This window comes from Oncorhynchus kisutch, linkage group LG21, assembly GCF_002021735.2.
Source record: "Oncorhynchus kisutch isolate 150728-3 linkage group LG21, Okis_V2, whole genome shotgun sequence".
In the NCBI taxonomy this organism is placed as follows: domain Eukaryota; kingdom Metazoa; phylum Chordata; class Actinopteri; order Salmoniformes; family Salmonidae; genus Oncorhynchus; species Oncorhynchus kisutch.
In genome coordinates, this window is record NC_034194.2 from 9,538,105 (window position 1) to 9,673,807 (window position 135,703).

General features: G+C 43.0%; 2 protein-coding genes across 2 annotated transcripts in view; both read left to right on the forward strand.

Annotated features, from left to right (window-relative positions):
- The first annotated feature begins 5,641 nt into the window (after positions 1 to 5,641).
- LOC109866685 (potassium channel subfamily K member 3-like) lies at positions 5,642 to 65,810 on the forward strand. Its single transcript, XM_020455471.2, has 2 exons — positions 5,642 to 6,091; positions 62,285 to 65,810. The coding sequence occupies exons 1-2, from the start codon at positions 5,809 to 5,811 to the stop codon at positions 63,220 to 63,222; spliced, it is 1,221 nt and encodes a 406-aa protein (XP_020311060.1). The 5' UTR covers positions 5,642 to 5,808; the 3' UTR covers positions 63,223 to 65,810.
- Positions 65,811 to 128,832: 63,022 nt separating this feature from the next.
- Positions 128,833 to 135,703, forward strand: part of LOC109866531 (solute carrier family 35 member F6) — a 14,903-nt gene continuing 8,032 nt past the window's right edge. The window contains exons 1-3 of the mRNA XM_020455244.2: positions 128,833 to 129,074; positions 134,633 to 134,705; positions 134,875 to 135,046. Of these exons, the coding sequence (XP_020310833.1) occupies positions 128,998 to 129,074; positions 134,633 to 134,705; positions 134,875 to 135,046 (322 nt within the window). The 5' untranslated portion in view covers positions 128,833 to 128,997. The remainder of the gene's footprint in view (positions 129,075 to 134,632; positions 134,706 to 134,874; positions 135,047 to 135,703) is intronic.

The following is a 135,703-nucleotide window of genomic DNA, read 5'->3' on the forward strand; positions in this document are numbered from 1 at the left end:
GCTCGGGTGAAATCCCCAAAGATGGCAAGGGACCTTGTCAGGCCCGAGTCCTTGCACAGCAGCAAGGAAGTGTCGTCGGCGTACTGCGTCATCTTAACACGCAGCCCACCACTTCCAGGGATCAACAAGCCTTCCACCCCTGTGTCTGCCCTAATGGCAGCCCCCAGAGGCTCCATGTACAGAACGAAGAGGAGAGCCGAGAGTGGGCACCCCTGCCTGACCCCAGACGAGAGGTCAAAAACGTCACCCAAGTGACTATTTACACTAACTCGGCACCCCGCTCCGACATATAATGTACGAATCCATCCTATGAACTTCTCCCCAAATCCTAATCGACCTAACACTCTGAATAAAAAGGATCTATTCATGCGATCAAAGGCTTTCGCCTGATCTAGCGCTGCTACCATTAAAGGCAGTCCTCTATCTTCAACCCAAGCGATGGAGTCCCTGATTAACTGTAGGTTCCATCTAATAGAGCGGCCCTCTACCCCGCACGTCTGATCCTCATGAACGACGTAGGGAAGGGCTGTGCGCAACCGGTCTGCTAAAACCTTTGCAAGTAGCTTGTAATCTACGCACAGCATGGTCAATGGCCGCCAGTTGCCAAGGTCTGTTACTTCCCCCTTCTTATATAAAAGTGACAGCACACCAACAGCCATTGATCCCCCCGGGACCCCCGTCTCAAGGATGGCCTTCAAGACTTCGAGGACCACTGGTCCAAGTATACCCCAAAACTTGAGATAAAACTCAGCCGGCAGCCCATCCAGCCCAGGCACCTTCCCTTTTCCCATCCTCCTAAGAGCGCTCTCAACCTCTTCTAGTGAAATCTGGGCCTCCATCACTTCTCTAATGTCCTCCGGCAACCGCCTGGACAAGTGTTCTAAAAACACATTTCCCTGCTCTACATCTATTTCCCTTTCCTTAAATAAACCTTGGAAATGATCAGTTGTCACCCTGACCATATCCTCTGGTTCTCTAACTATACTACCATTTTCTTCCCTAATGCCATGCATTACCTTCCTACTCTGTCTGGCCCTAACCGACTTAAAGAACATAGCGGAACAAGTCTCATTGTGTTCTAGAAAGCCACTATGCGCACGCTCCAGGAAAGCTCGAGCCTTCCGCTCCTGCAACTCCCTGAGCTGCGCCTTTAGGGTAGCGGATCTCTCCCAGTCAAACGACCCGCCGAGGTTGCCTGCCTCATACTCGAGTTCAATTAACCTTTGGATACGATCCACCTCCCTCCTCTCCTCCCTTTTTTTCCTCTTGCAATACCCTATTATAAAAGCCCTAATCCTCACCTTAACTAATTCCCACCACTCTAACACCCCCTCGCACATGGACCGGAGGCCTTCAAGCCTCCAAAAGAAATCATAAAACCTGTCAACAAAAGCCTGCTCCTCCAGCACATCCCGATCTAACTTCCAGTACCCCCTACCAAAGAGGCAGACTGGAGACCCCACCTGCAGGAGCACCCCGTCGTGATCCGAAAAGAAAACAGGCAACAGCCGCCCAGACAACTTACCCAAAGACCTGGGTACAAAAATATAGTCGAGCCTCCGCTCAACCCCCCTGGAGTTGCGCCATGTAGGACCGGCCATTTTCGGAGTAGTGTGCAGACCACCATCAACCAGACCATGGCAAGCCATTAGCCTGGTAATGGCGCCTGCACTGCTATCCCCCCCTATTCCTAAATCTGTATTAAAATCCCCCCCTATCACTAATTTCCTATTTGTGACACACAGGGGCGTCAGACAGTCCACCATCTCCCTCCTGTCTGCCACCACCTGTGGCCCATACACCACCACTAATCTAAATTTACAATCCCTTATCGTGACATCCACCCCTATAACCCTCCCCTGCATTACCACAAAAGAATCCTCCACTTTTACCTCCCTGTGCCCACACAAAATCCCTACCCCCGATGAGTGCACCCCCCCAATACCCCAAACCGACTCCCCCTTGTCCCACTCCCTCTTAAACCTACTAACATCCCCTCCATCCCTCAGGTGAACCTCCTGTAAAAAACAAAAATCAAACCCCACACCCTCCAAATAACTAAAAACCGCCCTCCTCTTAACAAAATCCCTTAAACCCCTTACATTTAAAGTAACAAAAGTAAAATTAGACCCCATGAAAGAATCAAATAAAAACATGTAATACACTCAAATTCTAAACCCAGACAGAAAAAAACAAAAACAGGAGACTCACCCGATGCTCCCCTGCTCCATATCTACCGGTGAAAACACCATCCGTACTCCCGACATCCCCCCCACTTCCTCCATCTCACCAACCCAGGATGCAGGAATAGTGTTTGGCTCCGGGGTGCCCTGCACCCTGGGTCTACCCCCACAATCCTCCCCCTCCCCAGTGCTGCAGCTGGATTGGAAAAAAATCGGGGAGGCTGAGTCCCCAAACAAAAAACTCCCCACCTCCTCCTGTACCCAGTCCTGAGTCTTGTTAGGTGTGTCCCCACCCAACAGAAGTTGAGGGCCTGGGGAAACCAGCAGCAACCCAGAGGTTTCTCCCACCCCCATCACTCTCTTGGCCATCCCCTCCCTCTCACTGTCGGCCAATCGCACCCTCCTCTTCATTCTCTTCTTTGGTGATGGCGGTAGTGGAGAGATACCACCCTCCCCCCCCACCAGCTCCTCCACCATACCCCTCATCTCTTCCACCAGGGCACTTTCCCCCCAGTCCACTTGCTCTTCCACCGTCTCCTTCTCCAACACTCCTCCCTCGCTTTCTTCTCTCTCATGCTCCTCCACTCGGTTGCCTTCTTCCGCCGCTTTTCCTGGTTCTCCTACTCCCGTGCCTTCCGTTTCCTTCTCTCTTCCATCCGCCGCTTCTTGCTCCTCCTCCTTCCTTGCGGCCTTCCCCTCTGGACCTGTACTCTGGTCATGAGGCTTGCTTCCTTCCCCCCCTCTTCTTCCCCCATCCCCCGCTCCTGCTCCCCCCCCAGCCGCAGACGCATATGACCTCTGACGAGCCGGGCACCCCCGCCACAGGTGTGCTGACGAGCCACACCCGTGGCACGCCTTAGGCTTGTCACAATCCTTCGCCTCGTGTTCCTCAGATCCACAAAATCTGCATTTTCTTGTGCTGCACGAGGCGAATATGTGGCCGTAGGCCATACAGCGCCTGCAAAATGGGGGCTGACGTGTATAAAACAACGTCCCCCTGTCAGCCCCTAGGGAGAACATAGCAGGAGGATGGAGGTAGCCACCATGTCCCTTTGGGTCCTCTCTGAGGAGGGCCTGGAAGCCTCTCCTCCCATTCCAAAACCCAAGGGAGTCTTTGAGGTGCCTTGCTGAGGAGACGTTATCCATGTATCTCCCCAGAAAGGCCCTCACCTCTTCATCCTTAACGTATGGGTTGTAAATGTTGACAGTTACAACCCTAAAGTTATTCTTCGCCAGGCTTGTTATTTCATAGTGGCTCATCGGCCTCTCGCCTCCCACTGCTCTTGCCCTTCTCAGGATATCATCGTGTTTCTCCTCTGTATATAGTGCCACGTCGTATGCTCCCTCCAACGAGTTGCCTTGGAAACAAAACACGTCCTTCACCGTCAGCTTTAGAATCCCCATCAATATTATCCTTCCAAAAGTTTCCCGTCCTAAAGGCTCTAACTCCTTTTCCTTCCAAGCAAACCGAATCGTGTTGGCCAGCCCAATCCCAGGGACCGACCGTGTTGATGTATTTAGCACCATCTCCGCAAGGAGAATGGCACTCGTTCTCTTCTCTTCCAAAACAATGAAAAAAGAAAATCCAAAGTGACTGAGCCTATCTGGTGACAACTAACACAGAGACAGGAACAATCACCCACGAAACACTCAAAGAATATGGCTGCCTAAATATGGTTCCCAATCAGAGACAACGATAATCACCTGTCTCTGATTGAGAACTGCCTCAGGCAACCATAGACTTTTCTAGACAACCCTACTAAGCCACAATCCCAATACCTACTAAAACCCCAATACAAAAACACACCACAAAATAAACCCATGTCACACCCTGGCCTGGCCAAATAAATAAAGAAAACACAAAATACTAAGACCAGGGCGTGACATGAACACGTACAACGCTGCACCTTGGTCCTTACCTTATTCATACGATGACCGTTACAAGAAAGGTTTTTGTTTCTGGCCATTTTGAGCCTGTAATCCAATCCATAAATGCTGATGCTCCAGATACTCAACTATTCTAAAGAAGGCCAGTTTTATTATTTCTTTAATCAGCACAACAGATTTCAGCTGTGCTAACATAATTTCAAAAGGGTTTCCTAATGATCAATTAGCTTTCTAAAATAATAAACTTGGATTAGCTAACAAAACGTGCCATTGGATGACAGGAGTGATATTCCATTAAAAGTCAGCCATTTCCAGCTACAATTGTCATTTACAACATTAACAATGTCTACACTGTATTTCTGATCAATTTGATGTTATTTTATTGGACAGAAAATGTGCTTTTCTTTCAAAAACAAGGACATTTCTACGTGACCCCAAACGTTTGAACGGTAGTGTATATGTATTTATATGTATGTATGTATTTCTATGTGTATGTATATGTGTGTATGTGTATGTATATATTAGCAAAATAATATATGGGGGATTGGAAGTGATGCAGACAATTGATTGAAGCAATTGATTGAAGCTACAATCTATCTGCAATATTAAAGCTGATCTACCCCCTAAAAAAATATATAGAAAAATAAATATATAGATTTTATATTTCGTTGCATTGTCAACCAAACACAATTAATACATATTTTTGTAATTACAGTAACTAGCCTAAAGTTAAGGTTCTTACAAACGAATGTAACCGTTGTTGTTCAACACATCCATGGACACATTTTGAGGTTAGCCTACTGTAACTGTAAGTGTCTTCTTATGTAATCATGTTCAAGATAGCATGCAAAGGTCACAGGTCTGTGGCAATCTTCACAATTGCTGTTAAAAACTGTGCAGAATTTTTAGCAGCATTGATCACTTGCACAATGTACTTTTAATGTAATCTCAACTGCAATCCGGGTTATTTGGTTGTGCTATTATAGATGAACCACAGTGATATACAAAATATCTGACATTGTATTTTAATTTGAACTTTGTTGTGCTTTTAAATTGTTGAAATTGCAGTGATAACACATTTTGTGTTGTGTTGTTAAATGGTTGAAACCATAGTGATAACACATTGGGAATTCATCACACTTCTGGATGTTTTCTTTAGTGGGTTAATAAAGGTTGACATGTAATTGTTTTACCTTTATTTAATAACTAGGCAAGTCAGTTAAGAACAACATCTTATTTTTAATGACGCCTACGAACTGCCTTGTTCAGGGGCAGATCGACAGATCTTTTCCTTGTCAGCTCTTCCAACCTTTCGGCTCATTAATCAACGTCTCAACCAAATATCACCTTTCCGTGTTGAAATAAAGTTGTGGTGGGCAATGGGATGTTTTTTCCTTTAATGCAATGTCAAAAAACAGCACAATTTTTTCAAATGGTGATATAACCAAAAACTTGCCGTCTACAGTTGCCTACCTCCCGCTCTCTGCAGACAAACGCACAGACCCTGAGCACGCACACGCAGAAGGCACGCAGTGTGAGGGGGGTTCGCAATAGGAGTGGGTGGTGCTGAAACGAACAGCTCCGCGAGTAAATGGGCGCATCGGCAAATAAGGTAATCAGAGAGCTTTCATAGCGCCACTGTCCCTGTCTATAGAGACAGCCTAGCCATGAACCAGCCGAGCTCCCCATCCTCAAGATCCGCGTTCAAACTTCTGGAGCCCGTCTACTCACCCTGACCATGAAGAGACAAAACGTGAGGACCCTGTCGCTCATCATTTGCACGTTCACCTACCTGTTAGTCGGTGCGGCTGTCTTCGATGCCTTGGAATCTAAGAAGGAGAAAACCCAGAAAAAGAAAGTGTACGACCGAAAACAAGAGCTTATGAACACCTACAATCTCTCTCAATTCAACTTCGATGAGCTGGAGAGGGTGGTGTTGCAGCTGAAGCCTCACAAAGCCGGGGTACAGTGGAAATTCGCTGGATCTTTTTACTTTGCAATCACGGTGATCACGACCATAGGTAAGATTTGTTATACCAGTGACGTTTTGCATTTGAACGTGTTGCATTAATCAAAGTAAACACCAAAATAGCCTAGATAATGCGTAGGCAATGTGCCATGGCCTTGCATGTTCGAGAAGGGATTTATTCAATCTAGCCTTTATGACCTTGCTGAAGATTACATTTAGTCCATCACGTTTCATGCTTTTTTTATTTGACAAACAATCCCATTTGGTTCAGTCTATTGGGTTATTATTATTATTAGTATAGGCTTTACTAAAGCAAACAGACACATTTAAAATTAGTTTGCAGAATATTTCTAAATAGTTGCATTGGTATGGAACAGGGCTGGCCATAGTCTTTTGTGGACCCTAAGCAAAGAAAATTCCCGGTGGGCAAAACATTTTAGTGGCCCTCTTCTTTTGCAGCAGATAATTTTTTTGTTTTTTTGTTTTAGACTTAATTTCCTGCAATTCTACACATTTTGCCATGGGGTGTAGAGAAAATGTTGCAGTTTTAAAGCAAGTTTGTTACAATTTTACAGAATTAACAGTGAGGTGAAGTGAAGATTTAGCAATTTTTTAACTAATTTCATGCAATTGTACTCATTATGCAATTCTCCACATTATGCCATAGGGTGGAGAAACATTTTTTGCAGTTTTCAAACTAATTTCCTGCAGTTCTACACATTTTTCCATGACTTATGCAATACTAATATGATATCTGAGTTAGTGTGACTAACAAAATCAATGTGAGGCCCCTGGAGGTCAGGGCACTTTGGCATGTTCACTTTGGCATGTGTGTTTTTTGTTGGGGGCACTCTAGCAGCCACGGGGCCCCAAGTGATCGCTTATGCCTAGGGCCGGCCCTGCTATGAGAGTTTGCAGTAGGTTTTGAAATGATTAAGATCAACTTTTATCTGTTTTATAGTGAGATACCATTGCAAATATGGTGTTTAATCTTGTTAGGACCCTGCTTCTTTTTTGACTGGACTTCTGGTATGGAATATGTCTTACAAAGCAATCCATCACAACCGTAGAATAAATATTATATTTAACAGGTTGCAATCATAATCTTTGCAAGAGGCGTTGAAATAATGGGTATTCAGAAGTATCAGGTGCAAATGTTGAGCCTAACCAAAGCGTGGTCTTTAAAAGTCTCACCAGATAATATTGCGAATATGTTAAAAATTCATCTCAACATAATATTTAGGTTTGAAAGTTGTTTCTACTGCCAAAAGAGAAATGTAGCCTACATGATGGAAGAAGTACACTCCTAAATCCCTTAACCACATTTCCCACTATCACCTTTTATATTAAGTAACTACAATGCACCTTCCTCCATACCATCACCCTCATCCCCAGCCTCATCTCTGGTCCCCACCTCTGGCTCGGCTCTGTATTGGGTGACTTGGGGCAGTTGTGCCTGGTGACCCAAGGTGGTGATAACCCTATCACATGTAGAGGACTAATTGCATGCGAACCCGATCCAAGAAGCTGAAACCGCATGCTGTAATTGTGAGCCCACTGGCTGTCAGTGACACAGTGTTTGGCTTTTCAATTCACCATTAACTATTGATGGCAACACCAGAGTTTGCACTGTTCAACTGGCCTCTCATCCACACACATACTCTTACAGTATATTGTATACTCTACACACACGATACTGTAGAAACGCAATTACACCAAGTTACACCATAACCCCATGATAGTGCATAACAGTGAAGTCACATCTCTGGCAGACACACAGCTACATCTCTTGAGAAACATACTGCATAACCCGAAAACACTGACCATTTCTCAAAACGAGACTGAGTCAAGACCGAGATCAGTAAAATGTGAGTTCAATTCAAGACCATGATTGTAATTTTGTCAAATCAAATAGTATTTGTCACATGCGCTAAATACAACAGGTCTACTATACCTTTCAATGAAATGCTTACTTTACAAGCCCTTAACCAACAATGCTTTAAGAAGTTTAAGTAAAAAATAGAAAATAAAAGTAACAAATAATAAAACAGCAGCAGTAAAATAACAATAGCGAGGCTATATACAGGAGGGACCTGTACAGAGTCAATGTGTGGGTGCACCCGTTAGTCGAGGTAATATGTACATGTATGTAGAGTTACAGTGACTATGCATAGATAATAAATAGAGAGTAGCAGAAGTGTAAAAGAGGGGTCTGGGTAGCCCTTTTGATTAGCTGTTCAGGAGTCTTATGGCTTGGGAGTAGAAGCTGTTAAGAAGCCTTTTGGACCCAGACTTGGCTCTCCGGTACTGCTTGCCATGCGGCAGCAGAGAGAACAGTCTATGACTAGGGTGTCTGGAGTCTTTGACAATTTTTAGGGCCTAGTATAGAGGTTCTGGATGGCAGGAAGCTTGGCCTCAGTGATGTACTGGGCCGTACACACTACCCTCTGTAGTGCCTTGCGGTCAGAGGCCAAGCAGTTGCCATACCAGGCAGTGATGCAACCGGTCAGAATGCTCTTGATGGTGCAAATGTAGAACTTTTTGAGGATCTGAGGACCCATGCCAAATCTTTTCAGTTTCCTGAGGGGGAATTGTTGTGCCCTCTTCACGACCGTCTTGGTGTTTTTGGACCATGATAGTTTGTTGGTGATGTGGACACCGTGCCTGGCCTTGCAGTCATGTGTGAACAGAGAGTACATGAGGGGACTGAGCACACACCCCCGAGGAGCCCCCGTGTTGAGGATCTGCGTGTCAGATGTGTTGTTGCCTACCCTTACCAACTGGGGTCGGCCCGGCAGGAAGTCCTGGATCCAGTTGCAGAGGGAGGTCTTCAGTCCCAGGGTCCTTAGCTTAGTGATGAGCTTTGAGGGCAGTATGGTGTTGAATGCTGAGCTGTAGTCAATGAATAGCATTCTCACATACACTACCGGTCGAAAGTTATAGAACACCTACTCATTCAGGGGTTTTTCTTTATTTTTGCCAAGAGTGTGCAAAGCTGTCATCAAGGAAAAGGGTGGCTATTTGAAGAATCTCAAATCTCAAATATATTTAGATGTGTTTCACATTTTTTTGGTTACTATATGATTCCAAATGTTTTATTTAATAGTTATGTCCTCACTATTATTCTACAATCTAGAAAATAGTACAAATAAAGAAAAAAAACCTTGAATGAGTAGGTGTTTGTCACGGCAGATTTCCTCCTCTTCCTCTGAAGAGGTGAAACAAGGATCGGAACAATACGCAGCGTGGTAGGTGTCCATGGTTTTTAATAAGAATAACTAAACACGAACACAGATACAAAATAATAAAGTAATGGCAACGAAACAGTCCCGTGTGGCACAAACACTGACACAGGAAACAATCACCCACAAAATACCCAAAGAATATGGCTGCCTAAATATGGTTCCCAATCAGAGACAACGATAGACAGCTGCCTCTAATTGAGAACCAATCTAGGCAACCATAGACATACAATTTACCTAGACAGGACACAGCCCCATAAACATACAAACCCCTCTAGACATGACAAAACACATAAATCCCCTAGACACGACAAAACACAAATCCCACATGTCACACCCTGACCTAACCAAAATAATAAAGAAAACAAAGATAACTAAGCCCAGGGCGTGACAGTGTTCTCAAACTTGACAGGTAGTGTAGGTGTTCCTTTTGTCCAGGTGGGAAAAGGCAGTGTTGAGTGCAATAGAGATTGCATCATCTGTGGATTTTTTGGGGCGGTAAGCAAATTGGAGAGGATCTAGGGTTTCTGAGATAATGGTGTTGAAATCACCAACATAATAAGAGTTCAAAATGTCCAGTATTTCTGTGTTCATATTTCAGAAAATATGGATTCTTTGGACATTCAAAATAGTGAAAAAATGCATGCCGAGGGAAAAGAGCCACTCTACCAATGATTACTTACCCAAACACAGTGGGGAACAATGTGCTCCTTCTGTCAACGGGTGTATAGAGGCGAAGTCAGGTGCAGGAGAGTAGAGTGATGAAAACAGGCACACTTTTATTTTAGTTCCAAAAACGAGAGCACTACATTAATCAAATGCGCTCAAAACACGGAACATACAAAAATAAAGTGCGTAATTAAACACCACAATAACATGAAACGATTACACACAAAACATAACAGGGAGTTAAATACAAGTAGATTGATTGGGTAAATGAATGGACACAAGACAAGACAAATGGATATATGGAAAATGGAGCGGCGATGGCTAGAAAGCTGGTGATGTTGATCGCCGAACGCTGCCAGAACAAGGAGAGGAGCCGACTTCAGCGGAAGTTGGGACAGTACCCCCCCTTTGACGCGTGGCTCCAGCGGTGCGCCAACACCGGCCTCGAGGATGACACGGAGGATGAGGCGCAGGGCGATCCGGCCGGCAACTGTGAAACTCCCACAGCAGTTCAGGATCCAAAACATCTGCAACCGGAACCCAGCACCTCTCCTCCGGCCTGTACCCCTCACACTCCATCAGGTACTGAAGGTTCCACACCCGATGCCTCAAATCCAGGATGGAATGAACGATGTACGCCGGGGCCCCCTCGAAGTCCAAAGGTGGTGGAGGGACCTCCCGCACCTCAGATTTCTGGAGCGGACCAGCCACCACCGACATGAGGAGAGACACATGGAACGAGGGGTTAATACGATAATCAGAGGGAAGCTGTAATCTGTAACATACCCAGCCTCGGACGTGACCACCTGCACTATGAATGACAAAGAGTGATCCGGATGGGCCAGCACTGGAGCCGAAGTAAACAGAACTCTTAGCTGCCCAAAAACCCTGTCCATCTCAGCCGACCACTGCAACCTTTTTATTTTACATTTATTTAACTAGGCAAGTCAGTTAAGAACAAATTCTTATTTTCAATGACGGCCTAGGAACAGTGGGTTAACTGCCTGTTCAGGGGCAGAACGACAGATTTGTACCTTGTCAGCTCGGGGATATGAACTTGCAACCTTTCGGTTACTAGTCCAACGCTCTAACCACTAGGCTACCCTGGACCCCCCTTCAGCAGTGAGGTAATGGGCACAGCAACCTGGCCAAAACCCTGGATAAATCTCTGGTAGTAATTGGGAGTAGGCCAATTACGCACGGCTGCAATGCGGTCACTCTCCATCTCCACCCCCGATGTGGAAATACGATACCCTAGGAATGAGAAGGCCTGCTGAAAGAACAGGCATTTCTCAGCCTTGACGTACAGGTCATGCTCCAACAGTTGTCCAAGTACCTTGCGCACCAAGGACACATGCTCGGCGCATGTAGCGTGCTCGGCGTGTGTAAATCAGAATGTCATCGATATACACCACTACACTCTGCCCGTGCAGGTCCCTGAAAATCTTGTCTACAAAGGATTGGAAAACTGATGGAACATTCATCAACCCGTACGGCATGACGAGGTACTCATACTGGCCTGTGGTGGTACTGAACGCTGTCTTCCACTCGTCTCCCTCCCGGTTACGCATCAGGTTATACACACTCCTGAGATCCAGTTTCGTGAAGAAGCGAGCCCCATGCATTGACTCAATCGCCGTGGCGATGAGAGGTAGCGGGTAACTGTACCTCATCATGATTTGATTGAGACCTCTATAGTCAATGCACGGGTGCAGACCTCCATTTTTCTTCTTCACAAAAAATTAACTCGAGGAGACGGGTAAAGTGGAGGACCAAATGTACCCCTGACGCAGGGATTCCGAGACATATGTATCCATAGCCACCGTCTCTGCTTGCGACAGGGGATCCAATGTCTCCTGGGAAGCGTAGCGTCTGCCAGGAGATTTATCGCACAATCCCCCCGTCGATGAGGTGGTAATTGAGTCGCCTTCTTTTTTACAAAAGGCGAGATCCAAATCGGCATATTCTGGGGGGATGTGCACGGTGGAGACCTGGTCTGGACTTTTCACCGTGGTAGCACCATCCAGAGAAATAAAAGGATCTCTAAGGTCAGAGCGAGACACTGTCGATGTAGTCCTCAACCAGCAACTTTGTTTTGTTGACATTGAGGGAGAGGTTATTTTTCTATTACCACTCCCCCAGGGGTCTCACCTCCTCCCTGTAGGCTGTCTCGTCATGGTTGGTCATCAGGTCTACCACTGTTGTGTTGTCAGCCAACTTGATGATTGAGATGGAGACGTTCATGGCCATACAGTCATTGGTGAACAGGGAGGGGGCTGAGCATGCGCTCTGTGGGGTTGAGGATCAGTGTGGCGGAGGTGTTGTTACCTACCTTCAACAATTGGTGAAATAAAAAAATAATACAAAAATCAATCTATACAAAATACCCTTAAATGACAAAGCAAAAACTGTTTTAAAATAAAAAGTGAAATATCACATTTACATAAGTATTCTGACACTTTACTCACTACTTTGTTGCGAAGCACATTTGGCAGAGGGGAGCGTCGCTGTACAGCCATGTTCAGGTCTCTCCAGAGATATTCGATTGGATTCAAATCTGGGCTCTGACTGGGCCACTCAAGGACATTCAGAGACTTGTCCCGAAGCCACTCCTGCATTGTCTTGGCTGTGTGCTTAGGGTTGTTGTCCTGTTGGAAGGTGAACCTTCACACCAGTCTGAGGTCCTGAGCACTCTGGAGCAGGTTTTCATCAAGAAGCTCTCTGTACTTTGCGCTGTTCATTTTCCCCTCGATCCTGACTAGTCTTTCAGCCCCTGCCGCTGAGAAAATCCCCTCACCATGATGCAGCCACCACCATGCTTCACCGTAGGGATGGTACCAGGTTTCCTCCTGACATGATGCTTTGCATTCAGGCCAAAGAGTTCAATCTTGGTTTCATCAGACCAGAGAATCTTGTTTCTCCTTTAGGTGCCTTTTGGAAACTCTGGCTGTCATGTGCCTTTTACTTTGGAGTGGCTTTTGTCTGGACACTCTACCATAAAGGCCTGATTGATGGAGTGCTGCAGAGATGGAAGGTTCTCCCATCTCCACAGAGGAACTGGAGCTCTTTCAGAGTGACCATCGGGTTCTTGGTCACATCGCTGACCAAAGAATCTGAAGTCAAATTGGTAAAACCATGAGATCTTGTTGGCCCACTTATGTTTGGGCATTCAAAGTAGCCCTATCAAAGAACTGTTAATGAGTAATCATTTTTATTTATTTCACCTTTATTTAACCAGGTAGGCTAGTTGAGAACAAGTTCTCATTTACAACTGCGACCTGGCCATAAAGCACAGCAGTTCGACACATACAACAACACAGTTACACATGGAATAAATAAACATACAGTCAATAATACAGTAGAAAAAGTCTATATACAGTGTGTGCAAATGAAGTAAGATAAGGGAGGTAAGGCAATAAATAGGCCATGGTTGGGAAATAATGACAATATACCAATTAAACACCGGAGTGATTAATGTGCAGAAGATGAATGTGCAAGTAGATATACTGGGGTGCAAAGTAGCAAGATAAATAAATAAATACGGTAAGGGGAGGAGGTAGTTGGATGGGCTATTTACAGATGGGCTATGTGCAGGTGCAGTGATCTGTGAGCTGCTCTGACAGCTGGTGCTTAATGCTAGTGAGGGAGATATGAGTCTCCAGCTTCAGTGATTTTTGCAGTTCGTTCCAGTCATTGGCAGCAGAGAACTGGAAGGAAAGGCGACCAAATTAGGAATTGGCTTTGTTGGTGACCAGTGAGATATACCTGCTGGAGCGCGTGCTACGGGTGGGTGCTGCTATGGTGACCAGTGAGCTGAGATAATGCAGGCTTTACCTAGCAAAGACATGTTGATGACCTGGAGCCAGTGGGTTTGGCGACGAGTATGAAGCGAGGGCCAGCCAACGAGAGCGTACAGGTCACAGTGATGGGTAGTACATGGGGCTTTGGTGACAAAAAGGATGGCACTGTGATAGACTGCATCCAATTTGTTGAGTAGAGTGTTGGAGGCTATTTTGTAAATTACATCGCTGAAGTCGAGGATCGGTAGGAGGAGGGTCAGTTTTATGAGGGTATGTTTTGCAGCATGAGTGAAGGATGCTTTGTTGCGAAATAGGGAAGCCAATTCTAGATTTCATTTTGGATTGGAGATGCTTAATGTGAGTCTGGAAGGAGAATTTATCATATCAATGGATGTAATCAGTTCATGAACGGCTGCAGCAACTGTCTGACAAACGCTGCATAACAAATGAGGCCTAAGTAGATAAAAGAACAATTAAGTCATTTGAACGACATAGGGAAAAGACTAAGTCGTTCAAACAAGACACTAAATCGTTCAAATGAGATTCTAAGTCGTTGGAACAAGATACTAAGTCATTTGGATGAGAATTCCAAGAGTCAACTTTTATCATTTTCTTTGCCCTGGGCTTTTGGGTTTCCGTACTAACCGTAACCTTAGCAAGCATTTGCTTATCAACAGATTTTTTGACTGACAGCTGTTCTGAACTTGAGCACCTCGCGCAACAAGCAGTTGCCCCTATCCCTCTTGCTAATTAGGTAACTTTAGCACATTTTTTGTTGTCTGATTGAGGGAAACACCGTTATTAAGAGGACTATGTATTTTGAAAGATGAGACGTTGAGGAGAACACCCAGGAGTCCAAATGTGCACTTCACATTTCCACTCATGTCATATACAGTGTCAACATTTATGATCACTATGTTTGATGTAAAGTTACCATGTGTTATTCTGAATAGAATGATCCCCGGTTTGTCTATTGTGAAGAAAATGTGCAGTAGAAACACGCACCTGAATGCACTCATGTCACCTTTCCATGCGCACCAAAATAATGATCTGTTTCCCTGAATTGCATTGTGAAAGCCTAACACTGTAATACCATATTTATTTATTATACTTAGCTAATCATGTTGGCAATAGTCAAGCGGTCAAATGATGCCTATCTGACCCTGATTGCGATTTATAATGGACCATTTTTGGGGGATTGTGTAAACAACAGTAATTGTGTTATGTTGGGGATGCAGGGTTGTGTTCCAAACAAAACAACAATAAGTGTCATTGCTAGGAGAGCTCATAAAAGCACCTTATAGTTGAAGACTCTTCTTTGAGTCATAAAAGTGCATTGAAATTACTTAGGAACTGTGCCCACGTTTGAGAGGTGTGTGGCCACTTGGAGGACCCATTAGTTATTTTACTCAAACCCCTGTAATTATTTTGTTTTATGTTGCACTTACCCCAGATTTTCTATAAATATTTGAATCATGTTGCTGAAATGTATCCAGACTATTAGGTGAACTGTTGTGTCCTGACCTTTGGTCTAATAATTTCCCAATAATTCCCAAACTGTTTCCTTTCAATTGCTAATACGGTTATGCACATGCTTTTCATATTTCTTTTGTAAGAAACATTTCAATTGAGCCATACCCATACATGCCAATTCCCATGAGTATAAAGGGTTAAAGGCATAATTTAGCAAAATTACATATTTAGATTTTTGTTTCCTTTCCTTGAAAGCAGTCATGGGCACGACATTTAAAACATTGCTCAAAGGACAATAGCTCAGATTTTTTGGCCTGAAAATGCTAATAGTAGTGGCGTGTTTAGCAAAACAACGTGTGGATTGCAGTCACTCCTTGTCCATAGACTGCTTTCAAGGTAAAGAAAGAAATACCGAAATATGTAATTTTGCAAAACTATCTATCTATCCCTTTAAAATATTAATATTCAAACCTTCTTTGAACTATTCAATTTGGATGCCATCACCTCACCCCCATTAGCAGTACCCTCCTCTTTCACTCTGAATCAAAACAATACCTCCAAAAGATGACAAGGCACTTATCCTAATTTCAGAAAATAAAATGATAGCCATGAGTACTTGCGGAGGCATGATGAGTGAGCGTCATATTAGCAGTGGTATTATTAAGAGAGAATAGTGGCCTCCTAGTCCCTGCTTCCTCAAGCCCTTACATAAAGGAAACATAAAAACATAGATTCAAAGTGACAAGGAGAACTGGAGCCCTGAGTGTCAGTGGCACTATAGAACAACCAGTCAGAGCCAGGCAGTAGCCACTCCTACTACTGTACCAGCAACAAGCCGGGTATAGCCCTGGCATGGCAGATTAAAGGAAATTAATCCTTGTCAATTTGACATCGGATTTGTCAAAATATTTAATGGATTTTCAGGATTTTCGTCAGGAAAGCAGAGAGAGAAAATAATGAAACGATGCAGAGTATTTTTGGCTGCGAAAGCTCGTTCTGTGTGGTGCTGTGAAACTGAGGATATTGGAGATGTGGCTGTGCTCCTGACATGTTTTTCTGTTGTGTTCTTATGTTCTGTTGTTTTAATGGAAAATGACTGATGGTTAACCTTGCTAAACAAAACATTATTGTGTTCATTCATAGGAAGATAAGCTAGCGGGATCTGGTCAGCTTTAAACTATACAAAATAGGATCCAAATCCCTCTATGAGACATTCACAAATTCAGGTTCAATCCAAGGGATAAGTAAATACAATGCACCACCTGCAGCGTCCGGCAAATCAACTTAATATTGTCGTTTTCGACCCCACCAGTTCAGTCCACCAGTTTCCATGTGATGGAAACCAAGTTCCTAAACCAAGTTCCTACTAATAACCTATTTATTTATGGTTGCGTAACTTCGTTGTTGTGTAGTGCAAACTATTTTGTTTTTGCTGGTGTAAAGATCACGGGTCTCTCTCAACTCGGCACTTCATTACTTGAAGTTAACCATAGTAACCCTATCTCTGGCTGACCTGAGTTCCTTCTTCATCCGCGGAGTGTCTCGTCGAAGCTGCTCCTTTTTGCTCTTCGCCTGGCTGTCAGTGGCAGCTCAACAATTCCCAACCCGTTCTCTCAATCGACCTCAACACCCAATCTACTCACAATGGAAAATACTCACATTCAGACTCATACATACACGCTGTCCCTCGCTGCCCCTTAATAGTTTTGGAAGGCTATTAAGTCTATGTCTAGTAAACAGTAATGTTAATGAATTACAGTTATGTGTTTTGAAGGACTCTGTTGCTGTATATGACAAAACTGTAATGCTGAATTGTTTCAATGAGCACTTTGTATCATCTGGTAGGCTGTTTGATTCAGTGTCCTCTGTCTCTGTACAACCCTGTGTGGATGAACCAGTGAGAGCTGGTCAAACTTTTAGCTTTTTGCCATTCTCAGTGCAGGTGGTACATAAAGCCCTGAAATCCTTAGATCAGAGAAAGCCTGCAGGTCCTGATCTTTTGGATCCCTGCTTTTTAAATTTGGCAGCTGATTTCATAGCTGAACCACTTACATATCTGTTCAATCTAACCCTGGAATGTAATGAAATTCAGAAAATCTGGAAATCAGCATTTATCCTACCACTTTCAAAAGGGGGAGATTCAACTCCTTTAAATAATTATAGGCTAATCTCAAAGCTGTCACCACTGGTGAAAATACTTGAAACCCTTGTGAGTGAACAGCTAAAAGAGTTTTTATTTACCTAATCTATTTGATCAATGTTCCAATCGGGCTTCAGGAAGAAGCATAGCACAATTACAGCAGCCATGAAGGTTTTAAATGATATCACTGATGCCCTTGACAAAAAACAGCACTGTGTCTCACTTTTTATTGATCTCTCTAAGGCTTTTGATACAGTTGATCATGCTATACTAAGGCAGAGATTGTCGAGTGTAGGTCTTTCAGAGCATGCAGTTGCATGGTTTGCTAACTATCTGTCTGATAGAACTCAGTGCACTCAATTTGATGGGCTTATGTCTGTTAAATTGTCTGTCTTTAATGGTGTGCCCCAAGGCTCTGTACTTGGTCCTCTCTTATTCACTATTTATATAAATGATTTAGACAAAAATGTCCAAAATGCACAACTTAATTTTTATGCTGATGATACTGTTATTTACTGTCTCTTACAAAAGTGGAGAACTTGCAAACTGCTTTTTCTACTGTTTAACATACCTTGTGTCAATTGAAGCTTATCCTCAATACTGACAAAACTAAAATAATGGTGTTTTCTAAAGCAAGAAATAGACCTCTGAACCTTTCACCTATTACTACCTGTCAGGGCAAGGAGATTGAGGTTGTAACCTCATATAAATATCTTGGAATTTTAATTGATGACGGCCTCTCTTTTAAATTGCATATTCAACAACTTACAAAAAAATTGAAGCTGAAATTGGGATTTTATTTTAGGAATAAGGTTTTTCTTTTGAAGCCAGAAGGAGAATAGTATCAGCTACATGTATGCCTTTACTAGATTATGGGGATGTTTTATATATGAACGCTTCCTCTCAGTGTTTGAGATCAATTGACACCCTTTACCATGGCACTATGAGATTTATTGTAAACTGCAAAACCCTTACGCACCACTGCACTTTGTATACCGGGGTTGGCTGGCCTTCTCTTGTCACTCGTAGGCTCAGGCACAGGTGCAAAGTCATTTTGGGTTTACTACCTTTTTATTTGGGCATTTTTATTGTTCAGAAATGTAGTGGGTACACTCTTCGTTCGCTGGACTGCTAACTGTTCCAAATGTCCGAACTGAATTTGGTAAAAGGGCTTTTATGTACTCTGCCCCATCGTCTAGGAACGCCTTACAAAATACTTTTAAACTGGAAGAACTTGTCCCGATTAGTATTTTTAAATCACTGATGAATGATCTTGAGACTGATTCCCTGACCTGTCAATGTTTTTAATTAGCTGTTTTTGATTTTGTTATACTCTTGTGAATGATATGGCTTTTACTGGATTACTTGTGTGTCTGTAATTTTTGTAATGACTTGGTGCTGCCTATCTTGGCCAGGAAAATAGATTTTAAATCTCAATGAGCCCTTCCTGTTTAAATAAAGGTAAAAAAAAAATGTGGCGTTTTCTGAATGAAACAACGGACATAATCTCATGTACCCAGAATATTTACACACACACACACACACACACACACACACACACACACACACACACACACACACACACACACACACACACACACACACACACACACACACAAACATACGTTCCTCTCAGTGACTCATGGACAGGTATAGCAATATGATTTATGTGCTAATCCTTTGAGTGGAAATTTGTGATTAAGAGAGCGCCATCGCAGAAAAAAGATACGTCTAGAAAACACAGGCCACAGAAACTCAGTAAAGTACACAACGCGTTGAATTGCTTTCTGGCAACGAGTAAAGCTTGTTGTCCAAAAATATGCTTAACATTTGATTGATTTTATGGAAGAAGTTTTTTAGATACTTTACAATTGTTTTTCGCAGGTAATGTTCTCTATAAACTTTCCTTCATGGAACATAACTACACTCTACCTTGATGTACAGAGCATTTAAAATGTTATTACTCTATCATTGCCAACAAAGGGTAAAAACAAAGTATTGAGATAAACTTTTGTTATTGACCAAATACTTATTTTCCACCATAATTTGCAAATAAATTCATTAAAAATCCTACAATGTGATTTTCTGGATTTTTTTCTGATTTTGTCTGTCGTAGTTGAAGTGTACCTATGATGAAAATTACAGGCCTCTCTCATCTTTTTAAGTGGGAGAACATGCACAATTGGTGGCTGACTAAATACTTTTATAGAGTCAAAGTGGAGGAGCAATTCAGTGGGTCGGACACAAGGCGTATGTGGCAGGGGCTCCTAACGCCCCTGCACTATGGTATCATTACAAAAGCTCATGACCCTGGGTCTGGGTCTGAACTCCTCCTTATGCAACTGAGTCCTGGACTCCCTGACGGGACGCCCCCAGGTGGAAAAGGTTGGCAACATTACCTCCTCGATACTGATCCTCAACACGGAGGCCCCACAAGGGTACATCCTCAGGCCCCTCCTGTATATAAATCAGGAGGGTGTCACACCCTGGTCTTAGTATTTTGTGTTTTCTTTCTTTATTTGGTCAGGCCAGGGTGTGACAATGGTTTATTTTGTGTTGTGTTTTGTATGGGTTTTTTTCGTAGGTTTTGGGATTGTGGCTTAGTGGGGTTCTCTAGCATAGTCTATGGTTGCCTGAGGGGGTTCTCAATCAGAGGCAGGTGATTCTCGTTGTCTCTGATTGGGAACCATATTTAGGCAGCCATATTCTTTGAGTGTTTCGTGGGTGATTGTTCCTGTCTCTGTATTTGTTGTCACCAGATAGGCTCAGTCACTTTGGTTTTTCTTTTTTCATTGTTTTGGAAGAGAAGAGAACGAGCGCCATTCTCCTTGCGGAGATGGTGCTAAATCCATCAACACGGTCGGTCCCTGGGATTGGGCTGGCTAACACGATTCGGTTTGCTTGGAAGGAAAAGGAGTTGGAGCCTTTAGGACGGGAAACTTTTGGAAGGATAATATTGATGGGGATTCTAAAGCTGACGGTGAAGGACGTGTTTTGTTTCCAAGGCAACTCGTTGGAGGGAGCATACGACGTGGCACTATATACAGAGGAGAAACACGATGATATCCTGAGAAGGGCAAGAGCAGTGGGAGGTGAGAGGCCGATGAGCCACTATGAAATAACAAGCCTGGCGAAGAACAACTTTAGGGTTGTAACTGTCAATATTTACAACCCAGACATTAAGGACGAAGAGATGAGGGCCTTTCTGGGGAGATACATGGATAACGTCTCCTCAGCAAGGCACCTCAAAGACTCCCTTGGGTTTTGGAATGGGAGAAGAGGCTTCCAGGCCCTCCTCAGGGAGGACCCAAAGGGACATGGTGGCTACCTCCATCCTCCTGCTATGTTCTCCCTAGGGGCTGACAGGGGGACGTTGTTTTATGCACGTCAGCCCCCATTTTGCAGGCGCTGTATGGCCTACGGCCACATTTTCGCCTCGTGCAGCACAAGAAAATGCAGATTTTGTGGATCTGAGGAACACGAGGCGAGGGATTGTGACAAGCCTAAGGCGTGCCACGGGTGTGGATCGTCAGCACACCTGTGGCGGGGGTGCCCGGCTCGTCAGAGGTCATATGCGTCTGCGGCTGGGGGGGGAGCAGGAGTGGGGGATGGGGGAAGAAGAGGAGGGGAAGGAAGCACGCCTCATGACCAGAGTACAGGTCCAGAGGGGAAGGCCGCAAGGAAGGAGGAGGAGCAAGAAGAGGCGGATGGAAGAGAGAAGGAAACGGAAGGCACGGGAGTGGGAGAACCAGGAAAAGCGGCGGAAGAAGGCAACCGAGTGGAGGAGGATGAGAGAGAAGAAAGCGAGGGAGGAGTGTTGGAGAAGGAGACGGTGGAAGAGCAAGTGGACTGGGGGGAAAGTGCCCTGGTGGAAGAGATGAGGGGTATGGTGGAAGAGCTGGCAGGGGGGGAGGGTGGTATCTCTCCACTGCCGCCATCACCAAAGAAGAGAATGAAGAGGAGGGTGCGATTGGCCGACAGTGAGAGGGAGGGGATGGCCAAGAGAATGATGGGGGTGGGAGAAACCTCTGGGTTGCTGCTGGTTTCCCCAGGCCCTCAACTTCTGTTGGGTGGGGACACACCTAACAAGACTCAGGACTGGGTACAGGAGGAGGTGGGGAGTTTTTTGTTTGGGGACTCAGCCTCCCCGATTTTTTTCCAAACCAGCTGCACCACTGGGGAGGGGGCGGAGTGTCGGGGTAGACCCAGGGTGCAGGGCACCCCGGAGCCAAACACTATTCCTGCATCCTGGGTTGGTGAGATGGAGGAAGAGGGGGGGATGTCGGGAGTACGGATGGTGTTCTCACCGGTAGATATGGCGAAGGGGAGCATCGGGTGAGTCTCCTGTTTTTTTTTTTTTGGTAGGGGGTACTGGAAGTTAGATCGGGATGTGCTGGAGGAGCAGGCTTTTGTTGACGGGTTTTATGGTTTCTTTTGGAGGCTTGAAGGCCTCCGGTCCATGTGCTAGGGGGTGTTAGAGTGGTGGGAATTAGTTAAGGTGAGGATTAGGGCTTTTATAATAGGGTATTGCAAGAGGAAAAAAAGGGAGGAGAGGAGGGAGGTGGATCGTGTCCAAAGGTTAATTGAACTCGAGTACGAGGCAGGCAACCTCGGCGGGTCGTTTGACTGGGAGAGATCCGCTACCCTAAAGGCGCAGCTCAGGGAGTTGCAGGAGCGGAAGGCTCGAGCTTTCCTGGAGCGTGCGCATAGTGGCTTTCTAGAACACAATGAGACTTGTTCCGCTATGTTCTTTAAGTCGGTTAGGGCCAGACAGAGTAGGAAGGTAATGCATGGCGTTAGGGAAGAAAATGGTAGTATAGTTAGAGAACCAGAGGATATGGTCAGGGTGACAACTGATCATTTCCAAGGTTTATTTAAGGAAAGGGAAATAGATGTAGAGCAGGGAAATGTGTTTTTAGAACACTTGTCCAGGCGGTTGCCGGAGGACATTAGAGAAGTGATGGAGGCCCAGATTTCACTAGAAGAGGTTGAGAGCGCTCTTAGGAGGATGGGAAAAGGGAAGGTGCCTGGGATGGATGGGCTGCCGGCTGAGTTTTATCTCAAGTTTTGGGGTATACTTGGACCAGTGCTCCACGAAGTCTTGAAGGCCATCCTTGAGACGAGGGTCCCGGGGGGATCAATGGCTGTTGGTGTGCTGTCACTTTTATATAAGAAGGGGGAAGTAACAGACCTTGGCAACTGGTGGCCGTTGACCATGCTGTGCGTAGATTACAAGCTACTTGCAAAGGTTTTAGCAGACCGGTTGCGCACAGCCCTTCCCTACGTCGTTCATGAGGATCAGACGTGCGGGGTAGAGGGCCGCTCTATTAGATGGAACCTACAGTTAATCAGGGACTCCATCGCTTGGGTTGAAGATAGAGGACTGCCTTTAATGGTAGCAGCGCTAGATCAGGCGAAAGCCTTTGATCGCGTGAATAGATCCTTTTTATTCTGAGTGTTAGGTCGATTAGGATTTGGGGAGAAGTTCATAGGATGGATTCGTACATTATATGTCGGAGCGGGGTGCCGAGTTAGTGTAAATAGTCACTTGGGTGACGTTTTTGACCTCTCGTCTGGGGTCAGGCAGGGGTGCCCACTCTCGGCTCTCCTCTTCGTTCTGTACATGGAGCCTCTGGGGGCTGCCATTAGGGCAGACACAGGGGTGGAAGGCTTGTTGATCCCTGGAAGTGGTGGGCTGCGTGTTAAGATGACGCAGTACGCCGACGACACTTCCTTGCTGCTGTGCAAGGACTCGTGCCTGACAAGGTCCCTTGCCATCTTTGGGGATTTCACCAGAGCGTCGGGAGCGGTTCTGAACCATGCAAAGTCTTCCGTCAAGTTTTTCGGTAGATGGCGCGGTAGAACGGATGTGCCCGGGAGGTTATCTCTCTGTGAGGGGGCCCTGAGGATTCTCGGGGTCCATTTTGAGACCTCCGGCTCAGCGACGCTAAACTGGAACATGCATATCGCAGTGGTACAGAGGAAGCTAGCAATGTGGAAGGCTAGGTATTTGTCTTTTATGGGCAAAGTCCTGGTCCTAAAGGTGGATGTGTTGCCGTCTCTTTTGTATTTGGCGTACATCTACCCATTGCCGGCTTGTCTGAGGAGGCCTCTAGTGAGGCTTGTGTTTCAGTTCATGTGGAGTGGCAGGTGCGAGTGGGTCGCCAGGGCACGCATGATCTGTCCCATCGGGGAGGGAGGTAGGGGGGTACCACATTTCCCCCTCAAGCTGGACACAATTTTTGTTTCTTTCTTGTTAACGGAGCTTGCTCATCCAGTGATACACCCATCCGGTTACCTCCTGCGGGTGTTCTTCTCGTATCAGGCGAGAAGCGTAATGGTGTGGTCTAACACGGGTCCTCGGGCGGAACAGCTGCCGTGGCACTTTGGTCATGCGGCCAAGTGGCTGCGTGCGCACCCTGAGGTTGAAGTTGCCCGAGTAGGTTTAGATCAGAGGCACCTGTACGAGGAGGTCAGAAAGGCAGGGAGTCCGGAAGTGGTCTCGGAAGTGGTCTAGGAGGGAGTGCAGGCGCGGGGTCTGGACAACAGGCTCAAGGACCTGAATTGGTTGAGCCTCCATAAGTGCTTGCCGGTACGTTCCATCATGTACCGGTATAGTTTGGTGCAATCCCCCACCTGTCCAAGATCCTCTTGTGGCAGGGAGGAGACTGTGCGCCATGTCTTTTGGGACTGTGCCTTTGCCGGAGTAGTATGGGCTAGGGCACGGGTGTTGTTAGGTTTGGTAAGGGGGGATTTTGTATTGACGTGGGCCAGGTTAGAGAGAGGTGTAAGGAGAGCGAGAGGGACGGATAGGGACAGGTTTCTGCTCTGGCTTCTCATGAGTCTCTTAAACGGGGGCTGTGGGAAGCCAGGCAGAACATGGTGAAGACAGGGAGAGATTGGGGGGTGGAAGGGATAGTGAGGAGGGTGGAAAGAGATTTGAGGGGGAGGATGAAGAGGGAGGAGAGGAAGTGGGGGCAGCATGCTGCTCAGGAGAGGTGGAAGGGGGGTTTAGGGCTGGGTGTCATTTAGATTTGCAAGGGGATAGATTAGGAACGGGGAGATAGGGAAAGGTAGTTTGTAGGGTGACGGGGAGGGAAGATGCTCCCCTGAGGTTTTGTTTGGGGTTTTTGTTTTGTTTAGTTAAAATAAAATACCATTGTTGGAGTATGTATGAAAATTATGAGTTGTAAAAGAATGAATGGTATTGAAGGCAATAAATTATTTTTTATTTAAAAAAAAATTGGCTGTATAGGTTTTCACATTCCGTTTGTTGTTTTTGTATTGTTCGTGTTCATCTTCATTAAAGCTGTATCGAATTAACCACGCTGCATTTTGGTCCGACTCTCTTTCACCTGAAGAAAACCGTAACAGAATCACCCACCACACCAGGACCAAGCGGTGTGGTGACAGGCAGTGGCAGCAGGAGCTACGAAGTTTGGAATATACGACTTGGGAGGAAATAGACAGGTGGGCGGTCGACCCAGAGAGAGTGCCCGAGCCCCCCTGGGATTCGCTGGAGCAGTGCGAAGAGGGGTATAGAAGAATGGAGTTGAAGAGACAAGCACGGCGGACCCTGGACACAGCCTGGAGAATATCGCCGTCCCAAGGAAGAACTGGAGGCTGCGAAAGCGGAGAGGCGACACGGATGGAAGCCCGAGAGTCAGCCCCAAAAATGTATTGGGGGGGGGGGGGGGGGGGGGCTCAGGGAGAGTGTGGCAGAGTCAGGGTTCAGACCTGAGCCAACTCCCCCTGTTTATCGTGAGGAGCCAAGGAGGAGACTAGAATCAGAGCCGGTGTTGGAGGTGAGTGAAGCAGAGACTGTGAAGGAGTTAATGGGGAAAGTGGAGGATAGAGTTATGAGGGAGTTGCTAGGTTGGTGCTTTAGGTACGATATTCGCCCGACGGAGAGTGTCGGGGATTTGATGGCACCTGGGTCAGCGCTCCATACTCGTCCTGAGGTGCGTGTTAGTCGGCTGGTGAAGATTGTGCCAGCCTCACGCACTAGGCCTCCTGTGTACCTACCTAGCCTTGCAGGTCCTGTGCCAGTCCTGCTCTCAGGCTCTCCAGTACACCTTCACGGTCCGGTCCATCCTGTGCCACCTTCACACACCAGTCCTCCGGTGGCAGCTCCCCACACCAGGCTTCCTGTGTGTGTCCTCGGCCCAGTACCACCAGTGCCAGCACCACGCACCAGGCCTTCAGTGCGCCTCGCCTGTTTAGCGCTGGCAGAGCCTTCCTCCTCTCCAGCGCTGCCGGAGTCTCCCGCCTGTTTAGCGCTGCCAGAGCCTTCCTCCTCTCCAGCGCTGCCGGAGTCTCCCGCCTGTTTAGCGCTGCCAGAGCCATCCTCCTCTCCAGCGCTGCCGGAGTCTCCTGCCTGTTCAGCGCAGCCAGAGCTGCTAATCTGCATAGAGAAGCCAGAGCTGACAGTCTGCATGGAGCAGCCAGAGCTTCCAGTCTGCATGGAGCAGCCAGAGCTGCCAGTCTGCATGGAGCAGCCAGAGCCGCCAGTCTGCATGGAGCAGCCAGAGCTGCCAGTCTGCAGGGAGCAGCCAGAGCTGCCAGTCTGCATGGAGCAGCCAGAGCTGTCAGTCTGCATGGAGCAGCCAGAGCTGCCAGTCTGCATGGAGCAGCCAGATCTGCATGTCTGCATGGAGCAGCCAGAGCTGCCAGTCTGCATGGAGCAGCCAGAGCTGCTAGAGCCGCCAGTCAGCCAGGATCTTCCAGATCCGCCAGTCAGCCAGGATCCGCCAGTCAGCCAGGATCTGCCAGAACCACCAGCTAGCCAGGATCTGCCAGAGCCAACTACCTTCCTGAGCTTCCTTTCAGTACTGAGCTTCCCCTCAGTCCCGAGCTTCCCCTCAGTCCCGAGCTTCCCCTCAGTCCCGGGCTTCCTCTCGGTACTAGGCATCCTCTCAGTACTGGCCATCCTCTCAGTACTGAGCTACCCCCAGTGCCGAGCTACCCCTCAGTCCCGAGCTTCCCTCAGTCCCGAGCTTCCCCTCAGTCCCGAGCTTCCCCTCAGTCCCGAGCTTCTACCTCAGTCCCGAGCTGCCCCTCAGTCCAGTAGGGTCCTTGGTGAGGGTTATTAGGCCAAGGTCGGCGGCGAGGGTCGCCAATCAAAGGACGCGTTACAGGGGGACTAAGACTTGGTTGGAGTGGGGTCTACGTCCCGAGCCGGAGCCACCACCGTGGACAGACGCCCACCCGGACCCTCCCCTATGGGTTTAGGTGTGCGGCCGGGAGTCCGCACCTTGGGGGGGGGGGGGTTCTGTCACGCCCCGGTCTTAGTATTTTGTGTTTTCTTTATTTATTTGGTCAGGCCAGGGTGTGACAATGGTTTATTTTGTGTTGTGTTTTGTATGGGGGTTAGTGGGGTTCTCTAGCATAGTCTATGGTTGCCTTAGGCGGTTCTCAATCAGAGGCAGGTGATTCTCGTTGTCTCTGATTGAGTGTTTCGTGGGTGATTGTTCCTGTCTCCTGTGTTTGTTGTTCACCAGATAGGCTGTATAGGTTTTCACATTCCGTTTGTTGTTTTTGTATTGTTCGTGTTCATCTTCATTAAAGATGTATCGAATTAACCACGCTGCATTTTGGTCCGACTCTCTTTCACCTGAAGAAAACCGTAACAGAGGGGATATCTGTTTAGCAGATGTTATTGCTGGTGTAGTGAAATTCTTGTGTTTCTAGCTCTAACAGTGCAGTAATATCTAACAGTAAAATCTAACAAATTCACAACAATACACACAAATCTAAAGTAAAGGAATATATATATATTTGGGCCAGCAATGTCAGAGCAGCATAGACTAAGATACAGTACAATAGGATAGAATGCAGTATACACAGTTGAAGTCAGAAGTTTACATACACTTAGGTTGGAGTCATTACAACTCATTTTTCAACCACTACACAAATTTCTTCTTAACAAACTACAGTTTTTGCAAGTCGGTTAGGACATCTACTTTCTGCATGACACAAGTAATTATTCCAACAATTGTTTACAGACAGATTATTTCACTTCTATTTCACTGTAATCACAATTCCAGTGGGTTAGAAGTGTACATACAAAAAGATGAATGTGCCTTTAAACAGCTTGGAAAATTCGAGAAAATTATGTCATGCCTTTAGAAGCTTCTGTTGGGCGTCAATTGGAGGTGTACCTGTGGATATATTTCAAGGCCCACCTTCAAACTCAGTGCCTCATGGGCAAATCAAAATAAATCAGCCAAGACCTCAGAAAAAAATTGTAGACCTCCACAAGTCTGGTTCATCCTTGGGAGCAATTTCCAAACGCTTGAAGGTACCACGTTCATCTGTATAAATAATAGTACGCACGCAAGTATAAACACCATCACCATAGGATCACGCAGCTGTCATACCGCTCAGGAAGGAGACCCGTTCTGTCTCCTGGAGATGAACGTACTTTGGTGCGAAAAGTGCAAATCAATCCCAGAGCAACAGCAAAGGACCTTGTGAAGATGCTGGAGGAAACAGGCAAGGAAGAAGCCACTGCTCCAAAACCACCAAAAAATAGCCAGACTACGGTTTGCCACTGCATATGGGGACAATATCGTACTTTTTGGAGAAAAGTCTTCTGGTCTGATGAAACAAAAATAGATCCGTTTGGCCATAATGACCATCGTTATGTTTGGGGGAAAAAGGGGGATGCTTGCAAGCCGAAGAACTCCCAACCGTGAAGCACGGGGGTGGCAGCATCATGTTGTTGGGGTGCTTTGCTGCAGAAGAGACTGGGGCACTTAATATAGATGGCTTCATGAGAATGGAATGTTATGTGGATATATTGAAACAACATCTCAAGACATCACAAATGGGTCTTCTAAATGGACAATGACCCTAAGCGTAATTACAAAGTTGTGGCAAAATGGCTTAAGGACAACAAAGTCAAGGTATTGGAGTGGCCAACACAAAGCCCTGACCTCAATCCTATAGAACATTTGTGGGTAGAACTGGAAAAGCTTGTACGATCAAGGAGGCCTACAAACCTGACTCAATTACACCAGCTCTGTCAGGACGAATGGGCCAAAATTCACCCAACTTATTGTATGAAGTGTGTGGAAGGCTACCTGAAAAGTTGAACCCAAGTTAAACAATTTAAAGGCAATGCTACTGAATACTAATTGAGTGTATGTAAACATCTGACCCACTGGGAATGTGATGAAAGAAATCAAAGCTGAAATAAATTATTCTTTCTGCTATTATTTTGACATTTCACATTCTTAAAATAAAGTGGTGATCCTAACTGACCTAAAACAGGGAATTTTTACTGGGATTAAATGTCAGGAGTTGTGAAAAACTGAGTTTAAATATATTTGGCTAAAGTGTATGTCAAGTTCAACTGTATGAGATGAGTATTGCAAAACCTGTAAATATTATTAAAGTGACTAGTGTTCCATTATTAAAGTGGCCAGTGATTCCAAGTCTATGTATATAGGGCAGCAGCCTCTAATGTGCTAGTGATGGCTATTTACGTAACAGTTTTTTTACAGTCTGATGGCCTTGAGATAGAAGCTGTTTTTCAGTCACTCTGTCCCAGCTTTGATGCACCTGTGCTGACCTCACCTTCTGGATGATAGCGGGGTGAACAGGCAGTGTTCTCGGGTGGTTGTTGTCCTTGATGATCTTTTTAGCCTTCCTGTCACATCGGGTGCTGTAGGTGTCCTGGAGGGCAGGTAGTTTCCCCCCAGTGATGCGTTGGGCAGACCCTCCGGAGAGCCCTGCGGTTGTGCGCGGTGCAGATGCCGTTCCAGGCGGTGATATATACGATCAAGATGCTCTCAATTGTGCATCTGCAAAGGTTTGTGAGGGTGTTACGCCTTCTTTACCTCACTGTCTGTGTGGGTGGACCATTTCAGTTTGTCAGTGATGTATACGCCGAGGAACTTGAAGCTTTCCACGTTTTCCACTGCGTATCCCATTGATGTGGATAGTGGGGTGTTCCCTCTGCTGTTTCCTGACATCCACAATCAGCTCCTTTGTTTTGTTGACATTGAGTGAGAGGTTATTTTCCTGGCCCCACACTCTCAGGGCCCTCACCTCCTCCCTGTAGGCTGTCTCTTCATTGTTGGCAATCAGGCCTACTACTGTTGTGTCGTCTGCAAACTTGATGATTGAGTTGGAGGCGTGCGTGAACACGCAGTCATGGGTGAACAAGGAGTACAAGAGGGAGCTGAGCGTGCATCCTTGTGGGGCCCCAGTGTTGAGGATCAGTGAAGTGGAGGTGTTTTTTCCCTACTTTCACCATCTGGGGGTGGCCCATCATGAAGTCCAGGACCAAGTTGTACAGGGCGGGTTTCAGACCCAGGGCCCCGAGCTTAATGATGAGCTTGGAGGGTACTATGGTGGTGAATGCTGAGCTATAGTCACTGAACAGCATTCTTACATAGGTTTTCCTCTTATCCAGATGGGATAGGGTAGTGTGCAGTGCGATGGCGATTGCATCTTCTGTGGATCTATTGGGGGCGGTAAGCAAATTGAAGTGGGTCTAGGGTGTCAGGTAAGATAGAGGTGATATGATCCTTGACAAGACTCTCAAAGAACTTCATGATGACAGAAGTGAGTGCTATGGGGCGATAGTCAATTAGTTAATTTACCTTTGCTTTCTTCGGTAAGGAACAATGGTGGACGTCTTGAAAAAGGTGGTAGCATTCTAGGTATACCCACGACTGCGTGGCCTCACACCGTTCCAACAGGGAGGAGGTAGGCACTCTGATGGCGTGATGCCGTAAACAACCTCTCGTTAGCTAAACAAAGGAGCTGATTGTGGACTTCAGGAGGAACGTATATGTTATGGCTTTACACTTTTTTTTATTTATTTTTATTTGACCTTTATTTAACCAGGTAGGCAAGTTGAGAACAAGTTCTCATTTACAATTGCGACCTGGCCAAGATAAAGCAAAGCAGTTCGACAGATAAAACGACACAGAGTTACACATGGAGTAAAAACAAACATACAGTCAATAATGCAGTATAAACAAGTCTATATACAATGTGAGCAAATGAGGTGAGAAGGGCGGTAAAGGCAAAAAAGGCCATGATGGCAAAGTAAATACAATATAGCAAGTAAAATACTGGAATGGTAGTTTTGCAATGGAAGAATGTGCAAAGTAGAAATAAAAAATAATGGGGTGCAAAGGAGCAAAATAAATAAATAAATTAAAATTAAATACAGTTGGGAAAGAGGTAGTTGTTTGGGCTAAATTATTTGTGGGCTATGTACAGGTGCAGTAATCTGTGAGCTGCTCTGACAGTTGGTGCTTAAAGCTAGTGAGGGAGATAAGTGTTTCCAGTTTCAGAGATTTTTGTAGTTCGTTCCAGTCATTGGCAGCAGAGAACTGGAAGGAGAGGCGGCCAAAGAAAGAATTGGTTTTGGGGGTGACTAGAGAGATATACCTGCTGGAGCGTGTGCTACAGGTGGGAGATGCTATGGTGACCAGCGAGCTGAGATAAGGGGGGACTTTACCTAGCAGGGTCTTGTAGATGACATGGAGCCAGTGGGTTTGGCGACGAGTATGAAGCGAGGGCCAGCCAACGAGAGCGTACAGGTCGCAATGGTGGGTAGTATATGGGGCTTTGGTGATAAAACGGATTGCACTGTGATAGACTGCATCCAATTTGTTGAGTAGGGTATTGGAGGCTATTTTGTAAATGACATCGCCAAAGTCGAGGATTGGTAGGATGGTCAGTTTTACAAGGGTATGTTTGGCAGCATGAGTGAAGGATGCTTTGTTGCGAAATAGGAAGCCAATTCTAGATTTAACTTTGGATTGGAGATGTTTGATATGGGTCTGGAAGGAGAGTTTACAGTCTAACCAGACACCTAAGTATTTGTAGTTGTCCACGTATTCTAAGTCAGAGCCGTCCAGAGTAGTGATGTTGGACAGGCGGGTAGGTGCAGGTAGCGATCGGTTGAAGAGCATGCATTTAGTTTTACTTGTATTTAAGAGCAATTGGAGGCCACGGAAGGAGAGTTGTATGGCATTGAAGCTTGCCTGGAGGGTTGTTAACACAGTGTCCAAAGAAGGGCCGGAAGTATACAGAATGGTGTCGTCTGCGTAGAGGTGGATCAGGGACTCACCAGCAGCAAGAGCGACCTCATTGATGTATACAGAGAAGAGAGTCGGTCCAAGAATTGAACCCTGTGGCACCCCCATAGAGACTGCCAGAGGTCCGGACAGCAGACCCTCCGATTTGACACACTGAACTCTATCAGAGAAGTAGTTGGTGAACCAGGCGAGGCAATCATTTGAGAAACCAAGGCTGTCGAGTCTGCCGATGAGGATATGGTGATTGACAGAGTCGAAAGCCTTGGCCAGATCAATGAATACGGCTGCACAGTAATGTTTCTTATCGATGGCGGTTAAGATATCGTTTAGGACCTTGAGCGTGGCTGAGGTGCACCCATGACCAGCTCTGAAACCGGATTGCATAGCAGAGAAGGTATGGTGAGATTCGAAATGGTCGGTAATCTGTTTGTTGACTTGGCTTTCGAAGACCTTAGAAAGGCACGGTAGGATAGATATAGGTCTGTAGCAGTTTGGGTCAAGAGTGTCCCCCCCTTTGAAGAGGGGGATGACCGCAGCTGCTTTCCAATCTTTGGGAATCTCAGACGACACGAAAGAGAGGTTGAACAGGCTAGTAATAGGGGTGGCAACAATTTCGGCAGATAATTTTAGAAAGAAAGGGTCCAGATTGTCTAGCCCGGCTGATTTGTAGGGGTCCAGATTTTGCAGCTCTTTCAGAACATCAGCTGAATGGATTTGGGAGAAGGAGAAATGGGGAAGGCTTGGGCGAGTTGCTGTTGGGGGTGCAGTGCTGTTGTCCGGGGTAGGAGTAGCCAGGTGGAAAGCATGGCCAGCCGTAGAAAAATGCTTATTGAAATTCTCAATTATGGTGGATTTATCAGTGGTGACAGTGTTTCCTATCTTCAGTGCAGTGGGCAGCTGGGAGGAGGTGTTCTTATTCTCCATGGACTTTACAGTGTCCCAGAACTTTTTTGAGTTAGTGTTGCAGGAAGCAAATTTCTGCTTGAAAAAGCTAGCCTTGGCTTTTCTAACTGCCTGTGTATAATGATTTCTAGCTTCCCTGAACAGCTGCATATCACGGGGGCTGTTCGATGCTAATGCAGAACGCCATAGGATGTTTTTGTGTTGGTTAAGGGCAGTCAGGTCTGGGGAGAACCAAGGGCTATATCTGTTCCTGGTTCTAAATTTCTTAAATGGGGCATGTTTATTTAAGATGGTTAGGAAGGCATTTAAAAAAAATATCCAGGCATCCTCTACTGACGGGATGAGATCAATATCCTTCCAGGATACCCCGGCCAGGTCGATTAGAAAGGCCTGCTCGCAGAAGTGTTTCAGGGAGCGTTTTACAGTGATGAGTGGAGGTCGTTTGACCGCTGACCCATTACGGATGCAGGCAATGAGGCAGTGATCGCTGAGATCTTGGTTGAAGACAGCAGAGGTGTATTTAGAGGGGAAGTTGGTTAGGATGATATCTATGAGGGTGCCCGTGTTTAAGGTTTTGGGGAGGTACCTGGTAGGTTCATTGATTATTTGTGTGAGATTGAGGGCATCAAGTTTAGATTGTAGGATGGCTGGGGTGTTAAGCATGTTCCAGTTTAGGTCGCCTAGCAGCACGAACTCTGAAGATAGATGGGGGGCAATCAGTTCACATATGGTGTCCAGAGCACAGCTGGGGGCAGAGGGTGGTCTATAGCAGGCGGCAACGGTGAGAGACTTGTTTTTAGAGAGGTGGATTTTTAAAAGTAGAAGTTCAAATTGTTTGGGTACAGACCTGGATAGTAGGACAGAACTCTGCAGGCTATCTTTGCAGTAGATTGCAACACCGCCCCCTTTGGCAGTTCTATCTTGTCTGAAAATGTTGTAGTTTGGAATTAAAATGTCTGAGTTTTTGGTGGTCTTCCTAAGCCAGGATTCAGACACAGCTAGAACATCCGGGTTGACAGAGTGTGCTAAAGCAGTGAATAGAACAAACTTAGGGAGGAGGCTTCTAATGTTAACATGCATGAAACCAAGGCTATTACGGTTACAGAAGTCGTCAAAAGAGAGCGCCTGGGGAATAGGAGTGGAGCTAGGCACTGCAGGGCCTGGATTCACCTCTACATCGCCAGAGGAACATAGGAGGAGTAGAATAAGGGTACGGCTAAAAGCTATGAGAATTGGTCGTCTAGAACGTCTGGAACATAGAGTAAAAGGAGGTTTCTGGGGGCGATAAAATAGCATCAAGGTATAATGTACAGACAAATGTATGGTAGGATGTGAATACAGTGGAGGTAAACCTAGGTATTGAGTGATGAAGAGAGAGATATTGTCTCTAGAAACATCGTTGAAACCAGGAGATGTCATTGCATGTGTGGGTGGTGGAACTAATAGGTTGGATAAGGTATAGTGAGCAGGACTAGAGGCTCTACAGTGAAATAAGCCAATAAACACTAACCAGAACAGAAATGGACAAGACATATTGACATTAAGGAGAGGCATGCTTAGTCGAGTGATCAAAAGGGTCCGGTGAGTGGAGAGGTTGGTTGGTGATTTAGACAGCTAGCCAGGGCATCGGTAGCAAGCTAGCATAGGATGGAGGTCTGTTGTTAGCCACCTCCTGCGCTCCGTCAGTAGATTAGTGGGGTTCCGTGTGGTAGAGGGGATCAATCCAAATCACACAACAACAACAAAAATAAAAACAATAGATATAGTTATAGAGGCCCAAGAAGAAAACATAATAAAATAAAAAATAAAAATAAAAATAAAATAAAAAAATTGTCCGATTGTCTATTCAGATAGCAGCCGGTAAGACAGCTAACGGTTAGCAGGCCGCAGATGGGCGTTCAGGTAACGTCGCGACGGAGGAGCCAGCCGAATAACTCCTTCGGGTAGATAACGTCGGCAGTCCAGTTGTGAAGGCCCGGTGGGGCTCCGCGAAGGCAGCAAAACGGGTCCGGATAGGCGACTGCAGCCCAGGTGCGATTGATGGAACTCAGGAGTGATTGACGGAGCTTGCTAGCTCCGGAACAATTGATGTTTGCTCCGGAATCGACGAAGGCCGATAGTCACACGGATAGCAGCTAGCTAGCTGTGAGATCCGGGCATGAATGTCCAGAGAGCAGTCGAAATCCAGGGACATGGAGAGAAAAATTGGTCCGGTATGCTCCGCTCCGAGCCGCGCTGCGCCGTACAGAACTGGCGATAGACTTTCGAGCCAAAGGATAGCCAATGACCACAAACCGTGGTTAGCTGAACACCAACGACTTGCCAGTAAAGGAGCCAACTAGCTTCTGAACTAGCTTCTGGATTAGCTTCTGGCTAGTTTCAGGCCAGCCTCCTGGAGTTTCTGGCTAGCTTCTTGGAGGATTACAGATCTGAGGTAAATAATACTTTTTTATAAATATACATTGGTGAGGCGGGTTGCAGGAGAGTGTTTTGAAGATGAGTTGATGGAAAATAAAAATAAAATGTATGTGAAAAAGTTGTAAATATATATATATACAGGACACGACAAGACGAGGACAAAAGACGTCTGAACTGCTATGCCACCTTGGAGAAGAGATAGACACCTCCTGCTTTATTGTGGATAAAGAGTTACCTGTCTAACAGAACACAGAGGGTGTTTTTTAATGGAAGCCTCTCCAACATAATACAGGTAGACATAATACTGGAGTGTCTATGTATGCGGAAGACTCAACATTATATACTTCAGAATGGGTGGCAAGGAATAGGTTAGTCGTAAATAATTCAAAAAAGAAATGCACTGCATTTGGGACAAATCATTCACTAAACCCTAAACCTCAACTAAATCTTGTAATGAATAATGTGGAAATTTTGCAAATTCAGGTAACTCAATTGCTTGGAATAATCCTGGATTGTCAACTGTCATGGTCAAAACATATTGATACAACAGTAGCTAAGATGGAGGGAGTCTGTCTATAATAAAGCTCTGCTCTGCCTTCTTAACAACACTGTCTACAAGGCAGGTCCTACAGGCCCTAGTTCTGTCGCACCTGGACAACTGTTCAGTTGTTTGGCCAGGTGTCACAAAGAGGGAATTAGGAAAATTACAATTGGCTCATAACAGGGCAGCACAGCTGTCCCTTAAAAGTACATGGAGAGCTAACATTAATGATATGCAAGTCAATCTCTCATGGCTCAAAATGGAAGCGAGATTGACTTCATCACTTATTGTTTTTGTTGACAAGCTGAAATTACCGAGCTGTTTGTTTAAACTACAAGCACACAGCTCAGACACCCATGCATACGACACAAGGCATGCCATCAGTGGTATCTTCACAATCCCCAAGTCCAGAACAGACTATGGGAGGCGCACAGTACGACATAGAGCCATGACTACATGGAACTCTATTCCACATCAGGTAACTGATGCAAGCAGTAGAATCAGATAAAAAAACTGGTAAAAATGCACCTTATAGAACTGCGGGGACTGTGAAGACTCACACAAAAGTACAGACACATGCATATGTACAGAAGCGCTAGCACATGCACTCTACACACATGTACATTGTAATATTGTTGTTTGGAGGTATTATACATTTTGTATTGTAGATATGTAGTGCTGTAATAATGTTATATGATGTACTGTTTTATATGTAATGTACATTCCTTAAAATGTGTTTAGAACCCAGGAAGAGTAGCTGCTGCCTTGGCAACAACTAATGGGAACCCCTAATAAATACAAATACCCCCCTATGGTCATTCCACCCCATCTCCTCAACAGCCTTTACTCTGCCTCCCCCCCAATGGACATTTATTTATTCATCATTGCCAATACACACTCTTATCAAGAGAACATCCCTGGTCATCCCTGCTGAACACTAAACACACATGCTTTGTTTGTAAATTATGTCTGAGTGTTGGAGTGTGCCCCTGGCTATCCGTAAATTTAAAAAACATGAAAATGGCACCATATGGTTTGCTTAATATAAGGAATTTGAAATGATTTGTACTTTTACTTTTGATACTTCAGTATATTTTAGCAATTACATTTACTTTTGTTACTTAAGTATATTTTAAACCAAATACTTTTAGACTTTAGAGTTTACTGGGTGTCTTTCACTTTTACTAGAGTCATTTTCTATTAAGGTATCTTTACTTTTACTCAGGTATGACAATGTAGTACTTTTTCCACGACTGGTTATTTCTATTATTTTATTACCATTTGCATTATTTTATTTCACTAGTCCTGCATGTTGGAGCGTGAAGCCTAAGACATTTGACTATTAGACAATCTGAATCTATGGGTGTTGTTTGAGTCTGCGAGGCTTTGGATATCATCTGCCTTTGGACCCACCAGGTGTCCTTCATGGCACGGAGAGTATTCGTTAATGATTGTGTATTTTTTCACATACTTTAGCTGCACTTGATTTAGCATGCTTGGCACAATGGAACACAATGGAATAGTCCAAAATGTGCAAACCCCAGCCACGTGGCATTCCAGGCAGGCTCAATAAAATTTGGGAAATATTTGAAGGAAAACAAATACTATTTGAACCCAGATGTGGTGCTGGAGACCTCCGTTAGATATCACTGTGATATCATGTCCATTCTTCTATTCCCTGCCTTTTTACACATTTGGACATGTGATGGTGAAATAAGGGTGTTAGGTTTTGTTCCTGGCAATGTAAGACAAGGATCCTAGGATGCAGATCAGGTGGCAGTTTGGGCCTGCCAATGCCATCTCTCTTCCTCCCTGCCCATCCCCACTTGGAATATGGGTAGCCTGAGGCACTGGCCCATTGGCTACCTCATGGAGGTAAGATGGAGACTTCACAATGCAGTTTGACTCGGGGCCACACATAGCTCTGGTTCAGAGCGTTAGTGCGGCTTGCTGATGCTGAGCCTTCCTGAACAGCAAGCCGTACTAACACCCTGGACCAGAGCTGGACCACACACACAACAAAATACTTCCCTTTCTTTGAAAAATATCATTGTTCACCGCACGTTAGGTTCCTGATTGATCAGTTTCATTAATGCCTTGTGAAATAGATAGAGGATATTTAGCATAAGATGAGGTTTCTTTTTTTGAATAAGATGTACAAGATAGAATCGGTAGCGATGGAACAATTAATTTGGTTTGACATCAGTGTATTATATATCTTATTTTTATATTTGCATAATGATATTAAAACTGATGTCAGAAAGGAAACAAAAGAGGATCCGGCATGTATTAAACTATTAACATAGGAGGAACAATTGCTCTTCATATAACGGCTAAATAAGATCCATTACGTGATTTAATTGGATCTGAAGTCACTAGTCATTATGCAGGTTGCGCCTATAATAGGCTTGTGCAACACTATTGTGATAGCGTTTACATTTCACTCAAAGCCCAGTGAGAGAACAAGTGCAGAGAGGGTTTGGGTATCCATGACTCTGATGTATAACCTTTGTGTGTGTGTGTTTGCGTTTGTTTTGGTACCGTAGATGCCCTGGGGCGGGTCCTACCCAAAGCCTGTTGCCCAACCAACTGTCATGGCTGTCTGCCTATGTGCTGATGCAAACCAAAGTCTCAGCAAACTCACCCACTCCAGAAGAGACCTGCTGGTACTGATTCAAACCATTCAACCATTCACTCTGGGTCCATTTTCCATCCCAATCCCCAGACAGCCCTTACCCTGTCCCTACCACATCCAGTGAAGGTGTGAGAACTATTGGATCATATCAACTTTGGAAACCATATCTCCTTATTTTTCATCCAGGAGAGCTCTACAGTGTTTTATTTTATTTTTGTGGTGAGACTAAAGTGAACCGAGGGATCGGTGTGTGTCTGCCAGTCTCTCCCTCAGTGCCTCCCTTCACCTTTAGCAGATGTTGGTTCGCTACAGGCATCTGTTCCTGAAAGCAAAGTGACTGACCGGCCCTGTGCCAGGGAGCACCCATCCCTTATCGCACTCCCGTTCCTGTAAGAGTGTATCAGAGGAATCAGCTGGTGCAGCCAGATGACTGCGCTAGACATGCTGCAATAGAGCAAGGGCTCTCACCGAATAAGATGGGAGAGAGAGAGTTGGTGAGAGAGATAGCGGAGCTGAAGGGGGAGAGTAAGAGAACAGTGGAGAGAGAGAGAGAAAAGGGGAGTGAGTGAGAGAGCATTGGAGAGAGAGAGAGAGCACGAAAGAGAGAGATGAGCAAAAGCTATTTTTGAAAAGAGCTTTCGACTGAATAAAACATTAACCGGCTGCACAGTGAAAATTACTCAATCACTAGGCAGGCATAAAATAACCATGTAAAATTACAGCTGGTCTGTCAAGATTGCTTCATTGCTTGGCTCCGTATATTTCCAATTGCGTGACATGTTTGCAATCCTGTGTGTCACAGGCGGGTGTTCTCAGGTAGGCGCGTGCCATAAATAGCCTGCTGTATGCGTTCAAGGGGGTACATCACTGTTCATCCCCACATGTCATCAGTGACAGGGGTATGCTGACACTGCAGGAAGGCAGGGACAAGTGCTTATGACCACATTATAAAGCATTATAATATACTTATCATAAGCACCTATGACCTCTATGATGTCAGGCAGTTAAAACTGTTTTAAATAGAAAGACATAACATATTATAAGCCTTATACAACATTTAAAAGGCACATACAGTTGAAGTCGGAAGTTTACATACACTTAGGTTAGAGTCATTAAAACTCGTTTTTCAACCACTCCATACATTTCTTGTTAACAAACTATAGTTTTGGAAAGTCGGTTTGGACATCTACTTTGTGCATGACACAAGTAATTTCCCCAACAATTGTTAACAGACAGATTATTTCACTTATAATTCACTGTATCACAATTCCAGTGGGTGAGAAGTTTACATATACTGAGTTGACTGTGCCTTTAACTCTGGGATATGTGGGACGCTAGCGTCCCACGTGGCCAAAAGCCAGAGAAAATGCAGAGCGCCAAATTCTAATAAATTCCTATAAAAATCAAACGTTCATGATATCACACATGTAAGATATCAAATTAAAGCTACATGTGTTGTGAATCCAGCTAACATGTCAGATTTCAAAAAGGCTTTTCAGCGAAAGCAAACAATGCTATTATCTGAGCTGAAGGAGGATGGACCTAAAATACCCTCTGTAAAGGGTATTAAAGCACCATAGTAAACAAAAGAGAGAAAACATTTCAACCCTGCAGGCGTGACACAAAAAAATATAAATCATGCCTTACCTTTGACAAGCTTCTTCTGTTGGCACTCCAATATGTCCCATAAACATCACAAATCACTTTTGTTCGATTAATTCCGTCCATATATATCCAAATATCCATTTATTTGGCGCGTTTGATCCAGAAAAACACCGGTTCCATCTTGCGCAACGTGACAACAAAATGTCTCAAAAGTTACCTGTAAACTTTACACGTGACGTGACACTTGTTCAAGATGCGGTACTTCTTCGTTACACAAAGGAATAACCTCAACCAATTTCTAAAGACTGGTGACATCCAGTGGAAGCGGTAGGAACTGCAAGCAAGTCCCTTAGAAATCTGGAATCCCAATGAAAGCTCATTGAAAAGAGGGTGAACTCAAAAATAAAAATCTGAATGGTTTGTCCTTGTGGTTTCGCCTGCTACATACGTTCTGTTATACTCACAGACATGATTCAAACAGTTTTATAAACTTCAGAGTGTTTTCTATCCAAATATACTAATAATATGCATATCTTATCTTCTGGGGATGAGTAGCAGGCAGTTGAAATTGGGCATGCTTTTCATCCAAAATTCCAAATTCTGCCCTCTATCCTAGAGAAGTTAAACATTTTGGAAAAACATTTTCCAGAAAATTATGTTATGACTTTAGAAGCTTCTGACAGGCTAATTGACATCTTTTGAGTCAATTGGACGTGTACATGTGGATGTATTTCAAGGCCAACCTTCCATCTCAGTGCCTCTGCTTTACATCATTGGAAAATCAAAAGAAATAGCCAAGACAAAATTGTAGACCTCCACAAGTCTGGTTCATCCTTGGGAGCAATTTCCAAATGCCTGAAGGTACCACGTTCATCTGTACAAACAATAATACGCAAATATATACACCATGGGACCACGCAGCCGTCATACCGCTCAGGAAGGAGACGCGTTCTGTCTCCTAGAGAAAAGTGCAAATCAATCCCAGAAGAACAGCAAAGGACCTTGTGAAGCTGCTGGAGGAAACAGTTACAAAAGTATCTATATCCACTGTAAAAGGAGTCCTATATCGACATAACCTGAAGGCCGATCAGCAAGGAAGAAGCCACTGCTCCAAAACCGCCATAAAAAAGCCAGACAACATTTTGCAGCTGCACATGGGGACAAAGATCGTACTTTTTGGAGAAATGTCATCTGGTCTGATGAAACAAAAATAGAATTGTTTGGCCATAATGACCATCGTTATGTTTGGAGGGAAAAGGGGGAGGCTTGCAAGCCGAAGAACACCATCCCAACCGTGAAGCATGGGGGTGGCAGCATCATGTTGTTGGGGTGCTTTGCTGCAGGAGAGACTGGTGCAGTTCACAAAATAGATGGCATCATGAGGCTGGAATGTTATGTGGATATATTGAAGCATCATCTCAAGACATCAGTCATCAGGAGGTTAAAGCTTGGTCACAAATGGGTCTTTCAAATGGACAATGACCTCAAGCATACTTCCAAAGTTGTGGCAAAATGGCTTAAGGACAACAAAGTCAAGGTATTGGAGTGACCATCACAAAGCCCTGACCTCAATCCTATAGAAAATATGTTGGCAGAACTGAAAAAGCATGTGCAAGCATGGAGGTCTTACAATCCTGACTCTGTTACACTAGCCCTGTCAGGAGGAATTGGTCAAAATTCACCCAACTTATTGTGGGAAGCTTGTGGAAGGCTACCCGAAACGTTTGACCCAAGTTAAATCATTTAAAGGCAATGCTACCAAATACTAATTGAGTGTATGTAAACTTCTGACCAACTGGCCAATGTGATGAAAGAAATAAAAGCTGAAATAAATCATTCTCTCTACTATTATTCTGACATTTAACATTCTTACAATGAAGTGGTTATCCTAACTAAATGTCAGGAATTGTGAAAAACTGAGTTTAACTGTATTTGGCTAAGGTGTATGTAAACTTCCGACTTCAACTGTACATGCTTATAAATAGTAATCAAGCATTTTATATTTCAGCTTTAATGAATGTGTTACCATGTCTTACTTTCGTCTCATGGTGATCCTGACTAAATAACAGCTATATTTAAATCATTGAGGAATTGCATAACATGTTACAAGCCTTATAATAAGACAATATAAGGGCTCATAAATGCTTATAACAAGTGATAAAATATTATACCTGTCAACGTTAATTAAAGTGTTACCAAGTGTTTTTCCTGGTCAGACCCCATGACTTAGATATGTACTTTATGTCTGCTGACATGTTTTGGAATGTTCTGTCCAATATTGTCAATGCTAGTAGTGTGCCACAGGGTTTACAATGGCCAGAAGACCTGGGGCTTTGCTAGCTCTTTGCCACAAGGGATGGATTTTAAACCCCAAGCAATATAAAGGGACTTCATATTGAAATGTTATTCTGCCAATCTTTTATATGACAGTTTAATTTGACCGTGTCCATTAAATGTCCTTTAATGTCAAGCGTGTACATGTGCTTTCAAGTACATACCCAGTAAAACACACTGTCATTGTGTCAGTGTCAGTCTCTCAACCTAAACAGAGCAGGTTGCATCTCTCGCTCTCTTGCTCTCCCGCGCACGCGCCCACACACATGCGCCCACACACACACACACACACACACACACACACACACACACACACACACACACACACACACACACACACACACACACACACACACACACACACACACACACACACACACACACACACACACACACACACACGTGAGGATTGCTCAGATGGGACACTTGATACGGAAGTGGCCGTCATTCTAGTTACCCCTCTAAAAGCCTGTATCGAAACCCCTACACAGAGTCAGTGAATAAGCAATGACAAAAAATTTGAGCCCTTGATTCTACTTACCCAGAATCAGATGAACTCATGGATACCATTTTTATGTCTCTGTATGCTAGCTGCTTCTGTATACTTCCAGTCATTGCACTAACACTAGTTAGCAATGCCTCCAGGAATTACTTTCAACTTCCTTCAAAACTGCACACAGAGACATAAAAATGGTATCCATGAGTTATTCAGAAGAAAAGGCCTTCATTGTCAAAATGTTGAACTTTCACTTTAAAGTAATTACCACTATTCCATTCTATGCTAATAGAAAAGAGAACTATAGAGCATTATTATTTAGACTCTATTTTAGACTTGGTACTATATGTAATCAAACTGTGTCCACTTCTTGGACATTTTCTCTGTTTTCTTTTCCTTCAATATTTCTTCTCCTATCACCTCCTCTTACCTCCCCCTCTCTTACCCTTCTTTCTACTGTCTTTACTCAACTTGTCTATGTACCTAAGCCCGTTAAATGTCAGCTGAACCCTATGCTGACAATGTGTCCTTGTTGACTGTGTATCAGGTCTACAAACCATGTGACTGATTAATCTTCCTGGGATCTCACACTCGGTTTGGAATGCCTCGCTTGCTGCCAAGGTTTCTTCTCATATCCCCTAAAAAGGATCCTTGGGAAACAGTGTATGGAAATAGCCGCCTGTCATTATTTATTTTTTTCCAAAGTGACTGCAGGAAATAATTGGCCTGATTACTCTATTGGTCTAGACTACTAGAGGACCAACTGACACAGCCTGTACATGCATTGGTTGAATTTATTTTTGAGCTGTTTGTGTGTGTGTGTGTTGATGTTTGCACAGATGTGTAGGGGGTGGTAGAGGCGGGTGTGGACGGGGATGCGCCAACCAAATAACGTCTATCTGATCTAGCCACCCCTCTCCTTCCTGTCTCTTTGGGGCTGTGATGAACATGATGACATTACTCAGCTGTGGGGAGGATGAGAGCAACATAGATGCTGAAGGGCCCAGCATTGGAGACCAGAGCCCGCAGGAGGGGTAACTGAGTTAAACCTAACCCAAACAGCGCCGCTGCCAATGTGCTGTCTCTCCTCTGCCGTCACATCAGTTTACAGATAATAAATGGCCTGGTCTTTGTGCAAGACTGTGAGAGCTGGTGGACCTGCATGGGCCCCTGTGGCCACAGATCACTGGCTGGCATAAACATGAGAGCCATTCGGCCCCTGGCCCCAGGCCCTTGACTCCCATCAGCTAAGGTCACTTCAGTTTGTACCCGTGGAAAATTATGGGGCTTCGAAGCACTAGCTTCTAGCGTCAACCGATACATTCAAGAGGTTTGTTTTGTCATTGAAGGACCAAGTGTACAAAACTGGTTGCAACAGTTTCTGGTTTTAATGACGTCTTTCCTACCAGTTTTTCCCCCTGGGCTGATGTTTGTCCAGTCTGGTTGTTAGAGGTTGAATGAGCTGAACCAGGGAGTTGATGACGAAACAACTCAGTGGGATCCACAATTGATGGCTTAATTATTTTGTTTAGAGATGTGCCGATATGGAAATTCTGGGTGTTCTGATAACCACTATTTTCTTACATAAGGACATCGAGAAAACAGTAAAGGCTTTCTATTTCCTACACCGGAAGAGTAACTTTTTGCTGGCATGGGCAGAGAGCAAGCTACTTTGTCCTAATGTTCTTGGTCATGAGTTGCATGTTGAAATCTTGAAAATAGAAACAAAAATATTATTTTTTTGTTGCGCTGCGCAAGATTTTCATGTAGCGAAAGTGCCTACACCCAGCTTTCATAGAAATGAATATGGGTGACTCACACTCCGCAAAAGGTAGGTGTCCGGTGTAGCTGGCCAGTTAGCCGTTATGTCTGATCCCAAAACTGACATGGCATGGAATTTCATATATAACTTTGATATTTATCAAAATATTGTCGTGGTCCATGTCATGATCCACACATTTTCACATGTTCGAGTGGCAGAATATTGGCAATTGAATACACTATCATATTTTTTTGTCATTGTAGCGAACAGAGTGTGAGTATTGTCCTAAACAGGGATGGAACCCAGGATGCTTTCATAACAGGCTAGGGTCGTTACACCATTATCAACCGATATCAATATGATCAACCGATATCAATATGAAGGCCAATGATATCCTGCAATTTCAGTTAATCAAAAAATCAACTGAATGAATGAAATAAATATTAATGTCAACGTTTAGTCCTGATCATTGTGGCCCCACTGTAGAAGTGCTCTAGATTAAAATTATATCACATAATAAATGTTTTAGATACTCTTCTTCAAAAATGCTTTTTTTTACCCTCACCAAAAAAAAAATTTCCTCTTTTAGCTGATTGAAAATTAACGAAGCCAGTAAAAGTTAGTAAAACATTTTTTCACTCAGGATACATTATTAAACACTTTCATTGTCAAATGTAATTATTATTCCAACAAAATGTAATTCCCAGCATTCTTGGTCTCACAGTGCAGATGTGGACACCACTGGAGAACCCTGTGAGAGCAGCTGTGTTGCGGGGGTCTCTTATAGGGCAAAAGCTCGCTGGGCTAATGGAGAGAAGGGGAGGGGGAAGAGAGATGGCGAGAGTGATGGGCCAGCGCCGTGTTGGAGTGCATGAATAAACAATCAGGGAGTCGTTTGGTGTTAGTATCAGAACTCAGGATATGACCCAGATGCAGACACAGGAGGCGGATTTTACGAGTCTCAGAGTTTACTATAGTACAAGGGGCAGGCAAAAGGTAAGTCAAGGCAGGCAAAGAGTGATAATCCAAATCAGAGTCAGGCAGATACAGGACGGCAGGCATGATGATGGTCAGGACAGGCAGAAAGGTCAGAACTGGGAAGACTAAGTAAAACAAAAACTAGAGCACATGAACCAAAGGAACACGCTGTTAGGACTTCACGGACAAGACGAACCGGCAACAGACAAACAGAAAACGAAGGTATAAAATGGGAGACACCTGCTGGGAGGAGGAGACAAGCATGAGACAGGTGAAACAGATCAGGGTGTGACAGTACCACCCCTCCCCCTCTAGCGGAGCCACCTGGCGCCCCGGGCACATACCTGGTTGAACAGGGTGCCGGCGGCAGAACTCAGCGATGAGGGCTGGGTCCAGCATATTCCTAGCGGGGCCCAGCAACCCTCCTCTTGTCCATAACCCAGTCAACCAGGTACTGGAATCCCCTGCCCAGAGGTCGAACACTCAGGAGGCGCCTCACCGCGTACGCCGGATGGCTGTCGATGAGACAGGAGAGGGGTGGGCCTGGAAACAGGATACAAAGGGCTGTGAGACAGAGGTTTAATCCTAGACACATGAAAGGTGGGATGTATACAGAGAGTTCGGGGCAACAGAAGAGGAACAGCAGAGGGGCTTAAGAATCTTAGAGATGGGAAAAGAGCCGATAAAATGGGGGAAAGTTTACAAGACACTCTACCCAGAGGGGCAGATCTCAAGTGGACGGCCATACCCTTTGCCCGAGACTATAGCGGGGAGCAGTGATCCGGTGGCGGTCCGCCTGTCGGCGATACCTGGAGGTGGTCTTGAGGAGAGTTTACCGGGCTCTCTTCCAGGTACAGCGACAGCGACTGACGAACATCTGGGCCGAGGGTATGCTGACCTCTTCCTCTTCCTCAGGGAAGAGCGTGGGGGCTGATATCCCATGGAACACTCGAAAGGCGAGAGACCAGTAGCCGAGCAGGGAATGGTGTTGTGGGTGTATTCCACTCACACGAGTTGCTGGCTCCAGATGGTGGGGTTGGCGGAGATGAGGCAATGAAGAACAGTCGCCAGGTCCTTATTGGCTCATGCCGACTGGCCGTTAGACTGGGGGTGAAAACCGGAAGACAGGCTGGCCAACACCGTAATGAGGGTGCAGAATGCCTACCAGAACCAGGACGAGAACTGAGGACCACGTTCGTAGACCATGTCCCCCAGAAGTCCATGGATCTGGAAGACATGCTGCACCATGTGCTGGGCTGTCTCCTTGGCTCAGGGTAACTTGGGAAGCCGTGGTAGATTGGGGAGAAGCGCCGCTGGTAGCGGGGTAACTGACAGTCTGGGGGGTTATGTTATGTTTCTAAAAATACAATGTTTGTTTAAAATATTCACCTGATGTTGCAAGAACATTCCCAGAAGACATTTGGTCTGTTCTTTAATGTATCCAGCATGTTTTATTTGGTTGTGGAAACAGTCTGGTGTGAACTTCACAAACAATACGTTTCCTAAACATAAAAACTGTCCAGATTCGTGGATATTTACACATTTCTTTTAGGGTGCAAAAAACATTCACCTGATGTTGCAAGAACGGTCCCAGAACACATGTTTTATACTCTTTAAAAATGTAGCATTTATTTGCACCAAAGAAAAAAAGTGATAGACAATAATACAGATAAAAACAAATCAAATGTAAACGGTGTGCAGGTGTGGTTGGAAGCCCAAAGGCTTATATAAAACCCACACCACAAAAAAACTATATACAGTGAATTCAGAAAGTACTCAGACCCTTTGACTTTTTCCACATTTTCACACGTTACAGCCTTATTCCAAAATTGATTAAATTAATGTTTTTTCTCATCAATCTAGATACAATAACCCATAATGACAAAGCAATTTTTGCTAATTTATAAAAATAAAGAAATACAGAAATACCTTATTTATATAAGTCTTCACACATTTTGCTATGAGACTCAAAATTGAGATCAGGTGCATCCTATTTCCATTCATCATCCACCGGTGGTAAATTAAATTGATTATACATGATTTGGAAAGGCACACACCTGTATATATACTGTACCACAGTTGACAGTGCATGTCAGAGCAAACACCAAGCTATGAGATCAAAAGAATTGTCCTTAGAGCTCCGAGACAGGATTGTATCGAGGCACAGATTTGGGGAATTGTACCAAAACATTTCAGCAGCACTGGAAAGAGGATGCACCTGATCATGTACAGTTAGTGGGAAGTTAAATCGGAATTTCGGAAGTTAAATCTCGTTTTTCAACCACTCCACAAACTTCTTGTTAACAAACATTAGTTTTGGCAAGTCGGTTAGGACATCTACCTTGTGCATGACACAAGTCATTTTTCCAACATTTGTTTACAGACAGATGATTTCAATTATAATTCACTGTATCACAATTCCAGTGGGTCAGAAGTTTATATACACTGAGCTGACTGTGCCGTTGAACAACTTGGAAAATTCCAGAAAATTATGTCATGGCTTTAGAAGCTTCTGACAGGCTAATTGACACCAATTGAGTCAATTGGAGGTGTACCTGTGGATAATATATTTAAAGGCCTACCTTCAAACTTAGTAACTCTTCGCTTGACATCATGGGAAAAAAATCTAAAGAAATCAGCCAAGACCTCAGAAAAAAAATTGTAGACCTCCACAAATCTGGTTCATCCTAGGATGCAAATGCCTGAAGGTACCACGTTCATCTGTACAAACAATAGTACGCAAGTATAAACACCATGGGACCACGCAGCTGTCATACCGCTCAGGAAGGAGACAAGTTCTGTCTCCTTGAGATGAAGGTAATTTGGTGTGAAAAGTGCAAATCAATCCCAGAACAACAGCAAAAGTATCTATATCCACAGTGAAACGAGTCTTATATCAACATAATCTTAAGGCCGATCAGCAAGGAAGAAGCCACTGCTCCAAAACCTCCATAGAAAAGTCAAACTATGGTTTGCAACTGCACATGGGAACAAAGATCGTACTTTTTGGAGAAATGTCCTCTGGTCTGATGAAACACAAATAGAACTGTTTGACCATAATGACCATTTGGAGGAAAAAGGGGGAGGTTTGTAAGCCGAAGAACTCCATCCCAACCGTGAAGCACGGGGGTGGCAGCATCATGTTGTGGGGGTCCTTTGCTGCATGAGGGGCTGGTGCACTTCACAAAATAGATGGCTTCATGAGGATTGAAAAGTGTGTGAATATATTCAAGCAACATCTCAAGACATCAGTCGGAAAGTTAAAGCGTGCCGGAGCCCACCTGGGATTCTCTGGAGCAGTCTGAGGAGGGATTACCGGCGAATGGAGTCAGCACGGCAGCACGGACGGAAGCCCGAGAGGCAGCCCCAAAAATGAATTGCCGGGGTTGCACACGGGGAGTGTGGCTAAGTCAGGTAGGAGACCTGAGCCAACACCCCGTGCTTACCGGAGAGCACGGGGAGTTGGTATGTGGTGGAGCGTACGGTGTCACCGGTGCGTGTGCATAGCCCGGTGCGGTACATTCCAGCTCCTCGTATCGTCCGGGCTAGAGTGGGCATCGAGCCAGGTGCCATGAAGCCGGCTCTACGCATCTGGTCTCCAATGCGTCTCCTCGGGCCGGCGTACATGGCACCAGCCTTACGCATGGTGTCCCTGGTTCGCCAGCACAGCTCAGTGCGGGATATTCCACCTCGCCACACTGGCCTGGCTACGGGGAGCGTTCAACCAGGTAAGGTTGGGCAGGCTCGGTGCTCAAAAGCTCCAGTGCGCCTGCACGGTCCGGTCTATCCGGTGCCACCTCCACGCACCAGCCCTCCGGTGGCAGCCCCCCGCACCAGGCTGTCTCTCCGTCTTCTTCCTACAGGTGCTTCTGCCTGCCCAGTGCTGTCAGAGTCTTCCTCCTGCCCAGCGCCGCCAGAGTCTCCCGTCTGTCCTGAGCCGCCAGAGTCTCCCGTCTATCCTGAGCCGCCAGAGTCTCCCGTCTGTCCTGAGCCGCCAGAGTCTCCCGTCTGTCCTGAGCCGCCAGAGTCTCCCGTCTGTCCTGAGCCGCCAGAGTCTCCCGTTTGTCCTGAGCCGCCAGAGTCTCCCGTCTGTCCTGAGCCGCCAGAGTCTCCCGTCTGTCCTGAGCCGCCAGAGTCTCCCGTTTGTCTTGAGCCGCCAGAATCTCCCGTCTGTCCTGAGCCGCCAGTCAGCCAGGAGCCGCCAGAGCCGGCAGTTAGCCAGGAGCCGCCATAGCCGCCAGTCAGCCAGGAGCCGCCAGAGCCGTCAGCCAGGCGATGCCGCAATCGCCCTTCACTCCGGCGATGCCGGAGTCTCCCGCCTGTTCACTTTTGGTTTGTGGGTGTTTGTTTCCGTGTGAGTGTTTGGGCCAAACGGTACTGTTTCGGTTTTGTAAATTCACGTCATCATTTATTGTTGTGTTTGTGGTGTATCGTCGGTTTGGGTTTTCGCTGTCCGGGTATGTGTAACTAGGTTTTTGGGTTTGTTTTGCACCTGTGTTTTAGGGCATTCACCCGTGTTTGGACCTGTTACTTTGTTAAGGACATTAAAGCGTTTTTTCCCCCGTTTACTTTGCTCTCTGCGTTTGACTCCTCACCCATCGTTACAATGAGCTTCGTTCAATGGTCGTTTCCCATCAGAACCCAAAAGGTAAGCTTGTTTTACTCCAATGTTTGTAAACAATGTAAATGTAAACAAACTCTGTAGCTTTAAATTAAAACATGGTTAAAACTATGATTTTGATATCCTAAATAGTTAGTCCTTCCATCCATAGCTCTGTCTATGAATTTGATTGAGATTTCTCCAGATTTTCACCAAAACTGTGGTAGGGCAACCGCTTTGTTATGGTTTCAATTAAGGATTCTAGCTTTAATATTAGCAGAATGTTCCAGTAACGTTTTCTCCAAACCAGTTTAATTGAATCCAGACATGATTGCTGAAGAATGTTTATGGATCGTTTTTGGAATACTCATGTCATAACATCACACTTTATGCGAGCATGGTGGGAATATTCCCTGCTTGTTTTTATGGGTGTTTCAAATAACATCTCCATCAACATTAGCAGAATGTTCTCGTAATATTTTCTTACAACCATTTCTATTTCTCTACATTATTTTAACATAATCCTAATATTTAATACAACGCTAACTAGAACTTAATCAAATCAAATTAACTTCCTTTGTCACGTGCGCAGAATACAACAAGTGTAGACCTTATCGTGAAATGCTTACTTACAAGTCCTTAACCAACAGAGAAGTTCAAGAAGAGTTAGGAAAATATTTACCAAATAAACTAAAGCAAAAAATTATAAAAAGTAACTCAATAACACAACAATAACGAGTCTATATACAGGGGATACCGATACCGAGTCAGTGTGCGGGGGTACAGATTGGTTGAGATAGCAGCAAGGTACAAAACTATCGGGGGTGGGGTCAATGTAAATAGTCCGGTGGCCATTTGATTAATTGTTCAGCAGTCTTATGGCTTGGGGGTAGAAGCTGTTAAAGTGCCTTACAGTCAGATGCCGAGCAGTTGCCATACCAGGCAGTGATGCAACCGGTCAGGATGCTTTCAATGGTGCAGCTGTAGAACTTTTTGAAGTTCTGGGGACCCATGCCAAATCTTTTCAGTCTCTTGAGGGGGAAAAGGTTTTGTAGTGCCCTCTTCACAACTGTCTTGGTGTGTTTGCACATGATAGTTTGTTGGTGACGTGGACACCAAGGAACTTGAAACTCTCAACCCTCTCCACTACAGCCCCGATGTTAATGGGGGCCTGTTCGGCCCGCCTTTTCCTGTAGTCCACGATCAGTTCCTTTGAGGAAGAGGTTGTTGTCCTGGCATCACAAGGTCAGGTCTCTGACCTCCCTATAGGCTGTCTCATCTTTGTCGGTGATCAGGCCTACCACTGTTGTGTCATCAGCAAATGTAATGATGGTGTTGGATTCGTGACTGGCCTTGCAGTCATGAGTGAAAAGGGAGTACAGGAGGGGGTAGAGCACGCACCCCTGAGGGTTCCCTGTGTTGAGGATCAGCGTGGTGGATGTGTTGTTATCTACCCTTACCACCTGGGGGCGGCCCGTCAGGAAGTCCAGGATCCAGTTGCAGAGGGAGGTGTTTAGTCCCAGGGTCCTTAGCTAAGTGATGAGCTTTGAGGGCATTATGGTGATGAACACTGAGCTATAGTCAATGAGCAGCCTTCTCACATAGGTGTTCCTTTTGTCCAGATGTGAAAGGGCAGTGTGGAGTGCAATAGAGATTGCATCATCTGTGGATCTGTTGGTGTGGTATGCAAATTGGAGTGGGTCTAGGGTTTCTGGGATAATGGTGTTGATGTGAGCCATGACCAGCCTTTCAAAGCATTTCAAGGCTACAGACGTGAGTGCTACCGGTCGGTAGTCATTTAGGCAGGTTACCTTAGTGTTCTTGGGCACAGGGACTATGGTGGTCTGCTTGAAACATGTAGATATTACAGAGTCAGACAGGGAGATCAGTTGGTCAGCGCATGCTCTGAGTACTTGTCCTGGTAATCCATCTGATCCTGCGTCCTTGTGAATTTTGACTTGTTTGAAGGTCTTACTCACATCGGCTGTGGAGAGCGTGATCACACAGTCGTCCAGAACAGCTGATGCTCTCATGCATGTTTCAGTGTTACTTGCATAGAAGTTATTTAGCTCATCTGGTAGGTTCGTGTCAATGGGCAGCTCTCGGCTGTGCTTCCCTTTGTAGTCTGTAATAGTTTGCAAGCCCTTCCACATCCGATGAGCGTTTCGATTCGATCTTAGTCCTGTATTGATGGTTCGTCAGAGGGCATAGCGGGATTTCTTCTAAGCTTCTGGGTTAGAGTCCTGCTCCTTGAAAGCGGTAGCTCTACCCTTTAGCAGCCCGACCTGCGCCCCCTTTTCCTCCGTCTTTTCTTCACGCAAATTATGGGGATATGGGCCTGTTCCCGGGAAAGCAGTATATCCTTCTTGTCAGACTCATTAAAGGAAAAAGTTTATTCTAGTTCTTGGTGAGTATTCGCTATTCTGATGTCCAGAAGTTATTTTTGGTCATATATTTGGTAGCGGCAACATTATGTACAAAATAAGTTTAAAAAATAAGTGGAATCTTAGATAAAGTTCTGGGAATTTTCACAGTTTGCTTGGAATATGACAAGACTAGTTTAATGTGGCCATCAGTGCTGGAAAACTATGCTAGCCAAATATGGTTTGGCAGCATCGCAAAGCTATGGGACCTCCTAACAAACTCCATTGTCATTGATGCAGATGTTCTTTGCTTTTTGAACCAACAGGTGTCCCATGTTTTACAGTCTATCTGATGTCTATAGTTGAACCCACCACCCACAGATTATTTTTTGCTTCCTGCTGTGGCAGTTTAACATTCAGCATCCAGCCTTGCACATGTCTCCAGGGAGCTCCAGATGTCAGAGGACATCTAGTAAGGGATGAAGCCCAGAGTCCGTGACCCCACCTAGGGCACTTCTGCTGTCATGGTCCCCCTACTCTTGTAGCTTGTCTTCAGATATAATAAAATTCCTCTCAATTCCAATGTTAGGTCAATTGCAATTATTCATATCCCAATGAATTATTATCCCCAACAATTCCACAAATCTGCCACAATTTCAATACAACTTGAAATGTTTTAAAACAAATCCTGTAGTCAATTGTGTTTTCATATGTTGCTGCCTATGCTATGTTGTCGTCTTAGGTCTCTCTTTATGTAGGGTTGTGTCGTCTCTCTTGTCGTAATGTGTGAAATTATGTTATATTATATCATGTTAATTCCATTAACTTTGAAAATAGTGAATTGCAATTCATTTCTTAAGATTATTTATTTGACCTTAACTGAAATTCCATTCAAATTGAATTCAACATACATTCTCTACTTCATGAGTTATTTCAGGAATTTCAGTAAAATTTCAAATTAAATTGGAATTAACGCCAACCCTGATGTGGGTATCATGTCTTGTTACGTAATCTTTATACCGTTAGTCCTTTTCAAGTCCCAGTTGTTTACATTGTCATGTGAAAATACCTCATACGAAAGGCCTGTTAGACATTGCCTAATGCTTGCAATTTCATGTTGTCTTGAACTCATGACCAAGGTTCTTTGATTTCCAGCTCTTTGCCAGACATGGGTCTGTCTATACTGCACCTCAGCCTTTCCATAAATTCCTTCTTTGATAGATTCACCCCCTTTGTGAATCCTGGCCCATTTGCGAGGTGATGTACTGTACGTGCTCTGCAGGTTGATAAATGGGTGGTGTTCCTCTTCTCTTTGGCGAGAACAAAATGTGCTCTGTAATCAATGGAAATGTAATAATGACAGAGACAGGGGGCCCTAACAGGCACATTATGCCATCCTTGATGTGTTTTCAAAGCCTCTTTGTCTCCACCCAATTAATCAGGATAATCAAGACGGTTAACTGCATCAGGTGGGTGCCTCTGAAAGCACACGTCACGATGAGGGAAACTAGTCTATACACTCTCATCTGTACACAAGACTGAACCACTTACCACTTAACCGGCTGCCACAGCCATGAAGGTGACCGAACATAGATCATATTGTTTAAAACCCTGCTACAGGTTTTGTAAGAAAAACATTTGGAAGATATCAGGAATTTAATTTTGAAAATCTGTGTAAAGGTTAATATGGCTCAAAGCTGCGTAAAGCCGAGCAAAGGCCTGATAAAATGAATATGGGGGATTCAAAATTGTGAACACATTTTTTTGAGGGAGAGATTGCACAACGACCAAAGTCCCTCTATGGTCTAGACTATGTTCAGGCCTTGGGGGGTTAAGGATAACATGGTAGGCAGACTTAAACTGTTATTGCTGCCGTTGTCTGAATCAAACACTCAATACAATACTGCTAGTGGGTCTTGTTAAAATGCTTTATAATATCTTTATGTACATATTCTTTATCCCTTTACACTTGTGTGTATAAGGTAGTCATTTTGGAATTGTTAGGTTAGATTACTCGTTGGTTATTACTGCATTGTCGGAACCTAGAAGCACAAGCATTTCGCTACACTCGCATTAACATCTGCTAACCATGTGTATGTGACAAATACATTTGATTTGATTTGATTTTTTAATTCTTTGCCTATCTGATGGGTTACTTTTTTTAGTTTTTCTCTGCTGCCCCATGTATGACAAATATTAGTGTTGTCCTCACAAAATCTTTCACCTAGCCTACACACTAAACTGTAAAGTTTGTTAATGAACTTCTATGAGGCTGAATCATCATAATAGAACAACTTTATTTATTGTATACAAAAGCCAACTTTTTGGGACATAGACATGTCTTATATGGGCAGAAAGCTTCAATTATTGTTAATCTAACTGTGGTACCCAATTAATAGTAGCTATTATAATGAAAGAATACAATGCTATTGTTTGAGGAGAGTGCACAACAGCAAAGCACTTTTATCACGGCAACTGGTTTGATACATTCACCTCTGAAGATAAATAATGTACTTACATTCAGTAATCTTGCTCTGATTTGTCCTCCTGAGGGTCCCAGAGATAAAATGTAGCATCGTTTTGTTTGATAAAATCTATTTTTATGTTAAAATGTAGGATCTGGGGTCTACAGTTTGAACCCACTGCTGTCTTTGGCTCCACACCCACCCCACCCAGCCATCTAGATGTGTGAAAGTTCATGTATAAGCTAATGATTCATCATGTATGACACTCCTGGGAGTGTGAAAACTTACATGTTTTATTACCATAGCATTTTTGTATGTTCTCTACATTTATGTATTTGAAAATGTGTCAATTGACCAATTCGGCACATTTGGGCAAACACCAGCAAAACTTGATACAAAATATCGTGCAGTAATGTAATTCTTCACTGGATCAGTCTGAAACGTTGCACACACACTGCTGCCATCTGGTGACCAAAATCTAGATTACACCTCAACTCCTATCTGAATGTATGGCCTTTCTCTTGCATTTCAAAGATGGAGAAAAAAAAAATGCATGTTTTTTTTGTTTATATTATCATTTACCAGATCTAATGTGTTATATTCTCCTACATTAATTTCATATTTTCACAAACTTCAAAGAGTTTCCTTTCAAATGGTATCAAAAATATGTAAAACCTTTCTTCAGGTCCTGAGCTATTCGCAGGTAGATTTGGGTATGTTGGTTTAGGCAACAAAAAAAATGAAAAAGTGTCTGTTCCTTAAGAGGTTTAAAGAAGGATTTTTATGCCTTGAGACATGGATTGTGTACGTGTGCCATTCAGAGGGTGAATTGGCAAGAAAATATTTTAGTGCCTTTGAACAGGGTATAGTAGTACGTGCCAGGAACACCAGTTTGTGTCAAGAATTGCAAATCTGCTGGGTCTTTCACACTCAAAAGTTTCCTGTGTGTAAGGACATCCAGCCAACCTGACACAACTGTGGGAGGAATTGGAGTCAACATGGGCCAGCATCCCTGTGGAACACCTTCAACACCTTGCATTTTTATTTAACCTTTATTTAACTAGGCAAGTCAATTAAGAATAAATTCTTATATACAATGACGGCCAAACCCAGACGACGCTTTGCCAATTGTGCGCCGCCCTATGGAACTCCCAATCACAGCCAGATGTTATGCAGCCTGGATTCAAACCAAGGACTGCAGTAACACCTCTTCCATGAGATGCAGTGCCTTAGACCACTGCGCCACTCCGGATTCTTAGACCACTGTGCAACTTGTAGAGTCCATGCCCCAATGAATTGAAGTTGTTCTGGGGGCAAAAAGAGGAAGGGGGGGGGGGGTGTAACTCAATATTAGGAAGGTGTTCTTAATATTTTGGACACAGTGTATAGCATGAGTTAGAAGATTACGAATAATTTGTGATGAGTGAGTGTGTTATTGCAGAAATAAATAGGCCTATGTTAAAAAATTATCAATGTTCAGAGGCAGTTAGTGTTTAATTAATTATGAAAGTCTTCATATTATTTTTTTCATTTTGAGCACCTGCCCCCTGAAAAGGTCAGTGCACGGCCCTGAGTGGACTCCTTACCTGCCATAGAGGGTGATGGTACACTTTTCCTCTCCCAGTGACTCTAATCATTTTGAACAATGTGAGTGGCCCCTGGAGGAACAACTGCGTGCCGGCCAGAGAAACTGACACATCCTGACTCAGGAAGGCAAAGTCATCAGGTCGTGGTGAGGGGACACGGGGTAAAGGGCAGTATTGTGTTGTCACATGGGCCTCTCCAAACTAACTTCTGGGGCTCCTGGAGTAGAGAGTACAGTTAGAGTAGTAGAGTGTCCTATCATCATATACCCAGGCTGAAGGACTGTGTGCAGTGTGCAGTAAAGAGTGCACTTACTAACAAAACCTAGGTCTGCACAGTCATTTACAGAGCAGTTCTACAGTCATCCATAGCTGACAGTTTACTGTATATGTAGGGTGAAGGACCGCTTGCCTTTCAACAGTTTTGAAGGAGTTCCCAAATAAGCTGAGCACTTGTTGGCTTCTTTCCTTCACTCTGCAGTCCAACTCATCCCAAACCATCTCAATTGGGTTGAGGTCAGTTGATTGTGGAGGCTAGGTCATCTGATGCAGCACTCCATCACTCTCCTTAGTGGAGGTGTGTTTTGGGTCATTGTCCTGTTGTCCTGTTGAAAAAGAAATGATAGTCCCACTAACCGCAAACCAGATGGTATGGTATGGCGTATCGCTGCAGAATGCTACGGTAACCATTCTAGTTAAGTGTGTATTGAATTCGAAAAAAATAACAGACAGTGTTACCAGCAAAGCACCCCCACACCATCACAACTCCTCCTCCATGCTTCACGGTGGGAACCACACAAGCGGAGATCATCCGTTCACCAACTCCGCATCTCACAAAGGCACAGTGGTTGGAACCAAGAATCTCAAATTTGGACTCATCAGACCAAAGGACCTATTTCCACCGGTCTAATGGCCATTGCTCATGTTTCTTGGCCCAAGCAAGTTCTCTTCTTCTTCTTACTGGTGTCCTTTACTAGTGGTTCCTACGCAGCAATTTGACCATGAAGGCCTAATTCACTCAGTCTCCTCTGAACAGTTGATGTTGAGGTGTCTGTTACTTGAACTTGTGAAGCATTTATTTGGGCTGCAATTTCTGAGGCTGATAACTTATCCTCTGCAGCAGAGGTAACTCTGGGTCTTCCTTTCCTGTGGCGGTCCTCATGAGAGCCAGTTTTATCATAGTGCTGGATGGTTTTTGCGACGTTTCCGGATTGACTGACCTTCATGTCTTGATGGACTGTCGTTTCTCTTTGCTTATTTGAGCTGTTCTTGCCATAATATGGGATTTGGTATTTTACCAAACAGGGCTATCTTTTGTATACCACCCATACCTTGTCACAACACAACTGATTGGCCCAAATGCATTAAGAAATTACACAATTTAACTTTTGACAAGGCACACCTGTTAATTGAAATGCATTCCAGGTGACTACCTCATGAAGCTGGTTGAGAGAATGCCAAGAGTGTGCAAAGCTGTCATGAAGGCAAAGGGTGGCTACTTTGAATAATCGCACATATAAAATCTATTTGGATTTGTTTAACACTTTTTTGGTTACTACATGATTCTATGTGATACATGATTCAATGCCAAAAACCGGGACCAAACCCTCCAAGATCCCAAAGGAAAACAGAAAAGAACAATGCAAAAAAAACAAAGGACATCAAGGACAACTAAAATCATAACAGCAGTGCCAACTGTATATGTTTGAGTGCATGTCTGGCACTATTTACATGTGCGTGTGTCCGTGTATGTGCGTTTTTGAATGAGAGTGTGTGTATATGCATGTGTACAAACACCTGCACGGCATCAGCCTCAGGCAGACCGGCATTAGCTGTAAAAACACTGCCCCTCAGTGTCACTTTTATTTTGAAAGGATACGGCCTCAGCGCATATTGTTGCTGACTTTCACAACGTTACGGCTACACACAAGCGTCGGTGCGCTTTCCCGCTTTACCGCACATCAGTACTGTTGAAATGGCTAGCTCCATTCGGACTTGGAAGGAATGGCTCGCACAGGTTTCCTACCTGGCAGATATTTTTGATCATCTGAATTCGCTCAATGTGTCAATGCAAGGGAGGGGCACAATCGATTTGAACAGAGGGACAAAGTGGATGCCTTCCAGATGAAGTTTACGTTTCGGCAAAATCATGTTTCTAACGAGAGTATTGGCATGTTTCCCAAAGCTGATTTCGATATTCAGAATCTGATCAACAAAGCGCACGGCGACACAGTGAAAAAAAAATACGTTAAACAGCATCATGTCAAGCTGCAGGGAAGGTTTTGCAACTACTTCCAGGAGGAGAACTGGACATGACGACTGGACACGGGACGCCTTTCGAGTGGAGCTGGGAAGCGTCACGTTGCCAAGCAATGAAGAGGATCAGCTGGTGGAGCTGTCGATTGATCGCGGACTGAGCATGCGCAACTCGGGAATGACACTGCCACAGTTCTGGTGCAGTTTAGTGGGAGAGTATCCTGCTCTCGCCTGTCATACAATCAGAATCATGCTACCGTTCAGCACTACCTATTTGTGTGAAAGTGGCTTCTCTGCTATGGCCATGCTGAAAACTAAAAGCAGAAACAAACTGGACAGCGAGCATGACCTCCGAGTTGTCCTGTCAACCATCACCCCAGACTTCCATAAACGTATCAAACTGAAGCAACACCCCCAGCTTTCTCACTGATAAGCCACACGCGCGCACGCGCACACAAACACAATACAATTAACATGTTATTGAGTTATTGTTCACTAAGTTAATTATTGTTAATTAATTCAGACATTTATATTACTGGTTAAAAACATACACTATTTTAAAAACGTTATGGTTGTGAAACTTTTCACATGGTAATTGATGATTAAGAATTCCTAATGATTGCTGTTTTTTCTATTTTAGAAACTGGTACGTGTTACTGTTTATTAACATTATTGGACTGGTACGTGTTACTGTTTATTAACATTATTGGACTGGTTCCTGTTACTGTTCATTAACATTATTGGACTGGTTCCTGTTACTGTTCATTAACATTATTGGACTGGTACGTGTTACTGTTTATTAACATTATTGGACTGGTACGTGTTACTGTTTCTTAACATTATTGGACTGGTACGTGTTACTGTTCATTAACATTATTGGACTGGTTCCTGTTACTGTTCATTAACATTATTGGACTGGTACGTGTTACTTTTCATTAACATTATTGGACTGGTACGTGTTACTGTTTCTTAACATTATTGGACTGGTACGTGTTACTGTTCATTAACATTATTGGACTGGTTCCTGTTACTGTTCATTAACATTATTGGACTGGTACGTGTTACTTTTCATTAACATTATTGGACTGGTACGTGTTACTGTTCATTAACATTATTGGACTGGTACGTGTTACTGTTCATTAACATTATTGGACTGGTTTTGATGTCATGTTCTGAGTCTGATAATGTATTAAACCCCACTCCTGAACTCGTCTCCTAATTAAAATGGCTTATTCTCTTGAATTTATAATAAATATTTTCTCCGTTAATATGGCTGTGTAATCACTTTCTTTAATACCGTAATAGTAGACCCATGAGACAGTCTATTTTGCAAGTGAAGCCTGCCCAAGAAGGCAGCTGCAATACAACATTACAAAATGTAATCGTCAACAGTCCATAATATTGGGTCGCGACTCAATTGTCATTGTCAAATTTGGGTCCCCAGGCAAAGCCAGTTGAGAACGACAGGTCTAAAGAATACATACCAGAACAAGCACACAAAATGTGGTGGATACACAATCTTCTGAAGCTAAGATATGATACATTAATATCCATCACATCCACAACCATTATGGATGTTATGGATATCATAACGCTGAAAAGGGATAATGAAAATGAACAGAGAAACCAATTAAAAACCAGATAAAACATGAATGAAAGTTAGGTTGAAATAGAATGTTTCAAGATTATCCGATGTAAGGTGCAACTTTTACAAAACTTTTTCCTTAAAAAACGTTATGGATTATTACATTACCTGTCCCAGTCACCCCCCTATCTTCACAAGACTATAGGACACGTAAAGAAACCCAAGACACTTCAATTTGGTCTGTATTTATCCAATATCAGCTAATCTTCACAATTTATAGTGGAGAGTGCGATAATTTGAGCCAAAGGGGTAAATTGAGACACACCCTTGTTTCGAGGAAACCATACACAACATTTTTTTGTATATATTTAGGAAGAGGTCATCATTTCACGGAGTCTGTCAAGTAAGAAACAAGATGGAAAACGTAGTAAAAAACAGATTTTCCCCAAATGAATTCATAGTGTTTCATGATGCTTGTATATAAACTAAAGTTGATAATTTTAAGATTGAGAGAGAGAGAGAGAGAGAGAGAGAGAGAGAGAGAGAGAGAGGGGGAGAGAGAGAGCGAGACAAAGAGAGAGGGGGAGATGGAAGAGAGAGAGAGAGCGAGAGAGAGGGGGAGATGAGAGATATATGAGAGAGATATGAGAGACAGAAATATTGAAGGAGGTTGAAAATAAGAATCGAGGCAGTAAATCTCCTGCCACATTTGTGTCCTCGTAAGCACTGTGGATGAAGAGATATATGCTGTAAATTGTCTTAAAAGTATGTTAGTGTAGGACACCGTAAAGCATCTTAATCTGCCCTATAGGACAAGGTGAAGAAAGATAGAGATGGAAAACTCCTCTGAAAATAACATGAAACGTCTCAGGATAGGAAGATGAATGCTTTAGTAGATTAAACTAGAACTAGCTAAGTGTCGTCAGGATGTTATTTCTTCTCACTTCGGAGAGGAAGAGCCAAGCCCAGGACAGCTTACCCTTTCAAGGCAGTGCGGCGGGTGAGATTTAAAATTAATTTGCCTTCAGCGAGACAGATGAGTTAACCACATAGGTTGGTGTGACAATAAAACCAGAGCCCTTGAAATTAAATCAAACAGCAAACAATTAAACAGTCTTTTCTGGCACCATTGTTACCTGACACCGGGTTGCAAGGATCTTGCATGCAACTGGTCCGCCGCACCATGTTAAAGTACACGTGTGTGGGACGGGGTGTGTGTGGGATTGAGGTTGGCTGCACTTTTGAAAAATCGGTTAAAGCTAGATTTTTCAGCCCAAATGATATTTCACCTGAAATGTGCCAGGGTGCATGGCAGATCACTCGTTCAGTGGGTTTATCAGCTTGGTCAGCTCAGCTGGTGTACCCATGGAATGAGTGCTTTCTTCAGAACTGCTGTGAAGTGTTGAAAAACCCTTTATTCTATCATTCCAAGTGGTTTTAAGTGGCTCTATCAGTAAGTGCAAGATCACTAAAACCTGTTTTTCATCTCATATCATCCCGTTTAAAAAAATGTTAAGTTTTGAAAGAATTGCGCTAATCGTAAAATCATATTTCATTATTGCTTGGCCTTCTGAAGTTGGGCTTTCTGCTTAAATTTGGTGTCTCTATTTTTTAGACAGTCTTTGTCCTTTCTTTCCCTTGATCAATCATGTCAAAGCCTGTTCAGTTGGCCAGGTAACACCCTAGCATACCGAATACATTTTGTTTCCATTATGCAGTATCTGTGTACTGTAATTAATATGATACAAACCGTGTACAATACACCTAGCAGAAAAAAAAAAGAATACCCTTAACTGATCTTCCTTCAATAAGAGCGAGCATTCATATTGACAGCAAGTGCATCTCACCCAAAACAATGTAAGGGGCTAATTAGAAGCAACTGTCCTTAGTGGTCTATACTTGCCAAACCCCAGAGAGACTGACTCGTTATGAATAATTGAAGGCCTTTCTCCCCCACACAACATCAACACTGAACCATTCTCACCATTCTCACCACTACTGCTGCACATTCATAACTCCCTTGCCAAAATCCTATCTGGAGCCCCTCAAAATGAGGAATATTAAATTGTGTTGAATTTCAAAACTGTGGCACCATTGACCTTCATCCCTAATTCAATTGACTAAGTAACTCAACTAAGTAACTCAACTAACTGACTAACTCAAAAGACTAACAACTATAGAAGAAACTCAACTAACGCGACTGACTAACTAACTCAACTAACTCGCTCACTCACTAAACAAAGTAACTCAACAAACTCAATTGAATACCTCAACTGACTTCATTTTGTCTGTTCCACCCCACTGACTCTCTACTGCTGTCTCTCTCTGTCTTAGGGTACGGCCATGCGGCCCCCAGCACGGATGGAGGCAAGGTGTTCTGCATGCTCTACGCCCTGCTGGGCATCCCTCTCACCCTGGTCATGTTCCAGAGCCTGGGCGAGCGCATCAACACCCTGGTGCGCTACCTGCTGCACCGCCTGAAGAAGTGCCTTGGCATGCGGCGCACTGAGGTCTCCATGGTCAACATGGTGGCCATTGGCTTCATCTCCTGCATGAGCACGCTGTGCATTGGAGCACTCTCCTTCTCCTTCTTCGAGGGATGGAGCTTCTTCCACGCCTACTACTACTGCTTCATCACGCTCACCACTATCGGCTTCGGGGATTATGTGGCACTGCAGAAGGATCACGCTCTACAGACCAACCCCAAGTACGTGGCCTTCTGCTTCATCTACATTCTCACTGGCCTGACCGTGATCGGAGCCTTCCTCAACCTTGTCGTGCTGCGCTTCATGACCATGAACTCAGAGGACGAGAAGCGGGACGCTGAGCAGCGCGCCCTCCTCTCCCGAAACGGCCAGGCCGGAGGGCACAACCAAATGCGCTGCACCCCCGACTTGCCCTCCTCCTCCTCAGCTGCCTCAGGGTGTGGTGGAGGATCAGGGAACAGTGGTGTGGGGGGAGCAGGGAGGGGGCTGCGAAACGTCTATGCGGAGGTGCTCCACTTCCAGTCCATGTGCTCCTGCCTGTGGTACAAGAGTAGGGAGAAGCTGCAGTACTCTATCCCCATGATCATCCCCCGGGACCTGTCCACCTCGGACACATACATGGAGCAGGGGGAGGCCTTTTCCTCCGACCCCCTCCACCCGCTTCACTCCAACGGCTGCATCTGCAGCATGCACCATCCCCACTCTGCCATCAGCTCTGTGTCCACGGGCCTGCACAGTCTCACCCCATACAGACTAAGACACAGCAAGAGGCGAAGCTCCATATAGAGGCCTGGAGGATGCAATGCATATAAAACCAAGCCCCACCTCCTCTCTACCACATGGAAGGACTGTGGCACTATTTTAGATGGACTAAACCAAGAGCGCTCAACTAACAGTCCTCATGGGATCACTGTCCTGTGGTGATTAGTTTTGCACTGGCACTTAAGTGATCGATTAATGTCACTGATTTTTTGAAAAACAAGAATAGGCCGAAGTTTTGACCCTTGGACTATATCTTTACTATATTTTCAGCATCCTTTCACATTTTGCCGTATTTAAGGTTGAAGTTCATGATCTTCAATATTGGGAGATTGTTTGAATGATAAGAGGACATTGCACTATGAGAGACATATTTTTATGTGAAAGCGAGGATTATTCATTTTAAGAAACTGTGCATCATAAGCCACACTTGATTTTATGTTTGGTGAAGTGATACTATTATTTTTTACAAATAATATTATCACTTCAATATATCACAAGAGATATATAGAAGTGTTACTCTCAGTAATCATCAATAAAAACTCCCAGTAGTCATCAATAAAATAAATGTAAATATATTTCTCATATGAATACAGTTTTTAACCAACGTAGTTACTAGGGAAGAAGGTATATTTCAGTTAAAGTATTCTAAAAACTCAGTCGACTCTGTCTTGAGTCTGTAACTGAAGTTCAGTTTCAAGCTGAACACTTTTGATCTGCTTTAGTTACTTACTGTATCTTTCTCTCAATCCTCAAGACCTATCATATTTTGTCAAAAGTATTGTAATTTTCTTTCTAAAGCTTTTTTTACATCCATATAATTGATTTACTGTATGTTTGTTATTCATTTGTTTTATGTTTTCATGATAGGGTTTTACTGAGAGCATTTGGGCTCACTGTGTATACTGTAGTAGACAGTCTAATTTACTGCTGCACTTTATAACATTATTGTGTGCTTTAAGGCACTGGAATTTATGCTTACTCACCTGATTTTTTGGTACCTAAATAATTTATTCTTATAGGTGTAATGCTCTTAAATATTGTCTAAGGGAGATTTGTAATACCCTATGAAAGTGACACACATTTTTACTTCTGGGATCCTTGTTTTGTAGGCTTAGAATTTGCTTCAAATTTGCATCGTCAAATTCATATTAAAATGTATATGTATTTTCATATGAATTAACTTACCATATGCCGGTGTTCAACGTGTGTGTGTCATCCAAGACGAAGCACAAATCCAAAAAGCTACAGCTGTTTCATTTGAACTACACAGGGTATTGGTTCGGATGTCTTTTGTCTTTGGTTCAGTTGGTTGAAATAGATTTTTAAATGCCTTTTTCGCATCCAGAAAAATATGTCTACATCTGGCTGTCATAAAAACCTAAATATGATGTCTTGACGTTATGAAAAATTATATCTTTACTTGGTTTAAATCTGTTTATCTCCTCAACCAGGAAACCAATTTATAACCAGAAACCTACATCATTATGATGTCACATGGCACGTTTTGTCAACTGGGAATGCACATCTTCAAGCAGATAGAGCGTCTTTGGTGAGGGTCATATGGATCACAAGTTAATGATTTACTGAATAATATTTATGTTATAGAGAAATGAGATTTGTTTGAAACATCATGAGATGGTACTATGAATGTTTAACAGATTTTAAATTGAAACTCTTTTTGATTCAATCACTTCAGATTGATTTGAAGATTACCATTTCTTTGAGTTGGAGTTATTAATCAAATTTTCTTAATAAAGTATAGAAGTTGGAAATTTAATACCAACATTTCTTTTTTAATTTTTCTATATTCTGATTGGGCGATAATGGTAACCAAAGTGAAAGTTAAAATCTTAGTTCATCACAGTATTGTTCAACAGCTTGGTGAATTGTTGAGAAAAAATAAGAAACCCGCACACTGCTCTTGCTAGTATCACCGCTCCCCACCAAGCCCTACGTATCGGCCTCAAGGCAAAAGCAGTGTGTGGGTTTCTTCTTTTTTCTCAATCTTATTCAACTGTTTCCATGAACCTGCAACAAAGATAGCTCAGATTTGCGATTACCTTTTGAATTTTGAATTACAGTATGTAATTGTTGCCTGGTGGGACATCAGTATGTATTTTAAATAGTTAAATAAAATATAATAAAATAATAATACAATCAAAATGCACTTAATGATGTGACAAAACAATGCACATGTGGCTAAATTATGTTATCTAGTGTAGTATTTTCAAGGATTTCCTTTATATCTGAACAGAGAGGAGTAATTACATAATTTGATATAATTCCAACATCCCCCTTCCTGCGGCTAATGATGAACAGTTCTTATTATTCAATGGATTGTGGTGAGTAACCCCATATGATGTTATTGAGTAGGTAGGCCTACTGTTGCAATAATATTGAAAATAATCTATCAGCAAATAGCCTACAATTACAAGAGAATAATTTCAGTAAGTCAATGAACAAGTGTTTCTACCTAATCATTTATTTTGCCTGTTTAGCCAAGTGGTTTTAGTGCCTATAGAAAGTCTACACCCTCCTTGGATTTCTTCAAATGTTATTGTGTTAGAAAGTGCGATTAAAATGTAATTATAATTTTTTGTCAACGTACTACACAGAATTCTCTAATGTCAAAGTGGAAGATTGTTTTTTGATTAATGAAAAATAAAACAAACACTAATATATATAATATATACTAATATACTAATATATAATTATTCACTCCCTGAGTATATGTTAGAAACACCTTACAGCTGAGCTGTAAATCTCATTAGTGCTTTTTACACCTGTACTGTGCAATATTCACCCATTATTCTTTTCAAAATTCTTTAAGCTCTGTGAAGGTATTGGAGATCATAGCTAGCCAGCAATTTTCAAGTCTTGCCATAGATTTTCAACCAGTTTAATTAAAAACTGTAACTTCGTCACTGTCTTCTTGGTAAGCAAACCCAGTGTAGATTTGGATTTGTGTTGTAGGTTATCCTACTGAAAGGTGAATTCCTCTCCCGGTGTCTGGTGTAAAGCAGACTGAAGCAGGTTTTACTCTAGGATTTAGCCTCTGCTTAGCTACATCCCATTTCTTTTCATCCTCAAAAACTCCCCAGTCTTTGCCAATCAGAAGACCATTGTCATTTTTAACACATTGTGGCACTATTCTTAACCAAGAAACTACTTAACTCACAAACCTTATGAAAACATTTTTTCAGTTGAAGTCTAATGAAACAAAACTGTTGTTATGCAAACAACTGAACTACACCAATCATTGTTATATTGTGTTTGTTTTCACACTTGACTTTGTAAGTTATACAGTACAACAACTAAAACAATAATTGTCTGCGTGCGTGCATGCCAACGTACACATAGGAAGCATTTTCAGTCAGATTCTCAGTTGTGAAACATGTACACATGCATACTCCATTGTTGGCCTACAACTTTGTATGCTTCAAATCACTGCACCCACATCTCACTTGGGATAGTTCTAACATTGTGTCACAACTCACCCTAACCTTGGCAGCTATTACATTGCTTGTTTGGATTTCCTGAGGTAGCCTGAGCATCACATGTACTCCACCAAAAGAACGACACCAGAGGAGTGGGAGGAGAGCTGTGGTTCTAGTCAGTTTCAGGTGGCGAGCAAACCATCCACCGCTTCCGAGTATATTACTCACTAATGTTAAGGCCCTGGACAATAACGTAGATGAGGTCAGGGCGATGATATCCTTTCAGAGAGACATAAGGGATTGCAGCAACATACTCTGTTACACTCTAAACCCACTTCAATTTGCATACCGCCCCAACAGATCCAGGGACTATGCAATCGCAATTGCACTGCTCCTTCCCTATCCTGCCAGGAAACCCCAGGTCGAAAAAGTAGATAACAACTCCTCCACCACGCCGATCCTCGACACGAGGGCCCCACAGGGGTGCGTGCTCAGCCCCTCCTGTACTCCCTGTTCATCCATGACTGTGTGGCTGCGGACTCCAAAGCAATCATCAAGTTTGCTGACAACACCGAAGTGGTAGACCTGATCACCAAAAATGTTGAGACAGCCTACAGGGAGGAAGTGAGAGCCCTGGTGGAGTGGTGCCACGAAAATAACCTCTCCCTTAATGTCAACAAAATTAAGGAGCTGATCATGGACTACAGGAGACAGCAGAGAGAGCACGCCCACCTCCAAATCGATGGGGCCACAGTGGAGAGGGTCAACAGTTTAAAATGCCTCGATGTTTACATCCTTGAGGGCCTGAAATGGTCCCCCCACACCAACACCGTAGTGAAGAAGGCGCAACAGGCTCTATTCAACCTCAAAGGTTAAAGAACTTCTACAGATGCACCATCGAGAGCATTCTGTCGGGATGTATCCATGCCTGGTACGATAACTGCACCCCCTTAATCACAGGACTCTACAGAGGATGGTGCAGTTAGCCCAACCCATCACCAATGCCAATGAGATCATCAAGGACCTCAGACACCTGAGCCACGGCCTGTTTGCCCTACTACCATCTAACAGACGGAGACAATACAGGAATATCAAAACTGAAAAACAGCTTCTATCTTCAGGCCGTCAGACTGTTGAGCAGTCATCACTAGCCGGCCGCTGGCCGGTACCTGCCTTCCAACTTATACACTGTCACTAGCCGGCTACCATCTGGTACTCTACCCTGCACTTTAGAGACTGCTGCTCTATGTACAGTACCAGTCAAAAGTATGGACACACCTACTCATTCATGGGTTTTTCTTAATTGTTTTCTATTTTCTACATTGGAGAATAATAGGGAAGACGTTAAAACTATGACATTTATTTCACCTTTATTTAGCCAGGTAAGCTAGTTGAGAACAAGTTCTCATTTGCAACTGCGACCTGGCCAAGATAAAGCATAGCAATTTGACAAATACAACAACACATGGAATACACATGGAATAAACAAAACATACAGTCAATAATACAGTAGAAAAAAAGATAGCAAAAAAAAGTCTATACACAGTGAGTGCAAATGAGGTAAGATAAGGGAGATAAGGCAATAAATAGGCCATATTGGCGAAGTAATTACAATATAGCAATTAAACACCGGAACGGTAGATGTGCAGAAGACGAATGTGCAAGTAGAGATACTGGGGTGCAAAGGAGCAAGATAAATACATAAATACAGTATGGGGACGAGGTAGATAGATGGGCTGTTTACAGATGGGCTATATACAGGTGCAGTGATCTGTGAGCTGTTCTGGCAGCTGGTGCTTAAAGCTAGTGAGTGAGATGTGAGTCTCCAGCTTCAGTGATTTTTGCAGTTCGTTCCAGTCATTGGCAGCAGAGAACTGGTTACTACATGATTCCATGTGTGTTATTTCATAGTTTGATGTCTTCACTATTATTCAACAATGTAGAAAATAGTCAAATATAGAAAACACATTTAATGAGTAGTAGTGTCCAAACTTTTGACTGGTACTGTATTTCCACTAATATTTCTTCATGCAGTTCATACTTTACAATTGTTTATGCACTATTTATCCAGTCTTGGTGCTTATGTTTGCGTACTTTGCGGGTTGACATGCATCTGATGTGTATGCTAAATTAAACGCCTGGCAACTTTTATAGGCTGAAAGACCAGGAGGTTCTGGTGTTAAAAGCTTGCCTGTCTGGGCCTAAGCCGGTGTTCCTGGCCTCATCTCTTTTATGAATTAGAATTACTTCTGATAATTCTGGAGTGTACCAGGCATTCAATCTACTTTCAACCCATAATGTTTTGAAGGGAGCATGATTATAGAAGATAGCATTGAAGACATCTGCAAAGACGCCCAAAGCTTAATCAGGTTCAGGTATAGCTGAAATACAATCAAGGACACTAAAATAAAGATCATGTAAAAAAAAGTCTGTTCACGGAAGTTTTTAAAGTTCCTCTTTGTGATGATACGAGGCTTATTATTTTGTATTCTCACGTCTCTAACACAAACAATTGGGAAATGGTTACTAATGTGAAGACACCAGTAGAAATATAATACACTGGTGTTGTAACGGGTGCGTACTGGCGGCAGAGAAGTCAGGCGCAGGAGAGCAAAAACTGTGTTACAACGGCGCAGTTGAACTTCTTATGGGTGCAGGGGCAGTATTGAGTACCTTGGATGAAAAGGTGCCCAGAGGTGCCCAGAGTAAACTGCCTGCTCCTCAGTCCCAGTTGCTAACATATGCATATTATTATTAGTATGGGATATAAAACACTCTGAAGTTTCGAAAACTGTTTGAATGATGTCTGTGAGTATAACAGAACTCATATGGCAGGCAAAAACCTGGATGTTTTTGGAACTACTGAACATAACGCGCCCAGTGTATACTGAGATTTTTTGATATAAATATGAACTTTACCGAACAAAACATACATGTAGTCCTATGAGTGTCATAAGAATTTTATCTCTATTTGTGCTTTTTGTGACTCCTCTCTTTGCCTGGAAAAATGGATGTGTTTTTCTGTGGCTTGGCTCTGACCTAACATAATCGTTTGTGGTGCTTTCGCTGTAAAGCCTATTTGAAATTGAACACTTTGTTGGGATTAACAACAAGATTACTTTTAAAATGGTATAAGATACTTGTATGCTTGAGGAATCTTAATTATGAGATTTCAGTTGTTTTGAATTTGTCGCCCTGCACTTTCACTGGCTGTTGTCATATCGATCCCGTTAATGGTATTGCAGCCCTAAGTTTTTAATAATAAAAATCACCGTAAACAAAACAATCAAAATACAATGGGTACAAAACCCGTAGCACACCAGACATGACGTGCACAAGAACTTACAATAAACAATTATTGACAAGGACATGGGGGGAAGAGAAGGTTAAATACACAACATGTAATGATGGAATTGAAACCAGGTGTGTGGGAAGACAAGACAAAACAAATGGAAAATGAAAGGTGGATCGGCGATGGCTAGAAGACCGGTGAGGTCGACCGCCGAACGCCTCCCGGCCAAGAAGATGTCTATTCGTTAAAATAAGATCAATCAGAGTTGACTGATGGATCTCTAGGGTTGGGCCATGTAGGCTTAGTCACCAGCTGGATTAGGTTTAGATCATTACACATGTTTTTTTGATTGCCTGAAGCCTGCATTTCCCAATCATAATTTAGGTCACCCAGAATAATAACTTCTGATTTAGTAATAGAAGAAAACAAACTATTTAACTCCTCGAGTGCACAAAGGTTTCCCGGGGGAGGACAGTAGACCCCATATAACTGTTATGGATAAAGCATTTCCCCAGACAGAGGATTAAAGATAATAGCACAATGTTTTTGGCAAGGGAAATGGATTTTTAGTAAAGAGACAGAAATTAAGTTGAGTAAAATTGGCCACTCAACCAACCTGTCTGTCAGCTCTGACTAATGGAAAGCCTTCCAAGAAGAGTGTAGGCTGTTATAGCAGCAAAGGGGGGACCAACTGCATGCTAATGCCCATGATTTTGACATGAGATATTTGACGAGCAGGTGTCCACATATTTTTGGTAATGTAGTGTACTGGATACAGCCCTTAGCTATGGTATATTGGTCATATACCACAAACCCCAGCGGTGTCTGATGCTACTAAAAACTGGAAACCAACCTAATTAGAACAATAAAAAAAATGGAATACCAGTGGTACAGTTGAAGTCAGAAGTTTATACATACACTTAGGTTGGAGTCATTAAATATAATTTTTCACCCACTCCACAAATTTCTTGTTAACAAACTATAGTTTTGGCAAGTCGGTCATCTACTTTGCGTATGACACAAGTAATTTTTCCAACAATTGTTTACAGACAAATTATTTCACTTATAACTCATTGTATTAAATTCCAGTGGGTCAGAAGTTTACATACACTAAGTTGACTGTGCCTCTTTGCTTTACATCATGGGAAAATAAAAAGAAATCAGCCAAGACCTCAGAAAAAAATTGAAGACCTCCACAAGTCTGGTTCATCCTGGGAGCAATTTCCAAACGCCTGAAGGTACCACGTTCATCTGTACAAACAATAGTGCGCAAGTTTAAACACCATGGGACCACGCAGCCATCATACCGCTCAGGAACGAAACATGTTCTGTCTCCTAGAGATGAAAGTACTTTGGTGCGAAAAGTGCAAGTCAATCCCAGAACAACAGCAAATAACCTTGTGAAAATGCTGGAGGAAACAGCTACAAAAGTATCTATATCCACAGTAAAACTAGTCCGATATCGACATAACCTGAAAGGCCGCTCAGCAAGGAAGAAGCCACTGCTCCAAAACCTCAAAAAATTAGAGAAATGTCCTCTGGTCTGATGAAACAAAAATATAACTGTTTGGCCATAATGACCATAGTTACAGTGCCTTGCGAAAGTATTCGGCCCTCTTGAACTTTGCGACCTTTTGCCACATTTCAGGCTTCAAACATAAAGATATAAAACTGTATTTTTTTGTGAAGAATCAACAACAAGTGGGACACAATCATGAAGTGGAACGACATTTATTGGATATTTCAAACTTTTTTAACAAATCAAAAACTGAAAAATTGGGCGTGCATCGGGTACTGTAGGTGTCCTAGAGGGCAGGTAGTTTGCCCACGGTGATACGTTGGACCCTCCACCCTCTGGAGAGAACTGCAGTTGTGGGTGGTGCAGTTGGCGTTCCAGGTGGTGATAAAGCCCGACAGTATGATCTCATTTGTGCATCTGTAAAAGTATGAGGGTTTTAGGGGCCAAGCCAAATATCTTCAGCCTCCAGTCATGTGTACACTGAGGAACTTCAAGCTTTCCACCTTCTCCACTGCGGTCCCGTCGATTTGGATAGGGGATGCTCCCTCTGCTGTTTCCTAAAGTCCCGGTCAGCTCCTTTGTTTTGTTGACGTTGAGTAAGAGGGTATTTTCCTGGCACCACTCTCCCAGGGCCCTTACCTCCTCCCTGTAGGAGGAGTCATTGTTGGTAATCAGGCCTACTACTGTTGTGTCATCTGCAAACTTGATGATTGAGTTGGAGGTGTGCATGGCCACGTAGTCATGGGTGAACAGAGAGTACAGGAGGGGAATGACCACACACCCTTGTGGGGCCTCCTGTGTTGAGGATCAGCGATGTGGAGGTGTTGTTTCCTACATTCGCCACCTGGGGCGGCCCATCAGCAAGCCCAGGAACCAGTTGCACAGAGCGTGGTTCAGACCCAGGGCCCCGAGCTTAATAATGAGCTTGGAGGGTACTATGGTGTTGAATGCTGAGCTGTAGTCAATGAACAGCATTCTTACATAGGTATTCCTCTTGTCCAGATGGGATAGGACAGTGTGCAGTGCGATGGCGAAATAACACACAAAGCAAAATACTGCAGAATTGCCTAGCAGCTAGAAGCAGATCTACCATATCCGTCGGAGCCATCTTACTTACAACATCTCTCTCCTCTTCACACACTCTATTTTTGCTCACAGCGGAGCTAACCCAAAGGCCCTGCGTGGGAGCTATAAAGGCTTTTAATCAACCCACTGGTGCATTTATATGCTGGGGATCAACTGGCCCAAGAGCAGAGAGCAATTGCATGAAGAGGCCTCTAGATAACTCAAACACTCCGCATGTGTGAGAAGTGCATGTATGAGTGCTTGTGTGTGTGTGAGTGTGGGGGGGGGGGGGGGGGGGGGGGGGGGCATGCGTGGTGTGTTTACTTGTCTCTGATCATATGAAAAAGGACGTTTTGATGCCCATTCAATCTTATACGACAACGCTACTTACTTTAATTTCACACCCGTTGAACTGAGCAGGCTGGTCTCGGTGATGGAGCTTGCTTGGTTGTGAAAGTTGTTTCAAATCAATTGTAATGGGTGATTGTTTAGCTGGCCTCCAACTCAGAGAAAATGGCAGCCGGTGACATGGATTCCGGGGTTTCATCTCATGCGATGGGGTTGACATTAGCTGTGTTATGCAACCGTAACCTCCAGCTTTGCTGTTGTTGCAGCCTGACAATAGGCACAGTGCGTGTGTGTGTGTGTGTGTGTGTGTGTGTGTGTGTGTGTGTGTGTGTGTGTGTGTGTGTGTGTGTGTGTGTGTGTGTTGCTGCTGCCTGACACTGGGCCAGGGGCATACTGTGACGAGAATTCAGCCCTAGCATTTAATCCATACCACATCACTGCCTGTCTGCTTAAGCCTTATACGTTATAAAAGCCACGCTAACGACTTAGGTTATATACAAATTAGTGCCTGTCATATACTGTATTTTTTACTGAATCAACACCTACTCTAACTGTTAATTAGACTAACATTTTCCCCTGGTGTCACTGGTGCCACTTACTTTTACAATTGGTGGCACCAGCCCATGATTTTGGTCCATCGTATTTATTTATTTGATTTTATTTCACCTTTATTTAACCAGGTAGGCAAGTTCTCATTTACAAATGCGACCTGCAAAGCAGTTCGACACATACAACGACACAGAGTTACACATGGAGTAAAACAAACATACAGTCAATAATACAGTAGAAACAAGTTTATATATGATGTGAGCAAATGAGGTGCGATAAGGGAGGTAAAGGCAAAAAAAAGGCCATGGTGGCAAAGTAAATACAATATATCAAGTCAAACACTGGAATGGTAGATTTGTAGTGGAAGAATGTGCATAGTAGAAATACAAATAATGGGGTGCAAAGGAGCAAAATAAATAAAATAAAATAAATACAGTAGGGAAAGAGGTAGTTGTTTGGGCTAAATTATAGGTGGGCTATGTATAGGTGCTGTAATCTGTGAGCTGCTCTGACAGCTGGTGCTTAAAGCTAGTGAGGGAGATAAGTGTTTCCAGTTTCAGAGATTTTTGTAGTTCTATCCAGTCATTGACAGCAGAGAACTGGAAGGAGAGACGGCCAAAGAAATAATTGGTTTTGGGGGTGACCAGAGAGATATACCTGCTGGTTCGCTTGCTACAGGTGGGTGATGCTATGGTGACCAGCGAGCTGAGATAAGGGGGGACTTTACCTAGCATGGTCTTGTAGATGACATGGAGACAGTGGGTTTGGAGGCGAGTATGAAGCGAGGGCCAGCCAACGAGAGCGTACAGGTCTCTATGGTGGGTAGTATATGGGGCTTTGGTGACAAAACGGATGGCACTGTGATAGACTGCATCCAATTTGTTGAGTAGGGTATTGGAGGCTATTTTGTAAATGACATCGCCGAAGTCGACGATTGGTAGGATGGTCAGTTTTACAAGGGTATGTTTGGCAGCATGAGTAAAGGATGCTTTGTTGCGAAATAGGAAGCCAATTCTAGATTTAACTTTAGATTGGAGATGTTTGATGTGGGTATGGAAGGAGAGTTTACAGTCTAACAAAACACCTAGGTATTTGTAGTTGTCCACATATTCTACGTCAGAGCCGTCCAGAGTAGTGATGTTGGACGGGTGGGCAAGTGCAGGGAGCGATCGGTTGAAGAGCATGCATTTAGTTTTACTTGTATTTAAGAGCAATTGGAGGCCACGGAATGAGAGTTGTGTGGCATTGAAGCTTGCCTGGAGGGTTGTTTACACAGTTTCCAAAGAAGGGACAGAAGTATACAGAATGGTGTCGTCTGCGTAGAGTTGGATCAGATAATCACCAGCAGCAAGAGCGACATCATTGATGTATACAGAGAACAGAGTCGGTCCAAGAATTGAACCCTGTGGCACCCCCATAGAGACTGCCAGAGGTCCGGACAGCAGACCCTCCGATTTGACACACTGAACTCTATCAGAGAAGTAGTTGGTAAACCAGGCGAGGCAATCATTTGAGAAACCAAGGCTGTCGAGTCTGCCAATAAGAATGTGGTGATTGACAGAGTCGAAAGCCTTGGCCAGGTCGATGAATATGGCTGCACAGTAATGTCTCTTATCGATGGTGGTTATGATGTCGTTTAGGACCTTGAGCGTGGCTGAGGTGCACCCATGACCAGCTCTGAAACCAGATTGCATAGCAGAGAGGGTATGGTGAGATTCGAAATGGTCGGTAATCTGTTTGTTGACTTAGCTTTCGAAGACCTTAGAAAGGCAGGGTAGGATAGATATAGGTCTGTAGCAGTTTGGGTCAAGACTGGCCCCCCCCCTTTGAAGAGGGGGATGACCGCAGCTGCTTTCCAATCTTTGGGACACGAAAGAGAGGTTGAACAGGCTAGTAATAGGGGTGGCAATAATTTTGGCAGATAATTTAAGAAAGAAAGGTCCAGATTGTCTAGCCCGGCTGATTTGTAGGGGTCCAGATTTTGCAACTCTTTCAGAACATCAGCTGACTGGATTTGGGAGAAGGAGAAATGGGGAAGGCTTGGGCGAGTTGCTGTGGGGAGTGCAGTGCTGTTGACCGGGGTAGGGGTAGCCAGGTGGAAAGCATGGCCAGCCGTAGAAAAATGCTTATTGACATTCTCAATTATAATGGATTTATCAGTGGTGACAGTGTTTCCTATCTTCAGTGCGGTGGGCAGCTGGGAGGAGGTGTTCTTATTCTCCATGGACTGTACAGTGTCCCAGAACTTTTTTGAGTTTGTGTTGCATGAAGCAAATTTCTGCTTGAAAAAGCTAGCCTTGGCATTTCTAACTGCCTGTGTATAGTGGTTTATAGCTTCCCTGAAAAGCTGCATATCACAGGGGCTGTTCGATGCTAATGCAGAACGCATTAGGATGTTTTTGTGTTGGTTAAGGGCAGTCAGGTCTGGGGAGAACCAAGGGCTATATCTGTTCCTGGTTCTAAATTTCTTGAATGGGGCATGGTTAGGAAGGCATTTAAAAAAAAACAGGCATCCTCTACTGACGGGATGAGATCAATATCCTTCCAGGATACCCGGCCAGGTCGATTAGAAAGACCTGCTCGCTGAAGTGTTTCAGGGAGCGTTTGACAGTGATGAGTGGAGGTCCTTTGACCGCTGACCCATTGCGGATGCAGGCAATGAGGCAGTGATCGCTGAGATCTTGGTTGAAGACAACAGAGGTGTATTTAGAGGGCAAGTTGGTTAGGATGATATCTATGATGGTGCCCGTGTTTACAGCTTTGGGGAGGTACCTGGTAGGTTCATTGATAATTTGTGTGAGATTGAGGGTATCAAGCTTAGATTGTAGGATGGCTGGGGTGTTAAGCATGTTCCAGTTTAGGTCGCCTAGCAGCACGAGCTCTGAAGATAGATGGGGGCAATCAGTTCACATATGGTGCCCAGAGCACAGCTGGGGGCAGAGGGTGGTCTATAGCAGGCGGCAACGGTGAGAGACTTGGTTTTAGAGAGGTGCATTTTTTAAAGTAGAAGTTCAAATTGTTTGGGTACAGACCTGGATAGTAGGACAGAACTCTGCAGGCTATCTTTACAGTAGATTGCAACACCTCCCCCTTTGGCAGTTCTATCTTGTCTGAAAATGTTGTAGTTTGGGATGAAAATTTCTTTCTTCTGGTCTTCCTAAGCCAGGATTCAGACACAGCTAGAACATTTGGGTTGGCAGAGTGTGCTAAAGCAGTGAATAAAACAAACTTAGGGAGGAGGCTTCTAATGTTAACATGCATGAAACCAAGGTTATTACGGTTACAGAAGTCATCAAAAGAGAGCGCCTGGGGAATAGGAGTGGAGCTAGGCACTGCAAGGATTCACCTCTACATCACCAGTGGAAAAGAGGAGCAGTAGGATAAGGGTACTGCAAAAAGCAATGAGAATTGGTAGTCTAGAATGTCTGGAACAGAGAGTAAAAGGAGGTTACTGGGGGCGATAAAATAGCTTCAAGGTATAATGTGCAGACAAAGGTATGGTAGGATGTGAATACAGTGGAGGTAAACCTAGGTATTGAGTGATGATGAGAGAGATATTGTCTCTAGAAACATCATTGAAACCAGGAGATGTCATCGCATGTGTGGGTTGGATAAGGTATAGTGAGCAGGACTATAGAGGCTCTACAGTGAAATAGCAATGGACAAGGCATATTGACATTAAAGAGAGGCATGCTTAGTCGAGTGATCAAAAGGGTCCAGTGAGTGGTGAGGTTGGTTGGGGTCACGGCAATTCAGACAGCTAGCCGGGCCATCGGTAGCAAGCTAGCATAGGATGGAGGTCTATTTTTAGCCACCTCGTACGTTTCCGTCGGTTATATTAGTGGGGTTCCGTGTGGTAGAGGGGAGTGACTGATGGAACTCTTCAAATGGCTAGCGAAATAGGAAGCCAATTCTAGATTTAACTTTAGATTGGAGAAGCTTGCGGTTGAAATCCGGGGACATGGAGAGAAAAATAGGTCCGGTATGAGCACGCGCCCTCTCCCTCACAAGCTGAAAGACTGATATTGTTCCGGTGCTCTTCTCACAAAAACTCCAAATACTTGTTCATTTCTCAAAAAACAAGCCTGAAACCTTGAATAAAGACTGTTGACATCTATTGGAAGCCATAGGAATTGCAAACTGGGAGACAGATTTACATAGAAACAATAGGTTCCCATTATAAGAGCCTGTGAGCTTTTCTTCAGCTTTTTGCCTGCCATATACATTTCTTTACAGTCTCAGACATTATTATAACACTTTTAGAAACGTAAAAGTGTTTTATATCCAATGCTACTAATTATATGCATATCTTGGCTTCTGGGCCTGAGTAACAGGCAGTTTACTTTGGGCATGTCAGTCTGGCGGAAATTCAGGAAACTAGACCCTATCCCTAACTAATCCCAGATTTGGGACCATACAGCCACTTCACTGAATAGAAGGCTAGTGATTGCTTTGCAATGCTTGCAGTTAACGTGAGCCACTGTCACTGATTCCTTCAAAACCACTCAATGTTGAATTTGTGATTTCCAACTTGTTATGTAATGTTTATGTCCAATGGCCGTTTTATCTATAATTTCTCTTCATCATTTCTCTTCATATGACAAGGATTAAAAATGATTTTCCAGTAGATTGTCTACTTGATTCATGATGATGACTGCTAGCTAAGATTTTGAAAGTATGATGTTGACATGATCAGTCCAATCAAAGCTACTGTACATATAACGTGATATGACATTTTTTCTTAAAACTGCATTGTTGGTAAAGGCTTGTAAGTTAAGGCTTGTACGTAAGCATTTCACTGTTGTATTGTGATTTGATTTGATGGGCACTTCTAATGTAACTCTATGGCAGCACCAAAGGGGCTAGCATTTTCTAGTCCTCCCCTTAGACTCGGCGGTCACGTAGTGTCCCTATGAACAGTGGCAGTTCTAGCTTGTATGGCTCCCTGGGCACCCCCCCCCCCAACACCCCATTCTGCACTAACTGTCATTTTTATTCAGACATTTTGAACAACACAAATAGATAATCATAACATTTAACACTATATAAATGTATAAATATATACAAAAATTAGACTCAAAAAGAAGTAACAAAGACAAATAGATACAAATTTGTGTTGATTTGGCACTCGAGCATCAATACATTTGTGAAACTATATATTCACGGTATAATGGAGGAATTGTGGTTTATTTGGAAGCATTTCATAGTGTAACTGAATGTACTAATTGCATTAATACTGTACAAAGTTGTACAAAGACGTGCGCTACTTGATAGATTCCCCCACTCCCCCTACCTCGGGATTCCAGTGGGGAGACCTCACTGGTCTTCAGTCTCAGGTCTTTTGCAGACTCCATCAGGTTTTCTTCCAGAATGGTCCTGTATTTGGCTCCATCCATCTTCTCATCAATTTTAACCATCTTCCCTGTCCCTGCTGAAGAAAAGCAGGCCCAAACCATGATGCTGCCACCACCATGTTTGACAGTGGGGATGGTGTGTTCAGGGTGATGAGCTGTGTTGCTTTTACGCCAAACATAACGTTTTGCATTGTTGCCAAAAAGTTCAATTTTTGTTTCATCTGACCAGAGCACCTTCTTCCACATGTTTGGTGTGTCTCCCAGGTGGCTTGTGGCAAACTTTAAACGACACTTTTTATGGATATCTTTAAGAAATGGCTTTCTTCTTGCCACTCTTCCATAAAGGCCAGATTTGTGCAATATACGACTGATTGTTGTCCTTTGGACAGAGTCTCCCACCTCAGCTGTAGATCTCTGCAGTTCATCCAGAGTGATCATGGGCCTCTTGGCTGCATCTCTGATCAGTCTTCTCCTTGTATGAGCTGAAAGTTTAGAGGGACGGCCAGGTCTTGGTAGATTTGCAGTGGTCTGATACTCCTTCCATTTCAATATTATCGCTTGTCGGATTATTATTATTATCGGATGTTTAAAGCTTGGGAAATCTTTTTGTATCCAAATCTGGCTTTAAACTTCTTCACAACAGTATCTCGGACCTGCCTGGTGTGTTCCTTGTTCTTCATGATGCTCTCTGCGCTTTTAACGGACCTCTGAGACTATCACAGTGCCGGTGCATTTATACGGAGACTTGATTACACACAGGTGGATTGTATTTATCATCATTAGTCATTTAGGTCAACATTGGATCATTCAGAGATCCTCACTGAACTTCTGGAGAGAGTTTGCTGCACTGAAAGTAAAGGGGCTGAATAATCTGTCGTTCCACTTCATGATTGTGTCCCACTTGTTGTTGATTCTTCACAAAAAAATACAGTTTTATATCTTTATGTTTGAAGCCTGAAATGTGGCAAAAGGTCGCAAAGTTCAAGGGGGCCGAATACTTTCGCAAGGCACTGTATATACTGTACGCTATACCATCTACTGCATCTTGCCATCTTGATGTAATTAAATGTATCACTAGTCACTTTAAACAATGGCACTTTATATAATGTTCTCATACCCTACATTACTCATCTCATATGTATATACTGTATGCTATACCATCTACTGCATTTTGCCATCTTGATGTAATGTATCACTAGCCACTTTAAACAATGCCGCTTCATATAATGTTTTCATACCTTACATTATTCATCTCATATGTATATACTGTACTCTATACCATATGTATATACTGTACTCTATACCATATACTGCATCTTGCCTATGCTGTTCGGCCATCACTCATTCATATATTTTTATGTACATATTCGTATTCATTCCTTTACACTTGTGTGTATAAGGTAGTTGTTGTGAAATTGTTAAGTCATATTACTTGTTAGATATTACTGCATGGTCGGAACTAGAAGCACAAGCATTTCGCTACACTTGCATTAACATCTGCTAACCATGTGTATGTGACAAATACATTTGATTTGATTTGAAATGTTTTGTGCTGGCGACCCGTGCCGCCCCTGGGAAGATGCCTCCCTGGGCAGCTGCCCATGTCGCCTATACCTAAATCCGCCACTGCCCATGTGTGACAGAACACTGAGCCAATCACGGCGCAACGCTCCGTATTTTCTGCTGGCTTGCCCCACCCCCACAGAAAGCACTGAGCTAGGCTGAGCTAGGCTGAAACACCTGCATTTTGGAGCTGCGGCTTTATTAACTCAATGATATATATAAAAAAAAAATTACATTGTTTGCAAACTGATATGTGACACTTACTAATGCCAAAATAACATGCAAAAACAGGCAAGCCCAAAAAATGTTGGGCTCAAATGTGGGGCTCAAAACAGGTGGGGCTCTGAATGACGGGTCGCCACTGGCTGTGCGTAAGCACATCCCTTAGCTGTGGTATATTGGTCATATACCACATCCCCTCTGGCCTTATTGCTTAAATATAACAGGCTACTTACTCACTGCTAGTAGCCATGTATTCATCCAACAGTAAATATAATGTCCTAAAGAACTTTGCAGTTACAGGCAACTCTTGGCAACCTATGAGACCTATTGGTCTATGCCCTCGTAATGCCATATCATATCTTTGTTGTAAAATAGTTGTTATTAAACTGAATATTGAGATTTTAGAAATAAATATTTTATCCTACAGAATGCTGAGACCCTGCTCTCTTTGACAACGACAGTGGGATGAAGCTTCCAAGGCTGTGTTTTTCCCGCAATTGCATTTTGAAATGTTCAGAATGTGAGAACACATTGGCTCACTCATCACACTTGAAACAGGCACAGGTGCAGGACAGACGCTTTCAGTACAGGAATCATTTTAGCTGGCCCAAAAATAGGATGTTTTGAGTGAATGTGTTCTTTCTAGGTTTAAAGGCACCCTTTTAGTTTTTTAAGGTTCATGATCTTGGCTGTATAACTGATGACAGAGTCGGACTTGGTCTCTTTGCTGATGCAGCATTTTACTTTAAATATGAGTTAGCGTGACCTCAGCTCAGCCTATCAGAAAACCAGGCCGGCCCATCTTGGTAGCTCACTTGGTAGCTCACTGATCAGGGTCTCCTGACCCCTCCTGTCTCAGCCTCCAGTATTTATGCTGCAGTAGTTTATGTGTCGGGGGGCTGGGGTCAGTTTGTTATATCTGGAGTACTTCTCCTGTCCTATTCGGTGTCCTGTGTGAATCTAAGTGTGCGTTCTCTAATTCTCTCCTTCTCTCTTTCTTTCTCTCTCTCGGAGGACCTGAGCCCTAGGACCATGCCCCAGGACTACCTGACATGATGACTCCTTGCTGTCCCCAGTCCACCTGGCCATGCTGCTGCTCCAGTTTCAACTTCCACCTGACTGTGCTGCTGCTCTAGTTTCAACTGTCCTGCCTTATTATTATTCGACCATGCTGGTCATTTATGAACATTTGAACATCTTGGCCATGTTCTGTTATAATCTCCACCCGGCACAGCCAGAAGAGGACTGGCCACCCCACATAGCCTGGTTCCTCTCTAGGTTTCTTCCTAGGTATTGGCCTTTCTAGGGAGTTTTTCCTAGCCACCGTGCTTCTACACCTGCATTGCTTGCTGTTTGGGGTTTTAGGCTGGGTTTCTGTACAGCACTTTGAGATATCAGCTGATGTTCGAAGGGCTATATAAATAAATTTGATTTGATTTGATTTGATTTGATCAAAAAGGGTCTATTGTGCTGATCAGCCAAATGCTTATTATACAGTGCATTTGGAAAGTATTCAGATCCTTTGACTTTATCCACATTTTGTTACATTACAGCCTTATTCTAAAATGTATTAAAATCTTTTTTTCCCCTCAATCGACACACAATACCCCATACTGACAAAGCAAAAACAGGTATTAAAAAAATATCACATTTACTTTGTTGAAGCACCTTTGGCAGCGATTACAGCCTTGAGTCTTCTTGGGTATGACGCTACCAGCTTAGCACACCTGTATTTGGGGAGTTTCTCCCATTCTTCTCTGCAGATCTTTTCAAGCTCTATTATGTTGGATGGGGAGCGTCTCTGCACAGCTATTATCAGGTCTCTCCAGAGATGTTCGATTGGATTCAAGTCCAGGCTCTGGCTCGGCCACTCAAGGACATTCAGAGACTTGTCCCGAATCCACTCCTGCTTTGTCTTGGCTGTGTGCTTAGGGTCGTTGTCCTGTTGGAAGGTTTTTCACGCATCAACTTGTCACAACTATGGGAAGCATTGGCGTCAACATGGGCAGGCATCCCTGTGGAATGCTTTTACACCTTGTAGAGTCCATGCCCTGACAAATTGAGGCTGTTCTGAGGGCAAAAGGCAGGGGTGCAACTCAATATTAGGAAGGTGTTCTTAATATTTTGTACACTCAGTGTACTTTATTCCCAAAATCTTAATTTACATATATTAGATGTTCAGTAGTAATGATCAAAATACATAGTGTATAGTACTTTGTACTAAATTAAGTTGACAACGTGTGTTATTGTAACGGTTCTCTAGGTGTGAAGGAGAGTCGGACCAAAATGCAGCGTGATGATTCATGTTATTTTAATGAAGGAAGAAACTATACATGAAGAAAATACAAAATAATGAAATGTGAAACCCGAAACAGCCCTATCTGATGCAAACACAAAGACAGGAACAATCACCCACAAAACACTCAAAGAATATGGCTTCCTAAATATGGTTCCCAATCAGAGACAACGATAAACACCTGCCTCTGATTGAGAACCACTCCAGACAGCCATAGACTTTGCTAGATACCTCCATTAAGCCACACACCCAATAACTCACAAAACCCCAAGACAAAACACACGACAATAAACCCATGTCAAACCCCGGCCTGACCAAATAAATAAAGACAAATACAATAATACTTCGACCAGGGCGTGACAGACCCCCCCCCCCCCCCCCCCTAAGGTCCACCCTCGCCGCCGACCATGGCCTAGTAGTCCTCACCCAGAACCCCACTGGACTGAGGGGAAGCTCGGCTCCGAGGGGAAGCTCGGCACCGAGGGGAAGCTCGGCACCGAGGGGAAGCTCGGCACCGAGAGGAAGAACAGCACCGAGAGGAAGCTCAGGCAGGTAGCTGGATCCGGCAGATCCCGGCTGGCTGGCGGTTCTGGAAGAGTCTGGTTGACTGGCAGATCTGGAAGAGTCTGGTTGACTGGCGGACCTGGAAGAGTCTGGTTGACTGGCGGATCTGGAAGAGTCTGGCTGACTGGCAGATCTGGAAGAGTCTGGCTGACTGGCAGATCTGAAAGAGTCTGGCTGACTGGCAGATCTGGAAGAGTCTGGCTGACTGGCAGATCTGGAAGAGTCTGGCTGACTGGCAGATCTGGAAGAGTCTGGCTGACTGGCGGATCCTGGCAGACTGACGGATCTGGCTGCTCCATGTAGACTGACAGCTCTGGCTGCTTCATGCAGACTGACAGCTCTGTCTGCTTCATGCAGACTGACAATCTCTGGCTGCTTCATGCAGACTGACAGCTCTGGCTGCTCCATGCAGACTGGCAGCTCCTTGCAGACTGACAGCTTCATGCAGACTGACATCTCTGGCTGCTTCATGCAGACTGACATCTCTGGCTGCTCCATGCAGACTGACAGCTCTGGCTGCTCCATGCAGACTGACAGCTCTGGCTGCTCCATGCAGACTGACAGCTCTGGCTGCTCCATGCAGACTGACAGCTCTGGCTGCTCCATGCAGACTGACATATCTGGCTGCTCCATGCAGACGGACAGCTCTGGCTGCTCCATGCAGACTGACAGCTCTGGCTGCTCCATGCAGACTGACAGCTCTGGCTGCTCCATGCAGACTGACAGCTCTGGCTGCTCCATGCAGACTGACAGCTCTGGCTGCTCCATGCAGACTGACAGCTCTGGCTGCTCCATGCAGACTGACAGCTCTGGCTGCTCCATGCAGACTGACAGCTCTGGCTGCTCCATGCAGACTGACAGCTCTGGCTGCTCCATGCAGACTGACAGCTCTGGCTGCTCCATGCAGACTGACAGCTCTGGCTGCTCCATGTAGGCTGGCAGCTCTGGCTGCTCCATGCAGGCTGGCAGCACTGGCTGCGCTGAACAGGCGGGAGACTCCAACAGCGCTGTAGAGGAAGAAGGCTCTGGCTGCGCTGAACAGGCGGGAGACTCTGACAGGAGAGGAGAAAGGCTCCGGCAGCGCTGGAGAGGCGAGGCGCACTGTAGACCTGATGCGTGGTGCTGGCACTGGTGGTACTGGGCCGAGGACACGCACAGGAAGCCTGGTGCGGGGAGCTGCTACCGGAGGGCAGGGGTGTAGAGGTGGTACTGGATAGACCGGACCGTGCAGGTGCACTGGAGCTCTTGAGCACCGAGCCTGCCCAACCTTACCCGGTTGAATGGTCCCGGTCGCCCTGCCAGTGCGGCGAGGTGGAATAGCCCGCACTGGGCTATTCAGGCGAACCGGAGACACCGTGCGCAAGGCTGGTGCCATGTAAGCCCGCCCAAGGAGACGCACTGGAGACCAGCTGCGTAGAACCGGCTTCATGGCATTTGGCTCGACGCTCAATCTAGCCCGGCCGATACGCAGAGCAGGTCTCCTACCGGGCATAGCCATACTCCCCCCCCCCAAGACATTTTTGGGGCTGACTCAGGCTTCCATCCGCGTCGCCGTGCTGCCTCCTCATACCAGCGCCTCTCCGCTTTTACCGCCTCCAGTTCTTCCTTGGGGCGGCGATATTCTCCAGCCTGAGCCCAGGGTCCTTCACCGTCCAGTTCGCCCTCCCATGTCCATAAATCCTTATTATGTTTCTCCTGCTGTTGCTGTTGCCTGTTACCACGCCGCTTGGTCCCGTTGAGGTGGGTGATTCTGTACTCGGTTCTCTAGGTGTGAAGGAGAGTCGGACCAAAATGCAGCGTGATGATGATTCATGTTATTTTAATGAAGGAAGAAACTATACATGAAGAAAATACAAAATAATGAAATGTGAAACCCGAAACAGCCCTATCTGGTGCAAACACAAAGACAGGAACAATCACCCACAAAACACTCAAAGAATATGGCTGCCTAAATATGGTTCCCAATCAGAGACAACGATAAACACCTGCCTCTGATTGAGAACCACTCCAGACAGCCATAGACTTTGCTAGATACCTCCATTAAGCCACACACCCAATAACTCACAAAACCCCAAGACAAAACACACCACAATAAACCCATGTCACACCCCGGCCTGACCAAATAAATAAAGACAAACACAATAATACTTCGACCAGGGCGTGACAGTTATTGCCTTGGATTGAATTATAACATATCATGATACAAATAAATGTTATAATTTTGAAGACGTCATTGTTTTTTATCTAGTTTTTGAGGGGGTGGGACTGCAATTTGCACTACTCCTATAGAATCACCGATTCGGGTGGCACACGGAGCGACGTGTTAGATCAGTGTGTTTAAAGCACCTGGCATTATGGCTTTATGGTTATCTGTGGCTTCTGTGTGCACCCAAAGCAGATGTAGAGGGTAATGAGAGCTTTAGCAGGCTGATCTAATTGTGTGTGTGTGTGTGTGTGTGTGTGTGTGTGTGTGTGTGTGTGTGTGTGTGTGTGTGTGTGTGTGTGTGTGTGTGTGTGTGTGTGTGTGTGTGTGTGTGTGTGTGTGTGTGTGTGTGTGTGTGTGCATGTGTGTTTGTGTGTGCATGCGTGTGAGAGAGAGACCCACTACAAACAGCCCCTGTCAGGAAGCAGCTCAACATGAAAGACCAAACCCATTCCCAATACAGTACCACCCATTCATAACATGAAGACAATATAATTGTCTTTCTGCCGTTTACTTAACTGTATTGTTGTCGTTGTCGTTGTTTTTGTTTTGTTAATATTGTTGTTGCACTGTGGAGATCACACTATATATTATACGTTTAACCAATACTGATCATAATTAGCATACTAGTACGCCTATCTATCTTAAATTGTATTTTATTCCGATGTTGAAAATACAATTTTGGTATGAAACATGAATCGATCTTCTATTCAAGAGTGTGAATTATATGTTACTTAGGTAAAAAAAAAAGGTGGTATGTACTGTAATATAATGGCATTTTGCAGACACTTTTATCTGAAGCGACTTACAGTGGTGTGCACATACATTTTTACATGGATGGCCCCAGCAGGAATTGAATCCACACTCCTGGCGTTGCAAGCGCCATGCTCTACCGACTGAGTCACACAGGATGAATGCAGTGGGTTCATATTGGACATGTGGCCAAGCTTGCGCTCACTTTCGAAAGACTAGACAGAGCTTCATGGAGTCCCTATCATGTGCAAACCTTGGCAAAATGTTTGCATATATTTTGAAAATGTAAGAAAAAAATAACTAAGAGTAATCACACCCCTGAGTCAATACTTTCTAGAAGCACCTTTGGCAGTGACTACAGCTGTGAGTGTTTCTGGGTAAGAGCTTTCCACATCTGGATTGTGACATTATTTGACAATTATTCTTTTCAAAATCCTTCCATCTCTGTCATATTGGTTGTTGATCATTACTAGACAACCATTTTCAGGTCTTGGCATAGCTTTTCAGTAAAACTGTAACTCGGCCACTCAAGAACACTCATTTCTTGGTAAGCAATTCTAGTGTAGATTTGTTCTTGTGTTTTAGGTTATTGTCCTTCTGAAAGGTAAAAAAAGAGAAAAAAGAAAGGTGAATTCTTCTCCCAGTGTCTGGTGGACAGCAGACTAAGCTAGGTTTTCCTCTAGGATTTTGTCTGTGATTAGCTCCATTCTGTTTCTTTTTTATCCTTAACTCACCAGTGCTTAACAATTGCAAGCATACCCATAGCATGATGCAGCAACCACTATGCTTGATAATATGAAGAGTGCTACTCAGTAATGTGTTGTTTTAGATTTTCCCCAAACATAACACTTTGTATTCATGATAAAAAGTAAAAATTGCTTTGACACTATTTTTGCAGTATTACTTTAGTGCCTTCTATGTTTTGGAATATTTATATTCTGTACAGACTTCTTTCTTTTCACTCTATCAATTAGGTTATTATTGTGGCGTAACTACAATGTTGTTGATCCATCCTCAATTTTCTACAATCACAGCCATTATACTCTTTTACTGTTTTAAAGTCACCATTGGCCTCATGGTGAAACCCTTGAGTGTTTTCCTTCCTCTCTCCAGCAACTGAGTTAGGAAGAAAGACACCTGTATCTTTGTAGTGACTGGGTGTATTAATACACTATCCAAATTGTAATGAATAACTTCACCATGCACAAATGGATATTCAATGTCTGCTTTTTTAATTGTATTCTTTATTTTGACCCCTCTACCCTTCTTTGCGGGGTATTGGAAAATCTCCCTGGCCATCATGGTTGAATCTGTGCTTGAAATTCACTGCTAGACTAAGGGACCTTACAGATTGTTGTGTGGGGTACAGAGATGAGGTAGTCATTCAAAAAATAATGTTAAACACTATTATTGCACATAGAGTGAGTCCATGGAGCTTATTTTGTGACTTACCTCTACAGGATCGGTGTGTCCCCCCGCAGGATGGTTGAGCTAACTTAGGCTAATGCAATTAGCATGAGGTTGTAAGTAACAAGAACATTTCCCAGGACATAGACATATCTGATATTGGCAGAAAGCTTAAATTATTGTTAATCTAACTGCACTGTCCAATTTACATGAGCTATTACAGTGAAAGAATACCCTGCTATTGTTTGAGGAGAGTGCACAGCTATGAACTTGAAAATGTATTAATAAACCAATTAGGCACATTTGGGCAGTCTTGATGCAAATTCTTAAACAGAAATGCAATGATCCATTAGATCAGTCTAAAACGTTACATGTACACTGCAAAATCTAAATTGCACCTGGGATGTAATAATACATTATGGCCTTTCTCTTGCATTTAAAAGATGATGGTACAAATATAAGTACAGATATAATGTGTTATATTCTTCTACATTAATTAAACATTTCCACAAATGTGTTTCCTTTCAAATAGTATCAAGAATAATATGCATATCCTTATAATACATTAATAAATAAATAAAAATATTTTTTAAATCCTTACTTCAGGTCCTGAGCAGTTAGATTTGGGTATGTCATTTTAGGTGAACATCAAAAAAAAAGGTGGATCCTTGTTAAGCAAATATTTACTCATTAACTTATTTAGGCTTGCCCTAAATACTTATTGACTCAAAACATTTCAGCTTAATTTTTTCAGAAATGTGAAAAACATAATTCCACTTTGACATTATGGGGTATTGTGCGTGTAGGCCAGTGACAAACAATCTCAATTTAATCAATTTTAAATGTTGACTGTAACACAACAAAATGGGGAAAAAGTGAATGGTTGTGAATACTTCCTGAATGCTCTATCTATCACTTATATTCAATTTATTTTTTTAATTAAAGAAAAAATATTACATCTCACCTTTGACCTTTAATAATGCTGCATTGCAGATCCGAAGATTGATTTGAGCCTGCATATAATTGAGAACTTGAAAGAATGGAAATGCAAGGTATATTTACACTAATTACAGCTCCTAACCTGTAACCAGTAACATCCTCATCAAACCTCACCTGCTGATGCAAACACTGCAAGAGGATTTGTGAGAATAAATTTGTGAATATACAAAGTTTTTTCCCTATTCTACAGATATGTAAGCACTGTACAGAAGGACATGAATTATACAAGAACAAAATTCTTAATGAAGCCATGGCAATAGAACTTACTGCCTTTTTCTCAAAGGGAGTAACACTGAGTGCCTCAGAAATGTTTGTGACTTCACCGCCTATTATCGTTAAATCTGCCGTGTTGCTCCTGAGTCAGTTATGATTATGTGTCCTACCGAAGAAGTCGCGGCTCGAGCTCACCTTACCGCCTCGTTACCACTGTGCTCACGTCGAGTGGCTGTCTTGGCATTTAGATTACCAAGCCAGATCTGATTCAGAATGGCTTCTCATGCAATATTTCATGCAAAAATGCATTGATTCATATGATACGCATAGGTTCAGCAGATTTGATGTGTTATTCAGATTTTTTTATTCATTCTGTATTCTACCAACGAGATCTCGGGAAAAAAACAATAAAACTGAGAAAATATAGGAATAAAAAAGACACCCCGCTATTGGACACAAATTATACTTAATCAGGGATGCAACACACAGTATGAATACAGCCCACATGTCTGTTTCTGTATTGTGTTTTTACTGTTTTTATAATGCCAATGACCCCTCTGTTTTTTCTCCTCTTCTCCTGTTCTCCATTCCGAAAAATTATTTCTTTCTTTAGCCTATTGTTAAATGTAATTTCATAATTCCAATCTGTTTTCATTAATTGAATTCACTTAGTCTATTTTATGAGAATTTGTAAGATTCTTATTTGCATAAAATAGACACAGACCAGTCTTATCAAAATTAGATAATAGTATTTATTCTCGGAGCGCGCTGCCATGTAACCACGAACAACAGTTTATATACAAAATATGACGCCATAGGTTATAAAACGTCCTTCCTCCTATCGACCAGGACCAGAACGGGTTCAATAGTTTATTCCAACCCACTAGCTCGCTCACTCCAGACACACACTTATCTAGATTAACTTCTGGAATCTTCACCTTCATCCATCACAATTTAGAAGACAGTTCCAGATAATGGAAAACCCAGGAAAACACTCTCTGCCTTATCTAAAGAGCTAAGTTGAGTCGGTTTAACCATAGGTCAACAACGTTTTTTGCTTACTTATGTCACGCCCTGGTCGAAGTATTTTGTGTTTATCTTCATTTATTTGGTCAGGCCAGGGTGTGGCATGGGTTTTTGTATGTGGTGTGTTGGTATTGGGATTGTAGCTTATTGGGGTGTTCTAGTTAAGTCTATGGCTGTCTGAAGTGGTTCTCAATCAGAGGCAGGTGTTTATCGTTGTCTCTGATTGGGAACCATATTTAGGCAGCCATATTCTTTGAGTGTTTCGTGGGTGATTGTCCTTAGTGTCCTGATGTCCTTTTTTTTTTCTGTGTTTATTTGCACCAGTATTAGGCTTTTTTCGTTACGTTTATTGTTTTGTAGTGTTTGTATTTAGATTCGTGTTGCTTCAGTTTAATAAACATGGATCGCAATCTACATGCCGCATTTTGGTCCGACTCTCTTTCACCTAAAGAAAACCGTAACAACTTAAAAACCCACAATTCCAGTCCTCTCCAACCTGGCTGGAATGGTATTTATTTAATTTAATTACCCCCTGTTTCATGCTCCACAATCCCTTACTTATGAATTAATATTGTTTAATCAGATAATAAAACAGAGTATAAGTTTCATTAGTTATAGTTCTATTTAAAATGTAGATATTGTTTAGTCATTATTCACAATATTCCTAACACCTATGTTGTTCTATTTTTTTTTTTCATTGGGTGATGCACTGCTGCCATCACAGTGAATCTCTCATGGACATGTGCATTCAACAGCCTCTGGTGAACACAAGGACTTCAGAGAGCGTCTGAGCGGCAAGAGCAGCGATTCCAGCCAAAAGTGCATCGTGCACCACTAGAGAATGGTTGAGCAACCAATGAAAGCCTGCTGTGACTTTGGCTGGTGCATGATGATTAGGCCTAAGGTAACCAGGGGTTTGCTGTCTTATGTGCTGATCACCATTTGTTACCTGTGTAGCGTTGAGTGTGCTGCGCTTGTTGTACAATACATGAAGGCTATGTGACAGTGGTGAGAGAGAGGCAGTCCTGTCATTTATTTTGCATCATAATAAGGACATGTAGTGTATTTTCATTGACTTTTGAGGGTCTACAGCTATAACAAAACACTGAATGCAAACTTATGGCATAGGTCATTGTATTAGAATACATTAATGTATGAGGTCATTTCTATAAACACTAGGCTTATATCACACATCTTTTCAAGGATGAAAGAGAACAAAGATTCAATATATTCAAAGAATAAAGGGAAAGGGGAAAGGGAATATCTAGTCAGTTGTGCAACTGAATGCATTCAACCGAATTGTGTCTCCCATTTTAACCCAGCCCCTCTGAATCAGAGAGGATGTTAAAGCAGGGTGGCAATGCAAAGCAAATTATACATAAGCTTCTACTACCATCTATGGGTTTCACCATCATGCTTTACCAACAGCTTTTCATTACTCTTATGTAAATGTGTGTATCGTTTAAAAGAATGGTCAAACACGGTAAAGGGTAAGGTTGTTTACGTCAAACCATTGTGTGGTTAAAGCATAAACTGTGGAACATGACCCAGCTCTACATCATAGCCTTAGACCCTGGCTCTGCTCAAATTCTAGTCTCCTTATGGTCTCAAAAGACTGACTCAAACACAGAACACCTTACTTGTTAAAAAACACACCACTAAAGGGACAGTTCAGCGAAATGACATATGATCTCAAAATAATTTCATAACAAGTAATTGAGCAACAAAACATGAAATGTAAAACATGTTCAACGGAGACATTAACTTATTTGTTTTTAAAATATGTAATTATGTCAAACTATCCCTTTAATGTTTTTGCAGTACTAAGCTTTGGGGCTGTGGAGGTTCTGTTTTGCCGTTGCCGATTTATGATCCAACTAAATTAGGTGAGCTCACTCCCCCACATGTAGAGATATCTGTTGCTGTATCATCACAGCCAAATATGGAAATGTGAGCTTGCTCATGTGACTGAGGATGCAAAATACAGACAAACAACTTCAGTTATGCGACAGTCATAGAGTAACTATAACAGACATGACCAACGTTATTCTTCTACAATACACATTTCCATCCGATTTACTGATCCAATTTTTATACAAGCCTGAGGGTTACATAGAAGTCTTTGGCATCATGTTGTATTTTATATCTAATTCACTCCCTCTTTCCATCCAGCCCATATCCCCTTCTTTTCACATCCCTTTTACGTCAACAGTCACCTGAGACTTCGATCTTTGACAATGATGACAGTGTCCCCAGTACATGTTTACTTGAACGCCTCTCCAATTTGAAATGCGGGTCTCCAATGAAAGGGCATCCAGGATTGCATCAGCCTGCCTCTGAGTTGGAAATAACAGTTATTACAACGATGCAGACTGATTGTTGACATATTCTCTAAGGGACATGGAGGGCTGCCAATTCTATTACATCCTGCACATTTCCAGCCAACGGCAATATATGGGGCCCAAAGTGTGTGTCTGTACGTGTGTGTATTTGTGTGTGTGTGTGTGTGTGCGTGTGTCTGTCTAACTGATATGGAGACGTCACATCCAACGCCATGTGTGTGCTCTCATGTGTGTGTGCGTGCGTGTGTATATGTGTGTGTGCGTGCGTGTGTATATGTGTGTGCTTTTGCTTTGACTGCTGGCCATAGGCAAATGCTTGAAAATCAGCTGGAAATTATTTTTCTTCTTCTCCAAGTGTCTCAACAGCTGGTGACAGTTGTTTGAGGGACAGTCTTCTTATTTATTTCACTGATACATACTGAATATATGAGGGGATTCCAATGGAAAGCTTTGTATCAATGACTGATTGTATCACCTTTTAATTGGGGTTTGAATGTAGTCAGTATGCATAACTTTGCTTTAATAAACATTCAAGTAAATTAGGAATACATGTTAGGAGTACATGAACTGCAGTTATTTCCCTGGGAGGGTGATCATCTCGGCAGCATGTGGAAATATATGATTAAAGTAGGGCTAATTGCATTTCTTAGTACAGTAAATTCAACTACTTTTTTATTTATTTATTTTACCTTTATTTAACCAGGTAGGCAAGTTGAGAACAAGTTCTCATTTACAATTGCGACCTGGCCAAGATAAAGCAAAGCAGTTCGACAGATAAAACGACACAGAGTTACACATGGAGTAAAAACAAACATACAGTCAATAATGCAGTATAAACAAGTCTGTATACAATGTGAGCAAATGAGGTGAGAAGGGAGGTAAAGGCAAAAAAGGCCATGATGGCAAAGTAAATACAATATAGCAAGTAAAACACTGGAATGGTAGTTTTGCAATGGAAGAATGTGCAAAGTAGAAATAAAAATAATGGGGTGCAAAGTAGCAAAATAAATAAATAAATTAAAATTAAATACAGTTGGGAAAGAGGTAGTTGTTTGGGCTAAATTATAGGTGGGCTATGTACAGGTGCAGTAATCTGTGAGCTGCTCTGACAGTTGGTGCTTAAAGCTAGTGAGGGAGATAAGTGTTTCCAGTTTCAGAGATTTTTGTAGTTCGTTCCAGTCATTGGCAGCAGAGAACTGGAAGGAGAGGCGGCCAAAGAAAGAATTGGTTTTGGGGGTGATATACCTGCTGGAGCGTGTGCTACAGGTGGGAGATGCTATGGTGACCAGCGAGCTGAGATAAGGGGGGACTTTACCTAGCAGGGTCTTGTAGATGACATGGAGCCAGTGGGTTTGGCGACGAGTATGAAGCGAGGGCCAGCCAACGAGAGCGTACAGGTCGCAATGGTGGGTAGTATATGGGGCTTTGGTGATAAAACGGATTGCACTGTGATAGACTGCATCCAATTTGTTGAGTAGGGTATTGGAGGCTATTTTGTAAATGACATCGCCAAAGTCGAGGATTGGTAGGATGGTCAGTTTTACAAGGGTATGTTTGGCAGCATGAGAGAAGGATGCTTTGTTGCGAAATAGGAAGCCAATTCTAGATTTAACTTTGGATTGGAGATGTTTGATATGGGTCTGGAAGGAGAGTTTACAGTCTAACCAGACACCTAAGTATTTGTAGTTGTCCACGTATTCTAAGTCAGAGCCGTCCAGAGTAGTGATGTTGGACAGGCGGGTAGGTGCAGGTAGCGATCGGTTGAAGAGCATGCATTTAGTTTTACTTGTATTTAAGAGCAATTGGAGGCCACGGAAGGAGAGTTGTATGGCATTGAAGCTTGCCTGGAGGGTTGTTAACACACTGTCCAAAGAAGGGCCGGAAGTATACAGAATGGTGTCGTCTGCGTAGAGGTGGATCAGGGACTCACCAGCAGCAAGAGCGACCTCATTGATGTATACAGAGAAGAGAGTCGGTCCAAGAATTGAACCCTGTGGCACCCCCATAGAGACTGCCAGAGGTCCGGACAGCAGACCCTCCGATTTGACACACTGAACTCTATCAGAGAAGTAGTTGGTGAACCAGGCGAGGCAATCATTTGAGAAACCAAGGCTGTCGAGTCTGCCGATGAGGATATGGTGATTGACAGAGTCGAAAGCCTTGGCCAGATCAATGAATACGGCTGCACAGTAATGTTTCTTATCGATGGCGGTTAAGATATCGTTTAGGACCTTGAGCGTGGCTGAGGTGCACCCATGACCAGCTCTGAAACCAGATTGCATAGCAGAGAAGGTATGGTGAGATTCGAAATGGTCGGTAATCTGTTTGTTGACTTGGCTTTCGAAGACCTTAGAAAGGCACGGTAGGATAGATATAGGTCTGTAGCAGTTTGGGTCAAGAGTGTCCCCCCCTTTGAAGAGGGGGATGACCGCAGCTGCTTTCCAATCTTTGGGAATCTCAGACGACACGAAAGAGAGGTTGAACAGGCTAGTAATAGGGGTGGCAACAATTTCGGCAGATAATTTTAGAAAGAAAGGGTCCAGATTGTCTAGCCCGGCTGATTTGTAGGGGTCCAGATTTTGCAGCTCTTTCAGAACATCAGCTGAATGGATTTGGGAGAAGGAGAAATGGGGAAGGCTTGGGCGAGTTGCTGTTGGGGGTGCAGTGCTGTTGTCCGGGGTAGGAGTAGCCAGGTGGAAAGCATGGCCAGCCGTAGAAAAATGCTTATTGAAATTCTCAATTATGGTGGATTTATCAGTGGTGACAGTGTTTCCTATCTTCAGTGCAGTGGGCAGCTGGGAGGAGGTGGTCTTATTCTCCATGGACTTTACAGTGTCCCAGAACTTTTTTGAGTTAGTGTTGCAGGAAGCAAATTTCTGCTTGAAAAAGCTAGCCTTGGCTTTTCTAACTGCCTGTGTATAATGGTTTCTAGCTTCCCTGAACAGCTGCATATCACGGGGGCTGTTCGATGCTAATGCAGAACGCCATAGGATGTTTTTGTGTTGGTTAAGGGCAGTCAGGTCTGGGGAGAACCAAGGGCTATATCTGTTCCTGGTTCTAAATTTCTTGAATGGGGCATGTTTATTTAAGATGGTTAGGAAGGCATTTAAAAAAAATATCCAGGCATCCTCTACTGATGGGATGAGATCAATATCCTTCCAGGATACCCCGGCCAGGTCGATTAGAAAGGCCTGCTCGCAGAAGTGTTTCAGGGAGCGTTTTACAGTGAGTGGAGGTCGTTTGACCGCTGACCCATTACGGATGCAGGCAATGAGGCAGTGATCGCTGAGATCTTGGTTGAAGACAGCAGAGGTGTATTTAGAGGGGAAGTTGGTTAGGATGATATCTATGAGGGTGCCCGTGTTTAAGGTTTTGGGGAGGTACCTGGTAGGTTCATTGATAATTTGTGTGAGATTGAGGGCATCAAGTTTAGATTGTAGGATGGCTGGGGTGTTAAGCATGTTCCAGTTTAGGTCGCCTAGCAGCACGAACTCTGAAGATAGATGGGGGGCAATCAGTTCACATATGGTGTCCAGAGCACAGCTGGGGGCAGAGGGTGGTCTATAGCAGGCGGCAACGGTGAGAGACTTGTTTTTAGAGAGGTGGATTTTTAAAAGTAGAAGTTCAAATTGTTTGGGTACAGACCTGGATAGTAGGACAGAACTCTGCAGGCTATCTTTGCAGTAGATTGCAACACCGCCCCCTTTGGCAGTTCTATCTTGTCTGAAAATGTTGTAGTTTGGAATTAAAATGTCTGAATTTTTGGTGGTCTTCCTAAGCCAGGATTCAGACACAGCTAGAACATCCGGGTTGGCAGAGTGTGCTAAAGCAGTGAATAGAACAAACTTAGGGAGGAGGCTTCTAATGTTAACATGCATGAAACCAAGGCTATTACGGTTACAGAAGTCGTCAAAAGAGAGCGCCTGGGGAATAGGAGTGGAGCTAGGCACTGCAGGGCCTGGATTCACCTCTACATCGCCAGAGGAACATAGGAGGAGTAGAATAAGGGTACGGCTAAAAGCTATGAGAATTGGTCGTCTAGAACGTCTGGAACATAGAGTAAAAGGAGGTTTCTGGGGGCGATAAAATAGCATCAAGGTATAATGTACAGACAAATGTATGGTAGGATGTGAATACAGTGGAGGTAAACCTAGGTATTGAGTGATGAAGAGAGAGATATTGTCTCTAGAAACATCGTTGAAACCAGGAGATGTCATTGCATGTGTGGGTGGTGGAACTAATAGGTTGGATAAGGTATAGTGAGCAGGACTAGAGGCTCTACAGTGAAATAAGCCAATAAACACTAACCAGAACAGCAATGGACAAGACATATTGACATTAAGGAGAGGCATGCTTAGTCGAGTGATCAAAAGGGTCCGGTGAGTGGAGTGGAGAGGTTGGTTGGTGATTTAGACAGCTAGCCAGGGCATCGGTAGCAAGCTAGCATAGGTTGGAGGTCTGTTGTTAGCCACCTCTTGCTTTCCATCAGTAGATTAGTGGGGTTCCGTGTGGTAGAGGGGATTAATCCAAATCACACAACAACAACAAAAATAAAAACAATAGATATAGTTATAGAGGCCCAAGAAGAAAACATAATAATAATAATAAAAATAAAAATAAATTGTCCGATTGTCTATTCAGATAGCAGCCGGTAAGACAGCTAACGGTTAGCAGGCCGCAGATGGGCGTTCAGGTAACGTCGCGACGGAGTAGCCAGCCGAATAACTCCTTCGGGTAGATAACGTCGGCAGTCCAGTTGTGAAGGCCCGGTGGGGCTCCGCGAAGGCAGTAAAACGGGTCCGGATAGGTGACTGCAGCCCAGGTGTGATTGATGGAACTCAGGAGTGATTGACGGAGCTTGCTAGCTCCGGAATAATTGATGTTTGCTCCGGAATTGACGAAGGCCGATAGTCACACGGATAGCAGCTAGCTAGCTGTGAGATCCAGGTATGAATGTCCAGAGAGCAGTCGAAATCCAGGGACATGGAGAGATTGCGGGTTGCAGGAGAGTGTTTTGAAGATGAGTTGATGGAAAATAAAAATAAAATGTATGTGAAAAAGTTGTAAATATATATATATACAGGACACGACAAGACGAGGACAAAAGACGTCTGAACTGCTATGCCACCTTGGTGGGAAACTTTAAGTGCTACCAAGTCATCATGGCTGGAGTTGAGCCATTTCAAGTGATAAATACATCTCTCCATGTGCAAAATGAGGACCCTTGTTTTCAATGAAAAAAGCAGGGGAAGAGCAAACAAGTAAATACATGAAAGCGAGCCATTAAATTGATTAGGGAGTCTAGGAAAGACATCAAATGAGACTAGAAAGATGTAGCTTAGCAACAGGCTTGAATAAGCCATAGACACTATTTCCTAAGTGCCCTGCTGCTTTTAATAGGCTTATAGGTGAATGTGTGATTTTGCTGCGCTTGTACAGCAGACCTGAGCCATTGTTATGTACCACTATTCATCAAAAGCACCCACTGCCGAATGGGCTACGCGGTATCAGACACACAGACACAGAGTGATTCCAATTTACATGCATTTCTTAGGGTTGTATCACAAAAGTATGGATTTGTTTTTCAAACTCAGTATAGGACATAGGACAAATAGATGCATGTTCATGATTTAATCGTAAACCCTGTTACAAGCATGAACTGTGTCATGACGTTGGCCTGGGGGTAGGTTTATGACAGTCATAAATACCTCTTCCCCCCTTTTTCCTCTCTCTACCCTACTGATGTTACATTTGCAAAACCCTTGGTTAACATAGAGATTCTGGGAACATCAGAAGGTGGGGGGAAATGAACTAAATCAAAATCAAATCAAATCAAATTTTATTTGTCACATACACATGGTTAGCAGATGTTAATGCGAGTGTAGCGAAATGCTTGTGCTTCTAGTTCCGACAATGCAGTAATAACCAACAAGTAATCTAGCTAACAATTCCAAAACTACTACCTTATAGACACAAGTGTAAGGGGATAAAGAATATGTACATAAAGATATATGAATGAGTGATGGTACAGAGCGGCATAGGCAAGATACCGTAGATGGTATCGAGTACAGTATATACAAAGTGGCATAGTTAAAGTGGCTAGTGATACATGTATTACATAAAGATCCAGTAGATGATATAGAGTACAGTATATACGTATACATATGAGATGAATAATGTAGGGTATGTAAACATTATATTAGGTAGCATTGTTTAAAGTGGCTAGTGATATATTTTACATAATTTCCCATCAACTCCCATTATTAAAGTGGCTGGAGTTGAGTCATATATATTCTGGTAATCCGACCAATTGAACATATGCGGTGGTAGTTAATGAATATGATGTCAGTTCGGTTGTCATCTGAGACATTCTCATCAATGATAAAATGACATAAACTCTACAGTGGAAAGTCTACACATCAGAGTTATCGGATTCACATGGAATTGTTGTTCAATTTAAATGTTTGAATATGAAATTCAAATCAAATCAAATGTATTTATATAGCCCTTTGTACATCAGCTGATATCTCAAAGTGCTGTACAGAAACCCAGCCTAAAACCCCAAACAGCAAGCAATGCAGGTGTAGAAGCACGGTGGCTAGGAAAAACTCCCTAGAAAGGCCAAAACCTAGGAAGAAACCTAGAGAGGAACCAGGCTATGTGGGGTGGCCAGTCCTCTTCTGGCTGTGCCGGGTGGAGATTATAACAGAACATGGCCAAGATGTTCAAATGTTCATAAATGACCAGCATGGTCAAATAATAATAATCACAGGCAGAACAGTTGAAACTGGAGCAGTAGCACGGCAAGGTGGACTGGGGACAGCAAGGAGTCATCATGTCAAGTAGTCCTGAGGCATGGTCCTAGGGCTCAGGTCCTCCGAGAGAGAGAGAAAGAAAGAGAGAAATAGAGAATTAGAGAGAGCATACTTAAATTCACACAGGACACCGGATAGGACAGGAGAAGTACTCCAGATATAACAAACTGACCCTAGCCCCCCGACACAAACTATTGCAGCATAAATACTGGAGGCTGAGACAGGAGGTGTCAGGAGAACACTGTGGCCCCATCCGATGACACCCACGGACAGGGCCAAACAGGAAGGATATAACCCCACCCACTTTGCCAAAGCACAGCCCCCACACCACTAGAGGGATATCTTCAACCACCAACTTACCATCCTGAGACAAGGCCGAGTATAGCCCACAAAGATCTACGCCACGGCACAACCCAAGGGGGGGGGCGCCAAACCAGACAGGAAGATCACATCAGTGACTCAACACACTCAAGTGACGCACCCCTCCTAGGGACGGTATGAAAGAGCCCCAGTAAGCCGGTGACTCATCCCCTGTAATAGGTTTAGAGGCAGAGAATCCCAGTGGAAAGAGGGGAACCGGCCAGGCAGAGACAGCAAGGGTGGTTCGTTGCTCCAGAGCCTTTCCGTTCACCTTCACACTCCTGGTCCAGACCACACTCAATCATATGACCCACTGAAGAGATGAGTCTTCAGTAAAGAGTTAAAGGTTGAGATCGAGTTTGCGTCTCTCACATGGGTAGGCAGACCGTTCCATAAAAATGGAGCTCTATAGGAGAAAGCCCTGCCTCCAGCTGTTTGCTTAGAAATTCTAGGGACAATTAGGAGGCCTGCGTCTTGTGACCGTAGCGTACGTGTAGGTATGTACGGCAGGACCAAATCAGAGAGATAGGTAGGAGCAAGCCCATGTAATGCTTTGTAGGTTAGCAGTAAAACCTTGAAATCAGCCCTTGCCTTGACAGGAAGCCAGTGTAGGGAGGCTAGCACTGGAGTAATATGATCAAATTTTTGTGATGGGATGAAATGTGATTTTAGCTTCTAAAATGTGAGATTTGGGTTTTCATAAGGTAAGGGCTCTGCTCAATCAGTGGCCCGCCCCTGTGAAGGGACATGGGCTATAAAACTTTTCAAACACACCCTCCTCTCCCTTCCTATATAAAGCCTTGACGACAATATAACCTCCTGTTCCGAGGATGTGAGGACGATGGTCCGATGTCAGAATGGTTCAGATAATAACTACAGAACGAAGCCAACATCAGCGTGAGCTTTGGTTGCGAATGGTATGAACTTTGAACTCTTATTCACTACAGAAGTGATACCTCCTAGCCGTTGAGTTAGCAACAGCTGCTGCAAATGCAGGTTAGGAAGGAACAGACAGAGTATCCCGTGTACCACACAACGATGTTACTACAACGTATCCAATTTACCAGCAGAAACATTCTTCAAAGGACTCGGTTGGGCAACACGGCCTTCCCTCTACCACCAACCTAGAGTAAATATTTATTGCTGGTCAGAGTAAATATTTATTGCATTTTCCTTTTCCAAATGGGTGGTAATTCAGAATGCATAAGATATATGTATTTACGATAGCACAGCTTCGCCCTTTGTTCCTCAGTCTTCCCACCCTTTCATTCAAACCCAGCCCCTTTTCTTTTGTGTAACAAGCTGTCAAATCTGTTCTGCCCGCTAGGGACGTTTTCCTTTCGGACGTAATTTGTAAACAAGTTATGATTAATTATGTATATATATATAGTTCTGTGTGATTAGTTAGGCATTTAATTAATAAATAATTAAATCCAATTTTGCATTGCTGATTCAACTTGTTAGCCAGGGTTCGTGCAGATAACCAAGAATGTACAACTTTCAGATGAGACTGAATTAAAATGACGATTAATATTGACTGCTATTGATGTTAAATATTACTAGGTCTTTAAGAGTTTATTCGGTAGATAACAGCTCTATAAATATTATTTTGTGGTGCCCCGACTCTCTAGTTAATTACATTTACATGATTAGCTCAATCAGGTAATATTAATTACGGAGAAATTATTTTATAGAATAGCATGTCATATCACTTAATCCGGCATAGCCAAAGACGCGACAACTGTATATACGCTCATCAACTCTATAATGTAAGAGCATAATATGATAAAGAGCTACAATAATCTAGTTCACTTTACCAAATGTAATATTACCCTTACTCTACAGACAGCACCAAATACACCGATACACTGTACCACAACATAAGAACAGCAGCAGGTATACCTGAGCAGGTATACCTTCAGTACCCGCAACATTACCTATTTTTGTTGTGGCCCCAGACAAGCACACCTGATTCTACTTGTCAATAAATCATCAAGCCCTCGAAAAGCAGGTGTTTTTGTCTGGAGCTAAACCAAAAACGTGTGCAGTTAAGGCCGTGGCCTCAATCACATACTGTATATGTCGCCCTACCTGCATGGGATTGAATTGCAGCACACCCCTGGACTTCTCCCTCTGTCTATATCCTCCTCATTTCTTACCTCTATATCAATAAAACATTGAAATAGATTACTATATCTCCAGATTTTGGTTTAGATGATTTAGTAGGTATGTTGACAGGTGAACAGGTTTGCCATTACGTTAAACTCCTTGACATGTACTGACCACCTTAGCGGGCCTCTACAGAGTGGGTGGCAGGTAGCCTAGCGGTTAAAAGTGTTGGGCAAGTAACCAAAAGGTTAGCTAACTAGGTGAAAGATTAGTTGATGTGCCTTTGAGCAAGCCACTTAACCCTAATTGCTCCGGGGTTGCTGATCCCTGGATGTGACCCCACTCTCTGACGGTGTCTCAGGGGGAGTGGGTTATGGAAAAAATTCATTTCCAATTCAGACGTGTACAATACACACATGTACATGGCAAATGTAATATTACCCTCATAATGCACACGTGTACATTGGTAAATGTAAGCACCCACCTAATTATATTATTACAGAGCTCTCCATCTGACCTTTCTGTGTTCTACTCGGTTTGACAAAGAACAGCCTGTACAGCTTTCCCCAACATCTTCACCTCCGGTTCTCTCTTAGGTCCCACCTGACAAAACTTGATGGAGTTGTCAATCAAATATTCAGTTGGTGTTCATCTTTTTTTCCATGTCTTTTCCACACAGATGTTTCAGATCTAAGGAGCGGGCAAACATTTTTTCAGCATATAGGAGGAGTGCAGTATTTTTTTTAAGTACACATTACACAATTGTTTTGCTGCATGCTACGATTGATTGACAAGTGCAAAGTGACATTGTCAACTTATTGATATTAAAACCTCTTAAGGATCTCTACACATCGGTGTCCCACCCTCGGGACAGTTGAGCTAATGTGCGCTAATGCGATTAGCATGAGGTTGTAAGTAACAAGAACATTTCCCAGGACATAGACATCTAATTTGGTCAGAAATCTTAAATTCTTGTTAATCTAACTGCGCTGTCCAATTTACAGTAGCTATTAGAGTGAAAAAATACAATGCTATTGTTTGAGGAGAGTGCACAGCATTTTTAACAGAAATGCAATGGTTCATTGGATCAGTCTAAAACTTTGCACATACACTGCTGCCATCGAGTGGCCCAAATTTGAATTGCGCCTTGGCTGGAATAATTCATTATGGCCTTTCTCAAGCATTTCAAAGATGACGGTACAACAAAAAATACAAAAACGTTTTTTAAATTGTATTATTGGTTTTTAAATTGTATTATCTTTTACCAGATCTAATTTTTTCTATTTTTTTAAGGTAAGGTAATAAATAGGCCAGAGTAGCAAGTAATTACAATTTCGCAAATTAACACTGGATTGATAGATGTGCAAATGTTGATGTGCAAGTAGAAATACCGGTGTGCAAAAGAGCAGAAAAATAAATAAAAACAAAATGTGTAGGTAGATTGGATGGGCTATTTACAGATGGGCTATGTACAGCTGCAGCGATCGGTGAGCTGCTCGGATAGCTGCTGTTTAAAGTTAGTGAGGGACATATAAGTTTTGAGCATCAGTGATTTTTGCAATTCGTTCCAGTCATTAATTTCACATTTCCACAAACTTCAATGTGTTTCCTTTCAAATGGTATCAAGAATATGCAAATCCTTGCTTCAGGTTCTGAGCTACAGGCAGTTAGATTTGGGCAGACATTTTAAGAAAGGGGCGGAAGTTCCAACAGTGCAGGTCAAGAAGAGTTAAGAAAATATTACCAAATAAACTAAAGTAAAAAATTATAAAAATTATAACAAGGCTATATACAGGGGGAACCGGTACCGAGTCAGTGTGTGGGAGTACAGGTTGGTTTAAGGTCATTTGTACATGTAGGTAGGGGTGAAGTGACAATGCATAGATTAAAAAAACAGCAGCAGCGTACAAAATAAATGGAGGGGGGGGGGTGTCAATGTAAATAGTCCGGTGGCCATTTGATTAATTGTTAAGCTGTCTTATGGCTTGCGGGTTGAAGCTGTTAAGGAGCCTTTTGGTCCTAGACTTGGCGCTCTGTTACCGCTTGACGTGTGGTAGCAGAGAGAACTGGAGTCTCTGATAATTTTATGGGCTTTCCTCTGACACCACCTATTATATAGGTCCTGGATGGCTGGAAGCTTGGCTCCAGTGATGTACTGGGCCGTATGCACTACCCTCTATAGCTCCATACGGTCAGATGCTTAGCAGTTGACATAACAGGCAAAGATGTAACCGGTCAGGATTCTCTTGATGGTGCAGCTGTAGAACATTTTGAGGATCTGGGGACCAATCCTTTCAGTCTGCTGAGGGGGAAAAGGTTTTGTTGTGCCCTCTTCATGACTGTCTTGGTGTGATCGGACCATGATAGTTCATTGGTGATGTGGACACCAAGGAACTTGAAACTCTTGACCCGCTCCACTACAGCCCCGCCGATGTTAATGGGGGCCTGTTCGGCCCGCCTTTTCCTGTAGTCCACGACCAGCTCTTTTGACTTGCTCACATTGAGGGAGAGATTGTTGTCCTGGCACCACACTGTCAGTTCTCTGACCTCCTCCCTGTATGCTGCCTCATTGTTGTCGGTGATCAGACCTACCACTGTTGTCTCGTCAGCAAACTTAATGATGGTGTTGGAGTCATGTTTGGCCACACAGTTGTGTGGGGGAGTACAGGAGGGGACTAAGTACACAACCCTGAGGGGCCCCTGTGTTGAGGAGCAGCGTGGCAGATGGGTTGTTACCTACCCTTACCACCTGGGGTGGCCCATCAGGAAGTCCAGGATCCAGTTGCAGAGGGAGGTGCTTAGTCCCAGGGTCCTTAGCTTAGTGATGAGCTTCGTGGGCACCATGGTGTTAAATGCTGAGTTGTAGTCAATGAACAACATTCTCACATAGGTATTCCTTTTGTCCAGGTGGGAAAGGTTAGTGTGGAGTGCGATTGAGATTGCATCATCTGTGGATCTGTTGGGGCGGTTTGTTGGAGTGTGTCTAGGGTATCCTTGAGGATGCTGTTGATGTGAGCCATGACCAGCCTTTCATAGCACTTCATGGCTACCGACGTGAATGCTACGGTACAGTAATTGTTTAGGCAGGTTACCTTCGCTTCCTTGGGCACACGGACAATGGTGGTCTGCTTGAAACATGTCGGTATTACAGACTCGGTCAGGGAGAGGATGCATCTGTCATTGAAGACCCTTTTGCTAGTTGGTCCGCACATGCTTTGAGTGCACGTTTTGGTAATCTGTCTGGGCCCGCGGCTTTGTGAATGTTGACCTGTTCAAAGGTCTTGCTCACATCTGCTATCGAGAGTGTTATCACACAGTCATCCAGACTGTTGGTTCGTCTGAAGGCATAGCAGGATTTCTTATATGCGTCCGGATTAGTGTACCGCTTCTTGAATGAGGCAGCTCTAGCTTTTAGCACGACGCAGATGTTGCCTGTAATCCATTGCTTCTGGTTGGGATATGTTCGTACGGTCACTGTGGGGACGATGTTGTCGATTCAATTATTGATGAAACCGATGACTGAGGTGATGTACTCCTCAATGACATTGTATGAATCTTGGAAAATATTCTAGTCTGTGCTACAAAATAGTCCTGGAGCGTAGCATCCACTTCATCTGACCACTTCCGTATTGAGCGAGTCACTGGTACTTCCTGCTTTAGTTTTTGCTTGTAAGCAGGAACCAGGAGGATAGAATTACGGTCAGATTTGCCAAAAGGAGAGCGGTGGAGAGCTTGTATGCATCTCTGTGTGTGGAGTATATGTGGTCTATATTAAAGTCCGCCACCACTAGGAGCGCCGCTTCTGGATGAGCATTTTCTTGTTTGCTTATGACCTTGTAGAGTAGGTTGATTGCAGTCTTAGTGCCAGCATTGGTCTGTGGTGGTAAATAGACGGCTACAAATAATATTGATGAGAACTCTCTTGGTAGATAGTGTGGCCTACAGCTTATCACAAGGTACTCTATCTCAGGTGAGCAATACCTCAAGACTTTTGTGTGTGTGTGTTTTTTGAGTAAAACCACAGGTCCAAATCCCTACTTCCATCCATGGCTAATATAGGTATGGAATGATTTTAGCTAGCTAGCCACCAGAGGACAACAGCACACTGAGATGCAATAATTCAAGTATTTTTCTGTCAATAATGACGTTTGGCTTGTGATGTGACTTGTCTGAAGCCAAATCCAAACTGGCTTCCCTTTTTGGTGCGCGAGGACACTTTTTGGTGCACGAGGACCATTCACACTCAGTTTGGCTCAACGCTGATTGGCTATTATTTAAAAAAAATGTATCAAAGGAGGCCAAATGCTCGCTGGCTTCCCTTGCATTCAATGTTACGGGTTGCAACAATGTCAATCTCTTTCTGACCAGACAGCATCCATTTGATACGCTATATATACCGAGACAGAGGGACGCTGTTTAGTTCGCTCGGATGCTTTCGCCGGTATGGTACATTCAACCTTTTGCTAATTGAAGGAAATGTATGAAACACACAGAGAATTTTCTTATTTTCCTTTTGCTTTCTTGGTCCATTTTTTGGGGAAGCCTGGCTTCCCTTGGCATCCATGAATACACTGAGTTTGAATCTGGGCTTGGAAGCTTTATGTATAATTTATGCCGTTTTTTCAGAACATTTTGTTTGCTATCTCCATTGCGTTACAAAAACAATGTCAATTGTCCCATCCTGCTCTGTTGGTAACCTCTATGCCCTTGCTCCATCCATCCTCTGTCAGTTCAACTGCCTTTGGAAATGTGTGAGCACTGAAATACATGTATGTATGCCGCTCAGTAAAGCAACCACTTAATGTGATCTTTCGTTTTTAAAGATGTGTTCCAACATTGACCGCAAATACTTCCCAAAAAATGTTCAACAACCTGAGGATTATAGTCTGTTCCAGTCCAGGAGCTCTAGCTAAGCATGATCTGCTGTATTGTTTACCTTACCCATCTTCAAGTGAGAATGGAATCTGGGGCAAACCTTGTGCCATAAACACTTTTGCCTGCCCTGAAACCATTCTCCTTCACAAGTGCTATTTCAGCGGAAAGTAAAGTGTACATGCAGGCAGGAGGGAATGCAACAGGCAGCCCATTTCAGTTAATTTAATAAACATCCGATGAGAGGGGATGAGCCCTGGATATGAGGTGCTTCTAAACCAATTTGAACTTAAATAAACCTTAGATATAAACCCTAGACTCTTATCTTTAGTAATATACAGTGGGGGGAAAAAGTATTTAGTCAGCCACCAATTGTGCAACCTCTAATGACTCCCCACCCCGCATGCGAGAGCGTATTCATCGCCTGACACTAATTACCATAACGCAACGGACATAAATATTCCTAGAAAAAATTCCTATTCATGAAAATCACAAATGAAATATATTGAGACACAGCTTAGCCTTTTGTTAATCACCCGTCATTTCAGATTTTCAAAATATGCTTTACAGCCAAAGCTAGACATGCATTTGTGTAAGTTTATCGATAGCCTAGCATAGCATTTTGTCCAGCTAGCAGCAGGTAACTTGGTCACGGAAATCAGAAAAGCAATCAAATTAAATTGTTTACCTTTGATGAGCTTCGGATGTTTTCACTCATGAGACACCCAGTTAGATAGCAAAGGTTCCTTTTTTCCAAAAATATTATTTTTGTAGGCGAAAAAGCTCCGTTTGTTCTTCACGTTTGGCTGAGAGATCGCCCGGAAATTGCAGTCACGAAAACGGCGAAAAATATTCCAAATTAGCTCCATAATATCGACAGAAACATGGCAAACGTTGTTTGGAATCAATCGTCAAGGTGTTTTTCAAATATCTATTTGATAATATATCCATCGGGACAATTTGTTTTTCAGTAGGACCGATTGGAGTAATGGCTGCCTCTGTATTTTACTCGAATCTCTCTGGGAGCATCAGGTGACCACTAGCGCAATGTAGCCGCTTACGGGTATTCTTCAACATAAATGCGTAAAACTACGTCACAATGCTGTAGACACCTTCGGGAATACGGAGAAATAGTAATCTGGTTGATAGCCCATTCACTGCTCAATAGGAACGCATTGGAACGCAGTGCTTTCAAAACATGAGGCACTTCCGGATTGGATTTTTCTCAGGCTTTCGCCTGCAACAACAGTTCTGTTATACTCACAGACAATATTTTACAGTTTTGGAAACTTTCTATCCTAAGCTGTCAATTATATGCATATTCTAGCATCTTGTCCTGACAAAATATCCCGTGTACTACGGGAACGTGTTTTTTTTCCAAAAATGGAAATACTGCCCCCTAGTCACAACAGGATTAAATAAACCTTAGATATAAACCCTAGACACTTACTTTTTTGCCCCACTGTATATTACTAAAGATATTTAGTCAGCCACCAATTGTGCAAGTTCTCCCACTTAAAAAGATGAGAGAGGCTTGTAATTTTCATCATAGGTACACTTCAACTATGACAGACAAAATGAGAAAAAAAATCCAGAAAATCACATTGTAAGATTTTTAATTTATTAATTTGCAAATTATGGTGGAAAATAAGTATTTGGTCACCTACAAACAAGCAAGATTTTTGGCTCTCACAGACCTGTAACTTCTTCTTTAAGAGGCTCCTCTGTCCTCCACTCGTTACCTGTATTAATGGCACCTGTTTGAACTTGTTATCAGTATAAAAGACACCTGTCCACAACCTCAAACAGTCACACTCCAAACTTCACTATGGCCAAGACCAAAGAGCTGTCAAAGGACACCAGAAACAAAATTGTAGACCTGCACCAGGCTGGGAAGACTGAATCTGCAATAAGTAAGCAGCTTGGTTTGAAGAAATCAACTGTGGGAGCAATTATTAGGAAATGGAAGACATACAAGACCACTGATAATCTCCCTCCATCTGGGGCTCCACGCAAGATCTCAACCCGTGGGGTCAAAATGATCACAAGAACGGTGAGCAAAAATCCCAGAACCACACGGGGGGACCTAGTGAATGACCTGCAGAGAGCTGGGACCAAAGTAACAAAGCCTACCATCAGTAACACACTACGCCGCCAGGGACTCAAATCCTGCAGTGCCAGACGTGTCCCCCTGCTTAAGCCAGTACATGTCCAGGCCCGTCTGAAGTTTGCTAGAGAGCATTTGGATGATCCAGAAGAAGATTGGGAGAATGTCATATGGTCAGATGAAACCAAAATATAATTTTTGGGTAAAAACTCAACTCGTTGTGTTTGGAGGACAAAGAATGCTGAGTTGCATCCAAAGAACACCATACCTACTGTGAAGCACGGGGGTGGAAACATCATGCTTTGGGGCTGTTTTTCTGCAAAGGGACCAGGACGACTGATCCGTGTAAAGGAAAGAATGAATGGGGCCATGTATCATGAGATTTTGAGTGAAAACCTCCTTCCATCAGCAAGGGCATTGAAGATGAAACGTGGCTGGGTCTTTCAGCATGACAATGATCCCAAACACACCGCCTGGGCAACGAAGGAGTGGCTTTGTAAGAAGCATTTCTAGGTCCTGGAGTGGCCTAGCCAGTCTCCAGATCTCAACCCCATAGAAAATCTTTGGAGGGAGTTGAAAATCTGTGTTGCCCAGCAACAGCCCCGAAGCATCACTGCTCTAGAGGAGATCTGCATGGAGGAATGGTCCAAACCACCAGCAACAGTGTGTGAAAACCTTGTGAAGACTTACAGAAAATGTTTGACCTCTGTCATTGCCAACAAAGGGTATATAACAAAGTATTGAGAAACTTTTGTTATTGATCAAATACTTATTTTCCACCATAATTTGCAAATAAATTGATTAATTCACGCGATTTTCTGGATTTTTTTTCTCATTTTGTCTGTCATAGTTGAAGTGTACCTATGATGAAAATTACAGGCCTCTCTCATCTTTTTAAGTGGGAGAACTTGCACAATTGGTGGCTGACTAAATATGTTTTTGCCCCACTGTACCTGTATATATTATGCTTTTCTTTTCACCCCTCAATATGTAGGAATCACTCAATATCCTTGTTGCAAAAATTCTAATAGCTTGCCTAATTTCAGTTTATGTGACAAAACAAGCAATGTATATTGCAGAGCAGAGGTTCCCAAACTTTTCACTCAGGTCCCCCTTCCAGCATTAGGGGAACATTCCGCATGCTATTTCTATGGACACAATTAATGTTCAAGCCACAAACTTTTCACATCCCTCTTGTTGGCGGAGAGAAAATGTTGCAGGTTTACAGTATATTTCCTACAATTCTCCACATTTTTTCATGGGGTGCGGATACAATGTGGCAGGTTTAAAGCACATTTTCTTGCAATTCTATACATTTTCGAATGTCTAATGTGTATTCATGTCATATTTGAGTGAATCTATGGGCTAAAATGTTTTGTTAAAAAATGTAAGCTGACATGGGCTAGTTAGTTGATCTGGACATTTCTAACAAGTTATAAATAGCTCTTTAAGGTATGCAATGATTGACATGACAAGAGGAAAACTGATGATGCACTACCCAGTTTCAAAATTTTACCATGTCTATTCTACTATTACAACTTTCAAGTGTAAGTTGAAAGCCGAAGTAAAAGACACAAACACAAAACTTAAGAATGGGAAGCATAGAAATAGAGCACATAGAACAGATCTACCGATTCTTGGACTTGCTTATAACCCACATTTCCACATATTGCAGCTTTAAGTCAGTGGACATAATTGGATGAAACAATGTGTCTGAAAAAAAGAGACGTGCGTATCGTCATGTCAATCAAGCCAGGTTGGTGCGTAATGTGAGGTCTGGGGGCCTTTCTTTAAGGATGACAGCTGTCCTTGACAAACTGCTCTGCTCATCAACCTGGCTTGATTGACATCCTCTACACTAGCTCTGAGCAAGTCAGAGGTTCTTGCAGAACAAGCCAGAGCCAGCCAAACCACTTTGGACTTGTCTGCCATCTGCTGTCCATATTTTAACCTTTCAATGATTCCCATGTGTTTGAATACAGTAACCAACCTGGAGGCTGAGGCCGATGATTCATGTGACCTCAATGAACCAAAATCCTGGTAGATTTACAAGTCAATAATGATACCTTACCACAGACATGTAATTATCCTTGTTAGCCTATGTAACATAATCTTTCTAAGGATGTTGATCATAATAACATAAACAACATTAACCCTGTATGTCATGAATGCATGGTAAAATCACCTATGGATCAATGAATGCATAAATGTGTAGTGAACTTTATGCCTGGATGTTAGTGTGGATTCTGTACTCTGTTCTCTGAGACATTGCATAGCCCACCAATAATTGAATTGAATACAAAGCTTAATTGTAATTGGTTCATTTCAAGCATTTTGTGTAATGTAGCTCATGAATAAAATAATTGAATGCTTAATGTTTTAGTTTAATTAAACCTATTCAAGCCTATTCACTTATCCCTCACTTCAAATGATGTAAGCTCTATCATGAGCTGAACATTTAGCCTAATTCTGTCAATCTGTGGAAGTTTGTGGAAGTCTGTGGAAGTTTCCCAACTGTGATGTGCATTGTACGTCTAGTAAACATTTATAAAACAAATGGACTTCAACATTTACGACAAGCAAACAGTTGCTGATGCTTGTTGTAAATATAACCAATATTTGACCCTGCTGGTCATCTATGAACGTTTGAACATCTTGAAGAACAAATTGGCTATGTACTCTTATCATCTCCACCTGGAAAAGCCAGAAGAGGACCGGCCACCCCTCAGAGCCTGGTTCCTCTCTAGGTTTCTTCCCAGGTTCCTGCCTTTCTAGGGAGTTTTTCTTAGCCACTGTGCTTCTACATCTGCATTGCTTGCTGTTAGGGGTTTTAGGACATTATAAATATATTTGATTGAATAGAGATACTTTGTACTAACCTAGATCTGTGGATTTTGGTATATAGGCCTACTGTATACTGTCAGACTTTTTCCAAAAGAATCAGCCCATATTTTGTCTCTTGATTCAGATAAAGGTTATAGTGGTGACAACATTTTTAGAACAACATATATATATTTGTTAATGTACAGTATATTTATTGCAATGTTCTATACAATGTGAGCTACTTAGTGACCCCAAAACTCACTGAGGGGCCAGTGATAGCCAACTGATAACCCCAGTTATACATTATGAACTTAATATTAAGTATTAAATTCTGATCTTGTCAATAAGATACTCTATGCGAAAAACTGTCTAAATGTTTTATTTCTGCAAGTAAACAAATGATAGTCCTTCAAGTGAATGAAGAGAAGCGTCTGCCCACTGCACATTGAGAAAAACAAATTATAGGACATTTTGCTGCAAACTAAATAGTATTTCACAAAATGTTGCCAAAAGTTTGCAAACATTTCCATGCCATTTCCATGCCATTTCCACCCACTGGGGAACCAGGCCCAACCAATCAGAATGAGTTTTTCCCCAGAAATTGGCTTTATTAAAGACAGAAATACTCCTCAGCACCCCCCTTCCCCCTCTTCAGATTATCCCGCAGGTGAAGAAGTCGGATGTGTAGGTCCTGGACTGGCGTGGTTACACGTGGTCTGCGTTTGTGAGGCCAGTTGGACACAGTGCCATATTCTCTAAAACAACACGGTAGAGAATGCTTATGGTAAAGAAATTAACATTAAGTTCTCTGGGAACAGATCTGGTGGACATTCCTGTAGTCAGCACGTCAATTGTATGCCCTCTTAAAACTTGAGACATCTGTGGCATTGTGTTGTGTGACAAAACTGCACATTTTAGAGAGGCCTTTTATTGTCCCGAGCACAAGGTGCACCTGTGTAGTGATCATGCTGGTTAATCTGCTTCTTGATATGTCACACCTGTCAGGTGGAGGATTATTTTGGCGAAGGAGTAATGCTCTCTAAAATAGATGTAAATACATTTGTGCACAACATTTGAGAGCAATACGTTTTTTTTGTGCGTATGGAACATTTCTGGGATCTTTTTTTCAGCTCATGAAACATCGGACCAATACTTTACATGTTGCATTTATATTTTTGTTCAGTGTAAATGGTAACGTTTGGCTGGCTAGCTAGCTAGCTAACTGTCAGTGTCTGTAATGGTAGCTAACTAAAGTTATCTGGCTAGCTACCTTAGCTAGTCTGACACTTCTTCTGGACTGTCTCAGACACTGTTTCACTTGTTAGCTATGTTAGCTATGTTAGTTGGCTAGCTACATTATCATAGGTTAGCTAAATGAGCTGGCTAGCTAGATGTTACTTATTCTTGTCATACCCTGACCATAGTTTGCTTTGTATGTTTCCTGTCTTTGTGTTTGTTGCACCAGATAGGGCTGTTTCGGTTTTTCCACGTTTATTGTTTTGTATTATGTTCATGTTGAGTTTTTCTATTAAAAAACATGAACTATAACCACGCTGCATTTTGGTCCGCCTCTCCTTCCCAGGAGGAAAACCGTTACAGAACCACCCACCACAACAGGACCAAGCGGCATGGTGACAGGCAGCGGCAGCAGGAGCAGCGAAATCAAGACTTCTGGACTTGGGAGGAAATCCTCGAGGGGAGAGGACCCTGGGCAAAGCCAGGGGAGTGTCGCCGCCCCAAGGTGCAGCAGGAGAAGCGCAGCAGGAGCAGCGCGAGGAGGAATGGACATGGGAGGGCGAATTGGACGGAAAAGGACCCTGGGCACAGCCAGGAGAATATCGGCGCCCCAAAGAAGAGCTGGAGTCAGCGAAGGCGGAGAGGCGCTGGTATGAGGAGGCAGCACGGCGGCGCGGATTGAAGCCCGAGAGTCAGCCCCAAAAATGTATTGGGGGGGGAGGCACACAGGAAGTATGGCGAAGCCAGGTAGGAGACCTGCGCCAACCAGGATAGAACCAGTAGCTCAGTCGATCAGAGGATTGTGCCTCTGGAGCCAGGAAAACCCCAAACCAAGGGTGCATGAGGGGATACGATGGGCACGAACTGCATAGACTTGCTGTGATTACCTGACACTCTCAGGTCAATGTGACACGTAGTGTGGGTGACTCTGCCAATAAAGCGCCCATCCAAAGCTCTGACATCCATGGGAATGGAGAGGGGTTGTGTGGGGATTCCCAGCTCTGACACCAGGGTAGTGTCCATAAATCTCTCGTCTGTCCTAGAGTCTATGAGCACCCGAAGAGATTTGGACCGGTCACCCCACAACAGAGTAGTATGGAGAAGGGTAAAACAAATGCGAAAATGCGTACTAGCACCTACTTGATGAGCCTGGTTCTTTAATGAGCAGGTAGATCAAAAATATAAGCTTCACGATACAGACAGCTCTGGGTGTTAAGTCTGCGTACGCGCTCAGCAGGAGACAATCTAGCCCTGCCCAGTTGCATGGGCTCCGGAGGAGACGACTGGACAGCCCTCTGTGACCTCAGAGAAAACTCGGGCGACATCAGATCCACTCGTAAATGTGGGCTTTGGGGATTTTTCAGGGAACCCTCGCAGGCGAGGTGGAAATCGAGGATGAGCGTCGGTGACAGGGACCACACTCCCTCTCTCTCCTACGTTCCCGTAGCCGCCCATCGATCCGGATGGTCAAGGCAATGAGGGAGTCGAGGTCCAGGGGCAGCCCCAGGGCTGCGAGCTCGTCTTTAATCACCTCCGATAATCCGTGAAGGAACGCTTCGAGCAGGGCATCCGGGTTCCAGGCACTCTCAGCCGCCAATGTGCAAAAATCCACTGCGTGGTCTGCCACACTACGGGAATCCTGACGTAGTTGGAGCAGCTTTCGAGCCGCCTCTCTCCCGGACAACGGAGAATCAAACACTTTACGTATCTCTTCCACGAACTCCTCCGGTCTGTGGCAAATGGTGGATTGTTGCTCTCACACCGCAGTAGCCCAGTCTAGAGCCCTCCCGGACATCAGCGTTATCACATACACTGTCCTCGAGCAATCCGAGGAAAATTAAGAGGGCTGCAGCTCAAAGATGAAGGAACACTGGGAGAGAAACTCCCGGCAGGATCCAGGGATCTCCAGCGTAGTGCTCCGGAGGAGGTAAGCAGGGTTCTTGGGAAGCCGGGGAAGATTGGGGAGAAACGCAGCTAGTAGCAGGGTAATTGACAGTCTGGAGGGTTACAGTAGTGGCGGGCTGCCTCACAGACAATCTGTGAAATTGCTCCAGCAATGTGTTGAAGGCACAGTTCTGACACAGGAGGCAGATAGTACAGTTCTCAGATCATTTATAATAAGCATGGGGCAGGCAAAGGGCAAGTCGAGGACAGGTAAATGTTTGTGATCAGGTTAGTCAGGCAGGTACAGGACGGTAGGCAGGATCGGGGTCAGGGCAGGTAGAATGGTCAGAACTGAGAAAAACAAGGAAACAGATATTTGAGAAACAGTAAGATGGGAAAGGACGCTGGTAAGACCTGACAAGACGAACTGGCAACAGACAAACAGAGAACATAGGTATAAATACACAGGGAGTAATGGGGCAGATGGTTGACACCTGGAGGGGGGTGGAGACAAGCACAAAGACAGGTGAAACAGATTGTTGTTATTTTATTGTGTTACTTTTTTATTTTCTACTTTAGTTTATTTGGTAATTATTTTATTAACTATTTCTTGAACTGCGTTACTGGTTAAGGGCTTGTAGTAAGTCAGCATTTCACTGTAAGGTGAAATACCTGTTGTATTCGGCGCATGTGACAAATTAAGTTTGATTTGAAGTTAAAGAAGATTAAAAAACATGATCTGGCGCACACCCAGAAAAATGTGTTTATGTGGAGGTGCTGACTAACGGAGAATAAACTATAAACTATCAAAATAAAGTTGCACACTCCGTGTATAAACTCCCGCAAATTAATGGGTATTTACCAATGTTTCGGCATCACTGTGCCTTTTTCAGGGTAATGTCATGAGTACGTGAACCAGGTTATGTAGACAAACAGTGCAATTAGTGCAACCAATGACAATAGAGAGGGGTGTGTCATAATGATTAAGTTAATTAAAATTAAATAGTGAAACTGTTAAAAAAAACAATGGTTTATGGCATATAAAATATATTAGGCTATTGTTATCATATAGAAACATAATTTAATATTGTACATCATATTAGCATCAACATACATTAGTGTTTAATTCAATTTCACATGATTGTTTTGTATTTAATTTCATATTTGTTACATGTAAACTTTTGGTTCAACCTTAATGTATAATGAGCATCACCAACAGGGGGAACATATTTGGTGTAAGTTAATAAACTGTAGAAAGAATATATCAATTTATAAGACTTAAAAAAAGACTCATAAAAGAAAGATTTGTTCATGAGAAGGGCCTGAGATCAAAATCAATATTCAGACCACTAGAGGTCAATGTTTTTATATATGATATCCAGTAAGCCTCCCTTTATAGTAGTAGGATCTCGATGTTACCTCCTCTCCTTGGTAGAGCAACATGTTCAATGCCAGTGTATTTGAGGGAGGAGATTGAATGGTTAGCTTCAACAAACTGAGCTGCTACTGGATAGTCAATGTTCTTACACCTGATTGAGCTGCGGTGTTTTAATTGTCTTTTTGTTTGTCCTACATAGGATTTTCCACATGACAGGTGATGAGACAGATTACTCCCTTGGTCTTGCATGAGGTGATACCCCTAACAGGGATCTTTCGACCTGTATGTGGGTGTTTGAAGAAATAGGTTTTTATAGTGCTATTGCACTGTGCGCATGAGCCACATTTATAGTTTCCATTTGGGATAGGAGTCAAGAGTGTCTGAGTGGCTCACCAAGCCATCTCCAATATTGCGACCACGCTTATAGACCACCAGTGGGTGTTCCTTGAAGAGGTGTGTTTTTTGTCTGATTGCAGAATATGCCAGTGCTTTTTCAGGATTGCTTTCATTTTCTCTGAACCCTTGGTGTACTTAGTGCAAAAGACGGTTGCGTTGTTTTTCTTCTTTAAGTTTTTATTAATTCCTCTCTCTTTTTAGCTTTGCTGTCACAATCTGTCTGGTGGCCACAGATTCGTTAAACCCTGCACAACTGGCTATATGGTAGACCATTCTTGAGGGGAAAGGGATGCATACTATCCACACATAGCAAGGTATTGCAATCTGTGGGCTTTGTGTATAAATCTGTGCGTAATGCATCATTCTCTTTGATAATCCATAAATCCAAGTAGTTTATTTTTCTCTCATCAGTCTGCATGATGAATTTGAGGTATTCAGAGCTCTCTTTTAGTAGAGTTTGGAATTCATTTAGTTCCTGCTGACTTCCTTCCCAGAGCACAAAGACATCATCTATGTATCTCTTCCATAGGAGTATTTTAGAAAGTAAAGGGTGTGTCTGTTTTTATAAAGGAGTGCTTCTTCAAATTGTCCCACATACAGGTTTGCATAGTTGGGGGGAAAAGGGGAGCCCATAGCTACACCCTGAATTTGAAGGAAAAAGTCTGACTCAATGACAAAGTAGTTATTGGATAATACCAGTTCAGTAAGTTGTAAGCCCACAATTGTCCCACATACAGGTTCGCATAGTTGGGGGGAAAAGGGGAGCCCATGGCTACACCCCGAATTTGAAGGAAAAAGTCTGACTCAATGACAAAGTAGTTATTGGATAATACCAGTTCAGTAAATTGTAAGCCCACAAGTTGTAAGCCCACAATCAATGACTAGTGTCTTTGACATAAAATGGGAGTTCTCAACCATCGGTTTAATGTGGTAATCTACAAATTTAGAAATGTTGGATGTCACAGAGTCGATTGCTGCTACAATGGGTCTGCCTGGAGGAGAGACACTTCTTTTTGTAATTTAGCGATGTATAAAAAGTTAGTATCTTGGGAAATTTCACACATAGAAATTCAACTTATTTTTTGGTGAATTGTCCTGATTCCTAACAGCTTTCCACTGTGGATGAGATATTATGCTGGAATTCTAGGGTAGGGTCACAATTCAGTTTGCGATAGAAGTCCCCTATAGATAGTTGTCGGTGACATTCATTCACATAATCACATTTGTTTTGTATACAAATTCCTCCTCCTTTGTCACATTTTTTTAATTTTAATCGAAGGAACTGACTGTCCTTAAGAGCCAGTACCCCCCGGGCCACGACTTCCACCGAAGTCGGTTCCTCTCCTTGTTCGGGCGGCGTTACAGGTCGGCGTTACAGGTCTTCCAGCCATCGTCAATCCACTTTTCATTTTCCATTTGCTTTGTCTTGTTTTCCTACACACCTGGTTTCATTTCCCTCATTAACTGTTGTGTATTTAACCCTCTGTTTCTCCCCCCCCGTGTCTTTGTGTGGAGTTGTTTGTTGTAAGTGCTTGTGCACATGTTTACTGGTGCTCGTCGGGTTTTGTACCCATGTTTGTTATTTCTTTATGCCGTTGGTTTTTGCAATTAAACTGCTCTGGCTATGACCTAGTTCTGCTCTCCTGTGTCTGACTTCCCTGCCACCAGTTACGCACCCCTTGCAGACACAAAAGGTCAAACCACAAAGAAATTGCCTGTAGACATTTATAAAATTGTACCTGCATTTCATGTTTCCATCAGCCCGGTTGTGACTTTTTTCATGTGTCAGGTAATTCATCTGCATGAAATGGTTGGCTGGAAACATGGTTAGAGTTCTGTAAATGAACCTATGAGCCCCAGCTCCAAATTAATGGAAGATGTAGGCATCAAACAGGGATTGGTTTTGATTGATGTAAATGGCTATAAAATAGACAAAATACATTGTGTGATGGAATTGTCAGTGTTCCTCCACACGTTGCACAAGTGCTCATATTGAAAAATCAAAAGATTTCTCTAACAGGTTGGGACCAACATGGTTGAGTACATACACCAGGTCGAGTTGATCAGACCCCACCCATTTATGTTGGCTCTTGGGGACTGCTCTCAGGTGTTTACAGTCATTAGTGGACCGACATTGGAGCAATGTACACTGCTTGGGTTACTGGATGTGTGCTAATATCACAGATTAAGTGTCACACGCACGCATCCTTTGTTTCTTTTTCCACATCAATCTGAGTGTGCACACCAATTTCAAATAATACTTTAGTCTGATGTTTGGACTGTTCGGGTTCATTTAAATAATATATAAATAAATGATATCATATGAAATCGTATCTTGTGAAAAATAAATATTTAGACTATGGCTTTGTTTCAATGTGCTATTTCAAAATATACAGTACCAGTCAAAGGTTTGGACACAACTACTCATTCAAGGGGTTTTCTTTATTTTTATGAAATAACACATGGAATCATGTAGTAACCAATAACAACATGTAAGGACATGTAGTGTATTTTCATTTACTTTTGAGGGTCTACAGCTATAACAAAACACTGAATGCAAACTTATGGCATAGGTCATTGTATTAGAATACATTAATGTATGAGGTCATTTCTATAAACACTAGGCTTATATCACACATCTTTTCAAGGATGAAAGAGAATAAAGATTCAATATATTCAAAGAATAAAGGGAAAGGGGAAAGGGAATATCTAGTCAGTTGTGCAACTGAATGCATTCAACCGAATTGTGTCTCCCATTTTAACCCAGCCCCTCTGAATCAGAGAGGATGTTAAAGCAGGGTGGCAATGCAAAGCAAATTATACATAAGCTTCTACTACCATCTATGGGTTTCACCATCATGCTTTACCAACAGCTTTTCATTACTCTTATGTAAATGTGTGTATAGTTTAAAAGAATGGTCAATCACGGTAAAGGGTAAGGTTGTTTACGTCAAACCATTGTGTGGTTAAAGCATAAACTGTGGAACATGACCCAGCTCTACATCATAGCCTTAGATCCTGGCTCTGCTCAAATTCTAGTCTCCTTATGGTCTCAAAAGACTGACTCAAACACAGAACACCTTACTTGTTAAAAAACACACCACTAAAGGGACAGTTCAGCGAAATGACATATGATCTCAAAATAATTTCATAACAAGTAATTGAGCAACAAAACATGAAATGTAAAACATGTTCAACGGAGACATTAACTTATTTGTTTTTAAAATATGTAAGTATGTCAAACTATCCCTTTAATGTTTTTGCAGTACTAAGCTTTGGGGCTGTGAAGGTTCTGTTTTGCCGTTGCCGATTTATGATCCAACTAAATTAGGTGAGCTCACTCCCCCACATGTAGAGATATCTGTTGCTGTATCATCACAGCCAAATATGGAAATGTGAGCTTGCTCATGTGACTGAGGATGCAAAATACAGACAAACAACTTCAGTTATGCGACAGTCATAGAGTAACTATAACAGACATGACCAACGTTATTCTTCTACAATACACATTTCCATCCGATTTACTTTGATCCAATTTTTATACAAGCCTGAGGGTTACATAGAAGTCTTTGGCATCATGTTGTATTTTACATCTAATTCACTCCCTCTTTCCATCCGCCCATATCCCCTTCTTTTCACATCCCTTTTACGTCACCTGAGACTTCGAGCTTTGACAATGATGACAGTGTCCCCAGTACATGTTTACTTGAACGCCTCTCCAATTTGAAACGCGGGTCTCCAATGAAAGGGCATCCAGGATTGCATCAGCCTGCCTCCGAGTTGGAAATAACAGTTATTACAACGATGCAGACTGATTGTTGACATATTCTCTAAGGGACATGGAGGGCTACCAATTCTATTACATCCTGCTCATTTCCAGCCAACGGCAATATATGGGGCCCTAAGTGTGTGTCTGTACGTGTGTCTATTTGTGTGTGTGTTTGCGTGTGTGTGCATACGTGTGCATACGTGTGTCTGTCTAACTGATATGGAGACGTCACATCCAACGCCATGTGTGTGCTCTCATGTGTGCGTGTGTGTGTGTGCTGCCATTGAAGATAGCTGAAGTGTGTCAGTGAATGTGAATATCTATTGATTAGCTTTGGAACTGTCTGACAGACAGATCTGTGTTAATACCACAGATTAAGTGTCACACGCACGCATCCTTTGTTTCTTTTTCCACATCAATCTGAGTGTGCACACCAATTTCAAATAATACTTTAGTCTGATGTTTAGACTGTTTGGTTCATTAAATAATATATAAATAAATGATATCATATGAAATCGTATCTTGTGAAAAATAAATATTTAGACTAGGGCTTTGTTTCAATGTGCTATTTCAAAATATACAGTACCAGTCAAAGGTTTGGACACAACTACTCATTCAAGGGGTTTTCTTTATTTTTATGAAATAACACATATGGAATCATGTAGTCACCAAAAATGTGTTAAACAAATCAAACTGCATTTTATATTTTAAATTCTTAAAAGTAGCCACCAATTTGATGACAGCTTTGCACACTTTTGAAATTCTCTCAACCAGCTTCCTGAGGAATGCTTTTCCAACAGTCTTGAAGGAGTTCCGACATATGCTGAGCACTTGTTGGCTGCTTTTCCATCACTCTGCGGTCCAACTCATCCCAAATCATCTCAATTGGGTTGAGGTCTGGTGATTGTGGAGGCCAAGTCATCTGATGCAGCACTCCATCACGCTCTTTCTTGGTCAAATAGCCCTTACACAGCCTGAAGGTGTGTTTTGGGTCGTTTTCCTGTTGAAAAACAAATTATAGTCTCACTGAGCGCAAACCAGATGGGATGACATATTACTGCAGAATGCTGTGGTAGCCATGCTGTTTAAGTGTGCCTTGAATTCTAAATAAATCACTGACAGTGTCAATAGTAAAGCACCCCCACACCATCACTCCTCCTCCTCCTCCATGCTTCATGGTGGGAACCACACATGCAGAGATCACCTACCCTGCGTCTCACAAAGACACAGCGGTTGGAACCAAAAATCTCAAATTTGCACTCATCAGACCAAAGGACAGATTTCCACTGGTCTAATGTCCATTGCTTGTGTTTATTGGCCAATCAAGTCACTTCTCATTATCGGTGTCCTTTAGTAGTGGTTTCTTTGCAGCAAATTGACCATGAAGGCCTGATTAAGACAGTCTCCTCTGAACAGTTGATGTTGAGATGTGTCTGTTACTTGAACTCTGTGAAGCATTTATTTGGGCTCCAATTTCTGAGGCTGACTCTAATGAACTTAAACTCTGCAGCAGAGGTGACTTTGGGTCTTCCTTTCCTGTGGTGGTCCTAATGAGAGACAGTTTCATCATAGCACTTGATGGTTTTTGAAGCTCATGAAATTTCCCAGATTGACTGACCTTCATGTCTTAATCTTAAAGTGATGATGGACTGTCGTTTCTCTTTGCTTATTATATATGCATAGTCACTTTAACTATACATTCATGTACAAATTGGCCCGACCAACCAGTGCCCCCTCACATTGGCTAACCGGGCCATCTGCATTGTGTCCTTCCACTCACTACCCACCACCTGCCAACCCCTCTTTTACACTACTGCTACTCTCTGTTTATCATATATGCATAGTACCTTTCACCATATCTACATGTACATACTACCTCAATCAGCCTGACTAACCGGTGTCTGTATATAGCCTCGCTACTCTATATAGCATCACTACTGTCTTTTTCACTGTTGTTTTTCTTTCTTTACTCACCTATTGTTCACCCAATACCTTTTTTGCACTGTTGGTTAGAGCCTGTAAGTAAGCATTTCACTGTAAGGTATTCACCTGTTGTATTCGGTGCACGTGACAAATAAACTTTGATTTGATTTGAGCTGTTCTTGCCATAATATGGACTTGGTCTTTTACCAAATAGGGCTATCTTCTGTATACCACCCCTACCTTGTCATAACACAACTGATTGGCTCAAACACATTAAGAAGGAAAGAAATTCCACAAATTAACAAGGCACACCTGTTAATTGAAATGCATTCCAGGTGACTACCTTATGAAGCTGGTTGACAGAATGCCAAGAGCGTCGTGACTTTACTTTCATTAATCCGATGACTGTTATTTCTCTAATCAACTAACTACGTATAATTGTTACCCAATTAAATTAATCATGCAACAATTAACTAATTAGGGTTTGGGTCACCACGACACCGGTTCTTTAAAGAGTTATTATCTTCCAAATTAAACTGTAAAGTTCTTTACCTATTACATCCATAAACAGTCAACTCATTAATTATAACCTTGTATCAAATTATCATTCTGAAGAGTCGTAACCTCCTGCATCTGTAAAAAACCCAGCCTTACTTAAGATTCAGTACTACACAAATTGGTTGAATGATTTATTTGCTAGCTAACTAAATGGCAACACAGGATAAACATACACACTTAATACATTTAAACAGTTCCTTAGTGGACTGACATGATATGCTACAAAATACATGGAGAGGGCGAGAGAGAGAGAGAGAGAGAGAGAGACTTAACGTTTGTACATTTTAGAAACTACTCTTACAGTAATCATATTCTCCCGCCTGTCCGGCTCTGCCGGAGCCTCCCACCTGTCCGGCGCTGCCGGAGCCTCCTACCTGTCCAGCGCTGCCGGAGCCTCCCACCTGTCCGGCGCTGCCGGAATCTCCCGTCCATTCGGGACCCGTGGCTGGGGTCCCCAGTCCGAGGTCTGACCTTAGTTCCTTTTGTCTTTTGTTTTAGTATGGTCAGGGCGTGAATTGGGTGGGTTGTCTATGTTAGTTTGTCTCTGATTTTCTATTTCTGTGTTTGGCCTGGTATGGTTCTCAATCAGAGGCAGCTGTCAATCGTTGTTCCTGATTGAGAACCATATTTAGGTAGCCTGTTTTCCATTGTGTTTTGTGGGTGGTTATTTTCTGTTTAGTGTTGTGTTGCACCTTACAGGACTGTTTATAGGTTGTTTATTGTTTTGTTTTCAGTTCATTAAAATATTTAAAATATGAACACTTACAACGCTGCACCTTGGTCCTCCTCTCCTTCCCCAGACGACAAGCGTTACACGTGAGCTGCAGCTACACGCCTCTCTGGTCTGATATGTTAATTCTTAACCCATCATTTTATACAGTTCTTCAAAAGGGGCAGTTTGTGAGGCTGACATGCACTCGGACCTCACTCAAGGGGTCAGTGACTACTCACTTGTACAAAGATATATAATCTTATAGTTTCTAAGATCACATCCCTCTCTTTAACAAAAGCACTTTCATAATTGTTCATATGTCATACACAACGTAAAGGATGGAAAGTTGACACATCATTTGTAATGACATCACAAAATAACAACCCATATGACATTAATCTTCTTTTAGGTCACCTCTGCCCATTCTCCATGTTCTATGTTATTCTCCATGTTCTATGCTTTAGAAAGTCTTAGAGTTTCGTCATGAAAACATCTGTGAAACAAAGGCACATTCCTGTGTGAATTTGGAGAGTGAGATAGCTGAATATTCTAATCGTTGATTTACAACAGGGTGTGAACTGTCAACCCCCCACCAGCTCCCTTCACCACCCTGCGGGTGAGAGGGGGTCTGGCCGAAGTCATCCACTGCAAAGCTGATCCGACATTCCCAAACTGGATCCATCTGGATCCTCACAGGACAGTCATGACAAGTGTGCAAAGCTGTCATCAAGGCAAAGGGTGACTACTTTAAAGAATCTCAAATATAAAATATATTTAGATTTGTTTAACACTTTTTTGGATACTACATGATTCCATATGTGTCATTTCAAGCTAAATTGAAATTAGGATGATATAATTTAGCCCTCTACTGGATCAATCTCCCAACCCAATGTGCTGGGTTTATGTCACGACACAATACACTGGGTTGTTTTAACCCAGCAATATATAGTAGTTTAATTAACCCGGCAGTTGGGTCAAGCGTTCAACCCAAGGCGCTGGGTTAGAAACACAACCCAAACACGCTGGGCTGAATTAACCCAATGCCGTGTTTGTCCAATATTAACCCAGCATTTAGTAACAATAAGGAATAATACTCAGTTTCTATATTATAAGATACCAAAATATAAATTGTTTTCAGTATCCTAATTTTGTTAGTTTTTTCTGATTTGTTTCAATGCATTCAACAACTTTGGACAAAGCACTTCCACAGCCACCCATCTCCGAAGTTCACTCAAAAAGGCAATAGTTCTGAACTGGGTCTGAGTCGGGTTTTTTATATGATTAAAATGGTGTTAGTTATCTTTTAAACATCCATTGGTTAATCTATTGCTCAGTTATCACTTGGCCCATGTAAACAATTCTGTAGTTGTCCCTTTAAACATCCTAATGTCAACATCCACATAGTTGTAGCTACATAAAAACATATACAATTTATTTGGGAAAGATCCAGTCTTTGCTATTTTCTTCATTACCATGCTGATGATTTCAAGTTTATTGAATTTATTTGTATCTGTTAGACAATGAATACATGTTATTGTGTATATTTACTACATTTGTTTTTTTCTCTGAAGTAAGTTAATTTATAGGTATGTGATTTGAAGATACAGTCGGAAGTTTACACACACTTAGTTTGCAGTCATTAAAACTTGTTTTTCAACCACTCCACAAATGTCTTGTTAATTAACAAACTATAGTTTTGGCAAGTCGGTTAGGACATCTACTTTGTGCATGACACAAGTCATTTTTCCAACAATTGTTTACAGACAGATTATTTCACTTATAATTCACTGTATAATAATTCCAGTGGGTCAGAAGTTTTCATACACTAAGTTGACTGTGCCTTTTAAATAGCTTGGAAAATTCAAAAAAATGATGTCATGGCTTTAGAAGCTTCTGATAGGCAAATTGACATCATTTGACTCAATTGGAGGTGTACCTGTGGATGTATTTCAAGGCCTACCTTCGAACTCAGTGCCTCTTCGCTTGACATCATTGGAAAATAAAAAGAAATCAGCCAAGACCTCAGAATTTTTTTGGAAGACAAATCTGGTTCATCCTTGGGAGCCATTTCCAAACGCCTGAAGGTACCACGTTCATCTGTACAAACAATTGTATGCAAGTATAGACACCATGGGACCATGCAGCCATCATACCGCTCAGGAAGGAGATACGTTCTGTCTCCTAGAGATGAAAGTACTTTGGTTTGAAAAGTGCAAATCAATTCTAGAACAGCAGCACCTTGTGAAGATGCTGGAGGAAACGGGTACAAAAGTATTTTTATTCACAGTAAAACGAGTCCTATAATCGACATAACCTGAAAGGCCGCTCAGCAAGGAAGAAGCCACTGCTCCAAAATCGCCATAAAAAAGTCAGACTACGGTTTGCAATTGCACGTGGGGATAAAGATCGTACTTTTTGGAGAAATGTCTGATGAAACAAAAAATTGAACTGTTTGGCCATAATGACCATGGTTATGTTTGGAGGAAAAAGGGGAAGGCTTGCAAGCCGAAGAACATCATCCCAACCGTTAAGCACGGGGGTAGCAGCATCGTGTTTTGGGGGTGCTTTGCTGCAGGAGGGACTGGTGCACTTCACAAAATAGATGGCTTCATGAGGATGGAAAATGATGTGGATATATTGAAGCAACATCTCAAGACATCAGTTAAAGTTAAAGCTTGGTCGCAAATGGGTCGTGCAAATGGACAATGACCCCAACCATACTTCCAAAGTTGTGGCAAAATGGCTTAAGGACTTCCAGATGATATAGTCCCCCAAAAAATCTATGGTTGCTACCCAAGCCGGCTGGTCGTTCGTTCTATTGGTTCGGTTGCCAGAGCCGTGACCCAGTCGTTTGTTCTAAATGTTCTATTGCCATACTGGTTGGCAATGTTCTTAGCTAGCCAATTACGGCTAATTTACAGTCACGACAAACAGTGCAGACAGAATAACAACAGTAGCTGCATTTGTTTAAGATGTTATCTAGTGACATTTATTTGAATACATCCATAACAATGAGCTAATGAGTCACGATTTTGCCTGGCATAGAACATGTGCCCTCTTGCGACAGAGGAGCTAGCCAACAACACAGCTAACACAATAACTTCAAACGAAAGCTGGAAAGACTGCAAACTAGCTGCGCTTTGTTTCGTTTTACCTTTTTTCAAGTGACATTTATTTGTATATATCCATAAAATAATGCCAGCTGATTCATGATTTTGACTGGCTGAGAAACCCTGCCTGTCTCTCTCTCTCATCCCGACTACCGACCCCTACACCTTCATTACTATGGGAAAGTTGGAGATCGAATTTGAATATTGAAACAATGTTGCAAATATCGGAGAATATTGGAGATTTTTATACAAATCTCCGCTGTTGAAAACTAAAAGTTAGTCTAAAATAAATGCCAGATGTCTAGATTCTTTTTATGGTGGAGATCAAGTTTATAATTTCCCTGCCTGTGTTGATGAGATAGTGGATTGCACAGTCAGATGGAACAGAGTAAATAGGCATTTTAATGTCATAGATTTAGCCAGTGGTAACTTATAGAATTTATTTTATTTAACCTTTATTTGACCAGGAAATGCCCATACAGACCCAGAGTCTCTTTTTCAAGGGAAACCTGGCCAAGAAGGCAGCAACAATCAATTCATTACATAATTAAAACATACAATGATACAACAACATGACCCTGCCTAAAAAAAGCATTTACACTCCTTTGTAACAGTTTCCCATCAATATTTTTAATTAATTCAGTGGCACTAACATATCTAGATGAAGCATGGATTGTAGACTATTCCATGCGTCTGGTGTAGAAGAAGAGAAGGCAGTCTTGCCTAATACTGTGAATGTCCTGTGGACTTTAAGTAGCAACCACCTAGCAGACCAGGTATGGTAACTGCTGGTGGTGAAGGAGACCAGACTACAGAGGTAAAGAGGGAGTTTACCCAAAAGGGCTTTGTAGATGAACACATACAAATGTATCTTTCTGCGCATATAAAGTGAGGTCCAACCTACCATTTGGTACAATGTGCAATGGTGGGTGAGTGACTTGGCATTTGTAATAAAGCGGTAGGATGCATGATAAAGAGTCCAGTCTTTGTAAGACGGAGGAGGCTGCATGCATATACAACAAGTCAACAAGTCATAATCATTTACAAGAGAGGAAAGTGGACTGAACAAGCTTCTTTCTAGCCAAGCCTTATTATGAAAATAAAAACCCAATTTCAATTTAAGCTTTGTCACAAGATTATCCACATGAACTTTAAAGGACAACTTGTCATCCAACTAAATACCTAAGTATTTGTAGAATGACACTTTTTCAATGGATACGCCACCAGATGTGACAATGCTAATGTTCTCTGGCAGAGTTCTAGCTCTGGTAAAGGTCATGAATTTAGTTTTTTTGTATATTCAAGACCAGTTTGAGACCATAAAGGGAGGCCTGCAGTGACTGAAAAGCAGTCTGGAGCTCTTCAACAGCCTGAACCAGAAAAGGAGCACATATATAACTGTATTATCTGCATATAGATGTAACTTTGCTGGTTGCATCCCATTTCCCAAATCATTAATGAAAACTGAGAACAACACAGGAGCTAAAATGGAACCCTGGGGCACACCTCTATTAATCTCAAGAAAGCTAGACTGTGATTGTCCGTATATACACATTGTGTTCTGTCAGAAAGATAGTTCCTAAACCAATTTACTGCTCCTTCACTGAGACCAATGTTTCTGAGTCTCGCTAGCAACAATTCATGGTCAACTGAATCAAAGGCCTTTGATAAATCCACAAACAGAGCAGCACAACGTTGCTTTAATGATGTTGTTTGCCACTTCCATAGCTGCAGTTATGGTGCTGTGCCCTGATCTAAAGCCAGACTGAACCCCGCTCAGTATGTTCTTTTCAATAAGTGTTTTTAACTGTGAGTTCACTACGGATTCATAGACCTTGGCCAGGATAGGGAGTTTAGAGAGAGGACGATGGTTATTAGCATCTGAGTGATCTCCACCCTTTAGCAGTGGGAGGACATAAGCTGATTTCCAAATTGGAAATTGGTCTAGAGACTCAAGTTAAAAATGTGAGCCACAGGTTCAGTAATAATACCAGCTGCTATCTTTAAGAGGTAGGGGTCCAGGTTGTCTGGACCTGCAGACTTTTTAGTGTTTATTGCCTTTAGTGCTTTATAGACCTCAGTATAAGAAACAGGCTCAAAGTTGGGAGCAGGTCTGGTTTACAAGGGCAGAATAAATCCCCTTATGACCTGCTGGGACAAAGGTAATATGCCCTTTGTTCTTCAGAAAGGGAGATGTGGTGTAATGTTAATGTTGAGCAGTGACATAGGAGGGGCTTGATTGTCACAGGGAGGCAGAAGCCTGGACATTTTTTTGCCAGCATGTGTGTTCAATACAAGCCTTTTTTTTTTACGTTGTATTAAACAGTATACACATACAGAAGCAGTCCGTGTCTTCAAAAAGTAACCTACTCCATGGGAGACAGGGTTGCATTTCAGGGCATAATTCAGGGCCAAAATGCCCCACGAGCCAGAAACCATCCTTTCACTGCTTGTGCGCACTCAGTCAGCTGACACTCAAAGTCATGTGATTGAATTTTTGTAGGCAGATAGAGTGCACACGGTTGCTGGTAAACATCTCGCTGGGTTTGAAACAAAGTTTATAGTTATTGTATATTATATCCTCGCACGTCCAACATGGCTTGGACAAAGTATCAACTCTTTCTTGCGGGTCTTATGCTCACAACCGGCTCTATCAACACGCTATCAGCAAAGTAAGTGAACGCTTCAGTTATGTTGTCCATTGATGACACCGTGTTTACAATGTAGCCAACGCGAATGTAATGCGTGTTAGACCATCAAGATTCAGGCTGAAATGTTGTTCATGTTTATTGCACTATTCCTGGTAAACAGAGTTGTTCCTCAATATATTTGTATCAACAGTTGTCTAAATTGGCGATTCATGGTATCTATAATTTGGGAAAGTAAATATTTCCACCGTCTTTGTAAATACCTTTTCATACAATCAAGCATGGTTGATAATGATATTCTGTAAGTTTAATTACAGCTGTCAATGTAATGTATGATTACATTTGAAATGGGGAAATTGCTAGACATTCGACAAAATGCCAGACAAGGAAACCTTTCACATTTGCCTTGCGTCACTGTTGATTCATGTCTTGTCATGTCATGAAATGCAGGACACTGCTGTCTCAGCAAATCACTAGCTTTGTGCCACAAAACAGACACGACTCTAAATTGACTTCTGTAAATTACAGCAGTTTAACTTATTTTGCTGTCATGCAAAATAGGATGTGGTTTGGGGTTACAGGTGGTAGCTTTTTTATGTCATGTGGAAATGATACCTAATCAACTTGAACATGTTGTCAAAGAGGTGGTCTAGTCTGGCAAAAGTCCCTCAGTATGGACATTCTCAGCACATTCTTACTGTATGTTACACATGGTTGCTCTTGCTCAGTGAAATGAGTCAATGTAGCAAATAGAGAGATCAAGTTTCATCCACTTTTTGGTACTTCTTACCAGGGCAGTCACCTGAAACCAAACCCTTCACTGTCTGCGCTTCACTGAGGAGAATGTTATCTTGAGCTGAGAACAGTTGCTTGTTGTGTAGACTTGAATTGTATTTATTTTTAGGGGTAATTTGTGAAGACCCTTTGAGTTGATTTGACCAACTGTTAAAGACTTGGCAGTGTGTGAATGTCAAATGTGTTCAGATCAAGAGCTAACTTTTGTCAATAAACCAGTGACTCAATCGGGCATATTTGTGATATGGAGCTCAATCTGCTGATGTGTGAGGGAAAAGGCGGCATCATCACTTTGTGTGGCACTGTGACTACTACATCCCTTCTATTGAATCAGCAAGGAGAACACTCACATGCCAGTCATGCCTCTACTGATTAGGCCTATTGGACTATAAAAGCCAATAGGTGCTAGTGTTGACCGATAAAATCATTTGAATTCCATTTTTCTGTGAGCTCGATGTTCAGTTTCTGCAGGGGCGCAACTTTGCTTTTAGAAGTGTGTGGGGGGGGGGGGGGGGCATAATTATAAAATAAAACAAAAAAATATATTAATAAATAAATTCACCAAATTGCATAAAAACTCAAAACAGCGTATCGGAATCTGTTCGGTGTGTGTGGAACAGAGACGAGACTGATGACTCATGTCCACCTGATGCATCAAACTCATTGCATTCCGCCGGACGTCCTCCATTGTCAATGGAGCAGTCAGTAACGCATTGTTGGGGGTACCGCACTAGACTATTCTGTGTACCGCATGCGTTCAATATTTTCAACTCATGCGTCATTTTACCATGCGGTGGTACAAATGGAAGAACACACACACACTCTCCAACTAGCTCGCTTTTAGATATTTGAAAGCTAAGCACTTGGGCGTCAAGTACGGAAAATGCAGGCTAGACATCTGGCAAAAAACAATGATGATTTGTTTATTAGGCTGTTCCAAATTGTCAGAAAAATTATATTTATAAACTCACTCCTTTTTCTTGATCTTCTTATTGTTATTATTACTATTATTATTATAAATAGTGTAATTATAATTAGTAGGCTTAGTATAGCAGCCTCCTATAACCACCACTGAGCTGTAGGCCTAAAAGCACATCCTGTTTAGTCTTAATACTGTAAAACTTACTTAGGCCTATATTTCAATACTTATATAGGCTACTGTATCATTCATTAATTTGTTCATGTCATACAGCATTCGAGTCATTCATGATTTGAAATTCAATCAAACATTTTAGTTTTAAAATAAAACAAAGCGAGCCTTTGAAAAATGTGCTTAATCAATAAATAAACAGTTCAATTTTGGAAATTGCATTCGCAAATGAATGCGACTGTTTTTAGTCTTTGCTGTAATAAAGGCTTGAACAAACTCTCTGGTATGCTTAGAATTAATTTAGTCTTTACATTTGTTCCAAATGGTATGAAAAATTATATTGTAATCTATACAGCACCTGTTTGGCACACATGCTCCTCACCTTTTTATTGATCTCCAGTATTTTCCACAGCAAGACAAATGTATTCCACATGTATTGTACAATGTATTTCCCTTTACCTCCTGAGCAATGAGTAAACATTCCCCTGTTTCAAGTTTATTTGTCATGTCTTCTGCATCCATTTTGCTGTCTGATATGATATGCCCTATTTGGATAGGATTAGTCTTACTGGGGGAGGTCGGGTAATGTAATTATGTGCACAAGCACAAAACACCACATTTGTATTTTTAGTTGCGTCCAAATCTGCTATGTCAGTAATTTCTACATGGCAGGAGTGTAACAATTACAGATAGAATAACCTACTGTTTTTTTATGTCTGAGTTAGACAGGTGTTGCTCGCGATTGGCACAAGAAAGCAATAACTGATTCGATAAATTGAACTAAGTGCTGCACATAGGCTGCATGTAGGCCATTCATATACAGCTTATCAACTTTCACAGTAAATGCTTTTGTGCGCATATGAATTGAATATTGCTAAATGCATCAGTAAAAAATAGAGCCTATTTTAATGCAACCCTTGCTGTTAATATATCACAAAGCAGCAAACAACTGACAAACATTTGGAAATGTTAAGTTAACTTTCTCATCCATAGCCTTGAAATGCATATCAAGTGCAATTTTTCTAAATGTTATTTCCATAAAAAAAAAAACTTTACTTAACTAGGCAAGTCAGTTAAGAAAAAAGTATTATTTACAATGACAGCCTACCCTGTGCTTTAACAAAGTACTGAGTAAAGGGTCTGAATACTTATGTAAATGTGTCAGTTTATTTTTTATAAAATAACTATATAAAAAGAAATCCAACTGTTTTTGCTTCATCATTATGAGGTATTGTATGTAGATTGATTAGGGGAGGAAAATAATTTGATCCATTTTAGAATAAGGCTGTAACGAAACAAAATGTGAAAAGTCAAGATTTCTGTATGTACAATGCATTCGGAAAGAATTCAGATCCCTTGACTTTTTCCACATTTTCTTAAATTACAGCCTTATTCTAAAATTGATTAAATTATGTTTTTTCCTCATCAATCTACACACAATACCCCATAATTATCAGGGATCAAGGTAAGACCCAAGTGTAGACTGTGTGAAGTAAATGTTTATTGTAACAACAGGGGCAGGAAAATGACAGGTCAAGGCCGGCAGGGGTCAATAATCCAGAGTAGGAGCAAAGGTACAGGACAGCAGGCAGGCTCAGGGTCAGGCAGAGTGGTCAGGCAGGCGGGTTCGGAGTTAGGACATGCAAGGGTCAAAACCAGGCGGGCGAGAACCTGGAAAAAGCAGGAGCTGAGACACAAAACACTATTAGGCTTGAACAAACAAGAAGAACTGGCACCGACAGACAGATAACGATACCTGGAGGGGGTGGAGATAAGCACAAGGACAGGTGAAACAGATCAGGTCGTGCCAATAATGACAAAGCAGAAACAGGATTTTAGACACTTTTGCAAATTTATTAGAAATAATTACATAAGTATTCAGACTAGAGGCCGACCGATTAATCTTTATTTAACTAGGCAAGTCAGTTAAGAACACATTCTTATTTACAATGACGGCCTAGGAACGGTGGGTTAACTTTCTCGTTCAGGGGCAGAAAGACAGATTTTCACCTTGTCAGCTCGGGGGATCCAATCTTGCACGCTTACAGTTAACTAGTCCAATGCAATAACGACCTGCCTCTCTCTCGTTGCACTCCACAAGGAGACTGCCTGTTACGAAAATGCAGTAAGCCAAGGTAAGTTGCTAGCTAGCATTAAACTTATCTTATAAAAAACAATCAATCATAATCACTAGTTAATTAACTACACATGGTTGATGATATTACTAAATATTATCTAGCGTGTCCTGTGTTGCATATTATCTGACTGAGCATACAAGTATCTAAGTATCTGACTGAGCGGTGGTAGGCAGAAGCAGGCGCGTAAACATTCATTTAAACAGCACTTTCGTGCGTTTTGCCAGCAGCTCTTCGTTGTGCGTCAAGCATGGTTGTTTATGACTTCAAACCTATCAACTCCCGAGATGAGGCTGGTGTGACCGAAGTGAAATGGCTGGCTAGTTAGCGCGCGCTAATAGCGTTTCAAACTTCACTCGCTCTGAGCCTTGGGGTGGTTGTTTTCCTTGCTCTGCATGGGTAACGCTGCTTCGATGTGGTGGCTGTTGTCGTTGTGTTGCTGGTTCGAGCCCAGGGAGGAGCGAAGAGAGGGATGGAAGCTATACTGTTACACTGGCAAAGGTTAATGAAATGCAAATGGTATAGAGGGAAATAGTCCTATAATAACTACAACCTAAAACTTATTACCTGGGAATATTGAAGACTCATGTTAAAAGGAAACACCAGCTTTCATATGTTCTGAGCAAGGAACTGAAACATTAGCTTTCTTACATAGCACATATTGCACTTTTACGTTCTTCTCCAACACTTTGTTTATGCATTATTTAAACCAAATTGAAAATGTTTCATTATCTACTTGCGGCTAAATTGATTTTATTGATGTATTATATTAAGTTAAAATAAGTGTTCATTCAGTATTGTTGTATATTTTATTTTTTTAATATATATATCTTTTTTAAGTCGGACGATTAATCGGTATCGGCTTTTTTGGTCCTCCAATAATTAGTATCGGTGTTGAAAAATCAGAATCGGTCGACCTCTAATTCAGACCCTTTACTCAGTACTTTGTTGAAGCACCTTTGACAGCGATAACTGACTTGAGTCTTCTTGGGTATGACGCTACAAGCTTGGCACACCTGTATTTCCTGCACTTCTCTGCAGATCCTCTCAAGCTCTGTCAAGTTGGAAGGGGAGCATCGCTGCAAAGCTATTTTCAGGTTTTGGCTGTGAGCTTAGGGTCCTTGTCCTGTTGGAAGGTGAACCGTCGCTGAGGTCCTGAGCACTCTGAAGCAAGTTTTCATCAAGGATCTCTCTGTACTTTGCTCCGTTCATCTTTCTCTCAATCCTGACTAGTCTCCCAGTCCCTGCCGCTGAAAAACATCCCCACAGCCTGATGCTGCCATCACCATGCTTCACCGTAGAGATGGTGCCAGGTTTCCTCCAGACGTGACGCTTGGCATTCAGGACAAAGAGTTCAGTCTTGGTTTCATCAGACCAGATAATCTTGTTTCTCATGGTTTGAGAGGCCTTTAGGCAAACTCCAAGTGGGCTGTCATGTGCCTTTTATTGAGGAGTGGCTCCCGTCTGGCCACTGCGATGCAGTGCCTTAGACCGCTGCGCCACTCGGGAGACCTGGTGTGACATTCTTGAGCAAACTTAATCAACATTCTCTTCTCCTCCAGATGGGCTGACATGTTCTCCGCAAAGGGTTGTAAAGACTCCCCTGAACACTCATTCGCCCACCCATTTGTACAGGTACAGTCTTTCAAATAAAAATACGTAGTGTGTAAGCTAAGACCTAAATTAATCACTTGTCTTTATCAACATTTTGGATGGATTAAATGTCAGTTATTTTTTATTGCTCAGTGTCTGTCACTCCTGCCTCCCCTCTCTCTCTTTCTACCCCTCTGCCTCCCCTCTCTAGGCCGTAGGGATGTTCCTGGGGGAGCTCAGTTGTCTAGCTGTCTTCCACATGCTGCTTTGTCACGACAGACGGAGACCAGAGCCCAAGATGAACACGGGCCAGAGCTTCAACCCCCTCCTTTTCCTTTCCCCTGCCCTCTGTGACATGACTGCGACCTCCATCATGTATGTTGGTACGTGACCCCTACATCCAGGATATTTATCTTCATTTGGTATTGCAGTGCGCTCCAGGGTTTCTGGGCATGTTGCTCGTTGCTTGAGCCGCCATTTAATTCCCTTGTACCTTACATAAAATATTTTAATGTGACAATTCACACCGAAAAGCGCTTCCAAGTTCTATTCTTCAAAAGTATTTTTCAAAAACTGCAAGGAAGTCAACATTATCTGTAACATTATGGTCAGGGACACAATTAAACACATTTTTCCATTGAACTTGAAGTTCCTGTGATGAATCCTCCATTTTATTAAGGAACTGGAACACAATATTTGAGAACTCTAGATTGTCATAGTGAAAGTTTGTGCTGACTGCCTGCAGACCTGGGTTCAAATAGTATTTGCTTTATTTTGCCTGGAACTAATTGCCAGTTGAACCAATTGAATAGTCCCAAGTGCAACTGCTGTCCATTTGCCACTCCATATTGAAACAAGAAATCCTATTTACATTCTAGTCATTTAGCAGACACTCTTGTCCAGAGCGACTTAGTGTTAGTGCCTTTCACCTAGGTCGGCTCAGGGATTTGAACCAGTAATGTTTCGGTTACTGGCACAGCACTATTAACCGCTAGGATACCTGCCGCCCTATTTGAACCAAGCTCTGTCTGTGACCCTCT

What these genes read in the sequence shown, in the direction of transcription:
- LOC109866685 (XM_020455471.2), top strand. Translation starts at nt 5,809, where the DNA reads ATGAAGAGACAAAACGTGAGGACCCTGTCGCTCATCATTTGCACGTTC. An exon ending in CACGGTGATCACGACCATAG is followed by an intron (nt 6,092 to 62,284) that starts GTAAGATTTGTT and finishes TCTCTGTCTTAG; the next exon opens with GGTACGGCCATGCGGCCCCC.